The sequence below is a fragment of the Hyalella azteca genome, unplaced genomic scaffold (assembly GCF_000764305.2).
Source record: "Hyalella azteca isolate HAZT.00-mixed unplaced genomic scaffold, Hazt_2.0.2 contig1195, whole genome shotgun sequence".
Lineage (NCBI taxonomy): Eukaryota > Metazoa > Arthropoda > Malacostraca > Amphipoda > Hyalellidae > Hyalella > Hyalella azteca.
In genome coordinates, this window is record NW_025931522.1 from 49,170 (window position 1) to 173,916 (window position 124,747).

The 124,747-nt window shown below is 36.8% G+C and overlaps 4 protein-coding genes and 1 long non-coding RNA gene across 7 annotated transcripts; 2 read left to right on the top strand and 3 right to left on the bottom strand.

The window, feature by feature from the left end:
- Nucleotides 1-51,717: 51,717 nt before the first annotated feature.
- On the top strand, nucleotides 51,718-65,971 carry LOC108680967 (protein cordon-bleu). The gene is made up of 7 exons (XM_047881769.1): nucleotides 51,718-51,845; nucleotides 53,040-53,143; nucleotides 54,468-54,500; nucleotides 56,661-56,787; nucleotides 60,882-61,084; nucleotides 63,152-63,196; nucleotides 65,906-65,971. Exons 1-7 carry the CDS (start codon nucleotides 51,731-51,733, stop codon nucleotides 65,969-65,971), a joined length of 693 nt encoding a protein of 230 aa, XP_047737725.1. The 5' UTR covers nucleotides 51,718-51,730.
- A 947-nt stretch (nucleotides 65,972-66,918) lies between these two features.
- Nucleotides 66,919-99,367, top strand: LOC108680969 (formin-J). The gene is made up of 10 exons (XM_047881771.1): nucleotides 66,919-66,945; nucleotides 67,903-67,994; nucleotides 68,379-69,418; nucleotides 74,365-76,715; nucleotides 77,166-77,298; nucleotides 93,524-93,786; nucleotides 94,287-94,868; nucleotides 95,406-95,461; nucleotides 96,112-96,262; nucleotides 96,771-99,367. Exons 1-10 carry the CDS (start codon nucleotides 66,919-66,921, stop codon nucleotides 97,701-97,703), a joined length of 5,628 nt encoding a protein of 1,875 aa, XP_047737727.1. The 3' UTR covers nucleotides 97,704-99,367.
- A 66-nt stretch (nucleotides 99,368-99,433) lies between these two features.
- Nucleotides 99,434-101,637, bottom strand: LOC108680974. The gene is made up of 2 exons (XR_001931461.2): nucleotides 101,418-101,637; nucleotides 99,434-100,288 (listed from the first exon to the last, which is right to left on the bottom strand). It is a non-coding gene; the product is annotated as an uncharacterized LOC108680974 (long non-coding RNA).
- Nucleotides 101,638-101,786: 149 nt separating this feature from the next.
- Nucleotides 101,787-104,732, bottom strand: LOC108680970. Its single transcript, XM_018169900.1, has 4 exons — nucleotides 104,652-104,732; nucleotides 103,358-103,569; nucleotides 102,118-102,166; nucleotides 101,787-101,798 (listed from the first exon to the last, which is right to left on the bottom strand). The coding sequence occupies exons 1-4, from the start codon at nucleotides 104,730-104,732 to the stop codon at nucleotides 101,787-101,789; spliced, it is 354 nt and encodes a 117-aa protein (XP_018025389.1).
- Nucleotides 104,733-114,012: 9,280 nt separating this feature from the next.
- Nucleotides 114,013-121,369, bottom strand: LOC108680975 (E3 ubiquitin-protein transferase RMND5B). Of its 3 annotated transcripts, XM_018169907.1 has the most exons (10): nucleotides 121,186-121,369; nucleotides 120,208-120,407; nucleotides 119,815-119,952; nucleotides 118,398-118,535; nucleotides 117,719-117,851; nucleotides 117,161-117,326; nucleotides 116,583-116,685; nucleotides 115,135-115,289; nucleotides 114,645-114,692; nucleotides 114,013-114,131 (listed from the first exon to the last, which is right to left on the bottom strand). In XM_018169907.1, the coding sequence occupies exons 1-10, from the start codon at nucleotides 121,325-121,327 to the stop codon at nucleotides 114,068-114,070; spliced, it is 1,287 nt and encodes a 428-aa protein (XP_018025396.1). In that variant the 5' UTR covers nucleotides 121,328-121,369; the 3' UTR covers nucleotides 114,013-114,067. The 3 variants fall into 3 exon arrangements, with proteins under 3 accessions (XP_018025396.1, XP_018025398.1, XP_018025397.1); XM_018169909.1 differs by lacking the exon at nucleotides 114,645-114,692; XM_018169908.1 differs by lacking the exon at nucleotides 114,645-114,692 and having other exon boundaries at nucleotides 114,013-114,155.
- Nucleotides 121,370-124,747: the final 3,378 nt, after the last annotated feature.

Genomic DNA, 124,747 nt, shown 5'->3' on the forward strand with positions numbered 1-124,747 from the left:
CTGTGGAGATCCCTGCTCGCGCTCCCTGAAGTAACACGGTGGCCGCGTCTTGTTAAATTTGCACGCCTCGCGGTTACTTTAATACGGGGGCAACGCTCCAGGCTGCACTCTAACAAATAAATGGGTCTTGTCCAAATCCAGGCTGCATTCTAAGAAATGAATGGGAGTTATTGTCCAAACAGTGACACACTTTCTGTAACTAGCTCTGGTACGTCCTTTGGCGGAGCAAAACTGCGTCAGGATGGCCGAGACATGGGCAAGAAGTACAGGGTTATTTGGACAAAGTTTCTCAATTTTTCTGAATGTGACTATTTATTATACATACATTTGGATTTAAACAACTATCACGTTTGAAATTGTGGAGTGACTTTCTCGAAATTTCAATGCATTTTGTCCTTTTATAGGTCATCCTGACCCAGCTTGTGCCGGCAAAATGGTGTATCTGTGTCACATAGAGAAAATGTGTCACTATTAGGACAACATGACCCTGGTTGACACATTTATTTTTTTGAGTGCAGGAGGCTGAGCTAATATTTTCTCGGTTGCTGGCGTTGCTGGACGCTGGGAAGTCCAGCGTCCAGCCTTAAATAATTATTTCCGTGATTTAATAACATCTTCGGCTCTCTACGTTCTGTATGTGAAAGATTAATCTTTTTACTTTTATTATAGTCAATGTTCATATAATTGAGAGTTTTTCTAAGCTTCTACTTGTTCGATGAAATGAACCGCTCTTATATTTGTATTTGTTTGGGCCAGTCTTGGGTTCTTGAGACTGAACTGACCTTATTAAAAATCTTTAATATAAAATTTAACTTCAAAGATTTATTTGCTATTCGTCGTAATTATCGGTTATTCTATGCAGTCTTTTTTATTTGTTTCGTAATATACAAAAATTACATTACAACAACTTTTTACAACTCAACATTACAACTTTTTAGTCACGACACGGACGGCAATCACATTTTGTCAATTCCGTTTAAACTGAACTACTAAAGGTTCCGGAAAGAAGAGCAACGAACTCTTAATTTCCGTCGTTTGAAATCAGCGTGGAGATCAACTGCAGCCGTGCTTCCTCTACTTACTCGACCTCATCGCAGCCTCATAGTTATCCATTTTAGTTGCGTCTTCGGGATTTGTTAGTATTATCAAATATTCGTCATTATTATTATCGTATTGTTTAGTAATATTTTCTCGTAGCTGCACTCTCGTACTGAGCGAGTGCATCGTGCTGATACACTCTTCCCCATTCGGTATCAAAAGTTTCTTATCGTGTCTAATTCAAAATGATTTAAAATGTTAATCGTTCCTATTTTGAAATCTATCGTATGTAAAGTATTAATTTTTTACATTGCTGGGATCTTGAAGTTATTTTCATTTTACAAGACTTTTATTACAATTAACACAGCCTAGATTGGGTGACATTTTCATGCTTGGATGGCTATAATTAAGTCATACGCACATATACATGGCAAAATTTGCTACATGTATTATTGTTTATCTTTGATGGTTTCATCCGAGAGGATTAAAATTAGTGCTTTTAAATTAATTAGACGATCTGAAAACCACTCACAGAGAAATCGTAGGCTCTTCTCACTTCAGTTCAAATATCAATTATTATCAGCACGATTCAATGATAGCGTTAAAGGATCTCATGAATATTCGGTATTCCTACAATTTATTCATTTAATTTTTCTAAAATTTCTAGCGGTCACTTAATTTTTAGCGGTCACTCTGTAGTGTACAGTAGCCGTGGCAGTGGACAGCGTTTTGTACTGCCATTTCTAGCGGTCACTCTGTAGTGTACAGTAGCCGTGGAATTTCTAGCGGTCACTCCGCAGTGAACAATAGCCTTGGCAGTGGACAGCGTTTGTACTGCCATTTCTAGCGGTCACTCCGCAGTGAACAATAGCCGTGGCAGTGGACCGCGTTTGTACTGCCATTTCTAGCGGTCACTCTGTAGTGTACAGTAGCCGTGGCAGTGGACCGCGTTTGTACTGCCATTTCTAGCGGTCACTTTGTAGTGTACATTAGCCATGGCAGTGGACAGCGTTTTAGGTCATGACGCAAGCCACGGGCTGACCGCCACTACGCCTGCAGTNTACAGTAGCCGTGGCAGTGGACAGCGTTTTAGGTCATGACGCAAGCCACGGGCTGACCGCCACCGCGCCTGCAGTTCAGACGCTGTGACCGAGCCACCGCTCCCACGTGCGACATGCTCGCGGTCATGCTGCTCGTCTCGAGTGTGCAGCGAGCAAATCAATAATGGCGAGTCAAGACAACAATAGCATGATTGTAAATATCTGCAGGCTTGAATAAAGACCAGAGAATGCTTCTTATTGATAATGTTCTTGTTATTTGTTTTTTTTTTACGAAATTATCAATAGAAAAATAGGGTCTGCTCTTTCATAAAGGAAGAGCTTCTGCCGAACTACACCAATATCCGTTGCATTGCACATCGTACTGGAACTTCTGGATTAGTTGATAATTTTGGGTTGGGAGGAATAACTTCATTTTATCCGTAACAGTAGTATTTCTACTTTAGTTCAAATCTACACAAAACGGAAGTTCGCCACAGTGATGGAGGCGAAATTGTCACTCAGTGTGATGCAATCGCGTAATATCTTGCTCATTTCAGGAATTATTAAGCGCACCGAATTGAAAAACCGGTGATCTTTATTGTAATTTCATGACAGCATTAGAATATTTTGTTTGAGACTTGAACATATATTATTGGGGACTTTTTATTTTTTGCAAATATTCGCTAATGGTTTTGAAATCGGGATTGTGATTTTAGACAATTCTTGTTGATCATGGTAATATCCGAATTATTTTTAAATTGATTGCAAGTTTTCGAGCAAGAATTGATTCCAGGATAACATTCTGGTTTGCATTAATTGTGGTGTATCACAGGGAATGGTGTACATTTTGGTTTATCACTGGGAATGGTGAATTGCTCATCACCTTTATTAGTACGGCCATAAGTTGATTATTTTGTGCGAAATTTTGGTAAATTAAGAGCCTTAATCAGTATTTTATACAAACATACCGGATATTGTACACATTCTATACTGTTCTGTGAAACTAATTTGTTTCCAACCCTGGATTATATCCTGTTCTGATAGAGGAAAGGTCGTAGAAACCTTCGTGTATCCATTACGCTTACGTCACTTTCATCGTACTTTTCTTATCAATTGTCTGGCATAATACAGCGATTGTCACAGCTTGTAAATGCGTCAGCCTTCCCGCGTTGCATTAATTGTTACGCAAAAAACCTTAACACTCGCCTTTCTCTCAGCACATTGTACTGATCTGTACATTGTCGTCTATCTCTTGAATGGAAGGCTCCTCGTTCCGCAGTTCTCACGGTCCTTACCTGTACGAAAAGCCAGTTAATTCATCGGTTCTTTCCGCCGCTTCGAAATTCGTTCTCGAAGAAAGGGCCACGTTGAGGGTTACTCCAAGTGCATCAATTGTGTATAATTAGCCACCCGTATAAGCGTCTGATTAAAATACGACAGTGCGAGGAGTTTGTAGAATTTGCGTGTTTTTTTTTAATTTTGCGTGATTTTTGTGGCTTTGATATATACATATGTACGTGTGTTTTGAAAAAAAGGTCTTTGATAAATGACTTCGCGGCACCTCTGAGCCTATTTAATATTTATTTGATATTTATTTGTGTGTTCAAATGCTGTTACTGGATTTAACATGGCTGATTTAAATAAAACTCGTGAAGCTCATCGGCTACAGTACAGTTTATTACTTTACACGGTTGGTCGTTATGTAGTCTTCAAATTGCCGCAATGTCCTGAAATTACCGAAATTCAAACATTTCCTGTAAGAACAAGATATTTCTTATCTTCTACCCTGAGACAAATTGAATTCATACAAATTTTCTATGCAATGGGCTCGTATATATTCCCTGTGAGACGCGAGTTTTTCACCAATTCTTAGCGTGTGTCGTAAGGATCAGCCGTGTTTTGCTCAAGTGTTGCTGGCGTTGACGTGCGAATAGCCTTGTAGGTATAGCCGGTAACTCTCTTGTGAACATGCGTTCTCTATTTACACTGAGATGCGAATCTACAATGCAATTTCTCTACTAGGAATAATGATTCAATGATTATTTGAAATTATTATTCAATGATTATTTGAAATTATGATTCTAAAATTATGGTTCAATAATTTGTTTTACTTAGATTGCGGATTATCTTCAGAATTTTTGTCGGTATTACCGCTCGATGGACATCACGCGCCCATGTGGTATATAGTTTACTTATTTTGTATTGCAATTGGACTGCCTAAGATACACCAGACCTGTTCTCGTCGCCGTTGATGACGTCAGGGACCTAATGTTTATTTAGTACTAAATACCTGTCTGACCTCCTAAGGGGTTTATAATTTATTTAACCATGAATAAACGTTTCATCTGCTTGATTCTTCTTGCTCAGTGTTGTTCTCAAGCCTCGTAAATTTTGAATTTTGATCTGAAACCAAAATTGAATAAATGCGAAGAGTTTTCTTGAAACCAATGTTCAGTCGAAGTACTCTTCACTCTATTCCGTGAATGCGTAATAGAAAGGCATGCGCGTTTTTGCTCTACGCGGATTCAAATGCCTCTCAAAGACAACCGGTTTGTCGTCCGCTTTCGCTGCTGCTTCTTTGGTACTGCCTTGCGTCAGGTCGAACCAATTTCATTTTCATTCAACACTGCAAAACCTGTCAGCTGGTGGTCCCAATTTCGATTAGGTAATAGCAAGCTAACTATTCCTTATTCGCGAGAACTTGTACATTTTAAAATGTGCGGAATTATTTTGCTGAATTTGATATGACTAAAAAGTCCCTGTATTACTTTTTACATTATGTAGGTGTGAAAAATTCATCTTATATTTGGAAGTTTTTGCGGCAAATTGTTTTCGAAAATGGATTTTTTATTCCGGAAAATGTTGATTGTGTGTTAGTTGCGCTAATTTTTTTTCATTCAAAACACTCGCGCATAGACTAGCTGATTGCAAATTTTCTCCGTCAATATTTTCTTATTTAAACGAACTTTTAACTTCGAATGACACTTCATAACATTAGCGTAAAAATTTTTTCATGGAAGTTCTTGATGTTGTATTTGCAATTATTTTAAGTTTTCATATTGTGCAGCATTTTCTACGTCCCAACCCCGCTCCGAAGATTAAATAGTGACATGCGATTTTGATTATAAAACGACGCTGTACGTTCAGTGAATGTTATGATAATGACAAAGGAAAAGCTCTGCAGAAATGGGAGTTGCGCCACGAGATGAAAATAACAAGTTGCGCTCGAGGCGCTCCATGGTTTCTCATAACTCATAGGCTGGAAAGTTCTGCAATTTTTTATCGTGCTCTTCTGGCCCGTCGAAAGCGAACAACGCCGACAGCAGATACAAAAAAAATGAAGAGTACCGCGTGCGGATGCTTGCCAGCCTAGCAGCAGTTTCACTTTTCTCCTAACCTGAACGCTGGGTTCCTATGGTGCTCCTTAATTACGATCAGTAGATAGCTATACGTTTAAAGGGTTCTATAGCACGCTCATTGTGTTATAAGCTCGTGTTTTAGTGTTCTTATATAGTGTTCACGTTTGCTCTAACACTTGAATTGAATGTTTAGCGCTTTTTAGTGCTACATTAATGCATTGTGATGATTATGCCGTAGCCTATGTTAACACGCTTTTAATTATTGTGCCAATGGCTTCGTGTTTAGACGTAATGGTCTTTTGGAGGCAAGTGGCGCCTCTACACGAGGCAGTAGCCATGATAATATAATTAGTGGCGGCCAGTCCTATCCATCTATAGTGGCGGCCACATCTGTCCTCTGCATGCATGTGCAAAGGTTTTAAGTATTTCTGTTTGTTCACTTAAATTAACCGTCGCTGATCCGACAATTCTCATTAATTGAATCTAAAACTGTGAAATTCATTCATCATAGCAAGAACTGCTAATGTATTTTCTCATTGATAACTGTTGACTAATTGTTAACAGAATGAGCCGTAATTGTGTCCAGAAAAATGGTATACGTTTTTCCAAGCCTCGTTTGGATACAAATAGAATGCCAATTCATCTTCAATTTCGTCTATTCAATGTTTTTTTTTTATTCAGTGTTATCACTACCATTCTAGATTTTCAAGGCAATTATTGAATCCCCTTTTGAATGCGAACTGAAGATTCCTTGTTTTCAAAGATTTGACTGTCGCACACAAATTCCGTTTACCGACAGAGCAATTTTACGCTTTGATATCTTCAAAGACATTCATTCCCATCGCGTGGACTACGAACTTGAGAGGCTTCACTCAAGTTCACCAAACTCTTGATTTCTATTAGGTTTGTGTTGCGTTGTAATGGATGGAGTAGCACGAAATTTAAGCTGTTATACAACAAAGAATTTAATTTGAGCTTCACTGCTAGTATTCATTAAAAATTATTTTACAGACGTCTAAAAGTGAAAATCAAGACGTTAATAACTAATTTTAATGCGCATGTAACATAGATACTCAGTTTTCAAAATTCATGACCACGCTTATGTGTTCTGAATTTTGACACCAATAGTACCGCTCATGCGAAAAATTCTTTTCAATTTTTTCTTCATTAAAATGCAATCAAATTTCGTTATTGATACTTGCTTTTCCATCAGTACTGTGGTTGGTATCGTTATTTGTGCTGTTTTGTCAACTGGATTGATTTACTGCCGCTGTTACCTATAGCTGTCTCTTGATAATCTTAATTAATATCAATACGGTCATCAAATTTACTGTAGAGTTACTGAAGTTTTTTTTAACAATGATAATGACTATTAAGTTTGATTGTTCAATTGTAGCTTCTGTGCAAGACGATAGCTATTCTCACTGTAGCTGCTGTAATTGTAGCTACTGTCATCTTGCTGCCATAACTACACTTGCAATTATCATTATTGCTGCTGTTATTGCAGCAAATGCCATTGTAGCTACTGTAGCTAGTTGCTAGTGTCATTGTAGCTGCTGTCGTTTTGCTGATGTAACTACATTTGCTATTATCATTGTAGCTGCTGTTATTGCAGCAAATGTCATTGTAGCTGCTGTAACTAGTTGCTAGTGTCATTGTAGCTACTGTCGTTTTGCTGCTGTAACTACACTTGCTATTATCATTGTAGCTGCTGTTATTGCAGCAAATGTCATTGTAGCTGCTGTAACTAGTTGCTAGTGTCATTGCAGCAGCTGGCTTTGTGCAGCTGTTGTTGTTGTTGTCGTTGTTGTTGCTGCGCCTAAGGCTTGGCGTGAAGGTCATGTTTTCGCGAACGGTCAGTGACGCTTCCTCGGGGTAAGGGATGGTGGCAGTAGTGGTAGGGATGGTGGCAGTAGTGGTAGGGATGGTGGCAGTGGTGGCAGGGATGGTGGCAGTGGTGGCAGGGATGGTGGTAGTAGTAGTAGTGGTGGAAGGATGAGTGTTATTTGGAAGTAGTGGTGATGTTGACTGCGTGGTGGTGTTCAGTAGTGGAAAAAAGACGCAATATTTGAAATCAAGCTTGTAAATAAGTTCTTAATTACCTAGAAGATTGATCAAAAGTTTTTTTTCACCACTTTCTATGTTCATGATTTTTTATAGAACGTTTTTTCATTTATGCACTGTTATTCGTTCATAACTTTGTACAGGCAAACAAAATAGATGCGATCTGATTGCCTCTGCTAAAGTATAGTTGCTTCACCTTATATTTCTGGAGATTATTTACGCATATATATGGTGCTCTGTTATAAATCTCGTTCTTCACGTAAATTTGAGAAGAGATAAAAGTTATAATAATAATCAGTAGATTGACAACTAGCGCTCTTCATACTTCATAGGGACGTGAATAAAAAGCTTTAAAAATGAACAATAAATGAATAGGCTTGAAAATTGCACAACTCTTGGCCGGATTCGATCCTCAAAATAGCAAGCTTGTGCAAACTCTCTTCAGGAATGTATTTATTCAACGAAAGCAAGTTAATTATCCCATTTCTCCTGCTTTTACTCGTCCAAATGCTCGGACGGTTCGTTGATTAGCATTGCTTAACAATCTCTCTTATGCATGATCTGACTTAACAATGCGACTTTTGGATAAAACTTGCAGATCTAGTTTCTGCCTCTCATAAGGCAGTCTTTTGTGATGTAAATTGCAAATGTTCTTTTGAATAACATTGCTTACTGATGTCCTGGTATATTGACGTTATATTCAAGCATTTTTCGTTGCAAAGAACTTCTCTCGTTATTAAAACTCGCAAAATGCACGTAGCGACCAAGTACATTTAGCGGATTAAGTACACGTAGCGGCCTAAGTACACCTTGCGGCCTAAGTACACATTGCAGCCTAAGTACACGTTGCAGCTTAAGTACACGTAGCGGCCTAGGTACACGTAGCGGCCAGGGAACACGTAGCAGCCTAGGTACGTATATGTAGCGGCCTAGGTACATGTAACGGCTTAGGTACATGTAGCGGCCTAAGTACAAGTAGCGGCCCAAGTACATTTAGCGGCCTAAGTACACGTAGCGGCCTAAGCTCGCGTATTTCTTGTCTGTGATTTGTGCTTTAGCTTGAAAAGCCGTCAGTGACTGCCGGAGTTACTAACTCGTTGATATGTTCGATAGTTCGACTTCTTGTCTTAAGATACGAGTACGATTGTCTACGGTTCATGCATGCGTAGACGAATCCTACAAGTCTCTTAATTTCGCTGTGTTCAAACCAGCGAGTGAAATGAACTTGGGTTCAAACGTCATTCAAGTGGGTTCAAACGCATTTTGAACCCACGTGAATGACGTGGGTTCAAAACTTGCTGTTTAAAAAAAACGACACCAACAGCAATCAGATAAATCAGCGAGACTTTGTCCAAATAGCGATGCACTTCTTCACCCTTTCTGTCATTCTGCTTCATATTTTTTTGCGATGGTTTATACATGCATTGTATGAAATATTTGTCGAAAATTCAGGAGCGACCAACAGTGCGCGCGCGTCTTTGCTGCATTGTCACCTTAACTTTTGAAATGCAGAGTTCACGTTTCTAATTGGGGTTCTGTTATATATTCAGAAGCAATCTCGGTTATGCTGACGAGATTTTATCAATTTAGTTTCATTGTGGTATTCATTTTAGTCCTATAATTCCTTTGTGTTTTTCCTCACACAGAGAAAAAGTCATATAGTCTAGTACAATATTTTCTATCTTCATTTATAACTTTCGTCCTGGGAACGAAACTTCTTTGTTTTATGCTACCTTACCAATTCGTACTGTATGTAAATACAAGGATGTTGGGAGTGGCAAGCTGTTTTTTAATGGAAACTGGTTAAAAAAAGGCTATAGGTGCAGTTTTCATATAAATCAATTGTTTATATGAAAATAAATACACATACAGGTGTTTTTTTTGAAGTACGAGGATGTTGGGAGTGACCAGGTTTTTTCTGTTATGACAGCAGGATGGCATCATCTTGCTGCAGCGTGTTGTTTTTATCTCCAGCTATGACGTTCCTTGCTGCTGGCTGGATTGTGCATACTCAGAGAAATGTCAGAGGTATTGTCCGGAGAACAATGTATTTATTGCTCTTGTTCGGTCATTTTGACTTAGTTCAGTATCAGTGCTAGACCTGCTTCCTGCCTGTGCCGTATTTTAGATAGTGGGTCGCTAATGGGACGATTTGAACCATTAATTATTCTGTGTTCATAAGAGTATAAACAACCTACAATGATGCATTCCTTGCACGCTTCATCTGTGTATGTTCGGCCGCTGGATAAGAGAGAGCCGCTGCTGTAGAAACTTCATGTATAATATAGAAGCATGCAGGAGAACGTTTGTAATGCAACAAATGCTCGATCAGTATGTTATGCATCGCTGGAAATAAACGCAAATAGACTTTCGTCTTTGTACAGTGCACATTCATGCATGTGCTTGAGCTGAGGAACTGGTTTTCTGTAGTCTGTTGAGTATTTGTAACCTTACGATATTAGTATAATATTTTCGGCGCCGAATAAATGGGCCCATGACCTGTTGCTGATTCTTGTACTATTTGTCAGTTGTTTTAGGAGATCAAACAAGTCAATCTCCGGTTTTGATCTCCTAAAATTTAGGAGATCAAAAACTGGCCTTTTCAACAAATATTTTTAAAAGTTGCGTTGCTTTGAAATATCTGCTAGAGTTAGACTTTCATCAAATTTGCTGGCTGATGATTTTGTTGCGTTTGTTTGTAGGAAATGATGTAATGATTAATTGCACAGTGTTTGCACTCGTTCGAAGTCTGCAAACAAGACGCGTTCAATGAAGCAACAACCCTGGATGTGCATGCAATATTTTTTGCGTAAGACTGTTCTGAACTTTCATAAAATGACCATTTAAAACCAATTTTGAACAATTTTTGATGAAACTGCAACACCCGAAAAATTAGAAATTGGAAAACGTGACCGGATGGTCGCTAGATATGATCTTTACGAATCGAATGATACTGTATGTCTCTCTATCTTGTAGAACGTTAATTGAATGAGATTTTTACCGTACCTCCCTTCTTTGCCGTTTTCTATGAATTTCACGTTTTCTTTCATTATTTTTTTGGGAAATTTACGCGAACAAAAAAGTCTCAGATTTCTATTTTATATACGTGTACCTTAAAATGATCCGTCCGCAAATAATTTTTTTTTGCCAAAACGTTCCCCTTAAGTTACTTATTCCTATTACTCTCCAATTAAGCCATGTGTATGAACGTTTCCTGTTTTATCAACCATTGTCATACAGTAAGAATTTTGTTGTGACTTACGTCACTCCACATGAAAATCAGCAATTCAAAATTTCCTGAAAGCATCTGGGCTCGTGTCGCGCTTGTCACAAAGAATTTCGTCTAAACTTACGTCACTTTGCTTCCATATATAAAATTCAAAATTTCGCTTAAAATTTGCGGAAATCTTGTGGCTTGATACCGCAAAATTTCGCATTAAATTTCGTAAAAGCTTCTGGGTTGACGCCGCGTTCTTGACTCTAGACGCGTACGTTTTTAATCCATGTTCTCAGAAATGCGTATACCGTTTACGTCACCAGGTCCTGGACCTGGAGCGGTATAGCTACTATAAAAAATAGAAACCTAAAAAGTTAAGTACCGTAAAACCGTAAAACTTGAAATAAAAAATAGTTTAGTCGAGTCCATCAGCCAATCACCGATGGCTTTTCAAGCTAAACCCTCCAATCACAGACGAGATATTGGCCGCAACGTGTACTTTTGCCGCTAATATTGTACCTAAGCCAGTTTTGATTGTGTGGCCCCTGGTCCGACCGTAATTTCATTGGAGTTCCTTCATCATTCGTTGCCACCGGAAAACTCGGCTTGGGCACCAAGTGTCTTTGTTGTTCTGTACAGTAATATCAAGCAGCATCCGGTACTTTGTTTACATTTACCGCGTAGATTGAGTGGCGCTAATTAAACAGACAGAGGTCCTCTCATCGTGTCTCTCTTTATTTCCGTAAAATATTCAATTTTAATTTACTTTGCGCTCTGTACTACTGGCCGTGCTGTTGAGCGAGACATTCATCATAGTTATTATGGTGTACTCATTAAATCATTTTTTCCTCTAAATGTCATTGCTACTGATGAATGTGAAAAAATGTTGTAGTTTCTACTAAATATTCATTGATTATTTATTTTTACAATTGAACTGTTGGGCCGTGTAAACAGTGTAGAGCTAAAATTTTTTAGTGCACTATATAATTTTCATATATTATGTTTTTCTTGCAAGGAATGTTATATAGATGCAACTCAAAACGCTATACAGACTTAATTCTCCGCCAGTTTAGTTTAGTTGAATTTAATAAAGTTCCATGTGATGTGCTAAATGCTATTTACTCCTGACAAACAAACTGAAGTGAATGGAGTTCATTTAAAATGCAGCGAGCTAATATACACGCGCTGAAGCCTCTTGCAGTAAATGATGTTTAAGCATGTCTAAGTAAATTGAGCAAGCCTTTATTTTAAAGAGCGTAGTTATATATAAAGTGTCTCTCCTGATGATGTGCATTGCGTGAAGTGCAACCGTGACGGCAGGCCGCTTGAACTTGAGGGATCTCACATACAATGTAAGCGTCTCTTTGTGTGTTGTTTTGAGTGTAGCCTTCGATGTTTGGTAAATAATCGAGAGCCTTTGCTTTATATGCTGGCAGAGAACACACCTCGCAGTCAATGCTAAATCCTTTTTCTTTTCATCTTTCCATGTAAGTAATTGAGAGTCAGTGTCGTTCTGAATGTATAATCGAGCAAAGCTTATATAATTTTATCATTTAGTTCAACTTGTTTTTTCGCAGTATTAATAAAAATCAATATTTCTCATCTGCAGTTCCCTATAATCCAAGCTAGTGTCATTTCAAGTTGTTCATGCCCAAACCCCGTATATTTTTAGCTTTCAAGCAACGCCGTAACGCATGCATGAACTATAGGCACGCTCCAGAACTTTTCCTTGTTTATCAGTACACTTGACTTTCTCGAGCTGACTCTCACTGGCTCGTTATTTGTAGGTGTGTTATCATGCTACCGATCATCATACCAACCACCTTGACTGGACATCGTGCGTACATTTGTAGGTAATTTTTATATCGCAGCCAACAACGTCCGATAGGGCAACGAGTGTCGTGCGTGACCAACGTTAATGAGACGCTATTAACGCTAATCGTAAAGTTTGAGGTCGCTACGACACCACAGGAGCATTTTAATCCTTCTATGAACGCTAATAATTGTTAAGTTAGATTTTGCTTTCGCATCAATGAATTTTATTTTTTCGAGTTCCATTAATTTGTGTGTAGTTACATCCCTCTGAATATTTTCGTCTCCAAAGTCAATATTACCGCTTGTGTTTCATTTATTCATGCGCTGTTAAGAATCCTTGTAATCTTGACCCCCCACTGCCACCGGATGCATTGTATTCGTATGTTAGAGGCAATAATTCAAACGTATGTCGCAAAAATGTTGAACTGTGAAGTTACCTTGGCTTCCCAGTTGCGTATATCTTATGGCATTTTTGACCTTAGAGTGATGGTTACATTTGAAGATTATACTCCCACCCCCCACCCCCCCATTCCAGAAACTCGCCTTCTATCTTCCCCAAATCTGTACACATTTAAACCAGCACAAGAAGCTCTATCTTCTGTCACGCATGCCCGCGTTGGATGAAATCGTGACAACTGGAGCCGGCGTGAGATCTCGTAGTCGCCCGAGACGACTCAATTATTGGTCTATTTATTTCACAGGCATTATTTCCTGAATTCTAAAGTATTCGTGCATTAAAATAGGCATACCGTTGCGATGCTTCTCTTCAGAGCTAAGAATGATGGAGTGTTCAATATGTGCTGATGTGAAGTTACCTTGGCTTTCCAGTTGCGCATATCTTATGGCATTTTTGACCTTAAAGTGATGGTTATATTCGAAGATTATACTCCCATCCCATCCAAGAACTCGCCTTCTATCTTCCCCAAATCTGTACACATTTAAACCAGCACAAGGAGCGCTGTCTTCTGTCACGCATGGACGCGTTGGATGACATCGTGACAACTGAAGCTGGCGTGAGATCTCTTAATCACCCGAGACGACTCAATTATTGGTCATTTTATTTTACAGGTATTCTTTCCTGAATTCTAAAGTATTCTTGCATTTAAAAAGGCACGCATACCGTTGCGATGCTTCTCTTCAGAGCTAAGAATAATAGTGTTCAATACGTGCTGGGCAATTCACATGCTAAGAAATTACGTATAATATTGTGTTTGCCACATTTCTTTCTTGATTTTTTTATGTTAAACATTTGTGTTTTCTTGATGATCGCGAAAATATCCTTCACCTTATTTCGCACGTTGAATAGAAGACAATATCCTTCACCTTATTTCGCACATTGAATAGAATATTATTTCTTCGCAACGGTTTACTTGTAACGTAAGCAGGATTGGTTTCAATCCGCTTGTGATGTACACTCACGCAGACGATGCAAATGATTGTCTGAAATGCTTGTAGGAATATTATGCTGAAGTCTTATTTGCCAATCATTTAATAATGCAGTTTCGTGTGACAATAAAAAACTAGTTTTTTTGCTCAACTATATAATGTATAGTATTCAAGGCATACGCAACAGTTCAGCCTTGAACCTATTGTTCTATTCATGTACTCTAAGATATCTCGCAGGTCTATTGCAGACAATAGAACCATGCCATGGTAACACCTTAGTGTCTCTTGCATTAATAGGCATTAAGATTTATACACTCGTTATAAGGTTTCTTGAACTTGGTATTTGTACAGCCATTCAGTTTCTAAGATGTTCTTATACAAACATCTACATAATGCTTCTTAAACTAAATTACTTAATCGAGTACTTTCTATTTCGGTAGAAGAGTCAAGTTTTTACGTGTATTAATGTAGCCACTTATTTACTTTTTAAATGGCAATTAGCTTCTTTGTCGAAGAATCTAAAAGCTAAATACTGTGATAAAAATGCATAGTTAATTTGCAATTGTTGCAAACTTATGATATAAATGCATTAACAAAATCTTATTGTCGTTTTAAATTGTGCATGAAGATGAAAAAAAGTCGAAAGTCGGTGGTCTACGTAAAACGAGATGTTCTAAATAACCTTTCATTGCACTCTAAACACATATATTGACCGATAACTCGCAAAATGTAGGATATCGTCTTTTGTTCAGAGGCGGTGGACTTATCATTGTTTTCCTTCAGTTTTTTAATTTTTTCCTATTTTTCAAATCAGCGTAGTAGTTAAATTTATGCGCATTGCTTCAGTGTGTAATTAACGGGGTAAATTTTTGGTGCAATTTGGATAAGTAGGTAATGCATTACAAAATTTGTGTGAAAATTGTCGTAGAAATTGAAATTGATAATTATTGATTTCTTATGAAGAATTGGTGGCAATAAATATTATGAGAGATAAAACACGATGGTGTATGAAATGTTGGAATAAAGTATGTAAAAATCAGAAGAAATATAGCAATAGAACTTAAGAATGAATGCCCAAAAGCAAATGAGTCAAAACCGAGCAATATTAAAGAGTGTGTATGTCAAAAGTAAGGAGTGGCTTGTGCTAAACTTGTAGGTGTTGTGATAGCCTGATGCAATCGGTATCTGCAAGACTGCTCGGTACACGTGACCGCATGTATGTGCCTATGCTTGCTGTGCAAGAGTCGCGACGTGGGCCTAAATATATCTGAATGATTATATTATTCTAACTTGCTTTGCGTTTAAATTTCGAAAATTGCGTCTTTCTTGATCACGGTTGTCATGCATTGGCTGTTCAGCTATCACGCTATAAGGGTGATTTAGACCATGGTGCACGTAACGTGTTTACCTCACGGTAAATTTTAGAATATTTGTTGCATGAGATCTTTTAATTTAATTGTTAAGCCGTTGTCTTCCTTGAAGGTTAATCGTACCAGGATTTTATATATGCTGATAAAATTGACGACGATTTATTTATCCATAGACAAAGGTTTAATCCTCTGTCCACTGACAACTAACGTTACCCTGGCCTTTAAATACGAACAGCTGACGACGATTACAGTAGATAAATGGTTAGTTAATAAGAGTCCCGGAAAATGATCATTCATATTAAGGCTTCACAAGTTCAATGGCTTTGTGCGACCTTGATGCTCTAACGCACGCACGTTGACTATACGAATACCTGATTTAAATGCTTGGTGTTGAAATATCATGTTTGCATGTACTAAAGCATGCCCCTAAACCGGCCTTGAATGCGATGGTTAGAATGCCAGACTTGGATATTTAATGTGAGGAAAGAATCATTAGACGCCAGTCTTAAATATGTAAATATTCACAGAGACCATTGGGACTTAGAATAGACTTGCCCATGTTATGTTAATGCGGATGTTTGAAAATCGTGCCAGCTTACATGAGAGTTCATGTAAATGTGGAACATGTAGGAAAAGTTTTATTTATTTTTTCCTATCAAGTTCTCTTTTTAGGCGTTGTAAACATCAAGTTTTCAAATAAATACACAAATTTGGAGTCAAAAATACGCTGCTTTATAAACAAATATCAAAAGAATTCCTGAACTCGCAGTAATTAAGAATAATTAAATACTGTCAAATTAGGTCCAGGTTTGAAATGTACGTACCCATTTAATATATTCATTTATAGAATAGAATAGAAGTGTCGGCGCTGAAGAAATAGGCCCATGGCCTGTTGCCGATTCTTGAACTTTTCGTGACTTGATTAACAAGTGATCCGGCCTTTGGAACCCGATCTTTCCATAACTGACGATTGATTGAGATAGCTGCTGGACTTATTGCCTGGTCCGTAATTTGCTAGGCATTTTAAGACTGAACATATGCTCCTGCATAGCTTCGTCTGGACTTATTGCCTGGTCCGTAATTTGCTAGGCATTTTAAGACTGAACATATGCTTCTGCATAGCTTCGTCTAGTCTGTTTTTGAAGATGTTCATGTTGAATTTTATTACAAGAATTACCCCTTTTACCTGTCGAGCTAAAACTTTCTCTTGCAATGGCAATGTTAATTACCTTCCGTTACTTCCTTTTTGAAATATTGCAAATTTTGTTAGGATATTTTGTTTTTACTGCTTTAATTTATTTGCTATTACAACGCCTGTCGGTCGCATTGAAAATTAAGTTGAACATGTAAAAAGTTTGTAAAAATCACCTTTTATATCGACATAATTACTCTAATCCAGTTGAGTCTCAATGAACGTCATATATTTGCAACGTATAGGATGTTATTACTGTCACTTTTTAAAAGATAAAACACTGTTTATATGTAGATACAAGAATTGAAATATTCTTTGTTTTCATGTCATGAACATAATGATTCGAAATTTTTATACGTTCTGACACTAACGGAATGATTTGACCTGTTCATTAAAGTAGCGAAAAATTAAAATGGTTCCATATTTTGCAGGTACATGTCTGACTCGTGGCAGGCGACATCAATTTGTGCCGATATGTTCCAGTGAGTATACGGATAAGTCCTCTTAAATCATAAGTCAAGTTGCATATTGCATTGGAATTATTTTGCAACAATTTAATAATTCTCCAGTATGTTGATGATTGATTACTTGTGCCTCAAGAATATTTATGTTAATTTTATTTATATTAGTTTTTTTCGCAATGATGTTTTTAATTTTTTTCACTATTAGTAGTGATTTTTCACTTTCGCGTATAAACAATTTATACCAGCGATCACACTGAACGTTGCTTCATTGTTATATTCTCTGTCCTGCTTGATGAATCGGATTTATTTTCGTACTATTTTCTTTACCACCATCCATTCCACTACTACCACTATTCCTTTTGCTATTGATAGCAAAAGCGCGATGCGTTTATCATTGTAATAGATTATAGGTACCTCCTAGTTGACTAAAAAGAAAACAGAATAGAAAATTCATTTCATGATGATGGACTAGAAATGAACTCATATAACGATCAACAATTCAAATCTAGCACGTCAGCCTCGCTGTGCGCCGCCGAATTTGCGACCGGTGAACATAAGGTGCAAGTCACTACAAGGAAGTCTGTGCGGTTAGAGACAACCTCTTCCGCGTTATCATTATGTGGAATTTCCTCTTGTCTATTTGTTTCTGATACACTTGATAATTTGGGCTTGACATTACGTTTGGTAGAGCAAACACGTGTGAATTTTTCGGCAAAAAATGCCTGCAAAATGCGCTACTAGCAATTATTTTTTTTTTAGTTAAGCTTTCTAGTGAAATTTCGATTTCAGAAACTTCTAATATACCTACGTCAGAAACGGGATGCGTGACTTCTGAATATTTTCTAAACTAGTTGGTTTTTCGCTCCGTCAATTTTGACGTCTGTGAGGAAAACCATTTGATTCAGTCCAGGTCACTGCATTGAATCTCAATTTTTATAGCAGTCGTTTCTTCATTCAAAACCAATACTTGCGCTCGCTGGTTGATTTCCCGGAGTCATTCGTTGACATTGATTTATCATGAGTAAAAATTGGCAATGGTTCTGGTACTTCATTTCTGATATCTTGCTGCTGAATCGTGTACAATTCTCCTCTTGTTCGACACATTGTCGTGCCACGGCATCGACACGGCGCATTTTATCGTTTTTCTCTAATTTATCGTTAATATGGAATTGCAATTGCCGAATTTAATTCAACTCTAAACATTTTGACCGGATTTAAAAAGCGATTGAATATACGTATAATAAATTATCAGCGCATATTTGGCACATACGCTGCATTCAATTCGATTCAATTCGATTCGATTCGACTATATTTAAAAAGTATCTTAGAATGTTTCGCGTGACAATCCTTAGCTTAGGTATTACCCAAGCAAGTCATTTTTGAAAAATTTGCAGTTATTACGAAACATCATTACATTTTTTCAACCTTCAAGCCTTAATGGAATATTTCCTGCATCAATGTCTTCCAATGATTTAAGCGATTACGGCTGCGTCGTAATTTGTTACGCGTTTGATGTCATAATCTGTATTTTTCTTACGGCGAGGATATCTGATACTTGGTTTCGTTTATATAGTATAAATCATATTGTTTATATTTTAGTCAACTACATTCTAGTGCTTACTATTGTTCCAAAGCTAATATATAAATTATGTGTTAATAAGCCGTCACATATGTGCTGATTGCTTTAATAGTGCGCTGGTTACCACATGATTGCACTCCGTGCTACCGTGGGAATGTCTTACGGCAATCACACTGGAATTCTCTCCGAGATTTATCTCGTGCTGCATAGGCAGTCTTCGTGTATACAATTTTACTAAAATTTTGTATTTCGATGTGTATTCTGGAACGCAAGCAGCAAACAGCGAACAACTTGATCGGGAACACATTTGTGTTAACTATTAATCGTTGTTAAGTTTAATTATAGGAATGTCAGCGTTCTATGGTTTATTGTGATTGACTATTATTCTTATGGATCAGCCAACTGAACACAAATTTTCAAAAGTTCTGATAAAATTAGCGAAGTATGTGCCGAATTTGATCTGGAAAGTTTTATTGTATTATTAAAATCGATCCCTTAGATTAATTGCACCGCATGTACTTTCCACTTAAATGGAGAATATTTTCAGAATAGCAGTAGGATTAATTTTAAGTTGTCCAGTGATATTTTATTACTCTGATTTATCTATGCTTCTCCGATTTAAATCGATTAAATACCACAGCAAAATAAACTAGCATACAATGAGCATTTTAGCATTTTCTGCCGCATTCAGGTCAACGATATGCAAAGTGCCCAGCCCTCTATGTTAATTGCTACCTTTTCCTGGCTTGTGAATTTTCGGTGCTTGGGAAACTCGGTCAATTGTAGTAAACTGTGCATACTTAATAATAATTGTAGCTCAATTTGCTGAAGATGTGAGGTTCATTTAACTGACGAATGCTACACGAGCAGATGAGCCGCCTCATAGTCGGTGAAGAGTCGCTTCATACGCACGGCGCTGCACGAGCAGATGAGCCGCCTCATAGTCGGTGAAGAGTTGCTTCATACGCACGGCGCTGCACGAGCAGAAGAGCCGCCTCATAGTCGGTGAAGAGTCGCTTCATACGCGCGGCGCTGCACGAGCAGATGGGCGGCGTCGCGACGTAGTTAGAGGACCGTTAACAGCTCAGCTGCTGCTCGCCGGCTGCTCGTTTTACCTTGTTTATATGTGCTTGTGATTGTTTGATTCAAATTACGAGCTCTTCCAGTGGCGAAATGAAAATTGTTTAGCTACCATTTCTGTGACTATTATCTATAATCTGCTCTTAATATCGCATAATTGACTAATTTATAAAAATTCCGGCGTTAAGTTGAAGCGAATTCTTTTATCTTTAGTTTTGGGATTACTTTCGTCGATTTCCGAGCCTTTTTTCTACCATTAACTTGTTTAACCATACATAACCATTTTATTGCTGTTATAGCTTTTTTAACTGAGGAGACATGAATATGATTCTGCTGGGAGTGTGAACATACTACTAATTATGACCAAAAGCTTCTCAGGTCATGCCTCGGAACGTGTCTCAAATCAGCTGAGCATTTGTACGATAATTTCACAGGCAACGCCTCTAAACGAAGCCACTGCGCTCTCTTCACTTAGTGGGGTGTTTAGGAAACAAAACTGATCTACTGAGTAATTAAGGCTCGCAGAAAGAGCAGTTATTAGTTTGCTAACATCCGGTGTTGCCTCTTGAACTCATTTTGCGTCCAAACCAATTCATGAAATGCAAGCTTGCCTCTTCTTTCTCTGTTGTTACTTCACGCGAATTTCGTGTAGATAATGTCAGTTTTGCTTCAATATATGAAACCATTTTCCTAGTTGTATGGCTAGAACACTGATGATTATGTTCTTGAAAATGATATGTATATATGCATGTTGTATCCTCAACTATATCGGGTAAGTATATGTTGTATCCTTAACCCTCTACCGCCTGACACGAGTAACCGGAGCAATATTGTCACAAGCCTACTTCCCAAAAAGGATACGTTGCTAGTGAGCGCAAAATGACTTGCACTGATGGTTGCCGCCGCGTACGACAACTTTAAAGTGTTCTCTGTTGCGTACAAACGTCCTCAGGTTTATACACTCAATAGTTTACGTATAATTTATGTTGAAAGTTATGTTCCTGGAGAGTGACATACGGCGATAGAGGGTTAACTATACTGCGATAGTATGTATTGTATTCTCGACAACGCTGCGTAAGTATATGATGTATATTTAACAATATTCCGTAAGTTTATTCTGTATCCTGAACTATGCAAGTACATGTATGTCCATGCAACATTGAGTATCCTAGACAATACAGCGTATCCTGCGTTGTCCCCGACAACGTCTCAAATCGTGCGCTGTACTAATATTGTAAGTAAAACGTTTTGTCATCGTGTATATCATGTTGGAATTTTATTAAAGAAACTTTAAATGAATTCTAGTAAAACCAACACGTGCTTAGTCCAAGGACAGATTTCTTAGCGCTGAACCAGTTTCTGAAGAGAATCCAAGGTACGCTGATTTTCACTGTAATTCTCTTGAAATTTCGCTCGTTGAAACTAAACCGACATAGGTACAGGCAAACAACATCAACCCTTTCCTAAGGTAATATATACAGTCTGGAAGTTCTCACTTGAGTCTTGCGTAGGCAGATATTGCGTGCAATGACACCGTGAGAACTAGGAGTCCATGTCGACAGCTTTTATGCTGCTATGAAACGTGCGAAAAATACTACTATGTTACGACGCTCAATAAATAGTTCTCATGAAAGTATTTCTTCCCGTGAATAAGCGGTCATTTCTGTTGCTACATGGTGAACATTTTGAAAGTGTGCAAATAACGGTAAAAAATCGAGTCAATCTGATAAATAAGTAAATCATCTTATTAATTATGTTGGGTGCGAAAAAACTTCAGCTTGTCGAAAAGTTCATGTATAAATGAACAACGTCCATGGGGAAATGAGTATGGAGTAACGTGTGTATTGTTGCTTTATTTGACATAAGCACTTACACATATGAACGATGAATGAAATGAACGGTGAAACAAGATTGAAATCCATAGATAAAGAAGAGGCGAGTGGTTAATTGATAGGCGAGTATCATGGCTACTAAGACCTGCATGGCATTCATTGCATCATCTATCATTATTGTAAGTCCTAATTTTCCTTCAAACGTGTTGATATTTTATTCATTTTACAACACTTATATTTACCTTCACTTCTTGTTTGTTTGTTTGTTTGTCTGCCACAAATCTTATAATCGGTATTTAACACACTTCTACCGGTCCAATCGATCTGAAATTTCGCACACTTGCGTAAAGTTGGAGACAATGCATGAATCAATTGACAGAATAAATAATTTTAAAAATTAAATTTTTTTTAATATTAAAAAAATTGACAAAATAATTTTGTCAGCTACAAATCTTATAAATGATATTTGACACACTTCCACCTGTCCAATTGATCTGAAATTTTGCATACTTGTGTGAAGTCGGAGGCAATGCATGAATCAATTGACAGAATAAATAATTTTAAAAAATTTTTATATATTAAAAAATTTTGAAAAATTAATTTTTTTAATTTTCGAAAATAAAATGAGAAATTGGTTGTACATCTTTAACATTGGAGACACTGGATTCTTTAGAAGTGTTGTCTTTAAAAAGGAATTTTTAAACGTAAATTTTATCATCATTTGTATTACTCACAGCAATCAGATATATGAAGAAAATATATATGCTATATATACCGGCTCTGTCAATTATACAGAACTATCCGACTTAATTTTCCGCCCGTAAAATTAGGCTCGTATGATGGAGTATATTCGAAAAGTTTGAAGTGTATGTATTTATGTCTTGATAATGTAAAGTTTAAAGTTTATTTAATTTGATCTAAACCTATGATAGGTTATCAAAGGAGAAAATCCATGAATATTCGATGTGGATCAATTAGAAACGCTGAATTTGATGCAATTCGAATATCATGAAAAAAACTTTGTTGGAAAATTTGATAAGCTAATGTTGTTGATATTTTTGTATGCTGAACTAAATGTTGCAGCGATGTTTTGTGAACTATTTTTTTGTGAAATTAGTTCTCTTTAACCACAAGGGAAATTAACTACACATTCAACCATTTTTTGGTGGAAACTAAATGCAGTGTTTGTGTAAAATTGCGCCTGCTGGTGGTAATTTTTTCAGAATTTTAGGCTAAATGAGAGATACTTTCAGCAGTTGTGGAATGCTCAGTAATGTTTGTACAGCTTTATTCGCATTCAAAAAGTTCTTTTTTACACTAAATGTTTGGTTATTCTTTAGATTGAGATCAATTTGCATACAATGAGACTGCGCAATGTTCACTTATTCGTGATGCTACGAATTACGATTAAATTACATAGCCCATGTCAGAGAGAATTCCCTGTAATTGCCGCTTCTTGTAGATGACGTAGCCTATATGCTGCGCCTTTTGTACATTACATAGTGCGAGGAAAAATGAACCTTTTATTTGTATTTGTTTGCTGTGACTTGAATTTTCGTTCTTAAAAATTTGTTTGCTGTGACTTGAATTTTCGTTCTTAAATTTATTTTTTTGTAATAATAGGTATTATTCGCTATTTGCTGCTCGACTATGTTTATAAATTAAGGAATGCATGCAGCAATTTATTCGTATAGCCAAGGTGCACCATTGCAGAAAAGAATGCTTCAGATCAATGTCATAGCCATACGGTAAGAGATAGTTATATATGGAGACAATATTCCATTTAATGGCTCAAGTTTAGATATATATTGTTAAAGTTATTAAGAAATTCAACAAATTTCTTCCTTCTTCACCTCCTTCCCTTCTCTAAAAAAAATTGGAAATTCAATTCCGTTTCAAATGGCTCTGGTATTTACACAATCTTGTCATAATCGCCGCCTGGCCTTATATCATAATTGTGTATTAAATAAATTGCAATGTCACTTGATGGTTGTGGCGCACAATATAATGACGAATCTAACAAGAAAATTTGCGTCTGATTATGAACAGTAATACACTGCAACATTTTTCAATGATGATACCAAGATTATATTTTCAGACATCATTGCATGGGACAATAGGAATGATTTGCAAACGATATTCCTGCCGATCATTTAACAGGTACCAATTTCGTTAACTTGATTTATAACGTGTTCATTTCAATCAGTGACGTTGATGTGTTTTTACTTTACGAATAGATATAATTAATTTTGAATATTGAACAGAAGTCGAAATTATTAAATTTTTTAGCCCATTTTCGCATATATGGAAAAAATGCACTATAGTGCTCGCCATGTCCGTCTGTCTGTCTGTCCGTCCGTCCGTCCGTGACCTCAAGTTTTCGTCGACGAGAAAATGCGCTCTCTGTCACTCACTGCAGTGAGTACTGAGTTATATTTTATTAATTTTGCCTAAAGACTGGGGGGTTACCGCATGAGTATCGACAGGCACTGTCATTATTGTAGAATTAACTTCCGGAAGCAACCATTCGGGTTCATCGTCCTTTGAAAATTTACAGTGAACGCTTGCATTGCATCGAAGTTCATAGGACGATTAATGAATTGGCTGCGTTAACCTCGACTCGATTGTTTTTCAGTTGTTCAGTCATTGGATTAATTGTAAAATGGTTAAAGTTTTATTATAATGTTATTACATGATTTAATTATTAAAGTTCCAAGCTATCTTTTATGGTTACTCCTGTGTCCTTGTGAAATTTTGTATAAGGTACTAATCATCGTAGCATTATAAGACTGAGGTATTTCTACCGCCGACTGAGATATTATTTCTAGCCAAATGAAGTAAGTAGCAACGAAACTCTATGATATAAATTTTTCTGCCAAGTCTAGGTGAGCCTCGAAATATTTTCTGAAAATGCCATGGTAAATATTGAAATCTGATTTTGGCCGTGATATTTGTCAGTTTTCAAGAACACTGTCGAAGAGACGGTCTTACAGAACAAATTTGTATCGTGATTAAGCGCGTCGGGAACATCGATAGGCCTTATTGTTTTTTAAGGTAGATTAAATTACAGTAGAGATCACATTAACGCACTTACTTTGCATGACTTTCTGCTGTTTTGTTCGACTTCTAAATAGAATGAACGCATCCAAACGGAATAATTAAGTATGTATAGCCGTAGGCCGTTGCAGGCCTAAGTTCTTATGCACCGAGAATAACCTTGGGCCTATAGACCGCCACTCGTGTATATAGCCAGCCTCTTCGTTTGACCTTGCTTGTGATCCTGCTGCATTCATGTCTTTGTTGTGTCATCTTCATTCTGTGATGTCATGAAGACATTAACTTATCATGCGGCATCATCTAATACGTGAAATTCTCATCCTTGCTGTCATCAGCCATTACACATGCATCGCATATTCGCACATGTGTATTGTCTGGCCTATACTGATATGTTAGATATACGTAAGGTTGGGTTATTGCATGGTTAAATTCATGGATAGCTAAGCCTTCTCAAACACAAACTTACTGGCTTTTTTCGAGTGATATTATCATTTCCAGTGTTGATTCTTGTCGAGTTGAAAACGATTCATAAGAATATTCTCAGATGAATGATCTGATTTTTTAGACTATGTTTTTTTCAGACTCACCTCCTGGATATGTCATTGTTCACCAGGTTAACATCATTTCTTCCTCGTGTGTGACGGACTTGTATATGGTTTCTTTGGGTGACTTGAAGGGAAACTTGCTTGTTTTGATGCGATGTAAATGACACTACTCCAGTTATCGTCACTTGACTCTCATTGTGGTTGGTCACGGCTGCTTGTGCTTGCATAGCGTGACATATGATGTGACATGTTAAACTCGTCACTGTCACAATAATAGTCTGAATAAAGTGGGACTTCCATTATTTTTCACAAATATTATTTTAACAAACTTTACTTTGTAGTGAACAAGTTTGTCTTGAACCTGTGGATGGATCAACTTTATTAAGTAAAAGAAATATAAATGCTCATGGCAGTTTCGCGCTGCGTGCCCGAATACCACTTTGTAGCTTAACCTTCAGTTTATTGATTTATTTAAATTATAATAGAGAATTTAAAAGCAAAATAATGTCTGGAAAATTGACAATATTTTCAATACAAATGACGCAGAGGTCATCATGAATTACAAATTTCAACACTCCAGTATAATCAGCCTCGTCAACAACCCTGCCTCGACCGTCTCGTTAACAACCCTGCCTCGACCGTCTCGTTATAACAACCCTGCCTCGACCGTCTCGTTAACAACCCTGCCTCGACCGTCTCGTTAACAACCCTGCCTCGACCGTCTCGTTAACAACCCTACCTCGACAGTTCACCGAAACCACCAAGTGTCTCGCAGGTCTCGCCTATACGCAGCCCTTGCTACAAACTTTCTTCGTATACGTTCTTTATTTTTCTCCGTCTTCCTGACTTTAGGTTCCCTGCTATGCAGGTTTCCTTTCAGGTTCCTTACTCAACTTTGAACGCGCGGATCTCTTTACCATGTTTCTAACTTTAGTCTAAGTTCAAACTTTAGATTTGGATCGAAACTTGTACATAGTTTGAATTTTTGACAGCTTGAATTTCTTTACTCCAGATCCACAACACAGTTGAATAGTTAATCTTCTTCTTTGTCAGATTTACCGTTTCCTTACCTGCATATTTTAGACCTTGCATATAATTTTTTTTATCTTTACTGACTGCTGTTTTCTCAAGCTTATCAATCGAATTTCTATCGAATTCCTTCAGCTGAATTTCATTCTAACTGAAATTTATTATATGTTATTTTATCTTTCACACTGATCTAGCACCTAGCTCTCCCTGCAGACATATATGGCGTTCAATCAACGCGAATTAAATTTTATTTCAACATCTTTGGTTGCTTTCGATCGTCGTTGGTTTCGATTAAAATTTGAAAATGTAGACGAAAAGCCAACCTCATAAATGCGTTTGTGTCAGAGCACGACCGAAGACGACCCCAATATTGCGTAGTTGTTGTGTGCGCTCCGGCCAGTGTGGAATGTTCGGCGCGTGACCCCGCACGTTGTAACGAATTTGTGTTGATGGCTACAACCTACTTCTTTATTGTGCCACTACAGTAATTCGGGAGAAGATATGAAGTAAAAGTTGTTCTTTTGCCGGTATAAATCGCTTTTTATAAAGTGATTTATACCGCAATACCTAATGCAATACCTTATCTAATCTAGCCTATTTAATTGCTCATTTTTATTTGCAATCGTTTAGATGAAACGCTATTTACAGCTTGGATCGAATTCTTTTCTCTTCCAAAAGAGACATTTTACAGCATGGCCCCAAAGCGTACTGTGAAAAATTATGTTATTTAATCGCGTTTTTTTTTCAGGGGTTAAAATTTTTCATTAAAGATTTTACTCTCGCGTTGTCGGCAAGGTTCTTATTAAGCTCGAACGTTTTTTTTATTCTGAGGCCAAGCCCAAAATATAATTGCGTTAATTTTTCAAAAAATTTCATGGGCTAGATGACTATCATTGGCGATTAAGTGACCTCAATCAGCCATTTATTTCTCTTAGTTTATGACTTAACTGAATATAACCATCATTTGATTGCTTAGAGCCCTAATTTTGTATATATGATGCATGCATGCCCTGTCTGTGCGTGTAGTTATTGCAAGCATTCAACCTCGCGGATATAACCTATCTTGTATAAGCGACCACTTGTGCAGTGTGCGCCCGACGTACGTCTATTGCCAATGCATTTTGACTCTTTATTTGGCGTCAAGTGAGATCGTCTGCAGATACCATGCATAGATGTCAGCTTAAGCGACCTACACTGCTTCACGTCCTGCACTTTGTTGCTGTCTTCTCTGTGTGTTATTGCTTGAATCTTCGAGTGTCATTGTATTTCTTTAGGTACAAAATTATCTGGAATTAGCGCGCTCCTTACCACCACAATATATGTAACCAAGATGTTTAACAATTTTTATTATTTTGTATTCAGGGGAATGGTTTCAAGTCATGATGGCTTAAATTTACTATATGGTTTAAATATACATGTGTTCTCCCATCAAACTGCAGAATTTTCTGGATACCACTCGGGACCCATATGCATTTTACTGTACTGAATCCGCATCAAGGAAATGCGAAAACCAAGAAATTTCTTGGTTTTCGCATTTTTAGCGCATTTTCTCATTGATGGAAATAAGGCGCTATTGTGCTCGCCATGTCCGTCCGTCCGTCCGTCCGTCCGTCTGTCTGTCCGTGACTTCACGTTTTCGTCGACGAGAAAATGCGCTCTCTGTCACTCACTGCAGTGCGTACTGAGTTATATTTTTTACACCGTACCACATGTTTGGGTCGAAGCTTCAAAATGCAACGAGGTGACATTCAGCCTTGCGCCACCAAGTTCTGTGTGGGACGAGGAAAACCGGTTTTAAATATCTTGGAAGATTTTAGTTGGGAATTCTATCAAATATAGTCATTTTAAGTTGGAGCGAGTGCTGCAAAAAATGGCCAAGATGATGTGAAAGACAAACCCTTGTCTGACGCCTGTCTAAGAGCAGAAACGACGACTGAGGGACAAGTGCAATTATGTTAAGGTGGTTATAGTGGCGATGCGTTAAGCTCTCGTTTACGGTCATGTGTTCGAATGTTCTCTGAATAAATTAGAAATTAATAAATGGAATTGTTTATCATCATTACCTGGCTACGTTGCTTATTATGCAGGAATTGTGACTCAGAACCTATGTTTGCCAGATTTTTTCAAATTACCGTTTGTTGCACATTGCAATCCCTTTCATCATAATTTGAATCCCATTCAACACTTGGAGCTTATGTGCATTCCATAAAGTTTTTAGCGTATTGATTATTAAAACTTATAATTTATTGCCTCCAATTCTTCACTGACTGTTCGTACTAGAAGCACTTATCGAACCGTGCTTAATTATAAACGAGTGCTCTGTTCTCAAGTTCTTCATTTGGTTCGCTCCCACTTGCACACAAACTAAAATTCGTATACCATATAGGAACCCTGCACGAATTTACCTGCATGTATATGGGATTAGTATCGCGTCTAGCGAGCAAATTTATAAGCTTATGTGCTAAAAGACCTCGTATGAATGCCCATTGAAAACACAAGGCGCGTGTGATCATAAAAATGTCAGTGAGGTAATGTCAGGTGCATCATCCACTTAATTCCCCTCGATGGATGCCTCACGGAAACATCCATTGTCGCCATGCATTGCCTTCATGCGTGCGTGCCAGTTCTTAACAAGCCACCATTTGTGAATAATACCATTTATGCTCTGGAGATATTGTGTTACTTCTGCTTGCCGGTGTCTGGGTTCCAATGTACGGTAGGCCGAATTATTTGTTTGATCCACCTATGGTTAAATACGTGTTTGAAAATATTAAGCTTCTATGTTTTTCATCACGAAACTGTACCATTTTTATTTTCCGTGGAAAGTTCCTTCAGTTAGACGAATTATTATATTTAAAAAATCTGGAAGCGTAATTTTCCCCGTTTCCGCTTAAAAATTTTCTCTCTTTACGATATTAATTTTACTGAACACGGTAGACAATTGTCGGATGTCTACTTGCTTCTGAAGTTTGGATAATTTTTTTGCCTTTGTTTAATTCGTCACATTCACAAAATTTTATTCAACCGTCGAGTATAACGATATTTTTATTTTAAATCCATTCTATTTTAGCTAATTTATACTCACAATGAATTAATCACGTTCACGAAGCTTTATTGATCGATGGATGTAGCGCTATCATGTCATCCGCTGTGCAGCGCGCAGGTGCGTTGGCACGACAACATCACGTCCGCTCAGCGTATGCCTCCGTTTCCGCCTCTTGATGTTCATATTTTTAGGCGATCTTTGGCGTCCGAAATTCATCTGTTTAGGCAGCCCTTGGCGTCTGATATTCATCTGTTTAGGCAGCCCTTGGTGTCTGATATTCATCTGTTTAGGCAGCCCTTGGTGTCTGATATTCATCTGTTTAGGCCGCCCTTGGTGTCTGATANCACGAAGCTTTATTGATCGATGGATGTAGCGCTATCATGTCATCCGCTGTGCAGCGCGCAGGTGCGTTGGCACGACAACATCACGTCCGCTCCGCCGCGTATGCCGCCGCTTCCGTCTCTTGATATTCATATTTGTAGGCTATCTTTGGCGTCTGATGTTCATCTGTTTAGGCAGCCCTTGGCGTCTGATATTCATCTGTTTAGGCAGCCTTTTCCTAGTGTGAATATATTATTTTAGAACCTATCGAGTTTCCGTTTTTTACCAACCACCTACGAAGTGGCCGATGTTGAAGTCTTGAAGAAAGGGCACAACCCACACGCAAAGGTTTCTGGATCCTCTGTTCAACTGAATTGCTTGCAATATTAATTATTTTTTACACTAGCCTTTTTATCAGAATTGAGTAATTCGATTAAAAATCGAAGTAGTCGTGTGTTTTTCATATTTTCATTCAATTTATGGACTTTTACTCAGTATGAAAATTGATTAATATTCTTTTCTTTTTACACTCATTCGTGTAATTGTAACCGTCACACTTTTTGCGCATGCAATTTCTGAAAATTTTTATGTTGTCCTGAATATTTTTATTACCGAGCATCTCATTTTGCCGATTTTGAAAAATTCATTTGAAGTGCTCTCTAATTTGTTGAATTTTTGCTCTTTCCTTCTTTCCATTCGTCTACTGTCGGCAATTGTTGGCACCAGGTACGAATAGCATTGAAGTGTAAGATATCCGTAGAGAAGTGGTTAATTAAAATCGCGTAAATGTTCAAGCACCACTGAAAATCAGAGCCAAAACTATTTAAAATAATTTTTTTGAAGTGCTTGAATTGGATGAATTTTATTCTTCCCTTTTACTTATTATCATTTAAATGCTGTCATCAGGCCTTAGGCGTATTTCTTTAGCGGCGACACTAAATGCTATTCTATCAGGTACGAATAGCATTGAAGACTGTTAAGGTATCAGAAGACATAAGTTAATTGAAAATCACGTGAATATTGAAGCATTTGATATCCTGATCGACAGCTGGCGCCCTGACTTGCTGGTTGGTGCAGTGTTAACCTGCAACGAGCGCAAATGATCCGCTTTTCCGGATGGCTGCTCGACCCCCTAAACTTGACATCTTGAAAAAAACGAGCGCGGCGCCGGTCCGCAGAAAATGCATATTTACTTTGCTTGCATTTACAGATTTTTTCCTTCAAATACTTTTTGAATATAATTTGTAAGTACTGAACGGTGACATAATATAAATGATAAGCTGGCTTTATTAAGTAGGAAAAGTTTGACGTTTAAAAATTTTTGGGGTGCAGGACTGCATAGTGCGAAGGGTATATGGTATTTTTTGAACTTGTTATTATTATTAAATTGTCGATTTGAAATGTGTACACGTTTGTTAGGAAAGTTTATCTCTGAGACTCATTGGTTGAGTTATTGCTGTTGCCATCTTTCAGCTGACAATCTTATTAACGATTAAATTGGAGTCGATAATAATCTTTTATGATGCTCACTTGGCGCCCGTTAATCATGGGCCGTTGATCGTTATACATTATATACTCATGAATTTTCATCATTCTAGCTCATGAATCTCCGTTATTTTTCTTATTGAAGACCTCATTAATATTGCTCCTTGGAAATAAAATCTCGGTGGGGTAAACTTTGTTCCTGCCGGATTAGCCTGTACAGTTAACCAATGAACAAGCGTCTTAATTCTTTTGAAGTGCGGTTTGATAGGAAACCACTTTTTGATATGTTTTATCGCTGCTTGCGTGCGCATTGCAAGTTTATCGCGATCAGAAGAAACTTTATAATATGTTTCATCCATATCATTCATATAGAAAAACCTCTGGTAATGTCAATTTAGTATACACTTCATTCGTAATGATGCCAAGTTCAAATTTTTTCTCAGCTAGTCGATGCATTACTGCACGTTTTATTTCCTACGTTAATTTGTGCGCATATAAGCAACAGGAAGGCGGCCACTCGACTTGGCCGGGTGAGTCTCGGTGTTTGTTTTAGTTAGTGAATTTGATCCGTTGACGGAGACATTGAGGGTGCGCCAGTAATTTGGGGTTAGTATTGAATTCCAGTTTTTTGTATAGCTACGTATTTTGCAATGAAAATTTTTTTACTGTTACTCACATATTTGTTGGCAAGTTCACGTGACAATCGTTCAAAAAAAAATATAACTCAGTACTCACTGCAGTGAGTGACAGCGAGCGCGTTTTCTCATCGACGAAAACGTGAAGTCGCGGACGGACAGACAGACGGACGGACATGACGAGCACAATAGTGCATTTTTTCCATAAATGAAGAAATTCGCTAAAAATGACGATGAAGTACCTGCTTATATGCTGCTACTATATTTCTGTTACTGTATCTTAGCTGTGAGAAAGTCAACCACCTCGTATAACTAGTTTTCATGACGGATCAAACACTGCCTTCAACTCCTTGCCTACAAACATCTCTTAACCGTCTTCATTAATATTACAATCCACGAAGGTCTGGTGATACTCGTAGCTACGCGGTGCCATGTACAGACAGCAGCTTACGCTTCTGAATAAATACGGATGTGATGCCCGATGTTCTTCTGGAGATTCTCCATATAAATACTACGAGAGTTATAGCATGCAGACAGCAGCTTACGCTTCTGAATAAATACGGATGTAATGCCCGATGTTATTCTGGTAATTCTCCAAACAAACACTGCATGAGTTACCGCCTGCAGACAGAAGCTTATGCTTAATAATAAATAGGGGATCTGATGCCTTCTCCTATTGGGATGCATCTCCGTACAATTACTTATACTCCTGCTATCGGGTGCGGTGCCGGAGTGAAGCTTGTCTGCTCAGTGTGCAGTGTTGAGCCGCTGTTGGTGGTGTTGTGGCGGCGGCACCGCCCGGGCTTGTGTCCCTACACCGTGACTTGTACTTTGCCTTGCCTGATTCTAACGTTCATTTTAACAGACTCGGTATTTGCCCTGCCTGATTCTTACGTTTATTTTAATAGACTCGGTATTTGCCCTGCCTGATTCTAACGTTTATTTTAATAGACTCGGTATTTGCCTTGACTGATTCTAACGTTTATTTTAACAGCTAGAGGACAGAATTGTCCGCAATGTGTCGATTACATTAAAAGTCATAATAAATTTCTCGTGAGGTATTAAATTCTTGAGAGTTTGGTGTGTTGTTGGTGTCTGATTTTTTGTTAAGGAGGGATCTTGTGCGATTAGTTTTTTTTTTATTTGAAGCTACTTGGAAAATTACACTGACTTGCCAGTGTTAACGTGCATCAGTAAACTCGGTGTCAATATTTATACAACTTTCGTGTAGTTTGGCAGAAGTTTCTCTTTAATGCAGGTATCATTGAAGACCAGAGAGTATTTCTTATTGACAATTTTCTTATTGTGTTTCTCTATTCGGCGAATTAGGCTCTTGATAGGAACTGAAAAGTCAAATATAAGGTCTCCAAGGGACATTTTATTATATAATTTTAATTTGACGACGTTTCGAATGCTACTTCATTCATTATTAAGTAGAGGAAAAGTTTTGCATTAGAATTTGAAATTTTGAAATGAAATTTATATAACCACAAACTAATTCATAATTTCGCCCTTCTCTTCACTACACTAATTGTTTGATATACCAAAAGTTGTGCAGTTGATTAATCTGACTAACGGTATTGTCGCAGTGTTCAGAGCATGATTTGCTAACAATCAATGCTTGCTTTTCCGCTTGAACTTTGACCCTTAAAATGAAGTCTAATTGGCCTACGATGAGTCATTAATCATGTTGACAATTGATGTAAAGTTCCTTGTGTTTATCAATATCATTCATTTACCTCCATTACAATATGACGTCTGGTTTGCTCGCCTGATAGAACATAGACGTCTCCATGTGTTGCGTGCTAGAGTTACATAAGTAGTACTCGTATTACTCTTAATATTCACCGACGCTTAATTTGCATAAATAATAGCGATTGTGAGGCTTGAAGGGTGAATTAATTCGGGACAAGATGATCTCTCAGGCATAAGTGTAGCTTTTTACAGATATGAAATGAAGAGAATAAGAGTGGAATGTTCGTGATCGACCGCTGATGTGTAGAGTTATGTGAACAAATGTGGGAAGTAATGACGATAAGTCTATTAATGTAATGAATTGTACAACATTTCTTCGTAGCGGGATTGTGTGAAGCGTTATAGACCTGTGTGATAATTCTGCTACACTGTTGGTTGCTATATACTAAACATTACCGAGAAATGGAAAGGAATGTTGCATGATTCTTAAATGGGAGTAAATCCCAGCGAAGCTTACAGTTAATTTTTTTAAATATAAATATTACTTGATTACTCCAATCGAAAATTTATCAAGAATTTAATAGCAAACTAAATGCCACAAAAATTCACCATATCTTGATAGAAGAAAACGCCTTACGATAACGTCTTCGAAAACCTCATTAGTATTATATATAATAATATAGTATTGTCTAGCTCCAGCGTCAGTGTGAAATCCTATATAGAGCACCCTTCCCCGTACAATTACTACGTGATTTACCGTCTGCAGACAGCACTACCGTCTTTGCTTTTGTACTAATCGAAAATTTGCTGCAAATTTTATAAATGAGATGTTTGTTATTACCATTTACCGAATATTGTAATATATCAATTATATCAGCCATATGGCATCTAATCTAGTAGAATGAATTGCTTGAACCTCTTTATTTTTATTGAGAATGTTGAAGCATTTTCAAGTTTTTGACTGCTGTCCCGTGTAAATGAAATGGTTTTTTATTTGCAAGGGTGCATGAGCCGCTTTTAAGAATTAATGCAGAAATGTGGTTGCGCATCTCTATCTTCAGTTGTTGTACGGGTTATGCCTTTGATGTCTTGCTTGAATCTATTAAATCTGAAATATATTTTCTATACCTAAACAACCGCAAAAAACAATTCTCTGTAGTAAATTTTACCGCCGTGTTCAACACTTTAAGGTTTATATTATCTCTTAAAAATTTATAATTGCCCTTCAATATTATGTTCCAGATCTGTATTTAACACTGCGACTTCGATTGCTTCATCTTGTACTATTATTTCATTTTTTGTACCGTTTTTAAACAGGGTTGCCAGACGGTCATTTTTCCGGACAAATTCCGTGATTCACTTTTTCTCATTTGCGTTGGCCGGCTAAAATTTATGATAGGGGTACTTTCTAATTAAATTTTAAATAATGCAAAAAGAAAATAAATGGAATTTTTATAGCGGAACATACAAGTAAACTAGTATATATTGAGTTATCGGCCTTTTTGGCCTTTTTTTGTTCTCGGATTTAGCCGATTTTAGGCAGCCTGAATTATGTACCACTACCTCCTGGAGAAATACATCTTGTGGTACGCATATTTACCACTTCGGAGTCAACGTGTTAAACGTCTTTAGGCTACACCCACCCTCGCTACGAATGTAACGATGGTTGAAAAATTACGAATGACGTGGGTTGAAAAATTTTCAATGACAGCTTTACTTTCGCAATACTACTTATAATAGAGTTTTCGAGACTACTGACAAAATTAAATCTTTATAATTACCACAAATATGAATAAGAAAGACAGGAATCAACACTATGCTGAAATATCATTGTAAATGTCACTCATGAATTATTTCTCAAGATAGAAAACAAAATGCATGCCTATAAATTCTTCTGGCGACAAACCGAAGCCCAAGTTTGTAAGCTTGACTAAATTTATACCTCGACATTTTTTTCCCTCTGATAAGAACCATACGTCAAATCGTTACCAACTTCTGTATTATATCCGTGTTCTAACGTCAATCATTTCAGGACATCATTGTGCAACCATACTACTTGTGTCAGTGTCACGGTAGTTGGGACTATCACTTGTATCGCTGTCAAGTATACTTGCACTTTTATCACATGTCAAGTAGCTTGCTGGGTGTGAAGGGTAATTGTTATTTTCGGTTGCTGCCTGTTCACTGGTAATAATATTACTAGTTCTTGTTCAGAGCAAGAACATCTACTAAAAAGTTGTATATGATTCATTTAGTTTGTAAAGTTTGTTTATTGTAATATTTTGTGACTTGTGTGATAAACAAACTATGATGCAGTACACCCCAAATTGAAGTTTGACTTTTTAAATTGGTATAGTTATAAATTTATTTTGAAAAGCGCACAACAGTTTTTATCACATTTTGAAACAAGAGTCTAGCGGGAGTCCAACGTTTCATGTAAAATATAGTTTTGTTCGAGCATTCATTTAATTAGCATAAATACGCTTTATTATTATTAACGGAATTATGGACAAAAAGGCTGATAGAATTTGGGGTAACGGGATTCTAAAATTACAGTACTAACACAGGGCTTACCTTTACCTCACATATCAAGGCAGGGCCAGGCTTGTGTGCGTTACGTAGCCTAATTTGGTCGTAGAGAATCTGCTTTACTTGGTGCCTCTATGTCCGTGACGCCAGACGCTGCCCGCGACGCTAGATCAGGTTATTGACACTGACACCTTCTCGCCAACCGAGACTCTGTTCATCGGCTCGTCTCGACTACGATACTTGACCATGTACTGGGACGCCATGTACTGTACTTTACCATGTACTGGGACGCCATGTACGGTACTTTACCATGTACTGGGACGGGTGACGAGTTACTCGTGGACTACCGACTCGTGTTACCAGAATACCTGATAGATACGATTAGGGTTGACAAGAATTGCTGTATTCTTGAACAAAGGGTTAATTTATTTTTTACATCGCTGGGTGTTGTGCCCACTAATCAATTATAGCTGCTTCTTGTGTTCCATCTGCTTGCCCATTTGTGCCTTTTGGTTTTTCGAGCGCGTTTTGACTTTCCTTCTGATCTCCTGGTATCTCTAAATCTTATCGTAGATATTGCTTCGGGAGTTGATCTTGAAACCGTGAGACATTTTTTCTGATAATTCATTACATTGACTGCGATTAATTTATAACTTAGAGATGTATTTATTACATAGAGAGAGTAAATAGTCGTACCAGATATTTTTACGATATATATAACTCACAATATTGGTCTGCACAATTACGCTGAACAGCATAGCTGTTCATTTCTATTTAGCCGCCTTGCATATGCACCATTCACTGTTGTATTAAATCGTTTATCGCTTTTTATCCGAGATTATTAGTTTTCTAGAAATATGATAAATGTCAAAGCTAATCAAAACATGATATAATTAAACTTCGTTCAATTAACATGAAAGTGCATAATAATGACTTTGAATACGATGAATCATCTGAATATGATATATTTTGATTATTGGTAGCTATTTTCAAAATGCTGTCTACCGTTCAGAGCGACGAACTTTCCATTGTGCATAATTGTTCCATTATTTTTTCGCGCTCTTCTCGGAGTGTACGGACTTCGTTTTCAGCCTTATTTCTTGAACCAACTCCGACACTCACTATAGATATAAATCTGTTCGTCTTACAATTCGTTCACTCCCTTTACTGTAGAAACTGCAGAAGAAGTGTTGTTCTCTTTTCGTTGATTATCTTCATTGATTCTTTGCAATATACAAGCTTCAATGATTCTTAATCTTCAGTGATCAAGTCTTAAGCTTTCTAATTAAGCTTTCCTGCTTACCTATTATTGAATCCTGGCTTATAAAGGAAAGTTCGATCCGATCCGCATCGTTAGCGTCCATCAGATGCCCTTAATGCAGCAAATCAATTGCTGTGGCACAAGACCAGTTTGCTAATTACCTGTGGCAAGCATGTTTTTATTGTTGTTTATTTGGAAACTTCAACCGACTATTCAGAATGTTTATAGACATCTACTCTACAATTAACGCAGGTGACGCTAGCCATCAATATATAACCATATTATTCTTTTTTAAATAAATGAATGAAATTTTTTTTATGCACATTCATTCCTAATACAATGAAACTTGCATAGATAGAGTTCATTTTGATTTTATTAATTTGTATTCCAAAACCTTGCTTTCGTTTTCATGCCTATTTCTTGCATAGATAGAGTTCATTTTGATTTTATTAATTTGTATTCCAAAACCTTGCTTCCGTTTTATACAGTGTTTATATAGATTTTCTAGACTTGTCACCTTGGCGAACACCTTCGAGATTCATCGAGGAGCACCGCTTAAATATTTTTTCCAACCAAAGTGTATGTAATTGCATGATTTACCGAAAATATCTCGCTTCATTTCCTGTAGCCTGATTTCAGGAACATTATCGTACTCGATAATGCATTGTAACGCCTAATGTTCTTCGTTAGAAATCGTTTGAATTTCGCTTGACTACGATCAGTCTTCGGTAATTTCCTGGTACTCTAATGTTGGCGCAAAGCCGAGCCAAGTTTACAATTTTCAAAGGAAGTAACTTTCACTCATTAAGGCTCCTGATCATGCGGTCTTCTATCGGCGAAACCTGAACTATAAAGCTGAGCATGCGCGGCGCTGCCTATCCTGAACTTTTTCCTCTAACGGCCTATTAAGTTGAGTCTGCACGGCACTAAATACGTGTAAACTTTTCATTCCTTTCGCTGCTTGATTTCCGTTTTGTCATCTTGATGCGGGTATGAAGTGTACAGTTTATACATGCCCAATTGTTACTTTTCCGCTTTTTCTAGTTATCTAGTCCGATAATGTAGTTCCGTTCATGCACAAATTTTATTAATTTGTTATTGATGTGTTTTTATGAGCTTTGGTGCTCCGTCTCACGATGAAATTTCCTATATATACTCAAAAATTCATTTTAAAATTTCCTATATATGTTGAAATTTCCTATTCATGTTTAGTTCGATTTCATGTTAAAGATTAAATCTAATGATGAATTACGGCAACGTTCTCACTTTGTGTTACTGTTTACCGCGCACAGAAGAGTTGGATTAATTCATAATAAAATCGGACATTATTGATTTCAGTTAGAAATTGTGATAAAGAAATAAACATATCACGCAGTTCCCTCTGGAGACATTCCATGCCGATACAACACGAAAGCAGTCTAATCGGCTCGATCCACCGCAGCTCCTTGTACCGAATTCAACTAGTATTAGACAAAATCGACCCTAACAGTCAAAAGAAAAACGCTAAAATTAAAATTAGCTTCTTCTTGAAATTATTCGCAAATTTCTGCACAGATGCGTATTTATATTCTAATCTGCAAGGAAGATTAGGTCTCTTTATTACCAAAAACTTGCCCAACAGCCGTATACTCGAATTCATTCAGCAAAACATTGCTATTGCAAGTCATCTGGAGATAATTTGTTTTTTTGACCTACGAACATAGTTGATTGAAAGATAATGAACATGATTAACATGTTACAATTTTAGTTTAGTTTTCACATTTAACGTAAACGAAAATCAGGTATTTATTTGTCTTTCGAATTAATTAAAAAACATGAATTTGGTTTTATTTCTGCTCAAAGATTCGTCGAAGAGATGCCTTTCATTGGTAGTCAAGAATAAATACAATACCGTATTGAATATAATTATTGTATGTGCGTATGAAAGGCAGCGCTCCAGCGTGATTTGACACTGCTATATATCCTAAATATAATAAAGATACTGAAGATACCAAAGATACTAAAGATGCTAAAGATACCAAAGATACCAAAGATACTAAAGATACTAAAGATATTAAAGATAGGTATTAAAGATATTAAAGATACCTATTAAAGATATTAAAGATATTAAATATATTAAAGATCCTAAAGATCCTAAAGATGCTGAAGATGCTTAAGATGCTTAAGATACTAAATATACTACAGATATTAAAGATAATAAAGATACTAAAGATACTGAAGATACTAAATGTACTAAATATCGTCAAGCAGATGCGCTCGCCAGCGAAAGCTAAAGCAAGTGTAGATGTGGTTGCCTGAGATCACTAGACGCTGCTCGGTCAACCTCACGCGTCTTCCTGACCAGCTTTCTCGAGGCTCGACCCTACCGCATTTTAGTTCTAACCTTCGTCATGCTGGAAATGCTGGAATGCTGTGTAATGCTGCAGGTTTGTGGCCGCTGAAATGCTGTGTAATGCTGCAGGTTGATGGCCGCTGAAATGCTGTGTAGTGCTGCAGGTTGGTGGACGCTGAAATGCTGTGTAGTGCTGCAGGTTGGTGGCTGCTGAAATGCTGTGTAGTGGGTATTGATGCAGGTTTGAAGATACTGCGATGCTGTATATTGCTAAAAGTTTACGCAACCAAAATTGTGTCTTTAGTCACAAGTTGGGAGCTGTTCAAATTCTATGTAATTCTGTGTAATATTGCAATTTGGGAGCTACTGAAATGCTGTCGCTGCCAAGTGAGCGTCGGTAAAATCTGATCTCAGACTGAACGGCAACTCTAGAGTAAAATTTCCCATCAGCTATTTTATTGCCAGTCATGAAGGTTAATTTCGTATTGAAATTGAATTTCTTTTTATATTAATTTATTGCCAATTATGAGAAAATTCAATTCGTAATTCTCTATATTAACTAATTGGAGACTACTTAGTAGAGAAAAACTGGAACTTGTGGCAGGTTCTACTATAAGTTAGATTCGGAATTCAAGTTCGTCGAGATGGTGTATGAAGTAGAGATGGTATCGAAGAGAACCAGCGCAATAAATTTTGTTTTGGCTGAGAATACCAAACTAAGCTGCGTATCGGATATCGCTGTCTTAAGTCAAGCAGTCAAGCAACAGTCTGCTAAGCGTCGCGAGACCGTTTTTCCGCCGGCCACTGACGCTCTCTGACTCAATTTCCATTAAGTTCAAAATTTTCGACGCTCGTTGTGCCCTACCCTATCGTTATACCGATCTCAAATATAAGCTAGGATGGAATTTTTTCCATCTGCTGATGATTTCTGAAATTATATATTAGTATTTTACACATTTTACTTTTCAAGTGTTAGTTCCCTAACAAAATTCGGGGACCGCCTAGGCTTCGGCCGAATAGTCACTACACTCGGCGCAAAATTATTCTGGGTCAGTTGGCCAACTGATCGCAATCAGCGACTAGTCAGAACCTCCTGGCCGACTTTATGGTCTCCTGAGAGTAGGGCAAGAGTTGGCAGAATCCCCTCAGTCTCCTCACCAGGCTCTGGTAGCCGTCTGAATCGGGGATCGGAATGTAGACCAAAAAGCGGACATAGAGAAGCTGATTACGTTCGGCCCGAGTCCTAGGCGGTCCCTAATTCAGGCTCGCCAGGCTCGCCAAATTTTGATAGGGTTGTACCACTGAAGACCTATCCTAACAAAATTCAGAGGCATGCGCGACCCTGCATTAGGGCCGCCTAGGACTCGGACCACACGTAAATCAGCTTCTCTATGACCGCTTCGGCTCAGGGTTTGCGGGGCAGCCTCTGGGCAGCTTGCTAGCTCAGTATTACTCAGCTCGGCCAACCCTCGTCATACTCTGAGGCGACTATAAAGTCAGATATGAGATTCTGACCAAAAACTGATTTCGATTGAGTGGCCATGCAGCAGACCCAGACTTACTTTGTGCAAAGTTTAGTGACTATTCGGCCGAAGCCTATGCTGTCCCCAAATTTAGTTGGCTTGACGTGCACAGCTCCTAGCAACTCGAATCATAGGAGACCTGGGCAAACAATTTCATAACTGATATATACACGATGAAATCGTTATCGCTATTACTATACTTTTGCACTCCTAAATAATCTTTTACGGTGCAAGTATTGTTAAGTTTGCTCTATACCGCGCACCATACTTCTAATGGATTCCGAGAAGTGCACGACAAAGAACATTTCAGTGAAAGTTAAGTAGAGGAGTACATGCCATGTCACACCTCACAGTGTGAAGGATCGAAGTCGTCGCACCATTTGACGCAACTACACAGACTAGAGCCGTGCTCCCATGTGAACCTGGCTCTCGACACCCAGAAAAATAAGTGGTTAATGTTGTTCAATTAGTGACACGCTTTCTCAACGCAAATAGATTGCGGACGTAGCAGTGATACGCCCTTTCGCTGGGCCGAATTAAGTTAGGATGACCAACGCAACGTTTGTCAAACGTTGGATGACCAACGTGCGGACAAATCTCAAGAAGTGCATCGCTATTTGATTTAAGTCACAATAATTTCTCTGAGTGAACACTGCATGAACACGCATCCAGTGTAAATTTCCTTTCAAATTTGAAGCGTGGCTCAGTTGAATTGACGGTTTTCACGCACTTTTCATGCTCTGTTTCAGTGCTACTGAAGTAATTCGAGGTTTGGAGCGACAGCAATGCTGTAGTCGATCATTATTGTCTTTCAAGTCGTCAACATTTGGCCTGTGATTTCTTTTCTAAGCCATTCGCTTTCGTTCCATACATAAATACCTCACTTCGTTCAGCATTTTATAGCGATCAAACCCGGCTTTGCTAAGGGTAAATTTTCCCTACTCGGACTCAAGACTTCATTCTTTATTTTATGTTTCAGTATTCCCTTTAATATAATGAAAGATCCTAAGATTTTATATTATATGATCGTAGTACAGTCAGAGAAATGAGCGAGACATTGTCCAAATACCCATGCACTTGTTTCTCTTGTCTGAGTCNAGCCAGGCAGGTAAAGCCAGGCTGGAAAAGCCAGGCAGGTAAAGCCAGGCAGGTAAAGCCAGGCTGGAAAAGCCAGGCAGGTAAAGCCAGGCAGGTAAAGCCAGGCTGGAAAAGCCAGGCAGGTAAAGCCAGGCAGGTAAAGCCAGGCTGGAAAAGCCAGGCAGGTAAAGCCAGGCGGGTAAAGCCTGGCGGGTAAAGCCAGGCATGTAAAGCCAGGCAGGCAAAGCCAGGCAGGCAAAGCCAGGCAGGCAAAGCCAGGCAGGCAAAACCAGGCGGGTAAAGCCAGGCAGGGAACGCCAGGCAAATCAAACCGTCCTAACCCAGAAAGTTCAGCTTATGAAATCCACTGGCGTTTTTTTTCTGTTAATTGTCATAAAGTAAAGAATTTTATCAAAGCTGCGCCTTTAATGATCTCTTCTTATTTCCATTAGAATATAAAATCTCAGTTCATACTTTTGATCTGAGAAGTATTTTGTAAACGCGCTTGTAAAATCTATATAAACCTTGTAACAGGCTACAAATGAATGCACATACACTCGAAAGAAAAGTGATAATTCGTCCAAATTACGATGCGCTCTTTGCCCCTGTGTACGTCATCGTGGCCCCGTTTTGCCTATAACGCAGAAGGACGTATCAGTGATACGTCCGCTCTCAGCTTGAGCTGTGGGTAGGCAATTAAGTGTGACCCATTCATTTTCCTAAGTTTACTCCAACCTGAGTGTTGTAATAATTTTTGTAAGCCGTTAATTTTCATGAGGCAGATTCAGTACCACCAATTGTAATCTTTTGATGTTGCTCCTTCTTCCAAGTATCAATGAATTGTGTATCGAATTAAACATAATTACTTCTGTGCACCATTTCGAGTCAAGGCCTATTATACATGTCGTACACCGAGCGTTGTTTTAATACTTGCGGACCTCAAGTGAGTGCATTTATTGCCTTCAGTGAATGAACTCGTCACAGGTAACCTATATTTTCTAAAGTGGCCTCATTCAATCTATCTTTTACTCATCTCCTTTTACGCATGCCTCTCACGTTCTAGCAGAACGGTTCCTACTCCGTGCTTTAAATTTAAAATTTTCTTTCAAAGTGTATAAACTGGTTTTGAATAACTAGTGCTTGCCTTATTAAACTTCTGCAAGGTGTGCATGAGATTTAAGAGAGATCTGAAGAGTGATTTTCATTAAACTTTGTGCAATGTCTCTTGTAATGGGTGTAATTGCATATATATGACATATACTTGCTTCTAATGGTTATAGTGCGTGCCTTCTTTAACTTTTGCAGGATGTGAATGATCTTTCTAGAAAACCGAACCTTATCTTTTGTCGATTTTGATTTTGAAAATAATATTTTGTGTACTTCTTATAACAACCTCTACAGAAGATTATTTACTCGTTTCTAATTCTTGCATATTAGTAACTGTTTGAATTTGCCGAACTGCATGCACAGATTTAGAATATAGAAATTCATTGTGTGATTTATATTGAAAGTGTTGAAAATTTGTCTGATGTATAGAAATTTCATATTATAACACAGGAGTGCTGCTGGTAATTATATACGAATAGATCATCTTAGCAAATAAATTTTCGAATGAAGCGTTTATTCGAAGTTACCCTTCAATACGTGCTCCAGTATGAAAATAGTTATTTAGAGAACCTTGCTTATTACCTGTAAATGGGGTTAAATTATAAATTTAGTCAATGTTATATAAATATCAGGATAGGCTATGATCATTAATCGAGATCGAGACTGAATTGTATGGCGGTCAATTTAAAAAGCATTGTCTTTTCATATGCTTTATCGACGCTTGCTGAAACTTATATTCTGGCAATTCGATGACGTTACATGCATGCTACTAGTTTGTACAAATTTCTTTACACCAATTTTACTTTTTTTAGTTGTTCACATCGTACCTATGCACCTATGATAACGTAATTTGAGACTACTACGCCGCTATATATGGACAAATCTGCGTCTGAATTGGCAATAACTCAAGTTTATGGGTTTTTTTGTTATACGAAAAAATTGCTAAGAATGGCAGTTAAAAGATGCTATATTATGTAATATTTAGTTTATTTGGTGACCTGAATGTGGCATTTTTTCTGTATTGCTTTGCTGGAATATTTTCTCGTCTAATATAAACAGAATTTACGTCTCCGGCATTCAACAGAAATCATCTCTTTATTCGCACTAGAAACCATAACTCTCTAGTGCGATAGAAATAGTTTTATAGTTATTATGTGGTAATCTAACCCTACATAACGTAGTTCTGACCTGCATTACAAAGTTTTTTTATTGATGAGCAGCGAATTAAGTGCAGTATCTGCCGAATGGCGACTTATGAGTCATTGATGGTGCGATGTTGTGTAAATTTTATCGGAGTATCACAACCACGAGTCGACGTGGGCCTTCACTTCAGAGCCATCGAGTTGTTGTATGAAAGCAAAGGTGTGAGGACTAGCTGTTGACGACGTTGCTGCTCACACAGACTATACCGTCTTCTGTGTGAAGGTGCTGCTGCTTACACAGACTAGCGCTTCCCGTGTGAAGCTGCTGCTGCTCACACAGACTATACCGTCTTTTGTGTGGAGCTGCTGCTGCTGCTGCTGCTCACACAGACTAGCGTCTTCTGTGTGGAGCTGCTGCTGCTGCTCACACAGCTCGGTGCCTCCTGTGTGGAACTGCTGCTGCTCACACAGTTTAGTACCTCTTGTGTGGAGCTGCTGCTGCTGCTGCTGCTCACACAGCTTAGTGTCTACTTAGTGCCTCTTGTGTGGAGCTGCTGCTGCTGCTCACACAGCTTAGTGCCTCTTGTGTGGAGCTGCTGCTGCTGCTCACACAGCTTAGTGCCTCCTGTGTTTAGCTGCTGTCTCCTGTGTGGAATATGAAAGACGTCTCGCTACCTCATGAATTTTCGCGGCATGCTCATCTGTTTAAATACAACGCTGTGCGCCAGATTCGATTTTATAATTTTTCTCGTCTGTCATATGCCAAGTGTCAGGATACCTTCGCATGAATTTCTATGCTGGTCTTCATTGTTCAATCTTCCTCTGCAGCATTTTGTCAGTTGCACATCTCACCCGTTGTTAAATAGTTTTCAATCACTAAAAATTATCATTTCTATTTGGTCACATGATGCCGCCCATTTTTTATATATTTAAAACATATATAATTGAGCATGCAGCGCACTGCGCATGCCAGCAGGTGTGCACCAATGCACTTAACTTTGATAGGAAGCGCTTCATTTCCTGCTCTGGGGATTGTGTAGTAAATTCTATATGTACAAGCATAGAAATGTAACTGATCATCTGGTGTGATGATGTAACTGATCATCTGGTGTGATGATGTAACTGATCATCTGGTGTGATGATGTAACTGATCATCCGGTGCTCCATAGTTTATACGCGTTTGCTTGACTCGTTAGGTACAACGTATATTAACTATAACGTAACTTAACATACTATAACGTGACTCGATTATAACGTTAAATGTTACGTATAACATAACTAGTAATAATTTGTAACCTCGCAATGATTACGTTCATCATTTAAAAATGGACTTGTGTCAAAATTGTTCAATGAAATTGAGATGACAAATTCGTTGAACTAGCCATGTTTGCGTTATATTCAGAAGATTGTCGCGCCCGTAAATCTTTAGCTCAAAGTTTGACAAAGCTAGGTTATGAATTTCTGCGCTCATCTGTAAATGAGAAGTCTTCGCATTCATTTAACTTATTTAATTATTTTATTAACAAATACCGCTTATTGATGATTTCTTTAATTCCTCTGCATTGCGTTGTTGCTTTGACCCATGCTTGAATGGGCTCCGAAATTTTTTAATCATTTTCGTTGCAGATGTACGTCAAAATTTATGTTGATTGCATTAGTATTTTTAATCGCTTTGAATCAACCCGCCTTGAATCTTTAATTTAATTTATCTATAACTTGCATTTCTCATTCCATTAAAATTAATCGAAATAATTTTTACCGCAGAATGTTATGATGATTTAGTGTGTGATGATGTAACTGATCATCTGGTGTGATGTAACTGATCATCTGGTGTGATGTAATTGATCATCTGGTGTGATGATGATCCAACAGGTAATACTATGTGATGATGATGTAACTGGTGTGATGATGTAACTGATCATCTGGTGCTCCATAGTTTATACGCGTTTGCTTGACTCGTTACGTATAACGTATCTTAACTATAACGTAACTCAATTATAAAGTTACATGTTACGTACCGGTATATAAGATAATTATAATAATTTGTAACCCCGTAATGATTAGGTTCATCATCTAGTAATTGACTTGTGTCAAAATTTATCAATCGAATGGAGAGGAAAAATTCGTTCAACTATAGCCATGTTTGCATTAACTTGTGAATATTGTCGCCCCAACAGCGCTTAGGTCAAAGGTTGGCGCAAGTTGTGATTTTTTCACGCCCATGTGTAAATAAGAAGTCTTCCGTATTGTGTGATTTATATAAGTACCTAGGTACTTATTTAGTTATTTTATTGGTAAATACCGGTTATTGATCATTTTTTTAATTCCTCTGCATTGCGTTGTCTCTTAACTAATAGTTATACAATACCGTGGTGTTCGGCATATATGGTTTGATTATATTGCATGCTCGGAAAGTTTTAATATCTTTTTTGTTGCAGATGTACATCAAAATTGATGTTAGTTGCATTAATTACCTTGACTTAACATTGTATGCTAATCTAATTTCTATGTTATGCTTAATAATCTTGAATCAAATCGTCTTGATCTTTAATTTATCTACGACTCGCTTTTCCCATTGCATTAAAATTAATTGAAATAATTTTCACCGCAGATTGTTATGACGATTCCAACCTAGTCTTAGTTTATTTTTTTAAGGTGCACGGATATGAGTGTCACGACACGGAGAACCTGACCTTCAGTTTGATTTAATTTCGAGGTCTGGCGAAATTAAATTCTTTGTGTAAAGGTCTCCTGAAATTCCTCATCTCCTACTCAAGATGACGGCAGTGAACACACGCAGCAAAAGCGCCTGGTCGTCGCCGTGAGTATACATCGCAAAGATATGCTACTTATGATAATATTTTTATTTCTTTCAACTTGATGAAATATGGAGCTGGAAGGTTACTTGAAAAATGCTAACCGTGAGCGTACGTCGCGTTGATTTGCTTCTTTTTGTAAACCTTTTTACTCCAAACCTGATGCAATATGGAAGAGGAATGTTACTTCAAAAATGCTAACCGACAGTGTAAAAAACTGTTGGCAGAACAATTGAAACTTCCGTTTGATTGGAATTGGGCAAGCGAAAGGAGTTTGGTGTACGTTGCGTTGATTTGCTTCTTTTTGTAAACATTTTATTTCAAATTGATTAAATATGGAGGAGGAAAGTTACTCTAAACACGCTAACTGTGAGTATACTATGCAGGGATGTAATTCATAAACCTTTTAACCGTAATTTAATTAAATTTTGGCAGAAGAGGTAAGGCCGAAGAAGCTAACCTGCTTAAATTACTTAGTGTCAGTGGTGCAAATCGTTTTCTAAAAATTGTAATATTAGTTTGCTTGTCGCGACGGATCAATCTTCTGTGGATATATTTCTCTTCATTCAAATATTTATTTTAAAACGTCATGTATTCGCTCTCTTAAATTGGTTTACATTGGCCCGAAATTTTTAGTAAATTAGTTTAATTGATTGAAAGTACAGCGATGTGAGCAAAATGAACTTAAATTTCAACTCTTGCATAAAATCGGCTACTTCTAGGCATTGCCTTTTATTTCATCGTGGTCCGTTGCAACGCTCTTATCAGGCATACATCAATTATTTTTGGACACTTTCAGGTATTTTCGATCCGTCTGCTAATTCATTTTATTGGAGGCTTAAATATCCTGGAACTCCTTAAAAAAGGAGCCGATTTTAATATTGATGCCTCCTTTAAAAGCAAATTTTAAAATTGATGGAAGTTTTCCTTGCAATTTTTTTAATATACGCACTATAACGATTTGGTGAAGTTTGTGCCGCATGTTTCCATCTTGTTAAGCAACATTCATTTATCCTCGTTCGTTGTGATTCAGCGTACTAACAAAACAAGCCTATACGATATATCAACACAATATATTGACGCCATATGCGCTTTCGTCTTGGTAATGGTATAGGCCTGGACAAGCAGCCTGTGTATTTTTTTACAACCAAATGTCATGTGATTCAAATTTCAGCTGTAATCTTGAAATCTTTAATATGATTCTGATATTCTGCCCGGGATGAGGATTTTAGTGTCTTGAAGGCTCGGCGTTTATCCTTCGCATCCGATTTATAAATAATTTTATGCTTTAAATTCAAGAAAATGTTCTGTGTCAAAAATAACCCACTGTTTGGATACGTTTTGAGACACGTATAGAAGTCTCAGCTTTAAAAAATTGACTTAAATTCCATCAAAGTCATGAATTATTTTTTCGTACCTCAATAACCAATTTACTTCATTAAATTTTATTTAATTGGAATTTGTAGATGACATCCTATTTCATCGTTTTAAACTAATTAGATATAGGTAGCGTTTTTATTTACCGCCAATTTATAAATTTACTGGCTAATTTAACCGATTACAAATTGCCCTTTTGGTTTTTCTTTTGTATTCTAGAATATATATTTTCTAAGTAATTATCGATTATATAAACAAACGATTGGGTGATGATTCCTGCATGTGGCAGTATTCGACCTTACTCTTTCTTTCAATTATGTAGCTTGGATTTCCTATTTTGGATCATGTTTTTGTATTATATATTTAATTTCATTTACGCTTGCGCGTCCGTTACGGTGTCGGCGTCGACCTCTAAAGCCATGCATTGTCGGCAGCCAACGCCCGTAACTAGACAGATTTTTCCGTATATTTTTTCCGTATATTTTATAACATCTTGATTATGGTATTTTTAGACCCCGATCGTTCCTATATAGTCATACAGGAAATTAAGTCCCTATTGTTTAGGACCTTTAAAGGTAGTGGCATATAGTCTTGAATATTTTGAAGATTACAATTGATTAATTTCCATTGCATTTCGCTTAAGTCACGCTGCGCAAAACCAACGCTGGGCTCGTAAAATTTACATTATTCCACATAATTGTATTATGGAATGTTCGTTTCTACATCTTGTACCAACGCGTAAGTTTCATTCAATATTCCTCTACCCTGAACGAAACTAATTGAAACTTTCTACATCTTGAACGATAACTCGTAACGATAAATTCGATGAAATTTCGTGCAGAAGTCAATGATCTCGCAGATCTTTGAATCAAACTGCCATGTTGGCATGTTGACACTCGCTTAATTCAGTGTCTTGTGCTAATTATTGAACTTATTATAATTATATTAAATAATATTATATTATAATTGGGTATATTAAATTGACATAATTATATGTCAATCTTGCATTAAAATGCAAATTTCAGGTACTATAATGAATGATTAAATGAATAAAAATCGTTTCATTTCAAGTAAAGTAACTTCGACGATACTTGTGTAATATTTAATTATTCAGGCAGTGTTTTCAAATAACGCAACTTTGTTACAATCTTATTATTTACTGTATGTATTAAATATGCTCAGAGATAAGATAAATGCCGAGGTTTCCAACACAGTAAGCGTATCTTATATTTCAATAAACTATTTGGTCTGATATTTATTATCACGGGATTTTGTGTATAGACAGCATTTGAATCGTTTATTTGTGTGGTATTAGTCATCATTTAAATATTTTAGTTATGGACAGCAATTTAATATTAGGTATATTTTATGTTCTACATACATACATATGTATGTTATTATTAGAATTTTTCGCAATGGTTAGTTTTACAGTGTACATATTGTCTATTTTTATCATTATTTGATTTTTCGTTACGGACAGCATTTTAATAGTATATTCAATGTATATACATACATACATATGTATCTTATTATTAGAATTTTTCGCAATGGACAGTTTTTCATTGTTTATATTACCTATTATTGATCATATATCGTTCATCATTATTATTTATCGCCCCACGTTCATCTATATTTACCATTATTTTTATTTTTCGTCACGGACAGCATTTCAATACTATATTTTGTGTTATATACATGCATATGTATGTTATCATTAGAATTTTTAACAATGTACAGTTTTTCAATATATATATATTGTCTATTATTCATCATTATTTGTATTTTTTGTTTTTGTTTGTTTAGTTTCAATAGTATATTTTGTGTTAAATACATACTACATATGTTTGTTATTATTAGAATTTTTCTCAATGGTCAGTTTTTCAGTGTAGGTATATCTATCATTTAATCATTTATCGTCCATCATTGTTATTCATCATTTCTCGTTATTATTTATCGTTCATTATTATTATTATTTATTGCCCCCACATTCATCCATATTTGCCATTATTTGTATTTTTCGTTGTGGACAGCGTTTCAATAGCATGTTTTGTGTTATATGCATGCATATATATGTATGCTACCATAATAATTTTTCACAATATACAGTTTATCAGTGTATATATTGTCTATTATTAATCATTTATCGTCCCTCTATCATTTATCGTTCATCATTATCATTTATCGCCCCACGTTCATCCATATTTATCATTATTTATATTTATCGTCCCGGACAGCGTGGCGTGGGGTGAGCGCAGCAGCGTGATGGTGCCCCCTCCCCCTCCCCCGGCGGAGGCGGGGGCGGTACCGCCCCTGCGGGAGTTCGCCGCGGGCAGCGCCATGCACGGCAGGAGGGTCACCGAGGACACGCCCCCTGACCTCCTCGAGGGCACCATGGACCTCACCGTCATCCTATGCACTGCAGGTCAGTGGCACGGCGCACTGCAGGTCAGTGGCACGGTGCACTGCAGGTCAGTGGCACGGTGCACTGCAGGTCAGTGGCACGGTGCACTGCAGGTCAGTGGCGCGGTGCACTGCCGGTCAGGGGCCCGGCGAATATATATCGATTTGTATAACTGTTCTAAATAATATTTATAAAATTATTTTCACTATTGTGTCTAAATCGTGATATTTGAGGGAATAGCATACGAGTAAATGCAAGTTTTACAACCCAAATATTTTAATGAAGCTGTCAACGATGAGTTCGAACGAGCGTAATTACTATGCATTTGTATTATACCATGTGTTAATAGACTAATCTGTGCATGTCTAACCAGATTTTTTTTGTTGTTGATGATTATTAACAAGCTACTATAATTTTACTTATGGTGTGAGCTTTCAAGTGTTTTCAACGTCTTCATTTTGTACTGTAGGTTACATACGGACCTTTAAATTGTACAGTCAAACCACGCTATTAGATCATTGTACAATACAAAACACTTCACCGGGACTTGTAAGCTCGTTACTTAGTACTTATTCCAAGATATGCTCATTCGCCTTAAAATGTGGTTGTTATAAAATGAATTATTACGCTAATGGCTTAGGGATGACATGAAAACGCATTTGTTGTTTATATTAAATATATTAGTGACTTATATTACGCATCATATTTGATTTTATGTCAAAATATTGAGTTGTATACCATATTACATATTTTCATTAGGCACAAGTTTACCATTTTATTGCACAATATATGTATTACTGAGTTTTATATAACAATACACATTTTTTTACACAAATTTGATTGCTCAACATATTACTGAGTTTTATATAACAATAAACAGTTTAATTACACATGACATGCACTGTGCAGCACACCGATGATGGACCTACTGATCCAAGTGACGACATCACACCACATCAGCCCTGCCGGTCACATCATACATGTGGTGTCCGACGCCCGCCCCCTCGCATACAAGCCCTCCACACCCATCGGTCAGACGCCAGACACAAGCTGCTACTTCAAGGGCTTCTCTTCAATATAGACGTCCGTCAGAACCCGGCGTTTTCCTCGCTTTGTTTAGTCTTCTTGTGTGTTTCTTTGCTGTGGAAATGGAAAATAGAAAAATCTACTTGTGAATGACCAAGATAAATATAATTAACTTCAGTTTCATGTTAGTCTACTTATTGTCGTTTTTATATTTTCAGGGTATTATTGGTATTTCGTAGCCTTATTATTATCAAAGTATCATATATGGATCATAGCCAGGGGCCATACTTTCAAAAAAAGTTAAGAGATCGTAAGTTCATCAGCCAATCATTGACGGCCTTTCAAGCAAAATCTACCAATCATAGACAAGAAAATAGAGCGTAAGTTTTTACGTTCACTTAGCGAATTTTGAAAGTATGGCCCCTGGGAATCATAGTTTTATCATAAGTTTCAGGGAATCATAGATGTTTAATGGCCTTATTATTTTCTAAGTATGATACATGAATCATAGCTTTTCAAGTTTCAAGTCATCATAGATGTATCATAGCCTAATAATTTGCATGTTTTCATTTTCATGCATCATTCATTGCCTTATTATTTTAAAGGGATCGTATATGAATCATAGCCTTATAAGTTTCAATGTATCATATATGTATCATGCCCTTAAAATTTTTAAGTTTTCATATAATAATAAAAATATCTATCAAATATGAATGATATGAAAAGTATAAATCATAACCTCATTATTTTCCAGCGAAAATTTGATGGCAAGCTCATTTAAATTGCCTTTGTAGGCCAGCCAGTCGATCTTGTGATTTATTTATCTTGAACGACTTTAATTACTTGAAGTTTTACGTTCACGTAACATTTAAGTTTGTTATGAATTTCATCTATCTTGAATTAGTTTTGTTTTAGTACACAAATTAGATTTCATTTCTTGTTTGCTTCTTATCCGGCATACTTTAACATTTCAATGAACATTTTCTCGTCTCCCCGCTTTATGCGCGATATTTTTTTTCAAATCTAAAGTTACTCTAAAAACCGATAGTATCAATTGTTCATTTACGCTTATTTATGTTTATTGTTTACATAATGAGCTAATTTTTCTGTGTTTATAATTACGTAAAATTATTATTATGTTATTGAATTATTATATTATTTATTATTATATTATTTCCCTCACATGGTATATTTCACAGGTACGCTGGACGCCACCATACTCGAGATTGTCCCCAAGAACAGAATCAACGACCATAAAAGCGACAGCAATAACAGCCTGGGCGAGGCGTGTCAGCGACTCAAGGTGCGTTATCTTCACTTTTATTAATTATTATAGTTATTATACCAAAATTTTAATTAATTACCTTAACTAATTTAACTTAGAACTTTCCGATACTGTGTGAAAATATTGTATGCAAATTGTTTTTGTTGAATTGAAATTATTTTTCACACATGACTTTAATTTCACTTCAATCCGTTTTATAGCAATTATTGATTCATTGAAAAATAGTTTCTATGTTAATTGGTTATATTATTATTTTTTACATTATATTTATAGAAATATGATATTAATAAATTATGTTACATTTTTTCAGCTACATACTTCTGTAAATGGTGTTATTTGGAAGTTCTTAGAAATTCAAATAGTTGATATGTTGCAAATCATTTAAGACTCGTTGCTCTAATTTAATATATTTTTTCCGCCTATATACTTCTTGACCATGACATCGGAACTTATTCTCTTCACTTGACTGACCGTATTAACTTGCATGACTAACTAGAAACATATCTTTCTGTAGTCATAAAACAGTAATGACGGTTTTAAACTTGGACTAAAATTGTAGCTTGAACTTGTATTAATGTACAACTTGGTAAAACATTTTCTTGTCGTGGTTTGAATCTCGTAATTTATTTTTTTTTTATTGGAACTACAATTTATTTGCTGGGTTTAGAAGCACAATTGCATCTAAAATACAATTTTCTCTTTTCATTAAAAAAGTATGTCACAATTGAAAAAAGCGAATTTTGCAATTTATTGATTCTTTTTCAAAATCATCGTAAGCCGGCTAATAATCACCATGTGGCTCATAAAAAAATTGCTACTGTGTTGTAATAAGAAGGGATTGTGATCGATTAATACGTTATCAACTTATTAATTGTTAGGTACTCAACTAATGCGTGATCAATTAAATGGTGTGGGATGACTTACTCGTACTTGGGACTTATTTGTGACATGTAGCCTTCTTTGTGACTCTTATGTGACCATCATTCTGGCCATCATTGTGACCATCATTCTGGCCATCATTCTGACCATCATTGTGGACCATCATTGTGACCATCATTGTGACCATCATTGTGACCATCATTGTGAACCATCATTGTCACCATCATTGTCACCATCATTGCGTGACCATCATTGTGACCATCATTGTCACCATCATTGTCACCATCATTGTGACCATCATTGTCACCATCATTGTCACCATCATTGTGACCGAGATATCATTTTTCACAAATCTGTATATTAAGCAACACAAATCTGTATAATTATCAACACAAATCTATATTTAGCTACACAAATCTGTATATTTAGCTAAAGTCGCCTTCTTACCTCATGGTTTGTGCAGGCGCAAGAGTGGATCTACAAACAGCAACTTGTGGTGAATACTAGTACTAGTTGTTGTGTATATATAATCCTACACCATCGCATCCTACAATCCTTAGTGGCTTACCTTCGCTGGCTTACTTGTAATGAATAATACCTTTATTTTTTATAAATATTCATACTCGTACACCTTATTCACTCATATTCGTGATATTTGTCTTTCGTGCCTACTTTTTGAGGTTTATGAACAAAAATACAATGGTTCTAGTTCTATTGTATTTATATTGCATATACATACGCGTGTTCTGGCTTATCTAAAAGAAATTTTCACATTTCAGCGGGGACTAAATATCTGCCGGGTCTCGGTAGCATACTACCTGTCTATACACGTTCTCATGGTTGCTGTTTCTCTTATTCTTTGGTGTTGTACTGATATCTTATGTGTTTTTTAACTCATCATATTTTTAATGGTGACAATTTCCCAATTCTTTCATAATTTTGGCTATTAGTTTAATTTCTTAATTTTTTTCATCCCTTACTGCTACAAAGTCTCCAATATTTCTGGTATTCTTCTTGCATTACTTTAGGAGTTTTTGTCAAAAGAACTTTTTCATTTGGAATCATTGAAAGAGATGAATTTTTCGTCATTTTCTATGAAAATTTTTACCCTTTGTCAAGGGAATTGCATGAAAATGTTTTTCATAGATATTGCCCCAAATTCCTGTATTGTCATTTTTTTTTTGCTTGGGATGTACGTCATTGGTGATGCTAAGCATGCTTGGTGTTGAAGTTTTCTATTATCTTGAATTGTTTTATACGAATTGAATTAGCGAAAAAAAAATATTTTGATTTGTTTCGGCGTATCATTTCTCTATATAGATGAAGATAGTATTAGTTCACACAGATTTTATTTCTTTTCGGTTAACCTACTGAAAAAATAGTTAGTGCTATTTTTTTAATCGCCCTCGAATCAATAGTTTAATGATTTTATTATCATTATCTTCAGAAAATTTATAATTTAGATATCTTCGTGCTGGTTAATAATTTTGACTGCTTGTGCGCTGATATATAAACTTTATTTTTAATAATTTATTGTAACTAACGTTTTCCGATTTGCTTCCATTGTCCCTAAAGGAATGCCAATGCCTGAGGCCTAGTTTTAATTTTTAAACAGAAGAAAATTTCCTCTCTGCGCTTGTGCCTTCTTCGATTATTTCCAACACTCGCCCCCTCTAAAGTTATAACGAACAAATTTTAGTTTCATTTCACTTAAAAACGGGGGTTGTTCAATGATAGAAATGAAGAAAAAAAAACGTAAAATTTTGGTTTCATTTCACTTGAAAACGGGGGTTGTTCAATGATAGAAATGATGAAAAAAACGTAAAATTTAAAATTTTGTTTTCAATTTTTGTCAATCCCAATTTTGAGATGTACAGTGTAAATAACGCTCGGCATAATTTGCAATATTCAAATTGTAATCAAACCGATATTATCTTTTTTTTGATACCCGCTAAAAACTGAATTCTTAGGCAAGAGGATTTGTTAATTAATTCTTGGTATTAAAATAAAAATGAAATTTTGCTTGGACGTAATTTTGAAATTGCCAATCTAATAATTTCATGTTGATTATTAAACGCTATGTGAATTGAAAAGTTATAAATTTTGGTCTCCCAATGTCAGAGATTGAATGTCCAATTGATTCAAATTGAGTATATATTTATTTAATTAACGTTCACTAGCATTGATAAAACTCGCATTTCCGAGGTTTTCATTCAGTGCCTGATAAAAGACACAGAATTCATTTTAAATAATTAAAATATTTATGGCACTTTCTTCGCGTCAACAATAACGATCACTCGGGTAATGATTCCCCGTAATTTAAAGTATATGTAACTCTGTATCTAATTTTGATGACAGGAAGAATTTTTGTGTATTGACTCCGAAGTATTGAAGTTTGATAATTGTTGAAAATCAATCGTACTATGACTTGCAGTAAATAAATTATCAAAAATGAACTACTAAAAAAAGTAAAAATATAAATAAATTAAATTTAATTATAAAATTATCTATCGGAAGTATCCAAACTAAATGAACAATTTGAATTATCTAAAAATAAATAAATTTTCTAAATTATCTAAAAATAAATAAATTATCTAAATAATATAAATTAAGTAAATAAATCTAATTAACAACGTATCTGGTGCCGCACGTGCAGGTTAACTTGCCGCGTCAGCAGCTGGCGGTGTACCGCGTACCTCCTCACACACGCCTCGCTGACGTCCTTACGATGGTCTGTGCTGACAAGGACATCAGCAGCGCTGACGTGCGCCTCCGCAGACCTGGTACGTGGTACTGCCTTCTGGTACGTGGTACTGCCTTCTGGTACGTGGTACTGCCTTCTGGTACGTGGTACTGCCTTCTGGTACGTGGTACTGCCTTCTGGTACGTGGTACTGCCCTCTGGTACGTGGTACTGCCCTCTGGTACGTGGTACTGCCTTCTGGTACGTGGTACTGCCTTCGGGTACGTGGGCCTCTTCTAATTATCGCTATTAATTCATAGCTTTGCAAAATTGAAAAAAAAAATCCGTGTTCGTATCGTTTTTCAGATTTCTTTGCTGTCACTGCTATGATAATTAGCATTAATATAATTTTATTAAACTTTATAATTATAATCTTATTAAACTATTAAACATTATGAAAATCCTCGAGCTATGTTAATAACGAGTTCCATTATTATAACAACTATGTTTCTAGGGGCTGAGTTTCATCAAACTCAAGATAACTCTAATTAATAATTAATTAATTAATTAATTAATTATTCTAATAATTATTTCCAAAGTTACGATGGTATAACTGTTGTGTAAGAATTATAGTGTGACATCACGCCTCATTTCCTGCTATTATTATCAGTTGAAGTACCTCTCTCCTCACTATTGTCTCGGAGTCTTAATATTTTATATTGTACACAATATTATTTGTATCACCTCTACTGATAAGGACTACTTGACCAGGTTGTTCGGTACGGATGTCATTTTTTGACTAGAAAATTTCGGCCAATTATCTGTGATCTTTAAGTTTTTCAATGATTATTATTAAGGAATACGAAATTTTCTAATCATTCACCGTATTTTTATTTGTTAAAGCGATGCTGATTTTTTTTTCGATTAGATGAAACTAATGTGAAAAGATGCGATATTTCTGTTTCATTACGTGAATTGAATCCTGTTCAGTTTCAATTTGATATTCGTACAAATATTTGTAATTGACCTCCAAGTTATTTTGTTACGAAATTTCTCATTGAAATTGTTTTGAATGAATTGATTCAAATGAATGATTTACTAAGGTTGTATAATTTCTTAGAATCATGAAAAATAAAAACTATTATTTGTACAATCCTCGCTATATGAGGCCTGCACTTATTATAATGATTATTGGCAGAAAATGCCACGCATTCCTTCTACGTACACAGTCATATTCTCAAATAGGTCCTGATTTTATCAGTCCGCTGATAAGCTCTTTATTGCTGATAAACCTGAGACTTTGTATGGCTAAGCGTTCTGTGCCAGACAACCTCTTCTCCAGTTACGTTGCCTTCATCAGTTGAATTGTTCAGTTGCGTTCACACGTTGTGCTGAACAACAGCTCTGTGTTTTTTACACTTCAGTGTTGCGGAAACTTAATCTATAACTGTTATCAAAATAATTGAAATAAATTCAATTAAATACTCGTCAAGAAAACAATTTCTTCGTTTGAGGTCTGTTTGCATTTCATTTTATATCCTTGTGATAATCTGACATTTCTCAGTCTATTGCTGCGTAGAATATACTCCATATTTATTATCACATTATTTAAATACTATTAAAATTTATATTTTTTAATGAAAACCTTTCTTCGTCTTAAGTCTGTTTGCATTCACTTTTAACCGCTTCGCGTTGCAGTAATAAGCAGGTTATTTTAGCTTGGCTACGCAAAGCAAGGATTGGACTCTATGGCAGTTTAATAAAAAAGAAAATGTCTTATCTAAACTTAATTCTTTCCTGTTTAAATTCCTGCTTCAGTTTTATATCCTTCTGTGTGTCTCATTTATACCTTACTCGTCTTCTTTTATTCCTGGACTTTATTCATAATATCATATCAACCCTCAAATCGATATGAGATTATCAAATTACTCTGAAAGATATCAACTCCAATAATTTAAATTTGAAAACACCAAGTGTTTGGAGTATCTCTGATGGTTTAAATTTTGCTGTGCAATGTTTAATATTGCTGTCTCGCGGTCGAAGCATTTTCTAGAGGCGCTTAGGAAATGACATTTATTCAATGATCATCGAACAAATCTTACTTTATTAGAACTTAAGAACTTTTTTTGCGTTGTCACTTATTTATACGAGCGTGGATTTGATATGATTAGCATTGAACTTATTGGCTTGGCACAGTTTATTGCAATCAGATAAGATAACGTTACGTGATACTCTTCTTTTCCATTTGAACCTCAATGTCGGTTGTGAGCCATTAATAATCATGAGCCAATATTATTACTATTTGATAATATTGATATTGAACAAGAATTGCTTTTAATTTTTTTATTTCCTCAAAACTTTATTCTTTTAAGGACCTATTGCTGCTGCATCTCATGCGCGAGACATCTTGCTATTCAGAATCTAATGACCCATTTCTGCTAATGCGACCGTATATTTCTGATATATGCTTCTACTTCACGAGTTGCGTCATTATATATCCAAAGAATTTTAGTATAGGATGGCAAAATTTCTTCGTTCAGACAAGTTAGACAATCTAACTTGTCTTAATCTAAATAATTAGGATGGTATGGAATTCACTTTGAGTTATTTTTCGATAAAATTGTTTTGATATTAAAATATAAGTTTAAGTTATTACTACAGCTGAAGGCTGTTGTCCACAGATTGGTTAATGAGGCCACAAAAAAAGATCGTTATCAGCGTGCACATTGACCTAGCACTTATTATTCTCCTACTTAATTAGATTCGGAGTATAGTTATATCGATGAAGTGTATGACCGATCTGTGGTATCCTTATTTGTTTTTCGAGCATTTTTTATATCACATCTCATTTTCTTCGATCACATACCGGTCAGCCATTTTGTTTTTTCAAAGATTAGCATCCCTAGTTTTTATTATTTGTCGTTAGAGGCGCTGTTATGCAAAATTATCATATATATGAGTCGTGCTTTCAGATTTTAAATTTACCAACCACGCTGATAAAATTATTAATCAAATTACCTAATTGAAAAACACAAGGACTTCTAATTTTTATAATTGGGATAATATTTCTATCCAATAGAAAAGCCTGACGAAGATCTTGACTCGTCCCTGACTAATTAAGCAAGTTATCTAATTGGAAAATGCGATGACTTCTAATTTTTAGCGAAATCTCATGCGCGAGACATCTTGCTATTCAGAATCTAATGACCCATTTCTGCCAATATGCGACCGTATATTTCTGATATATGCTTCTACTTCACGATTTGCGTCCTTATATTTATAAAGAATTTCATTATAGGATGGTAAAATTTCTTCGTTCAGACTAGTTAGACAATCTAACTTGTCTTAATCTAAAGAATTAGGATGGCATGTATGTAAAGGATGGCATGTAAAGAATTACGATGGCTTAATCTAAAGATTTATTATGGCATGTATGGATTTCACTTTGGGTTATTTTTCGATGAAATTGTTTTGATATTAAAATATAAGTTTAAGTTATTACTACAGCTGATGGCTGTTGTCCAGAGATTGGTTAATGAGGCCACAAAAAAGATCGTTATCAGCGTGCACATTGACCTAGCACTTGTAATTCTCCTATTTAGTTAGATTCGGAGTAGTTTTAATGATGAAGTGTATGACAGATCTGTGGTATCCCTATTTGTTTTTCGAGCATTTAATTTATCACATCGCATTTGTTCTATCACATTCCCGTCAGCCATTTTTTTTTAAAGATTAGCATCTCTAGTTCATAATATTTGTCTTTAGAGGCGCTGCTATGCAAAATTCTTGTTTATGAGGCGTGCTCTCAAATTTTAAATTTACAAACCGCGCTGACAAAATTCTTCATCAAATTACCTAATTGGAAAATATAAGGACTTTGAATTTTTTAATTGGGATCATAGTTCTGTCCAATATAGAAGCCTGACGAAGATCTTGACTCAGACTTCTAATTCTTATAATTTGGATAATATTTCTGTCCAACAGAGAAGCCTGAGGAAGAAATTGACGAGTCCCTGACTAATTAATCAAATTATCTAATTGGAAAATGCGAGGACTTCTAATTTTTAGCGAGGACTTCTAATTTTTAGCGAGGACTTCTAATTTTTAGCGAGGACTTTTAATTTTTAGCGAGGACTTTTAATTTTTAGCGAGGACTTTTAATTTTTATAATTGGGATCACAATCATATCCAACAGAGAAGCCTGACGAAGATCTTGACGCGTCCCTGACTTTACACGACCTCGACCTGCACGAGGTGTCGCTGGTGCCGCTGAGCTACGCGCCCCCGCCGCTGTCCGTGAGCGACCTCCTGACCATGAGCTCCCTCGCCCACCAGCAGCCTGACCTCCCCGCCAAGAGGAAGAGCGTCTTCAGGCTCTTCTCGCGCAAGAATAAATCCGTGAGTGAATTAGGATTTAATAAGGAAAAAACTTGATTTTTATAATATGTGTGCGTCTTCAGGCTCTTCACGCGCAAGAATAAATCCGTAAGTGAATAAAGTTTTTCTAAGGAAAAAAGCTTGATTATATTCATAATGTGTGCGTCTTTAGGCTCTTCTCGCGCAAGAATCAAGTGAGTGAATCGAGTTTTTCTAAGGAAAAAACTTGATTATTTTCATAATATTATGAAAAAATAAGTTGATTATTTTCATAATAGAAAGTTTACTATTTTCATAATACCGGTAGGTATGTGTTTTATATCCGTAGCAAATTATCAGTAGGAGACTTTAAGTATATGATATATGAATATGCAGGATTAAATTAAAATTAAAGATCGGTTCAAACAACAGTGGAAGAAGACAGTGCATTTTTATACAAGTCACTCCGAACGATAAAGTTAGTTCACATAGGCTGATTAGGGGACAAATTAAAAAAATGATATTTAGACATTGCTCACTCGTGTTCATCTTTCTATTTCTCTTTGTGGCACTCATTATACTGTCGGTTTTATAAATATAAAATAAATAATAATAAACGCGGATAAAAATCCGCGTTTCTATTATTTGGAACAAACCATCAATAACGTATCGTTCTCTTCAACGATCAAACGGCTTACATTTTATTTTACCTGAATTGAATATAAAAAATGTTTACTTAACCTGGATTGAATAGGAAATGTTACTTTACCATAATTGAATAGAAAAAAATACCTTATCTGAATTGAATAGAAAAAGTTTACTCTACCTGAATTTAATAGAAGAAAATTTGCTTTACCTGAATTGAATGGAAAAAATGTTTACTTTACATGAATTGCATAGAAAAGAAGTTCACTTTACCTGAATTGAATGGAAAAAATGGTCATTGAAATGTGTTGTGTTTCTAACCACGTTCAAAAGTGAAGGATTTGCGCGCTGTTACGTGTTGCATGCATAGAAAAGATAATAGTCGGTATAGTGAATATTTGTACAGGCAGCGTCGGTTGTCCGTTTGCATAAGCATTCAGAAATATGAATTGTTCACTGGGCAGGGTGGCCCAGTGGTTAAAGTTCAGAGTACCAAGATTGGCGCAGAGAGGCGCGGGTTCGATCCCAGCTCTGTGCGCCAGTTTCTGGTCAGAATCGGCAAGGAGGCCGGGCGGTTAAGCACAGCAGAATTGTAGCAGTGAGTTGCGTGTTCGAGACCGCAACAAGCTGTGGATGTTCTGCGATGTTAAGAATCGGCGACAGGCCCACGGCCTACTAACTCTGAAACCGCTATTATTATTATTTATTATTATATTGTAGAAGTACTGACACACTTTCTCATCCACAACACGTGAAGAAAGCGGGCATATCAATAATACTTATTTTTCCGAGCCAAATTGGGTCAGGATGACAAACGTAAACACAAAGTATTTGGACAGTCCCGCACATTTCTCTGAGTGAGCGAATTTTATTACTCGATATTTTGATGTAAATTAATTAGCGAAAACTACGTAAGGAATAAAATGTTAATGCGCGTTAGGCATGAGCAGCGGGCCCAGTTCTCATGGCGATATCAGGACGCGATAAGATAGGCCTCAGGCCGTCGATGACCGCTCTCGACGGTGTCGATCTGGACGAAGTGCTCACGATTTCTCATCGTTAATAATATCGCATATTCGTTACTAAATTAGCGCTGAAAATGTTAATTTTCAGCGCCAATACCTTATTAACGTAAATAGGTACACTATTATTTTTCAATATTAATCAGAATGAAAATACAAAAATAAAAATTGGCGCTGAAAATAATTTTTGATTTCGCTCTAATTGCTGATGTATGCAAGATTATTTTAATTACCGAATGGTGACGTTAATATGGCGCTTTTATTTAGACTGACATTTATTATAATTAACTGCAACTATAACTAGTTTAACTAGCTCTTAATACTCTTAAAATGATTTATTTCTTGTTTAAAGCTTGAGCCACCATTTATAATTGGAACAATCAATGCGTAATTCTTCCTTCCTATTTTTTCTTAACCAATTTCTCGTTTCCCTCAATAACAGCGACCCTCGGCTACACGCGCCCCTCCGTTGTCCTCTGTCCCTCAGGTCATTATTGGTGTCATGCTCTTCTACATTTACGGTCTTTTTGCTTTCAGTTATAATCGGTATTTTTGCTAATGTTTTTGATCGTGCCGTTTACTTATTGATTATTGTTTTGCGCTGTTTTTTTTTTTTGTTACGGGACTTATTTTTCATTCAGTTTAATTATTTTTGTTTCTGTAGAATAATTTGTTTTTCCCGGTTGTGTAGTTTTGTAGATAGATAAAACTTGACACGTAAAACCAATGTAGATAAAACTTAACACGAGTCGAGTACGTTTATCTCGCCGTTAAACATACCCGACATCATAAATAAATTGTATCGTAAATGGAAGTTCACTGATTTATACATTTTGCTGCGTTTACTAAGTATGGTGAACATGCATGGGTGCACTCTCGGAGAAATGAAGGATCTGGAGTTGAATGTGTGAACCGATACGCATGACATTATGGAAGGGATTATTTAATTACATGTTGGTGGGACTTGTTTAATTGTGGTATACATGAGGAACGTTGAATGGAACTGTTATTTCATCCCGTTTGTGTATAGAATTCTAACCTTTTTGTGCAAAGTATTCTATCCCTTTTGTGCATAGTATTCCACCCCGTTTTTTGCAAAGCATTCCACCCCGTTTGTTGCAAGGTATTCCACTTAGTTTGTTGCAAAGTATTCCACCCCGTTTGTGCAAAGCATTCCACCCCGTTTGTGCAAAGCATTCCACCCCGTTTGTGCAAAGCATTCCACTTCTTTTTGGCCTATAATTCCACCCCGTTTGGGCACAGAATTCCACTTCTTTTTGGCCTATAATTCCACCCCGTTTGGGCACAGAATTCCACTCTATAATTGGGCGTATAAAGCCACCCTGGTCATAGGTAGCTACGAGGACTTCAAGTGTGAGTACACCTGTTCTCAGGTGCGTAGCTCTTATCGCTGCTGTGCTTATCGCTTGGGAAATTGTACGGTATGGTACAAGTTGGAATGCCGCAGTGTACTCACTTTCATCACTTGCTTCATTGTAAGGAACATACATATATTGTGAACACGGTGTTCATTGTAATGAATATTTATTGTGAACACGGTGTTCATTGTACACTGTTAGAAAAATGACCGTTAACGGTAATACCGGCGTTTCAGTGGCCGGTCGGCACGTGAAAAGAAACACCGTTTCACCGTTTTTACTCCAATTTAACACCAGAAATACGTAAAACATCTGATAAAAACGGCGAAACAGTTTATTTTCACGGGGCGACCGGCCACTAGGATGCCGGTGGGACCGTTTTTTCACCGTTTTTTCTAACAGTGTAATGAACCTTTATTATGAATACGATGTTCATTGTAATAAACCTATTATGAACACGGTGATCATTGTAATGAACCTTTGATAAAAATACGGGAGATTCCACTTACTTCTTGAATTAGTATCCTAAGCTATTGATAGCAATTTTACAAACGTATTAAACGATTTCCAGTGTTCATATTCGCCCGTTGATACCAGTATTTAATTTTGCTACGAGAACAATGTCGAATATTCAGTCAGCTGGAGATTGGCTTTCTCTTTTTGACTCGACGATCCATTTGAATTGCTCTATATTTGTCACCAAGGTGTGATCTATCATAGAATCTCTTCGATTATTTGGGCTTAATTGAGGTTGACTTACGATGGTGATAGAATGTGGTTAAATCGTTCGTTCATGGCTAGCGACACAAACATCCGGTGTTTCATGGGCCACGCCCAAGCTGTGCTTCCTTGCGTAAAAGGGATTACGTTGTTATGGCTCGCAGTCAGAACGTAATGATGTTAGATTATTTTATCGACGAAATTATGCCAGGGATATCTCTATTCTATATAAATTTTGCAAAAAAACGAGTACAATGAGTAAATTTTTCTATATTTTTACTTTTCATTCAAAAATAAAAAGGCGGCCTCCCTTGGCTTCCTCGGATCTCGTGGTGGTGACTTGTGATTGTATTGTCATAAAACAAACTTCTTTATTGAGGATTATCGGCTCTGTCAAGCTGAAAAGTTGGCCTCTTGCTTTGAAATTCAGGCAAGTAGACTCTGAGAGCCAAACTCCATAAATGCTTTACTTTTCAATGTGTGCTCGCTGCATCCTGCTCACGAATCAGATTTACATTGCATATTGACTTTAATTTTGTTGAATATGACAAAACTATGGGCACTATATGTTTGATTTATTGATGGCAATAAATTATAGGTGATAATTCCAAACCCTTACTTTTAATCTGGTCATAAACAAGACGAATTTCGGCAACACATGATAGCGTTTTACTGCGAACAAAATTCATTTCTTTCCATTAGCACTGTGGCTTTTGTAGAGACAGTTTAATAACACATCTAAAATGTATTTTGGTCTGAATGTATTCAATCAACTAATGTTTGTTGATTGTCGAGTTACCTCTAACTTTGGGGTGTGGCAGATTTCGAAAACTTAAGATTTGCATTAAAAATTTAAATCAAATCACTAACTACTATTAATTGAATAACGATACTTTTTATAAATGATGTTGAGTGAAAATCATGTTACTTGAATAATTAAAATACTAACCAATTTATCTAAATTGCGATAATTTGATTTGATTGAATAGGTATTTTTATGGTAATTTGATTGAATTCAATTAAAATTCTAACAATTTAAATTACGTTAATTACATTATGATGATTGTTCATGTTAATTAATTATTTAATTGCAACAGAGCACCGGAGACAGCAGCCTGTCGTCAGGCAGCGCTGGGGAGCGCAGCGCGAGCCCCACGCGCTAATGGGTTGAAATAAGGGAAGTTATGATGCGCCAGAGATTCTTGATTCTCATCATCACACGGGCAGTTACTGGTCACCAGATTGAAAAATGAAAATCGGTATAATAATAATAATAATGATAATAATTGAAAATGATTATAATATTAGATAAATAAAAATAATAGTAAAACGGTAAAAATAATCATACGATGGATGATTTTGTCCGTTTCTAGTTTTCCTCTCTAGTCTAACTAATTATTTGGGAAAAAACTTTCGTACCGTAGTGTTTGGTAAAAACGCTTGTTCATTAGTTGGTATCTAACTAAATTGTCCAAAATTTTATTATAAATATTATTATTGAACTATTATTATTATTTATTAACTATCATTATTATTATTGAACTTTTATTATTAGTATTATTAATTATTGAACTAAACTGTCAAAAATTTGTGTATAAATAATTTTATTATTAAACTATCATTATTATTATTGACTATTATTATTAATGGTATTATTAATTATTGAATTAAACTGTCAAAAATTTTGCTATAAAAATCTATCGTTCGCAGCCCCGGCAGCCCGGAGGCCGGCCAGTGTCCATGCTGGAGCGGCCATCGGACGGCCGCCTGTCCTCCACCCTCGGCGGCCGCGGCCACTCCAACGTCACCAACTCCAACGCTAACAACAACACTCATAATAACAACGCTAACAACAAGACTGACAATAACAAAAGGTGGTGGTGTTGTAGAGTTTTTATGTGGTGTTTTTTCTTCATGCTTTTGTGCAGTTTTAAATTGTGAACTGCGTTGCTTTTACATTTTTAACCATAATAAAAATTGGCGCTACATTACCAAAAGCGTTGTCTCGTATGTTCTTGTATTATATCGTAATTTGCAAGATGTATACTATAATAATGTATCATAATATAATGTAAAATCAAATATATATGGTAATACAATATATGATATAATGTATAAANTGCCCCCCGATGGCAAGGTAACGTCTAAATATGAGTTGCAGTGTGGGCTAATTATCCTTTAATTACTTTATTTTTATTTTTTAATTAATTTATCCTTTAAAACGTTAATTTTTTATCCCAGATTAAATTGAATACTTTTATCCTTTTTCCTTTAATAGTTTATTCTTTAAAAAGCGCAAGGTGAGTTACCTTCCCTACCGCCCCACGCAGGCAAGGTAACGCCGAAATTCCAAATGAATTTTATGTCTGTTGAAAAAATAAAATATCTTCGAAAGAAATATCTTTGACAGGGAATATTTTAAAATACAGGATATTTGGTAGGGAATATTTTGGATAAAAAGATTTTTAAAAGGGAATATTTTAGAATAAAGGAAATTTGAAATAGAATACGGTATATTCGAATAAATGACATTTGGAATAGAATATATTCGAATAAAGGAGCTATGAAAAAAAAAATCTATTGAATGAAGGATATTTTAAATGAAGGATGCATGAGCACGCAAGTAAGACATTACATATGTGAAAAATTTTAATTTTTTAAATGATCTGCAGCTACTTGCTTGGTATTGTTTCTGTTTTCGGAAGATGATAGAAATGCCTGGTAAAATATTAAAGTATTGAGGAGTTCGAAATTAGATGTCTAATGAAGTACGGTACCTAATAGTTTTTCTTGTGAAGTAAATATTCGTTTTAAAACATCCCTGATCGATGTCAGAAATATTCCGAATAATAAAAACATGATATGCATATTTTATGAATATACGTGAATATAATAATATTTTAATATAATATAATAACATATTACGTATTAAATGTAACATTCGGGTGATAATAAAAATAAATTTCAAACACAGACTACGGAAGCGTCTTCGGCAGCATCGAATCATTCGCGCCGCATAATAATAGTAATTTAATATAATTCAATAAGATATTATTAAATGTGACATTCAGGTGATAATAAAAATAAATTGCAGACACAGACTGCAGAAGCGCCGAATCTCTCGCGCCGCAGCTCAGACTCCTCAGACCACCACGAGATGCCTGACCACCGCAACCAGGGCGCCAGGTGAATAGTTTGGTCATGACTGGTAGTGTGACTAGCAATGCTGATTAGTATGTGACCAAGCTTGTTCTCCTTAAATCTGGTCATGTCATAAATCTCATCATGTCATCATCTTGTCAAGCCATTAATCTCGTCATGTAATCATCTTGTCTAGTCATTGATCTCATCATGTCATTATCTTGTCAAGTCATTAATCTCATCATGTCATTATGTCGCCGTAAATCAAATCAAAGAAATCTCGTTAAGACTGATTGTGTATGACTAATCGTGCTCACAAATTTGCGACCAAGTTTACAAATTAAAAATCTCCTCGCGTGATTTTCTGATTTTTGACGCGTGATTATGTCAAAATATAGACAATTTATCAATGGAAATTTCTCTGGGCAGCCCTCCCAACTCAGAAGTTAGCGGACCTGAAAGTGTTGCCGGTCCACCTCAGTCCGAATCCGGTCCTGCCCCAACGGGGCCGGTTCACCCGGTTCCTCCGGATGAGGTTCACCCGGTTCCTCCGAGTGAGGTTCAACCGGTTCCTCCGGGTGGGATTCAAGCCGCTCCTCGGAACCGAAGACGCGCACCGGTTCCTCCAAAGGCTGAGGTTTTTCAAGTTACTGCAATTCCTGAGGAGTCTTCGCACTCAAAACGGACAACTGTTCCTGAAGAACCTAATGCCGTTAACCACAACGGCGTTCATCTTCACACGAACGGCGTCAACGGTGGACATTCTATTGAGCAAAGCGAGCAACATGTCACAATGTCGTCTAATGGCTTCGGGGATAATTCCTCCACTGACAGTGATGCTTCTAGTCAAAAATTGATTTCAAATAACACCAAGGAAGATTCGGGGTCGACAAGAACTTTGACAGAAAATTCAACTCATGATCACTCTCCGAAAACCTCCAACCGAAGTCCTGCTGACCGTGAAAATAGCTTGGAGGAATTGGTGAACCAGTCGTCTGTTATAACAGCCGAAATATTCTTGCCTTCCTCCAAATCTTCTTCAATTGACGATGCTTCTGAACGCTGCATTTCTGGTGACACGCCTGATCTTATCGCCAGCACTGATGTGGACAACGATAGCATGTCTGCCGAGTCACCTACACCCATGCAATCGTCTCCACAATCCAGACATTCACTTCCTGACGATGTCAGCGAGACTTCATCCACTGCTCCTTCACCTGTAGAAAGAGAAATCTCTTTGGATGCAGACCGCTCATCTTCCAGTACTCCTGTGCTTTCTCAAACGGGTCAAAAGAACAACGATGCGGACCCAGATAGTCAAACACCGAATACATCCGTAGTTCACCCTGAAATTGCCTCCGTAGTTCATCCAGAAATTGCCAAAGATCCCACCGTAAAACCCGCTATTTCACCTGTAGAAGTTCCTGTAGAGTCGTACAGTTCATCATCAGCTGCAGCGGCCACGCCAGGTAAGCTGAACAAGTCCCTTTATTCTTTTTTGGTTTCCGAGTTTAAAGATGAAAACGTAGTAGAAGAATTTCTACTTAATTTGGAACACATTTTAGCTGATAGACATGAAGTAATGGTATAGTTGAAATATATCTCTACGTGTTTTGTAAGTTAAAAACTAGGTTTCTTTGAGTCTCATATACCCTGAGTTAAGTTTTGACGTTTTGTTCAATTACTTTTCTAGAAAAATTTGATGGAAGTCCCAAAATCTTTCTAACGCTCCATTTTATTATTTCTTTCATATTCTCATTCTGTTCCAACCAAAAAAACTTTATTTAAAAATCTTTATTGCTTTTGTATATCATGAAATTTGAATTTTTATACCTCCTCAAGAATATTATATCCCGTTGAAAACTCCCCAATTACCTCACTGTATACAATATTTGAGCAATCAAAGCTTTATTATTACCTATCTCAAAATGACCTGCACGTGAACCTGCAACTTGTCAATTCCAGCTTCTTTTAGATAATATTTTGCCCAATGAACGTGAATGTTTCTTTCATGAATTTAATTTAAATCCGTCATTCTTGTTTGTGAATTGATATTTATTTGGTAACTCTTTAACTCAACGCACTGCAAAGATATTTCAAATTGCATCGTGAGGTTTTCCTTTCTCTAAACACTTATTTGCTTTAATTATTGACTTTATTTACTATGAAATTTTCGTTTCTCGTTTGCGTTTTTTTTTCACTGTTAAGAAACCTCTAAATTTCTCCAAGATTTACGGTTTTCTTGAATGTGTTATTCTTTCTGCATTTTCGATGCTATGATAAATGAACATTATCATTTTCACTCTTGCGGCTCGAATGTTTTCATGTAATTTTTAAAATACATTGCTTGATATACTAATTCCAATAACCACAATAGAGATCATGACTTCTCGAAAATCAGTCCGTGAGACCGACTAATTTTCAAATAATGTTGTGAATCTTAATTTATATTGAACGCCTATTACTCCCTTAATATTACTTTTTGAATTTCAACAACGCACCTTTCGCTACTTCACTCCATATTTTAATTCATACGTCTACATTAAACTTTCACTAAGTAAATAAGCAGCTAAGAACATCTACGTTAACCGCATATTTCATACCAATAAATGATTTGGTCGATTATCCATCAGTGCACGGAGCGATCTTATTTCTTTGCCTTTTTGCACGAGCAATTATTTCTCGTTCATTTGCATTCTCTGTCGATTGCTGATAATTCAATGATTAATTTTAAAGTTATTCAATTGATTATGGAATAATTTAATATTATTATTGATTAAATTATGTTCATAATAGAAATTTAATAATTATCAAATAATAATAATTATCAAAATCAGTTAATAATTCAATAATTTGATGTATAATTTAGCTTTAGGGCGTGAAATATGGCTCTTGGCATGCATATCACATAGTCTGTTCATTATCCATGATTGGGTTCTGCTTCAGCTTGAATAGAATTTTCCTGTATAATTCATTAATTTTTTCACTGCGATTAGCAAACAAATTCCATGAATCGACGAAAATATTATAATGTTCGTGGTTCGTATTACTGTGAGTTGCTGATGCAAGAGGAATAATTGTCGCTTTTATATTTCTCTTTTCTATGAATTCTCTGCTTTCATTCAGTGTTCTAAGGTATTGATGCTTGTCTGTTTCCATTGGGCTTCTAGTTTAGTTTGTTAGACGTGCGAATCTGGAGTTGTAATATTTATCCTCTTTAATTAATTTGAAGTAGTAGTCATTATCAGTTATACAGTAAAATGACCGTAATTTTTGCGCTTGTTCCTCTTAAATTTTGAAGTATAGATCCAGTTTTCCCGTCTTTCAAAACCTTGAATTCTTCCGCTCCTGCGGCTAACCTCTCTAATAACTCCTCTTTCCCTGGTGCTCTAGCGGCTAACACCTCTGCTAACGCACCTGTCTTCGGTACTCTAGCTGCTAACGCACCTACCCTCGGTACTCTAGCTGCTAACACCTCTGCTAACGCACCCACCCTCGGCACTTTATTACCCAACACCCCTGCTACAGAACCAGTTGAAGTTCATCTATCATTAAACACCTCTCCTACCGCACCTAACCAAGTTACCTTGTCTCCTAACCCATCACCCACTCGAATGAGTCTCTCCACGCGACACTTACTCCTCAAGGAACAAAAAGCTCGTAAATCTTCACCAACTTTCCCTGAAACTCTACAAGGAAGCCTCACCGCGCATGATCCCTTGTCTGAGAATGCCCACGTTGACAAACATCCCATGCACCCAAAGTCTGACGCTGACGAACTGCCTGATTTTCTGAGGAACCGTGTCGGGGCGAAGCTAGTTAAGACTGAAATAGCATCTGAGAATTTAGCACATGTTTTAAGTATCTGCGTAAATGGACCTGTAGATCCAAAACAATTCTACTCGAATGAGTTGAGTATGGAAGTTTCAGATGATACTGCAAGTAACTCGCTTAAAGATGTGCCTAGTGGGAATTTGAAAGAGCGAAATGATGATCCAGCCGAAAATGTATGCTTATCACCAGTTAAGATTTTTGATGCATACCATGTTTCTAGCTCCCAACAACCTGAAAATATAAGGTACTTAAAAACCCACGACGTTTCTAGCACTGAAATGAGCATTTTAGAGGCTCCTGTCGAGGCTCTTGTGGAAAGTCTCGGGCTGAGCTTGAAATCGACGAAGTCTGCCCCCAGTGAAGATCTGAATATTGTCAATCAGGCTGTAACGGTGCACACTGCTCCTGATGTGCTCCAAATTGAGTGTCTGATGAATGAGAACAATAAATCAAGTTCAATCGTGACTTCAGATGCAAGTTCAAACTTACAGACATTGACTGCTTTGCCAGACTATTCCCGACCGACTTCGACTTGTGGGCTGAAAATGTTTGAATCTCCTATTAACCTCGACGAATCCCAGCTTGATGATAACGATACCTGCACCAGCTTTACTAACGACACCCTCGCCTCAAAACGAGTTGCTGCACTCATTCCCAAATCTGCAGAGTTAACGTCGCATAATATTTCTTCTGATCCCGTGTCGCAAAGTGACGAAATTTATGGCGAAATCAGAAATCTCGACATTGTCCACCCCGTAACTCCTAATGCCGTGTTTTCTCACAGGGCGACAGAAATGATCCCCCCTCCATTTTTCATCTCTACTTCAATTAAATCTTCTGCAACGCAACCTTCTTCTACTTCGAAATATTCATCAAGCTCTAATCACGGGGGAACGAGTAAAAATCTTCTACATAATAACATTCCATACTCAGCCGACCCAGCAGACACTCGCATGGATTACTCTGATTCCAGTAGTTTTAATTCATCCACCGAGGACCAGGGATATACTCCAGCAGAAAATGTTGGCCTAAATTTGGATGTGAAAACGTCACCTGGAATTTTAACAGACAATTTTTTTATTAAATCCAAGAAATTTCCGCTTGGACGCATAAATGAATCTGATCGTCTTGAAGACCAAATGGACATTACACGTCTTGAAGACCAAATGGACATTTCAATTGATTACGCATTCAACAACGAGACACAAAATTCTGAAAACTCTGAACAATCTACCGATGACATGTATCGTAGTGTTTGCGAACGCGTGGACAATGAAATAGCATCCGAAATTGGAAATGCCGATGACTTCAACCTCAAAATTCTCTCTGCGAAGAGAGACGTGAATGACATTGATTTGGACCTGTTATCTCTTCTATCAGAGGAATGTGTTGATACCTCCGACGACGAAAACGTTACACTCGAAGCATTTGAAAGTCGTAACTCGACAATGGCGGAGAGGGACTTGCAACCGGGGCCCAATGAGCTGCACAACAGCTCCTTAAGCAACGATTTAACATTGTGCAAATCACCTGCTTTAGAGAGCACGGCAAGTGAAGATTTCTTCAGTGTTCGAGGCAGTCAATCGGAGCCAACCTGGTTCACACCTCGCGATGATCTTGATACGACTTATGGGTCGCCTTTTTCATCGAGAGCATCTTTGTACTCGGATGAAGGTGTGAATGATAGATTTATTTAGAGTTATATTACTCTACAAATTGTCATATGGAACATTTACAGTAAAATTTTACATAGGATCAACATTCCTATCCATATTCAAGTGTATTGTGTTGTTACAAAGGCTTGAAACAGGAAATTTTTAACATTTTCATGCGGTTCTGCGTGGTTTACAGTATTTGGGTTGATGGTGCATGCATAATTCTTATCCGATGTTACAGTAACTAGCCAAAATGATGCATGAAAATTAATGGTGGTTTAAGGGATCTCCCTGGTTTCTGGTGTGGCGTTGCAATGCAGTATTTACGAAATTTCGCGGTAGAGTTTTCTTCCTTTTTTTATATGTACACCTGACATCGTTAATGAGAACTCGCAAAAAAAAAAGTTTTTTTACATACGTACGTTACAAGTCACAATTCGCTTTTAATCTAATGGCTATTACAAGCAAAATAACTTTCTGCGAGTCGTCTCAACCGACTTCCTCCAATTAACATTTATAGCTGATCCACCATTCGTTGTTTTCAAATTAGCTTGCTTTTTTGCCCCTGCTTCCTGGTAAAGGTACAGCTTTGCTTCAAAAATTCTATCAAATCGGCCTACGGTTTTCTTCACTTTTATGATCACATTGATGATATACTGATTATTCTCCAACTTTATTTACTGACCGTTGATTCTTCATTCACTAATTAGGAGCTTATATCACACTTATCAAGTCGCTGCGTCTTATATTCGTACCAGGGCGATACTCTCACCTCGATAGTTCGAGTTGAAAAAATTCAACAAAATCAGGATTGCAGTCTCAAGTCAGCCTCACATTATTTTACCCTATCGTGACCAGCAAAAATTCGTGTACGGAAGACGTCAGCTTAAAATATTTCCCTGCTAATCCTTTTTTACTGCCTCCAGATCACGAAGTGCAAAGAACGTCGCTTAGTTTTTCGTCGGAAAGTTCTGTGGAAATCGAAATTGGGAATCAGGCGGAGGGGCATGCGAAGTCCGGTCATCGTGCAGCTCTCATGCATAATGGTGTACCTTCTCTTCCACATGAAGAATACGTTCATACCAACTGTGGTTCTTTTGATAGTGACCGTTTGAGTAATGGTGAACAAATATCTGTTGTGACTGAGACTGCGAGAGCAATGCCAGTCATACACGATGAACAGCTCCGCCCCACAGTTGATGTTGTTGATGATGCACAAGCAGAAAATTCAAATTTAGACAAATATGTAGTGGTCCAAAAAGCACCTTCCCTGGATGAAAGTCACAAGACAGCCTCGGAAGAAAATTTTTCAACAAGGTACCACAGTGATTCTATTGAACAAGATTCAAGACAAGTCGATGAAATGTTTGCTTTCATTCATCATTCACGTGAAGATGAAGTAGTTGATAATGACTCAAATATCTTCCAACTAGAACCCGAAAACCAGTTTCTGGAACAAACCGAAGACCAAAGGGCCTCTGGTCAACCTGATGAAGCTGCCCATTCCATTAGATCAAAAAGCGTTCCCAGCGAAGCGGTAAATGAGGAGGTAAAGGTTGATTATCTTGTGCCTTCCGCCGTCAACGTTAACATTGTTGCTTCACAGCCTTCAACTACTGAGAATTTGCGTCTCAACGATGGAAACGAATTGAGTTCACACCCCCCCAAACAGATTGCGATCACGAATGGTGTGGTTGATGGTAAATTATCGGTCACATCCGAAGAATACCCCCACACAAATGAAAAATCTTCAAGTATAGATCCAAAAGTCAAGAATTATGTGATATCTGAGCTCAAAACATCATTAGAGAACGACAGAAATTTCAATGATCTTATACTAGAACCTAGTAGAAAAACGTACACAGAAGTTTACTCATCGACTTCTTCACCTTGTGAAATTCGTAGAATCCCGAGCCGATTGAAGGATTCATCCACAACAAGATTCGATTCAATTTCCAGCTATGAAAGTTGTCAAAATGGTTTCGAAGAATTAAAGGAAGCGAGATCTGGGTCTGAAACAAGTTACGAAAGTGCGCCTCCCCCTATACCTGAAATTCCTCCCCCGCCGTATCCAGGGAGAGTAGAATTGCCGGTTGCAATTGAGGCGATCAATCGCTCTCACGAAACTTTTTCTCAACAACCACTGAATCGTACAGTCTTGGATGTGCCGACAGCGGTAACTTCTACAGCACCGACATATGCAGCACCTGAAGTTAAATCTAACGGAGTTTTAGATTCTAAAAACAAACAAGATGAAAACGCTTCATCACAAGCTGTAAGTCCCAAAAACTCTTCAAAAGGAATCGACCGCGTTTCTTCAGAGTCGTCAGTAGATTCAGATAGTGCCGTACAAACCACGTCGTTAGAACTCAAACAACCTACAAGTAGAACGAGTCGGACTAAGCCGATGATTTTCTCCATCTCAACCTACAAGTCGCGGGCTGAAGAAATAAGCTATGGGTTGAAGGTAAACCAAACCGGTTCACTGGATGATCCAGAGGAAGAGCTAGCCATCGTCGACGGTACTCTGCTAAAGCAAGCTTGTATCGATCCTCTCAATGCTACCCCGCAGAGGACGATAAATTCTGCCCCTACTCTAGACAATATTACTGGAGCAGGCAGGAGTGAAGACATCGCACGTGTCGATCCTATAGTTTCGTCGCCAACAATAGAAAAGCAAGTACCCAAAGTCAACGGATTCCACGAATCGTGTGAAGAACCAGAGTCGCAAACTTTGTCGAATGATTCATATTCGTCTTTACCTAGAAATTTCCGTACTAAAATGACGATAGATTCTGCTAGCAGTACTCAAAATGGTGAGTTGAACATAGATTTACTGCGATCAGATTCATCTGACTTTGTCACATCACCCACTACGTCTCTATCGAAGACTTCCACTACGTTATCCTCAAACGCTAGTCAGGTCCCACTTCCTCGCACCTTCGTGGTTCCAACCGTCCAGCCATTGAGAAGCCTTATAACTCCCAAACCTGCACCCAATCCTAAACCTTGGGTATCCACAACTGCCTACACGGCTACACCCTGGAATGGAACCACTCGCGCTGTCCAAAAAGTTGCGGCTTCGAAAAATTCTATTAGCCAGAAACCTGATGTTCCTCCCACACCCGATTCTGACGAAGCCAAAGATACTGGAAACGCGTCTGTCGCCCGAGGCATGAGCTTTTATGACCGTCGGGCTGTGTTCACCAAAGTTGATCGGTCAACACCTGCAGACAACAAGACCGTTGAGTTCAGGAAACCTGTTTCAAAACTGACGGTAAGAAAAACATAGACAAATCATTAAATCGTTAAAGTCGCAAACACAAAAAAATCTACTTATTTTTTAATTTGACTGCGATTTTTAATTTCTGTTTTAGAAAGGCCCAAAATCCAAAACATGTTGCTACTTCAAGAGACTCGTCAAAAACTTCTGTAAAAATTTTATCAGAGAATTAGTTTTCGATTATGTTCGACGGTGAATCTTGATATTGTATCATTATCTGGGTTAATAAGGTATAATTTGTGGCTGTTTCTCTTTCATTAATTTTTATTCATTATTTTAGATCTTCTCTCAGACTTGTGGACATATCTATGAATCACTTATAATTTTAGGTTATATTAACTTTATTTTATTCTCAATATAAATTATTCTATTTTTCGGACTGCAAATATCTGTACTCTTAACTGTTCGATAAATAAATAATCAAATTGTCATGTACTGGTGTAGGGCGGCATCTCAATGCGTCAGTGGGAGCAGCAGCAGCTGCGCCAGAGACAGCAGATGAAGAGATCTACGAGCCTCTCTAACCTGCACTCGGACGTCTCTGAACTGCACAAGGCTCAGTCTTCTTCCTGTCTCAGTGAGTACCTACTGATTCAGTCGTACTGATCTAATGGAAATTATTTAACTGAATAAACTGGTTCTTACACAACTTACGTTTAAGGTTTATTAGCTTTAAATAAACTTAACCTTGCTGCGTGGGGGGAAAGGTTTGTAAAGAATATAATGACTTTAATCTTACCATCATTGATGACAAGCGTTTAATATGAATCAACAGATTTACCGGTGTTATGTCGTTTTTGTTTCATATGAACACCGCGCGGGTGTTATTCTTCACTCATGTTTGATCGGTATACGCTTTTTATCTATTGCCACTACAATCTTAATCGATAATCAATTGTTTTCTGCTGTTATAACAGTAGAAGGTAGTTACGTATATGATAGGTATATGTTAATCGGTTTTCACTCATGCGATCTACATAAATGAGTGATAGGTACAACTGAGGACCATAGCGAATTAACTAAAAAATATTGCTGCATTGGATGGTTTTGCCTTTTCGTCCTGCACTCAGAAAATTTAATGAGTCGTATTGCTCAAATTGTGACAACTTCTAGGCCACAGCACGAGCAGAGAGCGAAAATAGCAATGATATACCACTTTTGCTGGGCTAAACTATGTCAGGATGACCCTCACATTGGCGGTAGTTGGACAAATTTTTAATAATGTTCCTCTCATTTCTTTGGGTGTTGGTTTACTGCCGTCCTACGCGTGTGGGGACGGTAGCGCCTTGATGCCCTTGGTTTACTGCCGTCCTGCGCGTGTGGGGACGGTAGCGCCTTGATGCCCTTGGTTTACTGCCGACCTACGCGCGCGATCAAGGCCTGCGTCGTGGGAGTTGCGCGCTACGCATGCCATAGCGGCGGCTCGCCCACGGTTGATACGAGCGCTGCCACACCGCCTGTGCCAACGCCTTTTTAATGTTTATCTTTTAATTCAACTTAATAGCTGAGGTATCCTTATTGTTATCAGACCTGTTGAATTTGTTTGTATCCTGTTATTTTTTTATTGTTCGTTGACGGGATCTTTTGATTTAGATTAATTTTTCGGTGATTTAACAATCAAGAACTGTTTCTTCTAGCTAGATTACTACATGCTTGTTCGAACTTTATCATTGATCTGAAGAATTGGTTCATAAGTTTATAGTGTGAAAATTTTTTCAGATGATTATTATGACCTTTTTACGAAATCACGCAGACCATACAGTTAATAAAGTTTCACAAAATCGCTTCCTGTGAATTTTTGAAAGGTATTCTATATTTATATTTATTGAAATGTATTTTGTTTCCTTATGTCTGAAGTTAATCCCCCGAAATAAAATCAAATTTATATGAGCATTTAAAAAATGATTCACGTTTTTATTGCGATAGGGACATCTTTCAGCTGAAGGCGGGAACTTTGATGCGTTTTTTCTATGCCATATAACACCGACCTATGCTTCTTCGTGCGCCTGATGTAAACTTCGCTATAATGTCTGCACGAGACGCGCGTTCTGCCTCCGTATAATTTATATGACAGCAATATACCGATATTATTTCAGAGCTTGCCACCGCATGCCTGCCTATCTAAGTCTTTTCAATTTTTCATAAAATTCTCTGCTCTGCTGCCTTGCATCTCCTCCAACGAAGATTAAATTTTGGGTGTAACCATTAGCAAATTTTCTTCCTCTTTCAACACTGTTTATTGTGGTTCTGTCCTTGGTCAGTTATTCATCGTCATCTGAAGAATCGTTCGACCCTGAAAATTTAAATCAACGAATTCTCTGGTAATTATTCGCACGTGTTTCAACAAGCAAATTCTGCCTTCTAATACGAAATCGGCAGCAGTTCACCAGATACGGAAAGGAACATTGAAACGTATCAACAGTGCCCCTATTAATGCAGAAATGTTTTAATAACTATCCTAATTTAGGCGTAGTGTGAATACGTAGCTCATGTGTAGACCAGATTGCGATCGAAGACGTCTTCTAGGTTAATCTGGGGCCATATACTTTCAAAACTGGCTAAGTGAACGTAAGTACTTATACGCTCTATTTTCTTGTCTATGATTGGTGGATTTTGCTTGAAAGGCCGTCAATGATTGGCTGATGAACTTACGATCTCTTAACATTTTTTTTAAAGTATAGGCCCTGAAATGGAAGTAAGCAACTCAAGGTGACTACACTCGTTGCCAGTGCGTAATCTGCTTGATACGTCACCAAGCCGTGTCGCAATTCTGAGTCATGCAGAGGTATTTCCTGATGACGGTGTGGTGTTGTTTGATGTCAATATACTCGGGCTAATTCGTGTTGACAATTTTTAAACTAAGTTTTATTTCGGACACGCGCAAGCTTGACCCATAGGTTATAGGTACTTGCACCAAAATTGCCCAACTATCGTGTTGCTATATAAGAGGTGAAATTTACGGATACCGTGAAAATTTGAATACAGGTACAATGAAGTTTTTAATTTATTCAATAAAGCAAGTCACTTTTAATACTTCTTGTAGTCCCAAGTTGCAAAAAAATCTCGTAAAAACTATTCCTCAAAACTAAACCCAAATATCCTCTACAGCTAATAAATATCAATCAATTTGATTAATAAACAACCAGTGGTTTTTCATTGTGCATGTCAAGCGCATTTTATTGTTCAATTTACGTTTCCGAAGCACACTCATTATGAAGTAATATTTACATTGTAGATTAAGGAAATTTTGCTTTGGATTTGTGTTTTTATTTACTTAAAATCTGGTTGTGAAGGGTTGAACAATAATTTGACCCTTTCCAAGCAACCGTGGAAAGGGTTACTTGGAAAGTACATATAACTGCTTATAATAATCAACTAATTTCTGTTAGATTATTCCAAATATCAGTTACAAATAGTTGATAATTCTTTTAGGTTTACATGATAACTAACCAATTCGGTTTTACGGTTATTTATTTATTGTTGAATTTTCTTTTAGCATTGGCACGTGTATTTTTTCATTGTTTTAGCCAACTTAAAAACCTATTCAAAGTTCACTGAAGAAACTTGTGAACCGATTCTGAAACTCGTATTATCACATTCAACATCCCATCGTTTTTTCATCGTTGTTGAATTCCTGAAAATCTTGAAGTTCTTATTCAGCTGCGCAAGCCGTCGTATTCAACTCAGAAAAATGTACGAGTCAAATTATCCAAAGAGCGACATGCTTTCATACCCAGAGCACCAGAAGAGAGCGCTTGTATAGCACTGATACCTCATTTTGCTGGGTCAAACTGCATTTTTCACAAGGGCGAAAAATGCATCACTGTTTTTTTGCATAAATGCATCATTGTTTTTTTTACATAAACGCATCTCTATTTAAACAAAAATTGCAGGAAAATCTCGCTTCAATCTCAGAGTTTTTTTTATGAAGTAAACAGTCGCCGTGGATGGAATTTAATGCCGCCCCAGCAGTTGCTTGAGCTGCTCTAGCAGTTGCTTGAGCTGCTGCAGCAGTTGTTTGAGCTGCTGTAGCAGTTGCTTGAGCTGCTCTAGCAGTTGTTTGAGCTGCTGGCAAAGTTGTTTGAGCGGCTGCAGCAGTTGCTTGAGCTGCTCTAGCAGTTGTTTGAGCTGCTGTAGCATTTGCTTGAGCTGCTGGCAAAGTTGTTTGAGCTGCTGTAGCTGATGTTTGAGCTGCATGACTATGCAGAAGTGATGTCGTCTGTGGCTCTATGCAAAGCAGCGAAAAAAATTGTTTTTGAAACCAGTCGGTCGCACTTGAGCTTATGCTTGAGTTCAACGTACTCACAGCCAGCGGTATATCGACAAATTTGGATTCTACCGGATTCAATACTTGACATTCCTTTTGTTAAATCCCATGCAGATTATAAAAACCACAGTGTGAAAAGTCACGTTTTTATAATTCTTTCGCGTTTTTATAATTATAATAGTCACGTTTTTATAATTATAATTCTTTCAAAGCCACGTTCAATTATATTCTTTCAAATTAAATTATATATTGGTCCGTGTCTTCAAATAATCTAATTGAATCAGCGTCTTCTGTTTTGGAGTGAAAAAAATATTTGAAGTATTAAATACTTTTCTTCAGTCTACTTTCCGGCAGGAATTTCTGCAAATTTGTCGCGATATTCTCCCTAGCTCATGAACACGCACTATAAGAACAACGTCATCTCAGGCAGACGTAAAATCATGAACGTTAATCTTGTCGTCCAGCTCAGTCTCTGGCTGGACTTGGTCTCGGCAAGTTTTGCTCTGGATTGCTCGTGCGGGTTTTCGGTTCGTAGAACTCGTGTAATTGGAACCTCTTACTTTCAGATGCAATGAATCAATACGTTGGACTTCGGTGACAGTTTATCTATTTTTTGTTTTATTGATTATGAATCTATGTTTTGAAAACGACATCTCTTCTGTCTTAATCATACTAAAAACGATCTGAGGTAATTTAAATATGACATTATAATGAGCTCTGATCCTGTTACTTGAAATCCCACTTGTTTGTTAACAAATCAGAAGAGGCGTGTGAATATTTTATAAATAAAACATTCGTTATATTTCTCAGCATTTTATTATTGTCGTTCAAGTATCCATGAATCTCGACGAGTTGAATCCCGCCTTTTTTTTAATTCTGTCGAATAAAATGTGAGGAAAGTGAAGCAATTATCCTTTAATTACTTTCCAAATATTCTGGTTCCATAAGCTTACTTTAAATATCCCAGTACAATAAGAAAAGTTAACGTATTTATACCATAGCTTTATCACTTTAATTTCTTTTCTATCATTATAATATGTTATATTGTTTTGTTTTATTAGAAATCGTTGAGGAGTTCGATCGACGATCTAATTGTCCATTACTTGCCAGAGAATCAAACTTGTGATGTACGGTTAAATCCGTTAGAATGGTGGACGCAATATTTTATAATTTTTTCAGAAGAATTTATTGATTTAACGCTACATTTGTAAATTGTGTGCCTTGTGTTTAAAGTGAAGTTTGTTACACCAACCGGCCATTACTTGATGAAAGTAGAACAAATTCCTTACAAATTTGCGTTGAAATTTGTAAGGATAAATGGACACAATCAGTAATGAAGGATATCGCATTTGAAATTTGTAAGGATAAATGGAAATGATCAGTAATGAAGGATATCGCATTGTTCTAACTTTACATACCGTACGAAAATTACTGTATATTTGCTCTGAAGCCAAGCTTGCTGCAAAATACTACAACGCGCGGGACCATCACGATTACTTTCACCTCCCCTGCTACGCTCGGTAAGTGAATGTCAGAACAAAGAAAATTTGATTTTCTCGTGTCTACAAAATCCATCTAATATCCGTCTCGGTGTTGTTTGCTTATATCATCTATAACAAGGTAATTACACATTGTAATTGGTCCTTATTATTGAGGTGTTGTCATTGGAAAATAAACGTATAGTTACGTCCACATATATACGCTCAAGTTGATTCATTGGCATAATTTACTTCATTTGTAAATATATTTATGATGTGATTAACGCTCTCATCCTATTCAAGAGCTCCCCGAAAATGTTATGTATGCACAGGACCTGCCATCTCAGTCCATATTTCCTTCAAAATCCTTCACTTTTTAATTTCATTGTAAGCGTACGTTTCGCGGATCCTATAAGGTAATAGCCCGTAAATGCTAGTGAATTGAGTGCCGTGGTTCAATAATATATTGAACTTGCATTGCAATATTATTGCGACTTCATCCTCCTTGTTATTGAGTGTTTTGGTCTTGTTTCACCATCTTATTACGGCTTCTCCGTTATTATTGACTTTTTCTTTGTCGGAAATGATCCATAAAACAGCCATGAAAATTTTTAAAGAAGGTGACTGATCTCTTTCTTTTTTTCGCCACACTTACCGTTCATATCTCTTTTAAAAGCCTGGATTATTACTGCGTGAGAATCCACTTTTTTTTTAATTTTCCTGTGTTCTGACATTTTTCCGTGTCTAAATTAATGTCCTTTCACTTGTAATGTCGTTTCAGAACGACGACCATTCCAAGTTTTATGGGTCATATTTTCAGTTCACTGACACATCCGTGTATGCAACATCTCGCTTCTCAACCATTTCTCTACAGATACATTCAATATTTTGATGCCATGCATGCGTATCTACAGGACTGGTAACTAAATTCATCTTCAGTAGACAAAAGGCCTGACAACGTGGCGTATTCAAATTTTGAAACTGCAGTGAACCAGTTAGCAAAGTTGTGTACGGATTCCCTACCTTTTGTTGATACGGAGAATTATTTGCTATAGCGGTAGGGATTCCGTACATTGTGATACACGCGCAGGCCGCGCATATTTGATGCATTACAAATGGGGCCACGCGCAGGCCGCGCATATTTGATGCATTACAAATGGTGTCCACGCGCAGGCCGCGCATATTTGATGCAATACAAATGGTGTCCACGCGCAGGCCGCGCATATTTGATGCATTACAAATGGTGTCACGCGCAGGCCGCGCATATTTGATGCATTGCAAATGGCGACCCGTGCAGACGTACTGGGTTTGTATCGGTTGTTGCGTATTAGACATTACCCGGCTCATGTGTTAACTGCTGTAATGCACAATCATATTGTACTTCATGCCAAAAGCTGTTAACAATGACAATTAGTTCAGCCACGAGCTAAGCTCAGCTTATTGTTGGCAACAGTCCTAAGTTACGTAGAATGATTCTTTTAATGTTGCCGTTATATTTCGTTCCTCAAGCTTCTGCACTGTCGTGCCAAACAGATAAAAACCGTCATGTGATATTGTACGTTAATTCTAAGTTTCCTGTTGAAATTTCGTCGCGTGCTTAAAGCGCCTGATTTTGAGACTCAAATTACAACTTTACTTCTTTTAAAGATGAAACAAAATCAGGATGGGAATCATAGTTGATTTTTTAACTGTCCAATATTTAATACTTAAAATTAAAGTTTTTATTCAAATAAAAGTATACTGAGTATACTTTAATTACTCAAGAGGAGTGTCAGTGCTAGGAAAAATTTTATTCGTGAATTTTGTTCACTGAAGGAGTCTTGCAGCGTTCCTCATCGTCATCATCACCAATTTTCCCTTTTATTAAATTAGTATTTTTTATTTATTTATTCTTCGGGTTGCAGTATAGGTATAATTAACCATATCGCAGTCAAGTAAAACTGAAAATTTTCCTTTCTCGACTCTATTCTTATTGTCATAAAATAATTTTCGTGCCTTAATTGGTAAAAGTAATGATATTTTCATTAGCATTTTAAATGTAGCATTACATCGAAATGTTTTCGACTTGCAAGACAGTCACAAATCAGGTGAATAAAATTTGTTTAGAAATAATTTTTTGTCTTATAATGTCGTATAATAATTCTTATTTCCAATGTGAATTGTGAATATCAATTAAAATGTTCGAATTGAATGCTATAGCGGCGATATTGAAAACGTTTTGTGGAATTAGGATATATAGCAAGGATGTGATATTAGCGAAAAACTTCTACAATAACCAATGCCATTCATAGCGCCGATATAAAATTGTCAACCAGACAAGCATGCGGCTTTTAAATTCCAATCAATACACATAAGCTGTGAATGTTTAAACGAAGCAAAGCAACGGCTGTGAGTGGATCAATTGAAATACACTAGACTTGACAGCTGGTGTGAGTAACACACTCAGAAGAATGAATGGATCAAATTGTCCAAATAGTGACGTACTTTCTTGCCCGCACTAGACTTGACAGCTGGTGCGAGTAATGCACTCAGAAGAATGAATGGATCAAATTGTCCAAATAGTGACGTACTTTCTTGCCCGCAGCACGAACATAGAGCGCATGTAGCCCAGATATCCTCTTATGCAAGATCTAACTGGGTCAAGATAATCCACGCAAGGGCAGAAGTCAATCGCTATTAGAATAGAATAGAAGTGTCGGCGTTGAATAAATAGGCCCATGGCCTGTTGCCGATTCTTGAACTTTTCGTGACTTGATTCACAAGGGATCCGGCCTTTGGAACCCGATCTTTCCATAGCTTACGATTGATTGAGATAGCTGCTGGACTTATTGCCTGGTCCGTAATTTGCTAGGCATTTTAAGACTGAACATATGCTTCTGCATAGCTTCGTCTAGTACAACCTTTAGTACAAAGTCACGATCATTTCTCTGAGTAATACGGGCGCAATGTAGGGAAGACAAGGCAGGTGGCACAAGGGCAGAGATTTGGCACTTGCAGCAGGTGCAGGTGGTGGTGGTGCCTTGCTGGTACTTGACGGTGGTGGCGGCGGCTCTGGCAGATGGCTCTCTTAGTTCTCTTTACTGAACAGTCTTGCACTGGTGCTTGCTCTGGGTAACTCGCGTGTTGCGTGTCGTCCTGTGACTTTCATCTTAACTAAAATTTTGACATTTTTTGTTTAATTGTTGGTTACCTGAGTTTTTATTGCTTGGTCGAAATTTTCTTTTAGAAATGAAAAGATGTAGTTGATTAGTGGGGCGTTGTTGTAGCAACAAGCTGGTTAGATATTGTTTAATAGAAAACATATTTCCAATGCATAGAAGCTAAGTGATAACACAATGTATTGAAATAACACCGATCGTTATTAAATACTGCACTTGTTGTGGTTCCCACAACCACAACACACTGAATGTGGCATTCTTTAAAAATTGACTTAAATTGTTAGTGATATATTGTCTTGGCATTTATACAAAATTTTTTTGTTTATACGGCAAAATTAACAAAATTGGCTTCTTATTTCATTGACTGCGTTTCTATTACACTGCCGTTGTCATTTGAGCTAAAATCACATAAATTTTAGCATTTTTGTTAAAATGCTAAGAATTGGTAGAGCCAATTTATCTAAATGGGCTTTGAAATTTTTACTGAAATTATTACTCACGATTTGTAAACTTATTTCATGACGGTATAATTTGGAAGGCTTTAATTCGGGATAATGTACCGTAAGTGACTGCATTCACTATGTGACTGCAACGTAACTGACTATTACCAAATTACTGCACCTTAAATGACTATTCTTAATTAACTACATCAGTTATAGAAGGAATTCATCAGTTATATCAGAATTCTGGATCAGTTATATCAGAATTCGCGAGTTCGATCAATCCCGCATTCGCGGATGCGGACCTTGAAAATTTCAAACGCAGTGTCGCGGCCCAACAGGAAAACCTAAATTTAAGCTTGAACCGTCCTTGTGCCAGATTCTTCGTCTTGTTTCTAATTTAGCATTGAAGTTCTCTCGAGTTCGGTGGTTACTCTTGTTTGAGTGCCAGCGCCTCTGAGCCATGGACCCCAACGCTGGCGGTTGGTTGTGTGTTGTACATACTGTATTTTTGATGGCTTAATTCATACAAACTTTTATTACGTACAAACTTTTATTCTCGACGCATTACAAGTTGCTATGGATACTTCAGTATTGTTTGTTTGTTGCTTCTGCCCATCAGTACAAGCGCAACTCGTTGCTGTGTTTTATTCGATTGTAACGCTTCTGATTCTAATGCCTTTTTAATTTTTGCTTGCATCACTGTATTGCAATAATGCATTAGTTTCGATTATCATTGCCTTATAGTTTCATTCATTTTCTACACAAGTTATGTGTCCAATTGTTATTCATTGTAAAGCAACACGCGGAATAACTTGAAGGAGTGAACACATATTTTTTATACATTGCATATATGTATATGTCGTGCCGAAATCGCGGAATTGCCGATTCTTTGGAATCGGCAGCCCGTTGGCCTAATTTGTAGAGTAAGCATTTTTATACTATTGGAATCTGGGGTTAGGTCAGTCAGCCAAGATCTTTTTTTAATATTCAAATATAAATGAACTTGACCTAACCTTTTCTAACTCTTAACTGCCGATTAATGTTCTAACCCTAACTTTAACATCCGATTTTCTGAATCAGCATATAAAGTAGATGCTAGACAAAATTCTGATTCTACAGATTAAGCAAACTGGCTGCCGATTCCATAGATTCGGCAATTCTGCGATTTCGGCACGACATGTATAAAAACGTCATTATTGAACTAATTTTAGCAACGTTCCATATTCAGACTACATTATGGCTGATACTTCCATGTCAAACTCATGCCCATCATGAATTAGGTTAAATTTTGCGCTATGGTTATTCATAAATGGTTAAAATAATAACAAATAATGAAAACCAATAAAATGAAGTCAAGAAAAAATTATTTGAAAATTGATAAAAACTAATGAAATTAATGATATTTAAATTATAAGTAGCTGTTAAAGTTTTCGATCGAAGTTTCGAGTAAGGTGCGTTCAGAGTTGAGCGCCAGTTAGTGGTGCAAGAACATAGCCTTATTAGGCATCATAGCGCCCACCTAATTGCTCTCTTGAAGAGACCGACGTGCCCTTATCTTGCTTGTATGAGAGCTGCTTTTGTACGAGCCGTTTGTTTGGGGCCTCGAAAAATCGTGGTTCAATTTTAAGTATGTACAGAGCACTGACTAGTCTAAATTCTTGCTTGCTCACGTCCTATCAGAAAGTTTTTTGCTGATATTTCTTGTATAATCTTTGGTGCTCGTTTTCTTACTTCTGCCTCTTAAGGTTATTGTATAGCAGTCATTACGTCACCATTTATGCAGGAATCTTGTGGCAACAATATTATTAATTTCTACTGGGAGGAAGTTATTTGTTAACTGGTCTAAAACATCAACATTTCCTGCTCTGATTTTGCGTTCTGCCCGGAGACATACATCACCTAACTACGGACATGCATTATAAGCAAATTCATTCATTTAATACAATCGACCAAAGATATTCATTACAATTAACTACAGACATACATACTAAAACCGACTACAGACATACCCTACAATCAATAACGCACACATTCAAATCAACTACAGCCATACGTCATAAACAGCTACAGCCATTACAATTAACAATGTTTGGCTTGCTTCAAGGTAGAACTGAGCTAAACATCTCAGTGTGCCGAGGCATGTATACGCGACTGCTTCGTTATACTTCAACATCCCGTGTGTACATTTCAGCTAAGATTCATCCCTTCAAATTCGAAGTTTGAGCTTTGAACGACGTGTTCCTTTTTTAATAACATCATCCGAGGTGAAATTTTGCAGTTAATCATTTTATATCTTGAAATTGTTTATTTTCTTGACTACTGAACATCATGAAAATCTCTCAAGCGATCGATTATAGCTCTCAATAATCTGCATTGAAAAATATGACGACGTAACGCCAAGTGATGTCTCCATGGCGCTTCACACTTGTGTTATCAGTTCTCGATAATGTAATATATTGGAAGACTATGATGGCTGAATTTTAGCCACGATTGTTGATGTGTAACCATAATTATAACGAAGGCTTAAGTCTTCAATGTGAAGGCACCCATTTCGCTACGCCATAAACCGGTTTTTAAATTTTATTTTGTCGAATATAATGTACATCTAATCCGCGTGTCTCCGTGGTTCACTTTTTGGGCAAAGAAATGTTTTTTTAATGACACGAGTTCCATTAACGTTGCTACAAGAAAATATCTACTTTCGTAGACTTGCAAATTTTATTCCGCATCTCAAGAACATGAGTAAAATTTATTTTTTACTCGCGTTTATTTTCCACGAAACTTGACATATTAAATATCTCGTATTATGATTCGCTGCTTTCTATTTTATTTTACAGAGTTTTTGTATGATATTCTTACATATATTACTTCAATTGACGTGATGCCAAAAAGCTTATAAGTTATGTGAGATTAATCTAACTGTAAATTTAATTATAATTGCTATGTGTTCATAAGCTTTGAGATTTGGATTTGAACGCCATGTTCAAAAGTGAAGCCAGGATTATATTGCAGCCTGGAGCAGGCAGGGGCTCGCCTACTCAAAAATCTGGGGCAGGTAATTTGACAATTTTCATTTGATGCAGTTTTTCTATGCCTATGCTGAGGTGGCCAGTGGTTGCCCACCATAAATGAAAAGCCCAGTAGCCATTCGTAGGCGGACTTCCAATTAAAGCAAAAGCAAACATTCATTCTAAACATAAATGAATATAACGAAAACGATGAATGATCACTCAAACAAAGAATTGAATTTTAATAAGGTATGGCGGCAAATAACCAGACTACCGTTGCACGTCCGAAATAAATCGGCTTGAAATAAAATCAACCACCTATGTCTATGATCATCATTTGATGCTCATAGACATCTAGTGTTACTAGTGATAATTCTGGCTCACGAAATTATTCTTGAATAGGTTGTGGTTGTTGCATTCACTGCGGTGATTGTGTACTCGGGTCAGAAAAATTGTTAGTAAAAATTTGTGTGTGGTGGTTTTTCTCGGAAGCTCGTTACGATCTACAATTATTTACCAATTGGTTGTAAGATATTTATTACGTTGACCGTTACTTCACGTGTACTAATTCATGGTGAATGAGGTTTTCCTAAATGACATTCATCCTTATTTAGGATTTTGTGCATTGATTCTGATGTGTTGTAAATTGCCGTGACTGTATGGTCCGGAGGACTTCATTACATACGGAGAGACTAAAATTCATTTCAAATAACGGTTTATCATTACGAGAGCGAGTAATTTTCGTTACGACCGGCAAGTTAATTTAGGAGGTAAAATTTTTATTTCAAATTGGCTTGTGGATAAATTAAAGCTGAATACATGCAAAACTAAGACAATTAGGGTTCTATTTTTTGAAGCTTCTCTAACATTCATGTGAGTGTACACATTGATTGCATATTTTAATGTTTTTAATCGACATTCTAAAGAGCATCCAAACCAATCCTTATGTAATATGTGAAAAGTGTGTGGTTGTTCTAGCCAAATTGCATTCCTACATAAATATTTGGGTAGCGATCTTTCACAGATATAGTCGTTTGATATTTAGTTGACATATGACATCCCTTTGGTCCAGCTCTCCTTTGAAGTTTTTCAGATTAAAGTTGGTTTATTTGTTCATATTTGCGAGGCCGTCTGGAGTAACATTTGTGAACATTACGAAGCTTTCTTATGCTTTTCTTGATTGTATATAAATTAAGAAATCCGGGCCATATAGTCATCTTTTTCGAAAATAAAAAAAATTGCATTTTTGCCTTTCATCCTAAAATGATTATGCTGCGTGAATTCAGTTTATTTATCTACCTAAAAATAAAGAAACGATCTAGTGGGTAGAAAATATTTGTTATTTGCGCACGCAAAATTTCAATTTCATTCCATTTTTCTTAGTAAAAGGTCCGAACTTTCTTCCAAAAGTTTATTGCTCAATTTTAGTTTTTTTTCGTCATGCCGTGCTACTAATACAGGATTTCGGAGGAAAAAGACTCCGGATTACATTTTTCGGCATTGCAAGAAACTACTGTTGTAATTTGTGCTTTTTTTGCTAATATGCTATAAAACTGTCCATATTTAATCGAACAACAAATTTTACTCAGTAGAGAGAACTTCATCCTCCGACTTTGGAATTCCCGTGAACGTTCGCCATGAACAGTAAATTACGTAATTTGAAGGTGTATTGTTTTTTGGTAAAAATAATAACGTAGGAGCTATTTCTAGTCTGTACATATTCTTCATTTGATATGTCGATGAATATATGATCTCGTATGCATTTGGTTATATTCGTGCTGATTACTTCTGTTCACGTCATATCTCGTTTAGAATTGATTACATTCGTAATAATTATTTCTGTTCACGTCAGATCTCGTATAAATTCAAATATAGTCGTAAAAATTATTTTTGTTCTCGCCAAATCTCGTATAAATTCGAATACATTAGTAAAAATTATTTCTGTTCTCGCCTAATGTCGTAGAGATTTTATTACGTTCAAAATAATTTGTATCGTTATAAATGCTCGTGCTGTGGTCGGAGCTTCAATGCATGCGTTACCAGCGACATGTGAGGCGTGAACGTAAGGAGCGCTTAGCCTTGCGTGAGTCAGCTTTGGCTGCCAAAACCAAGCTTCTTCCTCCACGGCGCCCGTCTGACCAAATTAGACGCGATGAAAAGAATGCACCGCTAGCACCTACGCTCCTCTTGTTCTATCTTGTAAAGTCTCTATAAAATCTAATTTTTACATGAAATAGCGTATTTTGATGTTTTCTTTCTATATTTTTTAATTTTTATTAGGTATTTTGATATTTTCATATCGTATTTTGGTAGTTTTAGTTTAAAAACATCAGTCGCTATTAATTATTCGCACATAGATAGGTCTACTTTTTTAATCCGTATTTCTCAACTTATCTAAGTTTAGAAGGACGAAATTTTTCTTATTCTATAGATAAATATGATAAAATACAATTTACTCTAAACCTAGGACCGTTTTTTCAATATAATATCATTATGCGAATTCCTTTAACGCTATTGTTCTATTTAATATTCGGACAATTCAATACGTGATAAATTACCTTCCTATGCCTCTTGATTTATGCAAATCAATGCGTGTGTGTTATCCAATGCAATGTTTCCTAGCATTGCTAATTCTTGTACGTCACAGATATTTCCTATAAGTTCACTTCCTTTACCAATTTATACCAGAACAGGTTGACTGTAAATGAATGTAAATTATAGAAAATATGTTTTGAGATGTATCATTATTTCGAATTGAAGTAAATGAACGTCTTATTCTCGATGGCTTTGTACTTAATTTTTTGATGCTTGAAGGTGGATTCAATACATTGTATCGAATTTAGGCAATGTGTTGAAGTGCATTCAATGTTTTACATTGAGTTATTTTATTTCGCATATACCTACACATTGTTACTCCCAAGTGCTTCGTGTCGACCCAGCTTGTGAACGCTTTTATTTGCTGTTTGTTTACAGTTGTTTTGAGATCACTATCATCAATTTCTTCGTAGTTATCGTCTGCTGCGTTCTTGTTCGTCTCATATTATCCTATTGATTAAAAATTAAGACTCGCAACATTATACAGACCAAGATCTGTCATAGCTTTTCTTCACACATGCTCTCATCCCTCAAAGTTTCAAGGTGGTCGACGTGTTCGCTTGTTTACGTTTCATGTATCCTTGTAGCAAAGTTGTTTGTGCAGTGAGTGACGTCACTAACATAACTTGATCTGTAAACAAATTCGTGCCGCGCTATCCTTGTATACTGAGGTTTGGCGCCACACGAGGTGGCAGTCAGCCTTGTGTGTCAGTCAGCCTCGTGTGGCAGTCAGCCTTGTGTGGCAGTCAGCTTGTGTGGCAGTCAGCCTTGTGTGGCAGTCAGCCTTGTGTGGCAATTCAGTCTTGATTGTGTGTGATTGTTCAGTGTTTTTGCTTCCTTTAATACGATAACAATTATTAGCCCTATAAAAACCATCCATCGGGAAAATTATTTTCGAAGCATTCTTGCGTAAACCTAACTGTTAGTTTACATGGCATGCTTGTATTATTAAGTAATTTATTAAAGTAATCAGTATTACCGAGAGATTGCAATAATTCAATTTTGTGGAATTCCATATCATTTCTGATTTTGTTTCATTTAATTACTCAATGAATTTTTGGAAATAATCGATGGCTGCAAATATATTTTTTCACTTTTCACTCTAATTTTTGACTCAGTGTCAATTTATAATTTTTCAATTTATAATTCACGTTCGCCCAAGTTATCGCATATTACAAATACAAGATATCACAGAGAACCAATAAATTAATAGGTGAAACTTCACCAATCATATAAAGTTTTAAGAAGTTGTTCCTTAAACAAAGTGTGTTTATTGATACATTTTTATAAATTATCTGCCCTTACAGCTCTATCCTTGTGTCTGTATCTATGTGTCTGATTGTGGATCGCGTTAAGATAACTGCGGAAATTTTCTATATTTAGTAGAAGAATTCTAGTGTTCTTTATTTCACTTTTCTTTATATATGTTCTTTGTCATCCTTTTAAAATCTTATCGGTGTTTGCATTGGGCGTCAGCTATAACCAACCTGAATTTTTCCCAACTGGCATTCAAAATTAAAACTTGATTTTACACGAATAAAATAGTAACCAATTATTTTAAAGCCAAGAAAATGCCGAGAAAATTCACCGTAAATCCAATGAGAACGTTCGATACCAGCTCCAAAAGTAAAAAAATTGGAACCTAAACACTTTCAAGAAAAAAAATCCTGTTTAAACATGACTAGTAGTTTTTCTTTGAAGTTTCTGAAACGTTCTTTTAAAAAAAATATATAATGGTGGATTTACTTGCCAGTTTATTTTCCATTGAAATCTCTGGATAATTAGCGATTCTGGCAGTTAAATTATATTTTTATTTCAGTAAAAATATATATTATTGCATTGAATTTGTGCAGGTGACAACATTGGTGGAGTGCCCCCCAACAACAGTAACATCAACACGACAACAATGCCGGGCTTCGGAACTATGGGTGGTTTTGGCGCTACGCCTTTTGGCATGGGTGGCATGGGTGATGGTAACCCGATGGCTCACGAGTTCGCGAAACTACAAAACGATTTCTTCAAATGGCAAGACCAGCTGATGCAGAACCAGCACGTTCTCCACTCCAGAGTCGCGCCTCTTGCTGGTCCATCGACAGGCATACTTCCCGACTTGCAGGTACATTCAGAAAAATGCATTGGTCACATTGTCCAAATAGAGACGAACTTTCTTGCATGTAGAGCTGATACGCCCTATTCCGCGATAAGAGAGTCAATGTCATACACTAAGAGAAATAAGCGAGACTGTGGATAAATAGTGATGCCAACATGACCCAGTTTTGCCAGGTGTCGCGTCAGTGCTACGTGTGATCACTGCTCGTGCTGTGTTATTAAAGGTTTTTTTACTCGTTCAATTTCCTCGGTATAGTTAAAGTTAGAAGAAGCCAAATTTGACTTCTTGTTAAAAAATTTAGTTAGATTATTGATGCTCGTGGCCGAATGCTATACATTTTTATTGGGATAGATAAATATTAGTTGATGTATCTCAGGGACACCTTTTGTCAAAGTATTTGTAAACTCAAAAGGTTTATTTCAATCTTCTTTCAATTCAGAAAAGTAGAAAACGTGCTAGAAATATTCTACTACTAGAAGCAGTGCTATGAGCCGAACTTTGCGCAGGGCCCCAGACGACCGGAGCAAGGAAAACCTCGCGAGATCACCATCCCAATCATGATCGAGACCGACGACGAACCGACCTTTGTTCAGCAACCTGAACCTCAACAGCAGCTGCAACAACAGCAACAATGGTTGCGACAGCAGCAACAACAGATGCAACAACAACAGATGCAACAACAGATGCAACAGCAACAACGCTCATCGCAGCATCAACCAACGATGCGCCAAGTGCAGCCTCAACGGTTCCAACAACCTGTTCCTCAGAAAGCTCCTCCACAACGGCAGTGGCCTCCTATGCAACAGCAGCCGATGATGCAGCAACAGCCAACGATGCAGCAGCAGCCAGTGATGCAGCAGCAGCCAATGCAACAGCAGCAGCCGATGATGCAGCATCAGCCAATGATGCAGCAGCAGCCAATGCAACAGCAGCAGCCAATGATGCAGCAGCAGCAGCCGATGATGATGCAGCAGCCAGTGATGCAGCCGCAGCAGCCAATGATGCAGCAGCAGCCAATGATGCAGCAACAGCCGCTAATGATGCAGCAGCAACCGTCTCTTGGCCGGATGCAGCAACAAGTTCCTCAGGTTTGTTAAATCGATATTTTTTCATCCATCCTGGGAATATCCGTTATTCTTTGGTCCAATAAAAGTATTTTATGAATAGTTCTTCATAGACTCGATTTTAATTGCCAGCGGCAAGGCCTTGATTTTTTATCTAGAAACATTTTTTTCAATGGACTGTGTAACTTTTTCCTTCCTGAACGCGAATCCAAACTTGAGTGAGAGGATTTGCATGCCTCCGACAAGATTCCTCCAGCAACCTTCATCTGTTGACTTTGCCAATTTATTGCATTCATTGTACCCAGAATTAGTGGGCTTCTCTAGACGTTGCGTGGATTTATGTTCATTATTGAATTTTGCAGTAATTCTAGAAAATACACTTTAGATTTGATTCGTATACATTTTTTATTGAGATCAAAAATAGGTAGGGGTAAGCGAAATTTTATCCTATGCGTTTGCTTCATTTTTGCTTCTCTCGTTCAGTGAAGAGGCTCATTTAAAATGGATGATGTATAAATACATACTTAGTGCATACTAGCAAAATTCGTTTTTTATTCGCAGGCTACAATGGCCGCCAGTCCTGGGCCATCTCAAATGGTGCAGCCGCAGTCAGGAGGGTGAGTACTTGATTTAAAACCTGTTTTTTTACAAGCTTTCCTCGTAATTTGTTCTTATAGAACATATCCTCGAGTACTTTCAACTATTCAGTGTCTTGATCTTGCTCCCGAATTGGCAACGTGAATACTACGCATGAATAATTTTGCCAATCGCAAAGTCTAGCTGTAGTTCATTTTGTGTATCTCGACTAGTAATTATTTTATTCCGCAGATGGAAAGCTAATCCACTCAATCAGAGTTGGATTTCCCCGCATCTGAAAGGGATTTTACTCATACAAGACTCGTAATTCACAAATAAAAATAATCGTATATTTTTTTTATTCGTCTATCATTTCCAATGAATACTTTTTCGTCAATGCGCAAGAAGTCTTCCTGGATTATTTGAACATGTATACTGTCATTGAGATTCTAGATTACGCTCAACCTTTCAACGAACCTGACTGAGGCTATCCCAATGCAATCATTGAATGTCGAGGTATAGAGATATGCGCTGTTGGGTAATAAAACAAGGAAAAACTGCTAAAATCTTATGTTTTTCAAATCCTACTATTCAGCACACACGGCGAATTAATATGTACGTGACAACTCATTTCTACTGACTGACAACTCATTGTTTTTATCTGCTGATTGTTTTTCTTTTGTCGGCTCAGTCGCTGGGGCCCGCCCACAAACGTTGGGACTTGGGTGGAAAGACCTCAGGAGATCGCCGCTGAAGACTTGCAATCTTCAGCTCCTAAGGGGAAAATGGCTCCTGCTTTCTCTCGACCGTTCCAAAACCCTCCGACGCAACAAACCGCCGCTGTAAGTGTAAAGCTGTTATTTGAAAAACCTGCATTGTCTTTAAACGAAATGAGAATACGTGATTTATATCGCAAAGAAGACCAACTGCGAGCGTAATTGACCGTGTGTATTCATTCTTCTATTGAAATAACGTAACCAATTCAATGAGATAATAATTTATTTGATCATTTAAAAAATAATGATTCTACATTCAATATTTCAAATTCCATTTTATGTTTCGCTGATAGAAGACAGGAATATTTTGTTATACGACATCAGGAAGTATTCAGAGCATAATTTTTTCTTTCTTAATGCAAAGGGTTTGGATATTTTAGATTCTGCCAGAATGTATTTCTTTGTTTCTATTAAAAAGTACAGGTATTATTATTTACATTTATTTGCACTAGAGAATATGATTTACACCAAAAGATTCTGCAGTCGTGTAGCGAAAAGGCCTATTTACTTTTTGTAAATTGTCTCAAATTAAAGTTAGCGAAATGTCCTGAAAAAAGTATTATTCAATTCACAGTTCAACACTAATGGCCACCAGGGAAGCGACAGCGGACCCAACGCTCGCTACACGTCAGTTGTGACTTTAGCTAACGGCGACCAGGCCAGCGAACAAGCGGCGCGCGACAAAGTGCGCTCAGTGGTTCAGCTCAACAGCACTCCTGCTCCGCCGCTTGCTGCTCGGCAAGACTCAAACAAGCCCCTATTCCAGACCACTTATCTTGAAGAGCCTAATGAATTCAGCAGCAAAATCCTGGAAAGTGCCAGTAAAAATTCAGCGCCACTTGCAGAGGCGCCGTGGCGTAGGAATTCTGGGACCGTTCAGTCACCGCAGAGTACCCAGAAAATTGCCTCGTTTGAGCCCCCGATGTCGTCCCGTTTAGTGGCCGCCGCCAACGCTGCATCGTCTGAAACTCAGCCTAAGACGCCGTCTCCGCCCCGAAGCGTTGCGCAGCCACAACGTCAGTCACCGCCATATTGTCCTGTGGATCAACGGACGTCTCCTTCCAGAGAAAACTTCCTCCAAAAGAACGAGTCTCCGGTACCCGAGTTTGCGAATCTAAAGCTGAGACCTTCGCCTCCCCCAACTGAAAATCAAGCATCTATTACTCCTCAAACTTTCTCTACACCTTCGCCTCCTGTGTGCTCCACTATTCCACCTCCACCTGCTCCTGTTGGAGGACCTCCACCCCCTCCACCTTCTGCTGGGGGACCTCCACCACCCCCTCCACTTGCTGGAGGTCCTCCTCCACCTCCACCCCCACCAGGCCTAGCTCGTAGGCCACAAGCTCCGACAGAGGACCGCCGAACTTCTACCGGGAAAAAGATAATTTCTTCAGACCAGCCGGCCGAACTTGACCCGCGCGATGAGCTCATGATGGCAATCCGAGGCTTTGGAGGCACAAGCTCGGGTCGACTTAGGAGAACTTATCGGCACCCAGAGCAAGATTAAATGTCTCCTTCTCTCTCTTCCAATAAATCTGATGGTGTGGCGATGATACTCGAAATGATACGTGAAGTTTTCATTGGTTGTCGACCGCGATTCTGCACGGTCGCTTAATGTCGATTCCGCGAACTCATCACTATCGCCATTACCGTGCGTCTTGTCTCACCTATACGCGTAAATGGATTAAAATTGAAGGTAAAAAGAAGCGTCGCGAAATAGGACCCTGATATCTGGTTTTTCTAAACCCACTATAGCATCAGTGTCGGTTATTTAGGAAATATCGAGTTTTTCTTACTGAATGTCAGAGAGTCGTTTAAGTTTGCTGGTGTTGGTGTAAAGTAAACACGATCGAAAAGTGCCAATTCGGTTTATAATTCTGCCTTCAATGTTCTGTCTAATAATAGTCTATAATCCATATGCATGCATCTATCTAGTAATGTTTCAAACTGCGTTTTATTGTTCTGTATAAATATAATATACTATCTTCTATCATACTCTGTTTTGTGTTACGCAGTTACGATAAAAATTGCGAGAATTGAGCAATTATACCTGAATACCTGGATGCTTATTCACGAATTTGAATGATCCAAAAGTGGATAATATAGCTAATAAGATTGTAAATATTTGATTATCAAAGTTTAATTTTTTTCATCACATGTGATGTCTTCTTAGTCTTTTTTTATTATTCATTTTGGTATTTCATCATACAAATGTTTTCAGTATATTCAAGCTCGTAACCGTGTTTTGGGCAAGAACTGTTCAATATTCTGTTTTATTATCTTCTCAATCTTCATTAATTTCGCTTACGTTTCAGATCACGAGTGCCTTTTTCATGACGGCGAAATATAATATAAATAAGCTAAGCTGAACATTCTATGGTCATTGTCAGCGATCATTATAATCACGGCGTGTAGAACTTGGGGAATTTTTTCCGTTTTCTACTCGAGTGGAGATTTATAAGGTTTTTATACAGTTAATCATTGTGTTGTACTAAAATTATCTACACATTTGCAGCAAAGTTAGAATGATGGTAACTATCGTCAAATCTTGAACGCAGTAGCGCAATGATAAGTAAACTAAATTGACTAGTCAAATGATGCGACCGTTGCTGCACTTACATCAGTCAAGTCTGAAGAAAGTTGATTAATTAATGGGTATGTATTTCTTTCAAGTTATTGTCGCTTGAGAAAGTCTCTCTCACCACCAATAATATTCATCAAGTTAGTCTCTGTTATGCATGCCCGTTGATGTCTTCTATATTACAAATGACCGTTTATTTCGCCTAGTCTAATCAGTGTTGCTTGATGTCTAAAAAATTCATTAAGTCTGTGACATGAATTCAGCCTGCACATGTAACTAATTTCTCTCAAGGTCGAACTTAGATTCTAGTAACAAGTAAATCTGTGACATTTCCCATCAGACATTATAATTTGTTTTAGTTGCTAGGATCAAGATGCCGTTGTAAAAATAACGATGTTATTTTGAGAGTATTTAACTAGCCAAGCTTCAAATCATACACAAAAAATCGTTAAGTTATTTTCGTCTCTACAATCAATAATATGATTGATGCCATAGATTTTATAGAACATTAGTCTCCCTGAATTTATAACAGGATAAGTTGTATTCGTTCATGTGTTTATAAAGCTTATGTCAATAAATTTAAATGTTCATAAATGCTTTTCCTGCAGTTGACCTTTGCATGAGGTTATTTTTCATGAACGTACTGACTTGCTTTGAAACTGAATGCCTTGTATTTTATCAATCAAAATTATGTACATGTTCATTTCACACACACAAACGGCAATAATTTAAGGTAATTCACATAATGAACAAGTTAATTTATATCTCGAAAAACCTACAACTCCGACAAAGCAAAAAGAACGCGTTAATACAACATTCAATTGTTCAAAACAGACATGGTGTATATTCTATATTCTGCAGTAATTGAAGTACAAGTTGCACTCCAATGCCTTACATGTAATGACTAGAGTTTCACTCATCTTTTATAGTGTCGCTCAGTTAACACTTTAACTTAAAAATATTTTCCATTAAATTACGAATGACCTATTATTGCACACATCCGACACAGCTTTAACGCGATTCGACATCTACAATATTAAACACACATTTACCGGAAAAATCTCACGAGTTTATACTGAATGAATAAATTAGTCTAACCTAATATTTACAAAAATGATTTTCATGGTCAATATTATCTTACAGTGGCAAACAAATGCCCTTCACAATCATTACAGCTACGATGATGCGCGAACGCTCGTCTTTCTCGAACCAAGAACACATTCTCCACCACCGACGTCGGTAGGACATCTAGTAAATCAACTATTTCATTGAAATTGTTTTGCCGTATGGTTGAAAATTTGTGACCCAAGTCGGTTAGTTTCTTAGTGCGTTTTTGGTTTGAGAAACGTTTCGATAATTGAGCGTATATGCCGACTTTCACCAATACCGTTCTGATAACACAACACGCCGCGTGCTGCAGCGACAGCGGCGTGCAGAACGTCGTGCAGCACTCAATTTTATGGTCAACATTTTTATTTTCAGTCGCCCGAGCTCCTGCAACCAATAGGAGCCTGCCCAAGAGAAATAAACATGAAAATGGAAAGAAAATGTAAAAATCTTGAAGTTTGAATGAACGATTATGATGATTCATTAACACTGAAGTTTTTCTATTCGTAGAACAGTTCTCATGTGATAGTTTTTAGAATTAATAATCATTTTTTTTTTCTAAATTCCTAGTCTTCTCTACAGCAGTCTTTTTTTTTTGAAGACATTATTTAAAACAATAATTGTCGATACACATTTTAAATACCAATATTGTGACGTTTGACGACAAATTTCTATCATTTTATGTCTAAGAATATTTTTTTAAATTGACCATTACAGTAATGTTTTTTTCAATTAATTTGAGTGGGTAGGCTCGTGGACTGAAACTGCATGTCTTCCCTCAATAAAAATCTAAAAATGTATCAGGAACTTAGAAAAAGCCCTCGAAAAAAATTGCTGAAGATATAAGTGAAAAAAAAGGAAAATGCTATGATAAAATCCTAGACATCCTGGTATTTCCAAATGATCACTGAAATAATTGGCCTCGTTAGCAGTTGTCAGAAAAATTCAAACGATAGAATATAAACAAGTTTTTTTATTATTTATAAATTGGTCTTAACGTTGTGTAAAAATTATGGATCTAAAGTGCACACAAACTTGTGTGTTGTAAAAGAAACCGTCTTGACTGTTAATAAACAATTTCATTTCATAGAACATAGATCATTTTAATTTTAACCGAAGTCAGGCTCCAAATTTAGAGGCTTTGATTCAAATTTATTTTTTAGGATTTCCGGCAAATACTTCTCTCCATCGAAAATAAGTATTTTTTTCATTTTAGAAAACCAAAATGAAAACCGGTAATAGCTAATGAAATACATAAAAATTTTTCAAACTGTGGATCATTTCCAGAGTTCTTGTAGATCAAACAAAACCTTTGAATTTTTTGCTAGGTTACAGGCGCCTGTTTTTATACGTGTTTCCTAAAACGGCAACTCACGGGGAATTTTCACTGTTCCCTTTACCACGTTTTACTGATTTTCATTTTCAGAGCTGTTAAGACTGTTAGGTACCAATTAAACTCAGTTTAGGCAAGTGGCTTTATGGACTAGTTTCCAGTGCTCCTATAAGAATAAATAAGAAAGAATAGCAACTCACGGCAGAGCACAGATGGGGAGCTGCATGTTGAAGCAATTAATTGGTTCCGCCGACACCGACCAGCCCTCGAGTAGGACATCAGACGCCACCAGAATGTGCAAGTATCTCTCAACGAACTGAAAATAAATAAAAAAACTTTAGGGTATATCAGTGGCGTCTCTAGGCCTATTTCAGGGGGCTTCAGTCCCCCTAAAATTTTCTCATGTCCCCTAAATAATGTCCTGTTCATTCAGTGAAATTATTTTTTACAAAAAAAAAGATACCGACAAGTGCAATGTAATGTTGACTAAATATACGTTTAAATAAATAATATTTTAAGCGGACATTAATAACTTGAATATGACTGTAAATCTTAGGGCGTCCTCAAAGCTAGTGATGCCCCTGGGGTTACAGACGTCCAACTTTATGAAGAAGCAAGTTTAAAATTTTCTACATCACGTGCAATACCTGACTCCACCAAAATTTATTTGTATCAATAAATGAGAAGAATTTAATCAAATTGATGATTCATATTAATTTATATCTGATCTGTAACTCGGCTGCGCTGTTATTACTTTGAGAGAAGTCAATATTAGTAGAATGAAAATTTTTCAATCGACTACTCAATGTCTAATGCCGCTGAAATGTCGACAAAACCTTGAGATAAATAGTTTGCTTAACAATGTCATGATTTTTGTTTTTCTTTCATAAATAAACATACTGTACGCAGTTCACGAAGTAACTCCTCTAGTATGTCTGCTCTATTTAACCTGTAATAATACAGACAATCGCTGTACGCATCCTCTACTTATGTAATATATCCGATATAGTTTTTATTAAACCTATTTTAGGTAGTGGTGTGGTGGTAGGATTGGCCTGAGCTTGAATCGAATAAGACAGCGATAATGATAATATCATGCCGCAAAAAACTGTTTCAAGATACAGATTTTAATGCAATTTTGTACGTTAATTTCATCTAAAACTCAATAGTAGACTGAATAATTTTTTTAGCCCATTGACCAATATTTATCACCGACTTTCACATTATAGGAGAGAACGCTCCACGAATAACTTCCGGACTCCGCAGGTTTTAATATTAGTTCCCTTACCTTTAGATACAAATAGACTACGCTACGGGTAATTTATACGTTGAAAAATTAATATAAACAAAACCTGGGCTCATTTTGTTTTCTGATATCAAAATTAATGTAATATTACATACCTTGGAGTTATTAGAAATGGGTCGTCTCTATTTCTTGATGTTGCAATTTTTACCTGATCTACTACCACACTGAGAAAAATGAGTCATATTATCCAAATAGTGAGGCTCTTTCTTCCCGTAGAATTGATACGCCCTTTTCTTGGTTCAAACTTGGACAGAATGACTCACACAAAGGTAAAAAGTGCATAATTATTTAAAAACAGGTTTCATTGAAGACAAGAAAATTTGTTTTATTCGCAATTTTCTTATTAGTTTTTTCAATATATCGAACAATATATCGAAACTAAAAATATTGTTAGATATATTGAAAAAACTAATATGAAAATTGCGAATAAAACAAATTCTCTGGTCTTCAATGAAACCTGCTTGAAAGAAGAAATTCTGCCACCCGTTTGTCTACTGATGGTCACTCTAGCCACAGCAGTGACGAAGTTTCCCGTAGTCACGCTCTTTGCACATTATTGACTCTATTCATTTTTAAGGCATTTTCTCTTTATAGAAAAAATGCACTACTGTGCTCGCCATGTCCGTCTGTCTGTCTGTCCGTCCGTGACTTCACGTTTTCGTCGATTTTAAGAAGCGGGCATGCCTGTATCAAAGATACATCTCTAGCTCTTAAATGCACTGTACTAATCGCAATGAAAACTGATTTATGCACGAGAAAATGCGCTCTCTGTCACTCACTGCCGTGAATACCTACTGAGTTATATTTTTATAACATTTCCACAACATTACAAACCTGACAGCCACCAGCAAAGGGTCGTCTCGAGAACTCCTTTGTTTCGTACGCGTCACGGACGCTCCCCCGCGTACGAGCTCCTGCACGACCGCACGCGAGGACCTCTCCACGGCGAGGCTGAGCACGTGGCGCCCGTGGAGCGCGTAGTCGCAGTCAAGCCCGCGCTCAGTCACGAGCTTTTTCAGACCAACATGGTCCCGTGATAAAACTTTCTGTAAAAAAAAACAGAATTTTAGTTTTGTAATCAATATCATAGGCACCAACTGTTGTCAAGATTGTGATGCCCGTAAAGCGCTAGTCGCACTTAAGCCCGCGCTCAGACACGAGCTTCTTCAGACCAACATGGTCCCGCGACAAAACTTTCTGTAAAAACAGGATTTAAGTTTTTGTAATCTATTTTGCACAAACATAAGCTTTTTATTTTTGGACACTTTAATCTATTAGAGTGCAATATTCTACGCAAGTAAGAGTTAATTATGACCTTGGAGAATTTTGACTTCTGTTAAATTTTAGTCGAGTAGTACTGCTTTTTAACTATTCAAACAGCGCATTCAATACATTAAGATAAGTAGAGTAAGATTTACAGTAATTCAGTAAATTACATCAATGAGAGATAAGCTTTAGAAGTTTATGCTTCTTCTTGATGGCAGTTTTTATTACGGTGTTCACCCAAGGAAGCCCATGTTTTCTAATCATGACAAACTTTATACAAAAAGATGCATTGATGCATTGAAAATCTTGGAAAGTTCGGTCATACAAGCCTGCACTGCATGGTTAGGTTTATAATATTAGTTAGAAACACAGGAGAAGGAAAACGATTAATTTTCTCCCTAACCTTTTGAATATTGTCTGCATTATTAAGTCGAGTTCTTTTCCAAGATGGAGTAATCGAAAACCCACTTTCAAAATAAAAAAATAAAATAAAATGAAACACAGTTTTAAAATAAAATAAAATTAGTTTAAACCCACCGGCATAGGTACAGTGCGTCATGCACAGAAACCGGAAACAACGCGGCGCCGCTCAAGGTCAACGGAAGAAAAGCTGGCGATGGCGGAAAACATTTCCGCCGAGCTTTCTTCCTTTTTCTTTACTGATACGATTAAATTCGAGGAAAAAACAATCGAAAGATCAAATAGAGCTTTCAACATGTTAACAGCAAACAGCCTAAAACTCCGAGCTCTAATCAGATTGTTTTCGTTCCTCAAACGAAAATAATGTTTTAGGCTACAAAATGATTGAAATACGACCAAAAATTGTTAACGAATAAAGGATAATAATTAGTAGGAAGCTCACCATCATTCCATCATGGCGCAGCTTGGTAAGATCGTCCGCTGCACCAGGCAAGTGGACGGCGATAGAAACGAAACCATTCATTGAACAGGCGGTTTACACAAGATGACGCGCTGAAGATACAGCGAAAAGAAATGCATGGAGTCCTGCATGGAAAATAACTTCAAACCACCATAACCGAGACCCGCATTTAGACACCATGAGCTGTGGTGAAGGCGCTCAGAATCAATGCCACTGGAAACACGAAATATTGGAGAATGAAGTAATACACGCGTCAGAAAAGCCAAATGAGAAACACAAAACATGAAGAACTAAAATTGGTTTCCATAAAGATTCTTGAAAAATATCCGAATAGATATCACAATAAACTTTAGCTACATTCAAATGATTTCCATAACGATTCCTGGAAAATACTAGAACAAAAATCCCAACAAACTATAGCTACATTCAACGATTACAAAATAACGAAGATTATTGATCATAGAGAATTTTATTCTCGTACTCCCCAAACGCAAATGCACCACCCGCATAGAGCCACACGTGACTCTTTGCTGACTCACAGAACACTTGCGACAGCGCAAGTGTTAACGCACCTGCTGAGTTACGTTACCCACCATCCAATAAATTCTAGACGCTACAACCAACACGAATACAAGTGAATATGAGTATATGAGATGAACAGAAGAACATCATTCCTGCTAGAACAAGAAAGTTTTCTGGCCTGATAAAGAATTATTAATTTATTACATTTTTCTGTGTTTACTTTTATCTCTAAAAGAAACATTCCATGATCAAGAACAACAGAAGTATCGTAATCATGAAAATTGCAATGATGAATAAATAAATAATAATAATTTAATAAATATAATGAATAATGCAACGACTTAAGTAAAGCCTGATTACCCACGTGACTGGCAAAGACAGTAATGATGCATGACATATATGACTAAATTAAGACTTTATTACTTACAACAACAGCATATAAATATGCTTCTCATGAAAAGCGCCGAATTAAATGAATTTCTAACGGCGTATGCCTGAAGAGTATAAAGCAAAGTGGTATAGTTACTTTTCAAGTAGCTAGTACTGATACAGTCAGTGAATATTTTCAATTAACGTATTCCTAATACTGTCCAGTAACGCAATAAAGAATCTCATACACACAGCATATTACTGAGCATGGTACGAAGGAGTTAGATTTCATTAAAAAATTTGAAAAATATACAGTGTATCAAACTAACAACATAATTGTTTTATCAAAAATGTTACTAATGCCATCACAATATATTTCAGATGCTTAGGGTCAAATATAAAGTAATTCCTACATACAATACATAAAATACGCGGTTTAGAACCATCATAAAATGAACACCACACTACAAATTAATATTAAATGCCGCACAAACAATGCGTTTCTTCACCTCCCACAGACACGCGGTTAGCAAGATGCGTAACCAAGACGACCAAGGAGAGACTGCCAAGACTACAAGCCTGCTGCTGCAGTAACACCCAGAAAAATCAGTAGCTAATATTATCCAAATAGTGACACACTACTGACGTCCGAACGTAGCACGGATTACGACTTTTGCCGGACACAAACAAGGATCAGGGTGACCCATTCATGTCCAAAATGTGCATCGCTATTAGTACAAAATCTCCGTCATGTCTGCGGGGAACAGAGCCCCGGTAACCTGCAGTATAAATAACTCGGAACTGAGCGGCCGCTGCGCCGGAATATTTAGCCGCGCGCGCCAATGGCAGCGCCGAGCTCTGGGACCAACGCCACCGGCACCAGCGCTAAGAATACGCTGTGGAGGCGAGCGTTCGCAGGGGGGATGGGGGGAAAGTGCGAGGTTAGATGAAAAAGTACAAGATTTGACAAAAAGGAAGAGATTGGATGAAAAGGAAGAGATTGGATGAAAAGGAAGAGATGGGATGAACAGGAAGAGATTGGGTGAACAGGACGAGATGGGATGAACAGGACGAGATGGGATGAACAGGAAGAGATTGGATAAAAATGACGAAATTAGATAAAAAGTACGAGATTGGATGAACAGCAAGAGATCGGACGAACAGGACGAGATTGGATAAAAAGTACGAGATTGGATGAACAGCAAGAGATCGAACAGGACGAGATTGGATAAAAAGTACGAGATTGGATGAACAGCAAGAGATCGGACGAACAGGACGAGATTGGATAAAAAGTACGAGATTGGGTGAACAGGACGAGATTGGATAAAAAGTACGAGATTGGATGAACAGCAAGAGATCGGACGAACAGGACGAGATTGGATAAAAAGTACGAGATTGGGTGAACAGGACGAGATTGGATGAACAGGACGAGATTGGATAAAAAGTACAAGATTGGATAAAAATGACGAGATTGGATGAACAGGAAGAGATTGGATGACAGAAAGAGATTGGATAAAAAATGTCGATATTAGATGAAAAGTACGAGATTGATGAACTGTACGAGGTTAGCGGAGAACTGTTAGAAGGATAATGTAATGGAAAATTAGAGTAAAGTACAAAAAAATAAATATAATGAATAATGCAACGACTTAAGTAAAGCCTGATTACCCACGTGACTGGCAAAGACAGTAATGATGCATGACATATATGACTAAATAGAGATTGATGAACTGTACGAGGTTAGCGGAGGAGTGTTAGAAGGATAATGTAATGGAAAATTAGAGTAAAGTACAAAAAAATAAATATAATGAAAAAAACATGAAAGATTACGAGATTAGATATGTGAAACAAGACGCCTATACAAGAGGCGTACATCAGAAATGCGATTAAAAGGTTTGTCAAGAAATGAAAATCGGGAACTGAATAAAACCTACTCGTAGATACAACTTTTACATTGCAAATGATACTTTAAGTTAGTATTCCGCAAGAAAATAATATGTTTTCAATTCAAAGTGAATAAAAACTTTAGTAAGTAAGAAGTAAACAATCAAGACATCGCCCAAAAATGCACAAGGTGATATTCCGTGGTCGCAAATATTCTCAACTTTGGTTATATTTTTACCGTCATAAGTCCAAAGATTATTAAAGAATTGAATAGTGAAGAAAATTTGAAATAATTTCCTGTACATCTTAATTACAAAGCAATAAATTAAATCTTTTCCTTGGACTAACAAATCTAAGACAAAGTTACACTTATAATAATATATATAATTATATAATAATTATAACACCGGTTCGCCAGTCATGAAAAGATCCGGTCAAATGACACGAGTTTAGATCTATGAACAAGGCACGAAAAGGAAAAGAATAATAATTAAGAACGATAGGAGCATTGATAACAAATGATTGATATTCCTGCTGACATTTGACTCATTTTTCAGCAACAGCATCATTGAACTCAACGTCGACTTCCGGTGCTCGTTAACACTTTATGATACAATTGTCTTCAAATGACCGCCTTATTAAACCCAACTTCAATATACCCTCTTGCTGAAATATGAAAAAATTAACTGTACACAAAGGCAAGATAATCGATATATGTGAAAAATATGCATAACAAACTCTCAATGACGAAACAAAACAAATTTTATTTAAAACTGAAGAAAAACAGTCCCGCTAGTCTACCCTCTGCAGGCTTGAGCCGTGACAGCGAGGGTAGCTCAGTAAAGGAACACGTCCACCTCAGCACTGCGCACGCGATGCTCTATATAGTGCAGCTTCTGCGCACACCTGGCCACACTCGTACAAATGCATGGGTCATATTGTCTAGACAGTGACACACTTTCTTACTCATAACACGAGCATGGGTCATATTGTCCAAAAACTACGACACACTTTCTATCTTACTCATAGCACGAGCATGGGTCATATTGTTTAAACAATGACACACTTTCTTACTCATAGCACGAGCATGGGTCATATTGTCCAAAAACTACGACACACTTTCTATCTTACTCATAGCACGAGCATGGGTCATATTGTTTAAACAATGACACACTTTCTTACTCATAGCACGAGCATGGGTCATATTGTCCAAAAACTACGACACACTTTCTATCTTACTCATAGCACGAGCATGGGTCATATTGTTTAAACAATGACACACTTTCTTACTCATAGCACGAGCATGGGTCATATTGTCCAAAAACTACGACACACTTTCTATCTTACTCATAGCACGAGCATGGGTCATATTGTTTAAACAATGACACACTTTCTTACTCATAGCACGAGCATGGGTCATATTGTCCAAAAACTACGACACACTTTCTATCTTACTCATAGCACGAGCATGGGTCATATTGTTTAAACAATGACACACTTTCTTACTCATAGCACGAGCATGGGTCATATTGTCCAAAAACTACGACACACTTTCTATCTTACTCATAGCACGAGCATGGGTCATATTGTTTAAACAATGACACACTTTCTTACTCATAGCACGAGCATGGGTCATATTGTCCAAAAACTACGACACACTTTCTATCTTACTCATAGCACGAGCATGGGTCATATTGTTTAAACAATGACACACTTTCTTACTCATAGCACGAGCATGGGTCATATTGTCCAAAAACTACGACACACTTTCTATCTTACTCATAGCACGAGCATGGGTCATATTGTTTAAACAATGACACACTTTCTTACTCATAGCACGAGCATGGGTCATATTGTCCAAAAACTACGACACACTTTCTATCTTACTCATAGCACGAGCATGGGTCATATTGTTTAAACAATGACACACTTTCTTACTCATAGCACGAGCATGGGTCATATTGTCCAAAAACTACGACACACTTTCTATCTTACTCATAGCACGAGCATGGGTCATATTGTTTAAACAATGACACACTTTCTTACTCATAGCACGAGCATGGGTCATATTGTCCAAAAACTACGACACACTTTCTATCTTACTCATAGCACGAGCATGGGTCATATTGTTTAAACAATGACACACTTTCTTACTCATAGCACGAGCATGGGTCATATTGTCCAAAAACTACGACACACTTTCTNAAGACACACGAAAAAATATATACATTATTTTCACGAATAGCATCGAAATTTATAAGAAATTTAGAGCGAAGCTTAAATTAGACGGCACAACAGACATTCATTATCAAGTGCGTATAAAAGACATGAAATCAGAAAAGTACTGTTTTCCATTTATATTCATTATTTCAAAATATAAGCAATATTCCTCATCTGATCCGTCACTCATTAAGGGTCAACTTAACACGTTGAGTGCGGTACGACCTACAAGGGTTGCCAGATGGCCTAAAAACGGCCAAGTCCACGGACAAAAATTGCCAATAATTCAATATTTACTGGTACTAAATTTGTAGGTACCGGTGCAAAATATAAATTTTCCTTTTATAGTATTTTTGATAATTTGATAAGGAAGTACCGATGTCATAAACATTTGCCGGCCAACGCAATTAAAAAATTTTCATCGCGGAATTAGTCCGAAAAAAAGTTCCTGCAACCCACCGTTGGATCGTGACATATTAAACGTGACTACACAAGGAAGAACGCACGTGCACATCTGGTCACGGTATACGGATAATATATATTCGTCTCAAATGGTATTTTAGGAGTTATGGGCGAGAAACCAAAACCAGAAGCAATTTACGCACAATTAGCTCACAAATTATCGATTAATTTAGTTCACGGTAATCACAAAAGGCAGCGCTAACTACATCAGCGTACAAAAACGAATAATACGCACATACAACATCGCCGTCAGAAAATATATTTTAGCATAATGCAACAGTAAACGCTTTTACTGTTCAATGCAAGAACTCTTTTCATACTATTAAAAAGCCACAAACCTTGAAATTTTTCATAAATCATTTACGTTCTTCCTAATAAATATAATTTTGGAATTTCATGTAGAGTTTCTGCGCTTCTAATTACGTGAAAATGACTCAACCTGTTAAAACAAGACAGAAATCCAGCATGCATAGGACGCTTGTTTAACAAGAGTTGGTGTGTCTGGCATGTTTAACAAGCAGTGCTGTAGTTAGCAGATGCCGAAGAAAGTTATGAGCATGAAATTGAATAGAAAAGCAATGCACAAGCACGAATAATCTTATTGAAGAGAATGCGAAGCTCGCAGGGCGCAGTTAGCAATATGTAGCGTTAAAGGTGGGATTGACCGCGCTAGCGATTTGTAAGACTTTTAATCGCTAATTTATTTTGCAGGTAGAGACTTATAAAAGCAGTGCAAACATTCTCAGTAGCATCGAAATGCGATAGCTAGCTTGTATTTACATGGGAAACTTACTACCACGACCTGTAGAAAGAAAATTTTCGGAAGGAACGAAGAAGCAAAATGATCATTAGTAATTATTAACCCGATTCAGCAGCGGAGAAGTTCATCAAACGGACGACTTGTTCTCGCCAAGCAATTGTCGTCAATGCGACGAAGAACTTTGGTTATTTAAAGTCATTCATAACAGAAAATGTGTAAAAATTTTCACCGTTAAGAAAAATTTACGCCAAACCTTAAGGCGTTCAACTTCAAAATTTCCCCAATCCAGGTTAGAGAGAACGTCCAAAAATTGGCGCCATTGTTCAGGATAATCGTGAGCTAAAATTTAAATAAGGAAGTGACGCCATCAACGCTGAATGCAGAGTGAAGTATTAATAAATTCATAAACTTCATCGTCATCGCCGTCCCGAGATCACTACAGCACAAGACTCATTGCTGACGCAAATGCTGCCGTGATTATTGCAAAAAGTGCTTAGCGAAAAGGCTCAAACATAAGAACATATATAATGTACGAGGTTAAGTCACTGGCAAAAAAAATTATCTCCAGCAAACCGACAGATTCGGGCGCAAAGAACCCGAATCTATGCCATTGCGGAGTTCATAAAAGCGTTTGGATACTATGCCCGTAAATTGTACTGGAAATTCACAGGCCCCGACTTTGTACCAAGAGATAAATAACAGCATAAGTTTCTATGGACGTAAAAGCAGCAATTGTTCAAGAAGGATACTGGAGATGAAGAGATAAATGGCTTATAAAATTTATGTTATCTAAGGCTCTATAATATGGCGTCTAAGATTCGAATTTTTAAGAAAAAATTCACATGATTTAAAGACTTACGCAAACTCTTATCGTCTACCACGTTGCCAAAATAGATCCAATAATAGGTCATTTAAATCAATAATCATTCTACCCAGAATACATTGATCAACAATGAAGTTTTATTGGCTACCAACTATTGTTAACTTATGTTGTAATTCAAAACCACACAAGGTGGATATAAGAAGGAAACTGTAATCCGCTAAAATATAACACAAAAAAAGCAGTGTAAAGTGCGTTACTTTAATTATTCACGTGATTCACGTAGTCTCACAGGCATGATCACGTCTGCGACGCGGATATTAAGATCCTCGGTATCAAGAGTTCATTTACGGAAAACAACTCAAGCCCACGCTGCAAGCACCACCTTTGACGGCGACCAAGCGTCGCCCACCAGCGACATCGAGAAATTAACTGCGTTTACCAAGGCTCGAACCCACGGGTAGCTCCTGTCATCTCGGTGCCGCTGAGCTACTGTGATGCAGTTCTACAATTTCTCACAGTAAAAACTTCATAAATTTTTAGGTGATATCAAAATCATATCAAATAACGAAACTTATAATAAATTGTATCAGTAAAATATGCCTCTTTCTTTGCCTATACTCGTAATAGTGAAAATGCCAGTGCTTGCTCAAAAGAAAACACTCAACAGAAAAAAAACTAATTTAAAAAAGCCAAAAAACAGCTGCTGATCAATTATTAAACACAGAAAATCGACGATGCTTACAGTTATAGGATATAGTCGGAAATGTGAACAAAGCTGGTCTCGTTTGATGCGTTAAACGTGAGGGGGCGAAAATGTTAAACTTGTCGTGAATGTAGCCAAGACCAAACAAACATTACTCTGCTAGGAGAAATACACAGGATGAGATAAATTCAAAATTCTCGTAACTGATATAATGAACGAAAACATAAAGTACAATCAAAGCGACAACACTAAACAGCATAATAAGAAACGTATTCCATAAATGTTGTTACTCTGTTAAGCGAAATAACTTTTTAGTGCAAAATAGAATCTAAAATATAAATCAAACTGAAGTTATACAACAAGAGAATATTAGCTTGGATGCTTTCGGTTCTGATAATTTTACCAAAAATACTTATTACTTACCGAGGCATTAATTTCACCTTAATGTCTACTGTAGTGAGCGAAATTAGGATTTATTGCAGAGGAACGAGAAATAGTTTCTGTCGACACAAAAATTAGCGTAACTAACATCTCCTTCAGCCAAATGAATTACCAGTTCCAAAGAAACGACGGCTGGTTTCCAACCAAATGAGGTAATAGAAGAGAATTTTGAATTTTATTAGCTTCTTCAATCATTATAATGAATGTGAGCAATCGTTAAGATATTTAGAATCCATTGGACATTAGGAGCAATCAATCATTTTACAATAGTAAAGGAATTCTGCTCAGTTATTTCATAGATAATAAAATTGAAATATCTTGAAATAAAGAAGAAGTAAATCCCAACACACAAATCACAACGAAAGATAAAGTGAATTCAAGAGTTTCGAACGAAGGGCAACACTGAAAATCAGAATTTTTTAGACAATTCCGTTAGCAGTGAAACGTAAGTAGATCGGTAATTATAAATACCGATCATTATACCGATATTATAATAATTACCGATCGTTATATCGATATTATAATAATTACCAATCATTATATCGATATTATAATAATAATTATTATCATGTTATGCAACTCCGACCCTGGGCAGCAAAGAACATGTGGGCGCACTAAGGAGGTGTACTGTCGAGAGAACTCCTTAGAGAGCATAAAATTGCCAAGATGTTTCTCTTCTTAAGGTTATATCCATTGAGTTATTAACCCAACACAGTACATGCTTGCATATCAGCTGAATCTGTCATACTATTACCACCCATCAGATGACTGTAATATTTCCAACATCCATGCTATATGGGAGATTTATACGTACTCAGAAAGAGCAAATAAAGATGACAATTATGCAGCTAAAACAGTCGGTCTTAGCTGCCAAGATGCTCTCGCATTTACTCGTGACAGAGGCAATGGGTTGGACATCAAATAATCTCTGGCCCAATGACGTCTGAAGAATTGACGGCACTTCCTCCACAAGATAGGCGATGCATGGAAGGCATAACTAGAAGATGACGGATCGTATGAAGTCTGCAGAATTGACCGCACTTCCTCCACAAGATAGGCGATGCATGGAAGGCATAACTAGAAGATGATGGACCGTATGAAGTCTGCAGAATTGACGGCACTTTCTTCGCAAGATAGGCTATGCATGGAAGGCTTAACTAGAAGTTGATGGACCGTATGAAGAACCATACGAGATGATGGACCACAGAGCTGAACTAGAAGATGATTTGCTGGGGTTCTTGTGGCGTCTGCTCCACTGGACAGTAAGGGCACTTCACTCTGGGGGGAGATTGCGATCTCTTACTGCAACGAAAAATTAAATGCACTGAAACCCCAGAGGTTAAACATTTCTGCTCATTTAAGAACTGGTGAAAGAATTCGGATAAAGTTTTTCGTGATTAGTCACATTCAATGAACCATTAAATAAGATGTATTCGATTTGTATCAAATTTTGTCCACGCCCTGAATGACAGGTACCGTACTTGGCAAGGAACGGATCGAACATGAAGCCAATTCGATTATTATAATGTGCTTTCTCAAAACATGTAGAGCAAAAGCAGATTTGATTAGTATTTTCATTACAAAATAGCAAAGTAGTCGGCAGCCGTGACTATACAGTTGGGCACGTTCAAAAATGAAAAAAATTTAAACTCAGGAGTTTCTGCGGAATAAGAGTTTAAAATTACTAGGTAAACACAAAATTTCACTTCCATATTAAACACTTAGATGCAAGGAACTAATATAAAATGAGCATTAATGAAAGTACTTAATCTAAAAGCAGTTACATGACACCTCGTATCCTTTTGTGAAGTTCTAGATGACGCCCATCCCCAGATTGTTCTGTCATTTAGAACGTGGCAAAAATATGCGTATTACTAGTCGAGTTTCACTAAATTTGATTGGTTCATTAAATGTCACTACACACAAAGCACATTATGAATCTAATTACAAAGGAAACGGACATCAGCATCAAGGCATCTAAAAACAGTTCATACATGAAAAGTTTTCGCAGAACAATGAAAATGTAACAAAACCTGAGCAAATACCAACCTACTCAGAGATTATTAATCGTGATTCAAAGTTAAAAATTGTAACAAATATTTGAAATTATTGAAACAGATTTCATACCCAGAAGATAACATTATACATTTTGTTCCACCCTACTTATTGTTTTTGAAATAAAAGTAAGAATAGAAGTAGAAAGTAAAAGAACTCAATTAAAATGATAAATAAACAAAGATGGAGAATACATTATACATTTTGTTCAGTGAACATGACTCACTTGTTGGCATTCGTAAGCTTGGTAAGCGCGTCTTTAGAGATGACGTGACCACATATCAGCCTCATGGGAGGGTTAGACTCGGTGCTCTGCTGGCGCATGATGGGGCACGAGAAGATGCTGTGGTAGTAGTTGTTCTTGCCCAGTGCTATCTCGATCTGAAATTGTTGACAAGTTTAAATGATGTTTTTCTTTAGTGCTATCTCGATCTGAAATTGTTGAAAGGTTTAAATGGTGTTCTTTTTGTTCTTCCCTAGTGCTATCTCGATCTGAAATTGATGACAAGATTAAATGGTGTTCTTCTCTAGTGCTATCTCGATCTGAAATTGTTGAAAGGTTTAAATGGTGTTCTTTTTGTTCTTCCCTAGTGCTATCTCGATCTGAAATTGATGACAGGTTTAAATGGCGTTCTTCTTGTTCTTGCCCAGTGCTATCTCGATCTGAAATTGTTGAAAGGTTTAAATGGTGTTCTTCTCTAGTGCTATCTCGATCTGAAATCGTTGACAAGTTTAAATGGTGTTCTTCTCTAGTTCTATCTCGATCTGAAATTGTTGAAAGATTTAAATGGTGTTCTTCTCTAGTTCTATTTCGATCTGAAATTGTTGACAAGTTTAAATGGTGTTCTTCTCTAGTGCCATCTCGATCTGAAATTGTTGAAAAGTTTAAATGGTGTTCTTCTCTAGTGCCATCTCGATCTGAAATTGTTGACAAGTCTAAATGGTGTTCTTCTCTAGTGCCATCTCGATCTGAAATTGTTGACAAGTTTAACTAGTGGTCTTTTCTAGTGCTATAGCGATTTGAAATTGTTGAGAAGTTTAAATGATGTTCTTCTTGTTCTTCACTAGTGCTATCTCGATTTGAAATTGTGAAAAAGTTTAAGCAGAGTACATTTATTAATGGATCATGCACTGAAATATAAATAATAGCAAAGGTTATTTGTGTCTTGAGAACTTCTAGTACGCGAAACAAGCGGTAATTATCGTAGCCAAAAATTTTATTACCGATAAAATTAGAAATTTTTTAACATAACCTGGCACAAACAATCGATTTTCAGCTGATACAAAACAGCAGCAAGTGAGAGATCTCAATCTAGGCCAAGATATACGATGAAAACATGGAAAATTGTTTCAACGTTTCAAGCAGATTGTGGAGAATAAATTAAAAAACTTTGTCTGTACTTGTAACCATTCTAGCACTTCATAATTAACGATTTTACATAAAATCTGAAAAATAACGGTATATCACAATATAGGGAAAACTGAAGTAAACATTACAAAGAGTATACGTCAGGATTTAAAACAAATCAAAACATAATTAAATTTAAAAATACTTTAGAAGAAAGAACATTTAAAAAATGAATTGAAAAAATTGAATTTAAAAATAATTGAGGAACAGCATATTTCACTGAACTGAAGGGTATTGGAGCACAAATTTTTGTAAGTACTACTCACAGGAAGCTCTTCCTTAGCACTCCACATGTTGTGCACTTGCGATCCAGTGAGGGCTTGATTGATGTTCAGGAGGACTGGCAGTGCAGTGCATCCCGCGCTGATACTGCACAAAGGTTATCAGTAATTAAACTTGGAGAATTTCTTTCAAGCCATATTAGTAATCATGAAGAAAATATCGAGAAAAACTTCTCTTCAAGAACGTTTTAATAATAAAATAACTTCAACGAGACACCAAAATATTGAACCAGAAAAACCTGTCTGTTGCACCTACGTTATATTGTTTGCTGCCAAAGGGCAACCTCCTACTGAACAACCCCACATGCATTGCAGCAACATACTCGATGTGATTCATGCTTACAGTTCACATCTACTGACCACGGTCTTAAAATGGGCCTAAAATGTTTTGGTGCAAACCCATTATGGTGCACGCGGCTCCCATTTGACATACCAAACAGCCAGGGGACACTGCATTGATAGGCCCATTATGGTGCACGTGTTCCCCACTTGACGTACCAAACAGCCAGGGGACACTGCATGGACAGGCCCATTATGGTGCACGTGTTTACCACTTGACGTACCAAACAGCCAGGGGACACTGCATGGACAGGCCCATTATGGTGCAGGCGTCTTTAGTGAAGGTGCGTATGAGGTCGTCCCACTGAGAGGTCTGCAGCAGCCCACTGTATGGCGTGCCTTGCAGACCAGTGCGCATAAACACAAGAGACCCCATCACGTGCTGAATTGCTGCACACACATAAATATTCATTAATATATAACTAATTAAGGAAAAAAAATAAGTAATGACTTCATACATTACCTTCTGGCCACCGATTCAATATGCAATCTTTTCTCAATCAGTGCGATTTCTTGTGCAAATCACCTTACAGATGAAATAACAGCCAATTAAATTAGGGAATTACCAGCTAGGTATTGTCAAGGATTACCTGACTGATGGTTAGGAATGAAGTACTTGAATGAATGAATTACCACCAGCTATTGTCAAGGATTACCTGACTGATGGTTGGGAATAAAGCACTTAAATGAATTAATTGCCAGCTATTGTCAAGGATTACCTGACTGATGGTTGGGAATAAAGAACTTAAATGAATAAATTGCCAGCTATTGTCAAGGATTACCTGACTGATGGTTGGGAATAAAAGGCGTGAAGTGATCTCTGGCGTACTCGATAGCAGCAGTAACGTTCTGAGCTCCGCCTGCCACCAAGGAGATGAAGGCAAGTCTGTGTAACTTGAACTCCAGACTGCTGGTCTGTAATGCATCATGAACATCATTCACAATTATACAATAATGCATAGTGAATACGAGTTACAATGGAATATAGGTCACAATTTTATAGTACCTACTGCATAGTATTGAATTTCCATTTCAATAGAAGACCAGCCACAATTTTACAATAATGCATAGTGAATACGAGTTACAATGGAATATAGGTCACAATTTTATAGTACCTACTGCATATTGAATTTCCATTTCAATAGAAGACAAGCCACAATTTTACAATAATGCATCAATTGCAATAATAATGAATTAGAGTTACAGTAAAACAATAGTCAAATTCTACCATAATTCATAGTGAATTTAAAGTGCACATGCTTTGAGGCATAGATCCACAGCAGTTCATTGAATACTCTCAATACCTACAATTCCATGGCTCTACTGAATGATAAAAACTTTGAAATTCAAAATATAACAACAAGAACTCCCATGCATCATGGCACTATAGTTCATTATGAACCTCATCCCAAATATTTTGACCATCAACTTTCAAACAGCGAATATAACGCAAACACCCACCTTTTCTTTTAGTTTTTCACTGTGTTCCAAGGCCCACTTCATAGCAGGCTGCAGGTCTCCGTTTCTTAATGCAACCACGATTGCGTTCACGTCACGGAACTTCGTCATAAATTCTGAATTTATATTCATATTGCTGTCCTGTAATGGTAAATGCATAATAATAGCAAATTGCAACATTGAATATCAATCACAAAATATTCACATATATTTATTAAAAAAAAATACAAGCTCAAATTTAATAGAAGGCATGCTGAAGCACAGCACAGACTAAACTAAACCACTTGATCCAAGTTTTTATAGATATTCAAGTGCACACTATGGCCTGCTTACTAAACTGTATTGACATACCTACCAGTATATGATATCACTCATAAAGTTTTATGGGAAATATTCAAAATTCAAAAAACATATAAATGTCAATTACAACTAAAAATTCCAGTACACCAATGATGCCAAATTACAAAAAAAAATATTTTTTAATTAACCAAGGATCAACAAACGTGATGGTATATAATTATACTGATATAAATTATATTATAAAGATATAAAATTAATCATAAATAAATTGTACAGATATAAATGCAAAAATAATTTCATTCAAACTTGGAAACAATATCTAAAATAATTTTTACAAAGAAAATTAAAAATGTATTGATATGTTTAAGATATTAAAGGTATTTGATCCATTATCTAATTAAGTTCACACTAACTCTTTTCAATGATATATACTTGTTCATAAGGCAATGATACTTGAATACAAAGGCAATGATACATGTATGTAAAGGCAATAATCCTTGTATGTAAAAGCAATGATAGTTGTATACAAAGACAATGATAATTGTATGTAAATGCAATGATACTTGTATACAAAGACAATGATAATTGTATGTAAATGCAATGATACTTTTATACAAAGACATATACTTTATACTACTTTAATGTAAAGTAGTAATGTAGTATTTAATGATACTTTAATGTAAAGGCAATGATACTTGTATGTAAAGGCAATGGTACTTGTATATATTAATATACTAAGGCAATGATACTTGTATACAAAGAATTCTATACATTTTTATAGATTCTATAACAAGGGTAGACCATGGAGCACAAACTATTATTGTCATGTAGAAAAATTCTCCTAAAAACAAGTATATAAACATTTTCCTTTCAATTGAAATAAACTGCATTTTTAAGAGCATTAAGAAAGTCACATGCCCATTTTTTAATAAACAAATACACTAGTTTTCAAGATGAAGATGCTGCAAATGAAATTAGTGAACATTTTAATTCAACTAAATATTAGAAAAAGTGTGGACAATCCAATGAAAAGAATTCTAATAAATTTAAGTCACTTGAGCAGAAAAGCTAATTATAATATAGAACATTTTATGAGTAAAAAGAACTATTTAATCCATACCTCCATTAGCTGGTCTGCTGTGCTTTGCAGGCCTTCACGGCAGAGATGATTACAAATAATTTCATATAGTCTGGGTCGAGTCTCATCCCGTAAAAATGCAGTTTGATGAGTCATAAAATCATACGAAGTTTCAAAATTCTGGAAAAAGGATCAAATTATGTCAGTAAGAATATTAGAATGCCTTTTCTCAAATATCTGCAATAATATTTGTAAAATACTGAAGGGAAATTCTAGCAATGAACATCAAACAGGATAGACTACAGATATATGTGCTAATAAATATTGAAAAATTTGGACTTCATATAATTAGTAGAGGGTCAGAGATTGACCAAATAATGATATTTTTAAAATGCAGTGAAAGTGATATGAAATGGCAAACTGTTCGTCACTCACTTTATCTATACATTTTCCAATTTTTGATACAAAGGAATGGAGTTCCCTATGTTTGGCAGAGACGCTGCTGGAGACGGATTTAACTTCAGCCAAAGTGGCCATGATGTTAGAAACTTGTTCACTTGATAGAAGAGGAGCTTCAGACTCTTCTGAGTCCAAAGCTTCATCCAAATTACTTGAATCGTCATCCATGGGCATGGCTGTAAAGATGAAATTATAGAAGTCAAGCTGCAGGGAGTATAGCAAACCTTAGGAAAAGTTATGTGAAAAATGTTTATTTATGTGAAAATCTGTCAATACTTATAGAGGTGCTCCAAGCACAGAAATTTTCTTCTACTTCAATTATTTGATAATGAAAGCTTAAGATATCAGTGGTACAGTACATAGAATTTTTTACAAAATGAAACGAGTACCAAAATAAAATTACTTTCATTAACCATTCATACATGGAATATGTTTTGCCGATAGACTTCTGTTTGAACTAGATTTCATTACATCCATATTTAAATCTTCCACTCATTTATTTATTGAAAGATATATATACACATCCAGGTTTTTCATAGCTACCATGCTTTCCATTTTTCATACAAAGAAAATGACATCAACTTAGAAATACTAAATAAAAAATAATAATTATAAAAAAATCAAATATTTACAGCACAAAATAACATACAAACTTTCATCAAAAATAGCATGATACAATTAAAAGTTATTCAACTGTTGTGTAAAATAAGTTATACAGTAGTTACAGTTCAAAGTAAAATAGGAGGGAACACTTGAAATTAATACTCATCTCGTATACGTACTGACCACAAATCTCAGTCAAACCAGTCATGCAAACCTATATTTTCATTTGAATATTTATATATACTGTACATGGATCACAAGTACACAAGAACTGCTGCCAAATATTAATAAGAAAAGCCATATAAATTAGTAAAATCTAAACATTATGCAAATATATAAATGCCTTCTTACCATTTTCAACAAGTTCTAATAGCTCCTTCAGTTTTGCTTCAACATTATCTAATGAAGATAAAGTTGTAGTCTCATATGTACTAAATTTGTCCAAAACCTTGTCAATCTCATTCCTAACAGGGATTCTTGGGTCAGTAGCCATGATGAGAACACTTGACTATCAGGAAGCAACAAACCTAGATCTGAAAAAAAAATTCATTTTAGTCAGAAGAAAATGTGCATAAGAAACTAACATGAATAATGATTAGTCCTGATAAATTATTAAATGTAAGAACATCCAAGGAAAGGGGAAGTAATACTTTCATGAAACCATGAATTGAATTAAAATTTTAATAAAGATTTCAATTTGAACCATTTACAGTAGGTTCTCAAAAGGAGCATCTGGGTCCAAAATCGACAATTTCGGCTTTTCCCGTTTTTAGTCTCATCTTAAAGCTGACATTCTGACCTATCCAACTGTACTGAAACCATCTCTGCACGTTGATTTATGCGTTTACAACAGATCGTGAAAGGGTTAGGGGTGGTGGAGTTCTTTTACATCTGGGGGAGCGTCTGGCCAAAATTTTATTTTGGCTATTTACAAACAAATCACTTTGAAACCTGGTATGGTACACATATGTAAAACAGAAATCTAAGACTTTTTTGTTCATGTGAATTAAAAAAAGTATAAAAGAAAATGTGACATTTTTAGAAAACAGCCAAAAAAGGCCGTTCTACGGAGTTTTACAGTATATATTCTGTAGAACTCTATCTCCTATTAGGACTTTCAAGCTACAACATTGAGACGCATATCATTCAATCAGGGTTTGAACCAGTACCTATTTAGAAGAAAAATTCTAGGATTTTTCCATGACTCTCCATGATAATATAATTTTCCAAAACTCGCATATGACAGGTTTAGCATGACTGAAAGACTAACCGTTCATATTCCATCATCTCCGATAGGTGATAAATAGCAAACATGTAAATGCATAGAGAAGGCAGACACAGAGGAACAGAAATGACACAAATCTGAAAATCAAGCCCACACTTTTATTATCGTGAATTCAATAGTATCAAATTAAAACAAATATTGAGTAATGCACACAAGATTGTACATGATAATGCCCGGTCAATACAGTTCAGAACACTCTTCAACACCACTATGCACTACCCTAACATTCAACAGGCAGCTATTTCTTCAACTTTTTCTTTAATGTTCAGTTCAATAGTGTTTAGCTCCTGTTGCTTTGTTTTCCAAGATTGCCTTATAGCATTGAACTTTGCAATAATTTTTAAATCCCCCTTTCTCTCCATTGCTTTTTCCCTATTTTCTTCCCCCATATTTGACATATCAAAGTCTTTTGAACACAATGTACATGATATTGCCATACCTTCAGGCTTCATGCTTTGGATGGCAAGCAAGCCAGTCAGGGCTGGAAAAGTCCTATTTTTATCTGAAATATTGCAGCTCTAATATCATATAATTTCAGTAGGTATGAAATCTTGCAACTCGAATGTCATAAATTTTTGTTTGATTGAAAAAATTGCCATTTGCACTTTGCAAACATGTAATTTCATAAAATTTTCCACTTCTGCAATCTGCATTACTTTACCGTTCCCACCAAAATAACCTCCAGAATGTAATAAAAATTGTAATGTAAACAAGTCAACCTAAAGTCTAAACCTTTTGTTGAAGATTGCGCATAGTTGCGGTCTTGCTAGACTGCATTAATACCTGTTACAGTAGAGACAAATTTTATTGTTGCCATTTGACTGTTATAGGGTAAAATTAGAGATTTAGGGTAAAATGTGCATGGACTTAGCAAATAAATTTGCACTTCATAAACGGCTTTACATGGCCATGATATGAGATTCACAGCTCAAAAAAATGGAATCACGGCATGAAGAAATGAAATCTCGGCTGGCAAATGCATAAAACCACGGCTGAAAAAATTCAGTCATGGTTTGCCAGGTACCGGTAGATATATTCCATGCTTGAAGCCAGTCACGATGAGCTTCTATTCTTAACCACACGTAATGAAATTTACACTTTCCAGACATGGTGATGTAGAAATTGCACGCTGAAGATGGAACACTGCCACTGCACATCAAAAAGTTGTCAAATGCAACTGAGCTTGTCAGCTCGGTGACTGTTGGACCAAGCTCACTAGCCTAATCAGAACGCTACACAGGCAACAAGAGACTGCACAAACAGTAAACACATGCAGCATTGAAAAACACTTCCTTTCTTTCTTCTTTTATTTACAAATTCCATGACTTTCCAAAATCTGAAATGAAATCCACTGACTTTCCATGCCTGGAAAATGAAAAATCAAATTCCATGACTTTCCAGGTTTTCCATGAGTGGTAGGCTACAAACCCTGTTTGATACATAAAGACAATTTTCATTGATTCATAGCATTTTTCATGATTTTTTGAAATTTCTTTCATTTCCCTCTATTTCCCACTCCTTTTTCAAGATATTTTTAAAGATCTAACAAAATTGGAAAAAAAGCTAGTACAACCAATCTCTAGATCTTCTATTTGCAAATCGAATGGTATATCTCTCATTGTTGTACCTTCAAGACTGTAGGAGGTCATAGTGACCATCATACTGTCATAAAAAGGCAAAGGCCAAAACTCCATAGGGTAAACGCGGTATATTCCAACACTTTAAGGACGTAGCAAAAAATGAATGGCTATAAAAAATCACCGTATGCGCAACTCAAGTTCTGTTAGCCTTATGTCACTCTCAAAACACCGCACTATGGGCCAGCAACAATGAAACATCACAAAATGGTGCCATATTTATTTAAAAGCCTTTAGAATGCAAACCTACCAAATCAATATATTCCGACACTGTGTGTGACTAAATTCGGCATTTTGTGGGACTAATTCCGGCCGCGCTTCAAACTCTACTAATTCGTAATTCCGACACTCTTGTGTTCAAATTCCGATCGCTGTAGGAGCTGTATTGGAATACAACACAGCTTGGAATTAGAACACTATTGAATATTGAACACTACTTATTTAGGCTTTTAATTATGAGATATTAAGCTTTTAATTAGGAAAATTTTAAGTTTTGCAAACAGCTTGGAACAAGCTGTGTGTGTCTAATTCCAAGCTGTGTCGGAATTAGTTTTTATTTGTCTAAAACCATCTCTTAACTTAATCAACTATTAATTTTTTTACCACTTGAAATCAGCAAATACAAGTATACCTAAAGGATTCCTAATATATTCACAGAGAAGCACACTTCACAGACTTATTTAAAAGTCTCAAACCATAATATTCTTTCTACACAAACAGTTTATCACTATTTGATAGAGCCAGGTCAAGTGGTCAACTATCAACTTTGACACATTTTTCGATGTTCTCGCTGGGTGACGCGCACTGTCTCTCTTTGGATCTCAACATTTTCACGCCTGACAGCCCAGACATAGTGTTTTGGACTTTTGGCAATAGTATGCCCCCGGTAGTATGGCGCGTAAAAGTATGACGTCACTATTTCAACCATCAACAAATGCATGGAACTAAGAAAAAGCTTAATATAAAGGAAAAAAGTCAAGAAGTGTCAGAA

What these genes read in the sequence shown, in the direction of transcription:
- LOC108680970 (XM_018169900.1), bottom strand. Translation starts at nt 104,732, where the DNA reads ATGAATGGTTTCGTTTCTATCGCCGTCCACTTGCCTGGTGCAGCGGAC. An exon ending in TGCGCCATGATGGAATGATG is followed by an intron (nt 103,570 to 104,651) that starts GTGAGCTTCCTA and finishes TTTTTTTTACAG; the next exon opens with AAAGTTTTATCACGGGACCA. An exon ending in CCTTTGCTGGTGGCTGTCAG is followed by an intron (nt 102,167 to 103,357) that starts GTTTGTAATGTT and finishes GTATTATTACAG; the next exon opens with GTTAAATAGAGCAGACATAC.
- LOC108680967 (XM_047881769.1), top strand. Translation starts at nt 51,731, where the DNA reads ATGATGGACCTACTGATCCAAGTGACGACATCACACCACATCAGCCCT. An exon ending in AGGCGTGTCAGCGACTCAAG is followed by an intron (nt 53,144 to 54,467) that starts GTGCGTTATCTT and finishes TGGTTTGTGCAG; the next exon opens with GCGCAAGAGTGGATCTACAA. An exon ending in TCTACAAACAGCAACTTGTG is followed by an intron (nt 54,501 to 56,660) that starts GTGAATACTAGT and finishes CCGCACGTGCAG; the next exon opens with GTTAACTTGCCGCGTCAGCA.
- LOC108680975 (XM_018169907.1), bottom strand. Translation starts at nt 121,327, where the DNA reads ATGGCTACTGACCCAAGAATCCCTGTTAGGAATGAGATTGACAAGGTT. An exon ending in GTGAAAAACTAAAAGAAAAG is followed by an intron (nt 117,852 to 118,397) that starts GTGGGTGTTTGC and finishes GATGCATTACAG; the next exon opens with ACCAGCAGTCTGGAGTTCAA. An exon ending in AAGCTTACGAATGCCAACAA is followed by an intron (nt 114,693 to 115,134) that starts GTGAGTCATGTT and finishes TCTAAATGACAG; the next exon opens with AACAATCTGGGGATGGGCGT.